Source organism: Carettochelys insculpta, chromosome 20 (genome assembly GCF_033958435.1).
Source record: "Carettochelys insculpta isolate YL-2023 chromosome 20, ASM3395843v1, whole genome shotgun sequence".
Taxonomy (NCBI): Eukaryota; Metazoa; Chordata; order Testudines; family Carettochelyidae; genus Carettochelys; species Carettochelys insculpta.
Genome location: NC_134156.1, coordinates 20,700,223 through 20,813,514, shown reverse-complemented (window position 1 = coordinate 20,813,514; position 113,292 = coordinate 20,700,223). Strand labels below are relative to the sequence as shown.

Genomic DNA, 113,292 nt, shown 5'->3' with positions numbered 1-113,292 from the left:
TACCAGAGTTAACAGCAGTGTGATCAGCAGTCGACTGAGCAGGTCTTTACTAGAGTAGAACTGTATGGTGAGAGGACAGAACAGCCCAGCTTGAGTAAGAGAAAGAAGTCATCAGTCCACATAAAAACCTTTTGCTTCCCCCATTGGTCAAACCTACTAGAGCTAGCCTCTCCCACAGTAAAAAGGCTAAAAAATTCCAGTTTCCATCCCATTTCCCACAATAGCGGTATCTATTAACCTGTAATAGCTGTTAAGTATTGACACCTTCAGAAAGACAATACCTGGATTCCAATTCTAGAGCAATGTCCTTGGTCTTTTTAGTATTAGACTCTGGTGCATTGTTCTAAGCACTCCCTTTGACACCTAAATTCCTTTGTGATATGCACCTAAAGTCACTGAAAAAGAATATTTTTGGTTTGAAAGTGGTAAAATGTCTACATTTAATAGTGAAATTAAAGAAACCCATGTGGAATTTTTGTGAGGGGCAAAAGAGAAATCATCTCTCCAATCACTGACAAACTGGAAGGTCAAATGATTTGTGGTTCAAATGCGTATCGCTCTCAGTTCTGAAAATCTCAAAGTGCTGAGATCAAACCGTTTACTGGGAGAACAATGTCCGCAGCATCAATCTCCAGGTAAGTGAAGACAAGGCCTCAGTCACTTGCTTTAAATGTATTTATGATATTTCCATTCTCTGAGAAATTCTGATATTTTGAGATTTGGTTTCAGCATGAACTGGGACCAAAAAATCAAAATATTGAAATTTTTCAAAGATTAAAAAGTTGTAAAAAGCCCCAGTTTGGAACTGCTGAAAGAGGAGGTCATAATGGGCTATATAAGCCCATAACTGACTACCAGCATGAATTTCCCGAGCTACAACTCCCATGGAGCGTAGTAGGTGCAGGTTAGTGTCAGAACATTCCCATGATGGAAAATTTTGACTCTGTGGAAACTAAATTTTCATTGGAAAAAAATCACTTGAATGGGAAATTGCTGACCAGCTCTCATACAAACCTTTCAGTAGGTGTGACTTAATGACTACCCAGCATGAAATTTGCCATTTTTCTTTACAACTGCAACCTGGTGCCATGGTCCTCAATTACCAAGTGTGACTCAGATTGGTGAATGCAAATCGAGATACGTTCCCCAAAAAAGCCCCTTGGTTCTGTAGCTCAAAGGAATGTAAGTTATGTTACAAGTTGAATCTCCAGAACTCGCTCGTCCAGCAAGCTCAGTTATCCTGCATGATTTTAGTTAGCTGGATGACCACTTATCATGGGTGTGGCCGGTAAGATTTGTTTACAGCCACCAGTCCTGAACCTCAGTGTTTTGTGCTGTTATTTAGCTGTAATTTACCCCTAAATGTCTTCTAAGAGCCCAGTAAGCAGTGGAAGTGTTGATAATGTGCTAGAAAATATAGACCTCCCATTGTGTGGCAAATTCTCTGATCGGGCACCGGTCAGGTCTTGAGGGTTCTGGACAAGAGAGGTTCAAGCTGTACCTACAACTCAAATCTCTTCTCTAAAATATGGTGCCAAGATACCCCCCTAACAGGCACCCTAGATTTACTGAAAATGAAGGGGTTAGATACAGTCACATATGAGAGCAATCATAGCTAGTTCCTTCCAGATATGCAGAGTTCATTTATTTGTAGATGGACAGATCTTGGCATTAAAATTTAAGGCAGTGGTGGTGAAGTATGTATAAGGCTGGAGGCACAACTGGAAAAGTTATTTCAGTAAATCAGACTTCTTTATAATGGTCTAAACATTCCCTCAGCGTCTCTGATGTTGATGACGTTATGTAGAAAAAGAAACCGCTGGAGGAATGCCACCCTGTAGGGAAGAGAAATGTGATGAAGACCACGTGCCTATAAATGAGCCTATAAGAATTTGTTGCAAGTTCATTTGTCCAGCAAGTAATTTTGAGGTTCATAAAACATAAGCAGGCTCTATGGATCAGTCACTGAAGTCAGGAATCCTAAAAAACACCTCCATCTCAAGTGGCAATGGGAAGATTGGCAGGGGGTAGGGGGGTGAGGTTAGTGGCTTCAATAAAGGCACAGAGAAGAAGTAAAAAGGCCCTCTATCAGCAACTCTGAAATATTTTTGTCTGGCGAAAACCTTAAAACACTTTGGAAGGAACATGGGGGAGAGGAGAAGCTTTGGGTCATGTGCAGTGTTCCCTGTAAGCTGAGCACCTGGGTGGCTGCCCAGGACAGATTCATGTGCCACCCAGCTGACAGAGTACCCATAACTGCCCACAGCTGGCAGCATGTGTTTCTATTGGTGGTGCACACAACAAAATTTATTCTGCCTGCAGATGGAAAAAAATTAGATGGAATCCTGGTCATGTGACCCTTGCATATGTGCAAGGTAGGTTGCTGGGTGAATCTCAGTTTATAAGTAGCCCCAGCAAGCCCTCTTGTAACACTGAAGAGTCACATGCGTGTGTTACAGCATTTTGCTGCACCTTAGGTATTGATCCAGGGTGCTGAGCAGGCAAAGAGCTGTACACTTCAGCCGTTATATGGGGAATAAAAATACACATCCTCACAGGAAACTGCATATACAGACAGGTTCAACTTCTCTCATCCAGCAATATCTGTAATCAGGCATGATTTTAGTTAGCTGGATGACCACTTTCCATGGGTGTGGCCAAGTTTCCCATGGTCCCATAAAGTTTGTTTCCCATCACCAGTCCTGGCTCTCATGTTCTGTGCTGTTATTTAGCTCTAATTAACCCCTAAACATCTTCTCAGAGCCAGGGGTGGAAAAAGTATCTAAAACATGCAGCTGCATTTGTGGGGGGCTGTACTTCAGTACAAGTCCCCGGTGTTCCTCTGGAAAACTATTTGAGTAAAAGTGCGCACACATACGCACACATATTACATCTTGATTGTACTCAGGCATCCAGAAGTGTAAGTGGCTGCACTTTTACTCAAGCAACTTTTTGGGTACTTTTCCACTTCTGCTCAGAGCCCAATAAGCAGTGCAAACATTGGTAATGCTGCTAGACAATACTGACCTCCTGTGGTTCGGCAAATTCTCTTGTTCGGTATCAGTCGGATGCTGCGGGTGCTGGACTGAAGAGGTTCTACCTGCACTTGTTTCCTCACGCAAACTCCTACACTATATCCAGACCCACAGAGAAGATCATGGGTGAAGACGCATGAAGCTGTCAGAAAAATTAACAGGTGCCAGTTGATGAGGGTGCACAGGAATTATCAGCCGAGATATTCTTTGAAAGAGCCATACTCAAAATAGTGATCAGCATTTATCTTCCACAAGCTACTTTTCCCCCGTGTCCAAAGGGCACCTTGAATGTGACCTATGGGTTCTGTTAGCCAAAAGAGAAATGTCAAATAAGCATGCAATTCCTACCAGGAAAACAACAGAGAGTTAATAGAAACAGGCAATTTACATGCTTTGCAGAAACAGCTGGGGCCTATGTAAATGCCAGTGGGACTTGATCCTAGACCAGTTTTTGTACAGTGATTAGACATCCATATGAAAAAGAACACCCTTTACCATTACACCAGCTGGGAGACCAATTGCAAGGGCTTTCAAGCCTCGTGCATGAGGGGCTAAGTTGGAGGGCACAGAAGTCAGGAAAAAATGTTCCCTCCAGAACAGTGTGGCACTGCATGGGTGAACGAAGTCCATTTCAGAGCCACCTGCAGGTGTGACCTGGATGATTTCTTTGCACAGTGAGTTATACTACGAGACCCCTAAGATTCAGATTCTTGGGTTAAGCCATGTGCCTCTTTTAAGAGTAACTCAAATTACTGTAATTTTCTCCCTATCGCCTATGATGCTATACCAAGCTGTCCCGAAATACCCCCTAGGGACTTTAATGAATAGCTTAGCCTGGGATATAATTGACTAAGATTTCAGTGATGCTCCCTGAGAATCAACAACATCTATTTCTGCCACAGCTACTCGTGTTGAAGATGGTATTACTTCCTCCCTTGCAGTGCACAAGAAAAGCCTTTTGTGGCGATGTCTCGGGAACGTACAGCATTCTACCTGGGTGTCTATTTTTACATCGATCACACAGACTGCAACAGCCAGGAGAAGATGGCTGCAGACAGGGTGGAAAAGGGTTTCAAATTCTTGGGGATGGCCGATAAGTGAAATGCCAACTGTTCAGTTCTGTCCCCACCAGCCCAGAACAGACTGCATGCTTAGTGTGATTGGTGTTGTCACCTAAGCATCAGAAACCTCAAAAGCAAACAAAAAACTGCCCTGGCTGGACTCAGACATGTTGGAAAAGGAGGTGGAACCTTTCTAGTCCAGCAACACCAATAATCAAGCATGATTGTAGTCAGCCGGACAACCGATTATCATGGGTGTGGCCAAGTTTCCTACGGTCCTATAAAGTTTGTTTCCAGCCACTAGTCCTAGCTCCCAGTGTTCTGTACAGTTATTTAGCTCTAATTTACCCCTAAATGTCTTCTAAGAGCCTAGTAAGGAGTGGAAGTGTTGGTAATGCTGCTACACCAGGGAACTGTGACAAAAATAATAGCTAAAAATGATAATGGAAAATAGAATTGGCTTTGATGGGGGTGCATGAACAGTTGCAGGGGGGCAACTGAGGGTCTGTGAAGGTTTTGGGGGTTGACTGGGGGGTCCACACTAGTGAAAAGCTTGGGAACCACTGGACTAGACAATATTGACCTCCCGGGATCTGGCAGATTCTCTCATTCAGCACCAGACAGGTCCTGAAGGAGCTGGACTGCAAAGGTTTAAGCTGTATAATAAAATCAGCCTCCTGGGTGCTATTTTAGCCCTTATATTTCCACATCCAAGTCCCACTGAAATGTGTGAGATGGAACCAGAAAGGTTCAGAGTTTGGGGTGAAAGCTCTTGCAAGTCATGTCTCCACTAGATTGCAGGATCACAGCCCATTCCCTCCGTATTGCCAGAGGGAAACACAGCCCAAGCGTTTACACATTTCTTGCACAATATATTTTCACTCAGGCTTCTGTATCCCTCATGTACCATGCCTGCCCGAAGTGTGCGGCCAAGGGTATTGTAAGAGAACAAGGATGGTCTTGAAACTGCAGCACATAAGTAGATCTGAGCTCTAGCCCCTACATTTGCCATAGACGTTCAACCTCCGGTAAGTCATTTAATTTTTTCTATGTCCTAATTTCACATCTATGCTATGAGGACAGTCATAGACCTTTTCCTGGCCGAGCTCTTCAGGCCAAAGGCTTTCTCTAATGCATGTTTGTACAGCCCCAAGTGCAATGAAGCTCCAATCTTAATGAGAGCCTGATGGTGATGTTGCACTTGAACTAGAAAATTAACCATTGTAGGCAAGAGATGGGGCACTCCTCAATGGAAGGGGCTGTAGAAAGGGCAAGTGAGGGGAATTTCTGCTCGCACAGCACTAGAGTGAGGTATAAAGGAGTTGTGTGTCAATGCAGAGCCAGACATGTAGGGTTACCATATAAAAAAGACAACACCCCTGAGTGGGAGTGTATCTGTATCAGTATCCACCACTTCACGTTGTATTCCTGTGCTATAGTATATATAGTACATGAATACAAGGTGAGTTGGTAGTTACTGATACAGATACATTCCTTCTCAGGAGTGTCCTCTTTTTTGAAAGGTCAGATATGGTAACCTTAGACATGCGCTCCTCACAGTATGCAAGCTCTGACCTGGGGCACAAGCCAGGTCCCATCATTTAGCTACTCTCTGCAGAAAATTGACCCGGCGTGACTCATGTCCTTTGAAAAGAACCTTCTGCACAACCAAAGCCACATCCTTTGGCCATTGCACTTTGCTTTGTTTTGCTTCGTTTCATCCTCCTCTGGCTCTTGACCTTTCAGCAACCACAAGACCAAAGAATTCTGCAGGAAAACGATAGACGGAAGCCCATAAACCTGAGCCAAGGTTTCCACAGCCTGGGAAAGCGTTCATGTCTTCCTTTCTGCTGCTGACTGACATGTTGCTGGGTTGGTTCTCTGGGCACTTTGTTCCATTTGACACACTGCTGATTTAAGAGAAAAACTAAAATGAGCCCATCTTTTCTAGGCAGCGGGAACGATCCCTGCCAGGCTGTTTTTTGAAGATGGATCATTGGTTGCCGGCTGGCATATGATAGGTGAGAGCTGCTCTCATTTAATCTTGCTGTGGGATAATTGTTTGGTCAGGTGTACTTTGTATTAGAAGGGACCTTTTGGACTTTAGCAGTTCATCAGCCAGGTGGTTCAGACTGTGCTTTGCTTAAATACTTTTCCCCAGGGTTATAGAGGCAGCTTGTTATTGGCCCTGTCACAGCCTGAATCTTACTGCAGCTGTAAGAGATGTAGGCCTGGTCTAAGCTGGAAAATGAGGATGATATACCTACATGGGATACGGATGTGGAGTACTCACTCCCCTGAGCACCGTTATTAAGCTGACATAGATCCGTACTAAACAGCACTAGGTCAAAGGAAGAATTCCTCCATCAACCAGGCTACAGCCTCTCCTGGAGGAGAATTACCTGCTCCCACAGGAGAACAGCTCCTCTCAGCATCAGTCACAGCTACCCTGCAGCAGTGCTACTGTAGTGCTGTATGTGCGCCCAAGCCCATCTGTAACCCATACATGTAGTTGTGGTTCGCTGGCCTATGTAGTAGCATCTAGTCCATTTACAGAGGAAAAGAGGGTGTCTCCTCTACAGCATTAGCTGGAAGCCAGCTGGCTTTTAGCTCAAACTGTAGAGATTCCTGCAGTAGGCTTCAGAGGTCCCAGGTCTGCGTCTGCCTCTGGGCAGTTACATATACACTAGTGGTCCCCAAACTTTTTAAGTCACAACCCCCTAACTCATAATGGAATCTGTCCACACTGGGCTCAGGAGCCAGGGATGGGAGCCACAGACCAGACTGGAGCTGTTGCTGGGAACAGAGCTGCTGATGCGCCCAGAGTCAAAGCTACGACCAAAACCAGGGCTGGAGGCAGGAGTGGAGCTGCAGCTGAGCCAAGGGGGCAGGATTAGAGCAGGGTGGGGTTAGGCGGTGTCCTTTCTCTGTCCCCTGTGGAGGCTGGCTCAGGCCATACCCCTACATGTTCTCCTGGGGTGTGCCCCACGCACAGTTGGGCAGCACTGCCAGAGATTCTTTAGTCTGCCCTTTCCCACTCTTTGTCTCCACATTTGTGGAAACAAACAAGCAATCTTCCACTGAGGCTGAGACCTTGTTTTTCCCTTGTCCAACACCTCCCTTGGTCACATCTCAGGGTGCATTTCTAATTGTGGTTGCTAGATAAGTCCAGAGAGGAGTTAGAAAAAGCAATTAATTATAGGAGGCTAGCCTATCTGAATCTAGTAAAGGAATGAGATTCTTGATTTTGTCTGATACCACAAACTCCACCCTCCCTGGCTTCCAGCAACACATTGGGTTTGGAAAAATAAGGCCAGCCAGCACTACCTAAATACAGGTCACTGTTTCGAGGGAGCATAACCTTTCCTAGGTCCCACACAACCTGTACTTGCATCTCCAGGTCTCCCCTCCAACCCTGAGGGCTGAACTGAGCCTTGTATGGTTATTCCAAACCAGGCAGCAGCAACCCGGTGAGTTAACGTGGAGGCATGTTTTAGTGTGGAGATCATCTCTCAGCTAACGTACAACCAAGCAGTGGGGATGAAAAGTGACATGAATGAGAAGTTTCACAGAGGAGTTTAAGGCAGAATTAGGGCTTGAATCTCTTAGGTGGTGTGCATTCAAGCCACAATTCTACCTTTAAACAGCTGCTCCTCATCAGATCCAAAAATATGATTTTAGAGCAGGCATGGGAAAAATACAGCCTGCGGGCCGGATCTGGCCACCCAGCACTTCTATCTGACCTGCCCAGCTGCTCACTACAGTGGACTGGAGTCGGGGTGTGGCAAAGACAGTGCAGGCCCTGCACCAAAGGGAGTAGTACTGAGTCCTGCTTCTTGGGGCACTGCAAATGGGCTGCCCCATGTCCTGTGCCCCACCTTGGGACAGCCCAGGTTACTATGTCTCTTCCCCAGTTATTCTTCCCCCTTGTTGAGGTTAGAAGCAAGTAACTTCCTTTACCTCTCCTTTCAGCATGTGCAGCTGCAGACCCTGGTACATTACATCCCTGTGTCATGCAAGGATTTTCACTCTCCTTTGACAATGAGTTACCAAGTTCAAAGTAAGTCCTGTTCTTTTTTTCTCATGGCATCTCTCCCAGACACACACACACGCAGGCACATCGGAGTTTGGTTATTCACAGCCCCACTTGTCCAAAGGAGAAAATATTTGTCAACAGCCGTGGGAAGGGTGACATCCAAAGAACAGAGCTGAAAACAAGAGGAGGTCTGAATGCATCAAGCCATTGTGATGGCAGCAAAGTGAAAAGTGCCTGTAGGCAGCAGCTGTGGATTTCAGTTACACAGGTACAGAACACTTGTATACCTGGGGAAACCAGCTGGGACAGCGACTGCAGAATGAGCCATTCTGCAAAAGCTGTTCTGGACTAGCTCCCAGAATGCGGCCTCCAGTCCAGAATAAAAGTCCCTTTTCCTTCACGATAGAGTGTCCACAAAGGGAACTGTTGCAGAGCAGGTATTGCAGAATGGCCTGTTCTGGGCTGGTTCCCTAGGGAGGCAAAGCTTTCATTCGAGTCACATTTAGGTCATGGCCAAAGAGTGGGTTATTGTTGACTTTCTGCTAAAGTTAAGGTGACCCTGACTTCCTGTGACCGTGCTTCAGCAGCAGAGAATGAGATTGAGCATATGTGTGAGAAGCAGGGAATGTCAGCAAGAAACCTCCCCCAGACAACCGGAATTGGAGCAAAGCAGAGCACACAGTGGCACCTGGGAACATTGAAGAGGAAGGTGTATGGTGCAAGGGAAGGGGACTTACCATTTGGGTAAGTCTTGTTCCTGCCCTCTCTGTATCTCCTGCCGTGGAACCAGACTGGATCCCAACCTTTGTATGAAGTTCTAAAACATTATATCAGGACACCAAAAAAATCTCCTTTCCCTGGGCTCATTACACAGGCTGTCCAGGAAGCAGGGCAGATACAATAATTCACCAACCCTGGTCATCTTGGCTGACAGGACCCAAGGGCATGATCCCCTCTTCCATGAGAACCGGAAGTCCCCTGTCTCCTTTCTGGGATCGCTGTGGTTGGCTTCCTGGCCTGCTCCCTGCCTTACCTTTCTTGGAGAATGACTGGGGGGTCCACACTTCACCTCCATCCCTGCTACACCAGTGTGGGCAACTTATGGCTACTTGTTGCCCCCTGGAGCTCCACCTATAGCCCATGGACCCTCTGGCTGCCCCCCACACGCCTCTTGTGCACAGGGAAGGAGGGGCAGGAGTGGGGACGGAGCACAAAGCAGGCCAAAACTGTGCACTCCAAAACTGCTGGGAGAGAGGAGGAGCAGGTGAACGTGGAGCTCTGATTCCTCAGTGCGCAAGAGGCACATAGGGCTATGGGGAATGATGGGGAGCCATGGGCCCACAGGTGTAACCCAGTGGGCTGTGGGCTGTTGTGGCCCACTGAGGTGAAGGACAGCTGCGGCAGCCCATGGCTGGTGGTTGCCCATCCCCGCACTGTACTGATTTGCCATTTGCTGAGAGGCAGACCCCTTGTCTGCTGTATTATTGTATGTAATCAGGGTAACACTCTCTCTTCTTGGTCTTAGAAAGAACATCTGAAAGGCTCCAAGGCCAATACGTGTCAGACTGCACTCCTCTCAGATAAACCAAAGAAGTTCCCACTCTAAGCTAGGACCCTCCATCAATAGCTGGTTAGATTAGATAGGCTTGCTTTAGATTGCTGCTAATATTTACAAAGGTCTGCTGTGCATGGTCCTCACCAAGACAAGAGGGGCAACCACAGTCACAAACAACATTCAACACAGTCTGGTGTCATCATAGTTAGAGGGCTTGCAGTCTTGCTCACAAAGTGGAGTCAGCCAGTGTGGCAAAGCATAGATGGGACATAGCACGCAGTTGATTTTCTGCTGCTAAATGTCGATGTTTTGTGCTGAAGGTTATACGTCTCTGGTTTGGTCTCTCGTTTGCTTTCAGAGCCATCAGTGGAAGTTGTCTGAAAGGCAGGGACCCTTGAAAAGTGTGGCCTAGTGGGTGGCGACTAGGCTGAAAAGAGGCTGCTGTTCAGCACAGGGCAAGGTGGGAGGGGGGCCCAGCTCCAAGCCCCCTCGCAAGGGCAGGGCCAAGGACAGAAGGGGAGCAGCTTATGGTGGAAGGGGAGGGGCCTAGGGCATCAAGTGTAGCAGTATTGCTGCAGCAGTTCAAAGGGGCCCAGAGCTCTGGTCACTGCTGCCACCAAAGTAGCAGTGACAGTGGCTGGAGGTCTGGGCCCCATTGAATCGCTGGGCCGCAGGGAAGCCGCCCCCTGTGCACCCCCATCAGCAGATCTGCTGCAGTTCTAGTCCCAGCACTGACACAAAACAAGGCCTTTCTTCTTCTCCCTCTGTTTAAAAAAGCTTACCCGTGTACAAGCCCTCTGCGTTCTCTTTGAGGAAATGATCAATGCACAAGCTCTTAATAAGAAGTTCTGAGCACTGCAACTTTCCAGCAACTTTAGTAGGAATTTTGCTTGCCAGCCACCTTTCAGGATGAAGTTTACTGTCTAGTTACATGTGCTCTCCACCCCACCAGCATGTCCAGTTTCTTTTTACTATGGCGTCTCATAGCAATGTAAAATAATAAATAAAATATGGCTTCTCATGAGATTTAAAAGCAACTAAACCTCCCACTCTGCAAACAATTAGCATTTTGCCTTGTTAATGAATCCAAAGTCTTCCACTTGAATCCAAAAATAACTGTGTGCAGCAAGAGTTGAGGAAAGAAAAAAATCTAATCATGGAACAGATGTTCCACTGAGACCATTATGTGGTTAACCGCCAATAAAAGTGATTAACAAACGAAATACTGATTAAAGAAATCATATGCTCAAACTGGCGCCATTTTGAGAGTGAGAGACTGCTGCCCTTATTTTATCTGTAAAATGTGAATAGATTTTTTCCTTCCTCTTCTGCAAATATTCTCATACGGGTTGAACATCTCTCACCCACAACTCTCTCACCCAGCAATATCCGCAATCCAGCATGATTTTAGTTAACTGGATGACCACTTAACATGGGTGTGGCCATGTTTCCTGTGGTCCCCTAAAGTTTATTTCCAACCACCAGTCCTGGCTCTCAGTGTTCTGTGCTGTTATTTAGCTGTAATTTACCCCTAAATGTCTTCTAAGAGCCCAGTAAGCAGTGGAAGTGTTGGGAACGCACCTAGGCTATACTGACTTCCCGTGGTCCGGGAAAGCCTCTTGTCCGTCACCAGTTAGGTCCTGAGAGTGCTGGATTAGAGTGGTTCAACCTGTAGAAAAAAGGCTGCTTTTTGCTATTTTATATGTTAGCGCTTCATAAATTAAGTGCAGCTGAGCCAGTCTCCAGCAAGCCAAAGTGTTACTTAGGAGTCGGTGTCATTTTCAATCCACCCCACAACCCATGCCAGACAAACAAAGGGATTTTCTATCTTTCCCTTTCTAGATAGGGCAAACATGACAGAACCGGGCTCCTACTATTAAACTGGACCCCCCTACAATACGCACACACTCCTGATGGCACATGGGGGGGCGGAGGCACAACTTATTTTTTAGATATATGATTTTATAATCTTGAAATAATGAAATATTTTTAAAACAAATTTTAAACTCGGGTCCTGTTCACTAATACAGTAAATTCTAAAAGTGACAGGGGTTGGCAAATACCTATGACATGGCTTCATTACCCTTTCAGCATCTCTTTAACTCATTCTGCCAATCGCTCTGGCAGGCCTTTCCACTTATAAATTAACTCAATCCTTTCCAGAGACAGCAGAACCACAGAACAGGGATAGGAAGAGGCAGAGGTAGCCATTAAGACCCTGTGGTGCCCCAAAACTTGGGGTGCCCTATGTCAGTGTTTTTCAACCAGGGATACATGTACCCTTCGGGGTACACTGAGGTCTTCCGGGGGTACATTAGCTCATCTAGATATTTGCCTAATTTTACAACAGGCTACATAAAAACACTAGTCAAGTCAGGAACAATGTAAAAGTTCACTCAGACAATGGCTTGTTTCCACTGCTTCATAGGCCTTACACTGAAATGTAAGTACAATATTCATACTGCAATTCATTTATTTTATAATAAGGTGGTAGAAAGTCAGCAAGATTACAGTAGTAGTCTTCTGTGATATTTTGGCATGATTTTGTTAAGTAGGTTGTTTTTAATTGCGGTGTAGCTTGGTGGCATGCAAATCTGGAAAGGCTGAATGGCACTTGTTTCAAAACCTCAGATTACTTTAGGACCCTGTTCCTCAATCGGTGGTATGAAGTCTGGAGGTACTTATGTATATATGTTTTTTTAAAAAAGAGGTACTTCATAAAAAAAAGGTTGAGAAACACTGCCCTAGGCGACTGTGTATGAATAAGGATGGTTCTGTGGCAGATGGAGACCAAGTGTGTAGGTCCATCAAACCCAACAAAAAGTGATTAATCTTCATCTTCATTCATAAATCTTGGTCTTCAAAGGTGCAGATGATAGATCTCAACTCACTGTGTGGGAGGGGTTCTCTTTAAAAAAATACCACCCTGTGTTCTGAACCCTAACGTCATAATAAGGACTGATGGGGATTGTGAGGGAGGATGTACCGTCAGGCATGTGAACTCACATTTCAAATGGGAGAATGGATTCATCACCTGCACGACATTGAGCAGCTAGAACATCCCCAGAAATGTGCTTGGGCATCGACATCTCACTGGCTCTTGAATCAGTCGCTCAGTGACTCCTGCCTTGAATTTGGATTTCAATGGGGCCATTCAGTCAGGCCCCCTATGCAGCTTCCTGCAGAATTCCAAAGACTAGAACTGCTCGTTGTCAGAGCACAATCTAAATGATTTTGTCAGGAAGTCTGGGCGAAAAGGCTGGATCTGAAGAACTGAGAACTTTGGAGATGCTTGCATACAGCGGCCATCTCTAGAACGTGGGTGTCTCTCCGTTCCTGGTGCTTATGGGCCAAATGCTATTGTTATTCATGGATGAGCCACTTCTCATTCTGTCTCATCAGATTACTGCAAAGAAAGCTTTAAACCAGCTCTGAAGGTGCCACATTGTGGTACTTTTTAATAACACAAGACAAAACGTCTATAATCCACACTTCTACTCCCTACAAAATATAAGGATGCAAAGGATAATAGGCTATCTAAATTACTTCATGCCACAACGGCCTCAACTCACCGGATAATATTGTTAGTCTTTACAGCTACAGACTTAGCCGGCAGATGAATCTGTCTTATCCTGGGGACTTTCTTTCCGCCCCACCCCTCCCACGAACTTGATATAACTTTGTGGTGACCTTGAAGCTTTTTTTCACCATCTCCATCTGAGGGAATACTTCCAACACACCAATTACCTCTGAGACTATCCAGTTCCGAACAGTGTGAAGACGATACATGAGGGAAGCCTGAGTAGGCTTATAGCTGATGTAGTCAGGGGTTTGTAAGTGCTAACTCTAAGCAAGGGTGGGCTGGGAGAGTGAGGCTGCAAGGTGAACAGATGCTAACAGAACAACGTTGAAATGAACCCACAAAAATAAAGCTGAATGTTTTTCCTGCCCCTGCAGGGAACTATACGTCAGGCTTTCCCCTAACTTACTTCTACTTTACAAATCAACTGTTTCCAGAGGAAGCCATGCTGTGAGAGGAAGTTTACCACTGCTTCATTTCACTGATCATAGTTGTAGTCTCTTAACTTTTTTTAGCAAGGGTTTGGATTAAATTTCATACCCAGAGAAAAAACAAAACCAGAAATACCTTGTTTCCTCTCCCCGTATTTTCATCTCTGACATAAATTACTAACTAACTGCAGATTGGCCTTTACTATAACCTTGGAGGGGGAGTGTTTAATTGTTGTGGTGATCAGTGCTAGTGGACTGTACTAGACTCACAGAACCAGTGACTGAATTCCTGTTTCTCCAGAGAAGCAGGTGGAGAAAAATAGGTAATAATGCCTGGTAGATAGAGCAGGATTGGCCTTGAATTGGAGTCTGGAGACCTAGGTTCTATGCCTCGTTCTCTCACTGACATGCTGTATGGAATTGGGCAAGTCATACTGCTGCTCTGTGCCTCAGTTTGCCCATCGGTGATCATGGTGATGACCCGTTTTTGGAAAGTGTTGTGAGATCTATGGAGGTACCTGGCTATAAGAGCTAACTAACATCAGCACTGCAGCTTCTCCCATATACTGCCTAAATGATAGGCCTCACGTCCCCACAACACTCCACTACTCCGCTCCCTATTCTCCACTACTCTGGCACAAGAAGATGGCTTAGGCTCACTGGCCCAATAAATCCCCAGTCTCTCTTCTGAGATAGACACACTGGGTTCCAACTGAGTTGAATATGATGCTCTGCGGGGGAGGACCCCTTTCTCCAAGGCAGTGGACCGAGAACGTGGCATGTAACTGATTCATTCTGACAGACACAGTTTAGTTTAACTTAGTGCTGGGGAACCATCTTTTTGCAACACATAGGAAGAAGCATAGTGTTATGGCCCATGACTCAGGGTATGATGACACAGCAAAGGTATTCCAGAATATGTTATTCTGGAGTTATTGTTCCAAAATAAACTATTCCAGACTAATAGGCCTACACTACAGAGCAGCCCCAGAATAAGCAAAACTTATTCTGAAATAGTGTGTCCACAAACAATAGAGCCTATTTTGGAATAGAGCCATTGGGTTCACTATGGTTTATTTCAAAATAGGTGCTATTTCCTGTTTATATAGCTTATATTTCAAAATAGTCGCTCTTCCTCATACAATGATGTAAACATACCTGTTTCAGAATAAGGCCTCTGCTATTTCAAAAGTGGTTGCGTTGTGTAGATGCTAGCAAAGTTATTTCGAAATAGCGGCCATTGTTTTGAAATCACTTTTGCTGTGTAAACGTAGAGGTTGCGTCTACATTAGCAAGTTCTTTCGAAAGATTTTTTGAAAGAAGGGGGCTCTTTGGAAAGATCCCGCCAAGCAGCTGCACACACAAAGTATTCTTCCAAAAGTAAATTGAAAGCATGCGGACCTCCTTTCGAAAGCTCTCTTCCGCTCCCGTTTCAGGAAAAGCCTCAGGAGCCAGCTAGTAAAACTAGAGGAGGTGAGGCGAACCTGTTTACAGCCCAGCACCAGATTGTCAGACCTCCAACACAATACAAAACAGGCTCCCTTTTTAATAAAACCAGATGTCCAGACTAGGCATTCTGAGCATTTCTCTTTGGAAACATTGATGGTGAGTCAGGTCCAAATCCAAAACAAAAATCCCCTTGTTCTGTTCCCTGTGGCAGCCTATGGGCACAGTTTGATTACACAGCTCCAAAGGAAAAGCTTGGACACTTTTAGCCCATGTGCCCATATAAGGACAGATCACGTGTTCACAGCTGCTATTTGTATAGAGGTAAAAAAATCCTATCAAACTATTCATAACAGGGTCTCAGCCTACACCTTCGTCCGACCTCTCCTTCTGCTGATGTCAACCCAAAAGCATAGGCTTACAGTGCCCTACCTGAATCCAGCTGTAGCAGCAGGACGGGCATTGGTCCACCTCATTCTGCCCATGTTTCCAGCTCCAGCTGAACCATGGAGAGAAGAGTTACACAGTATAGCTAGGCCTTGCTGTCTGTTGCAGGTCTGCCAAATACTACCAGCTCAGGTGGGTTTTATGTCATAGAAACTTGCTCCTAAGACCACCTTTACTTGGAAAACTACCATCTTGGTGAAGGGTGTCACTTTTTTAACCACTATCCCCTGACTGGCACAATCCCCAGCACGGATGCAGTTATATTGGGATACCAAAGCCTTCTATTGATCCATTTTTCCCCTTCCTATACTGGAATTACTATATAGATTTAAGTAAAATGATACCACTATCATAATAAGGAACTACTCAACAATTCCTAGCTCTTCTATAGCGCTTTTCAACAGATGATCTCAAAGCACTTTATAAAGCAGGTCAGTGTCATCATCCCCATTTTAGAGATGGGAAAACTGAGGCACAAAGTAGGTTGTATTGCTTTAAATATACAATACAGTTTAAATGGTACAACTTTTAGTGTGAAGACAAAGCCTTATACTACCAAAAAAAAATGCTCCATTCAGTCATAATTAGAGCAGTGCAAATAAAGATTTGTTCAACTCCCTCAAAATTATGAAAAATTAAAAGAAATCATTTTGGTTTGAACCGAAAAAGAGTAGAAATTTATGGCCAATTGAAAAGTCAAACAAAAACCATGGTGGGTTAAGTAAAATATTTGCTTGACTTGAAGCAAAATGTTTCATTTGGATTTTGAATATTTTTTACATTTTAAATTAAAAATAAAAATACAGGAAGTTGCTGAATAAAAAGTAATTTTGAATTAAAAAATGAATGTTTTGCTTGGAAAATGGCAGAATAAAATGTTTCCCTATTTTCAGAGGGTTTTTTCCCCCTCAATGAAACAATTTGCCAAAATGGCACAAATTCCTGAAATGTTTTTGTTCCACCAAATCTGCATTTTTCACTGAAAAAAAATTTCACCTGAAAAATGTGCCCAGCTTTAGGAGTGATTTTCAGCCGTTGTCAGCCTGGGATGGGTAGCAACTTGAGATTTGTGCAGATAAAACACATCCTTTGTCGAGGTCCATAAAACAGAACATTGAGTTTGTTAATCAGGACCATCTGTTCCAGGACAACAAGTCCCACACATCTGAGGAGTCGCAAGGAATGCATCCTGTTGTAAGAATTAAAGGAAGCCCTAGTGGTGGTGGTATTTATTGTGCTAATAGGTATTTTTATAGCAATGGCTGCATCTTTGGAACCTGGAGGGGCCGGTAGTTTTATGATGCTTATATTATACAAAATTATGTATCTGTCAGTAGAGCTTAGCAATAACCCAGCAAAATAGAATCTACTGAAAGCAGAAGAATGGATAGCTCATCTTTTCCAAAGTGCATTGCCTCCTCTGGCTCTCCAAAACTAGTCATTTCAAAGTGCGAGGCACAAGAGATAGGACTCCTGCAAATCTAAAGTATCAGAGAGGTAGCCGAATTAGTCTGTATCTTCAAAAACAACAAGAAGTCCTCTGGCACCTTACAGACTAACAGATATTTGGAACATAAGCTTTTGTGGGCAAAGACCTGCTTCATCGAAAGCTTAGGCTCCAAAATATCTGGTAGTCTAGAAGGTGCCCCAGGGCTTCTTGTTTCTGCAAATCCAAAGAGCAGCAAAGAAATCACAATGTGACAGATGATCTGGTAGCATGCATATTTATGAATCCGCCAGTTAAAAGGCACAGCTCTGAACACAGTACATTTTGCCACTCCAACGTTCCCAGGCTTAGCTGCATCAAAACCAGGCCTTTGAATATTCAACTTTGAGCAGGGTACCTCATCTATATGGGCACAGTTAACAGCACCATGGAAACACACCCCTCCAGGCAAAAGGTTTTCTTTGCTTGAGGTCACCACAGGGAGCCAGCCAAAATAACCCTCCCACCACGTGCACCTTGAACAACGAGCGTTCAGGGAAGCAAATTTTTATCCATTTAAATCTAACCCCAAGTACTAACAGCTACCTGGAGGTGTAGCGTGATGGCAGTTATTACTATGGTGACAAGCTCTAGTGTCCCGCTCAGCTGGCAAACAGATAGTCTCAAAACTGCAGCATTATCACTTGTCCCATAGCATAGTGAGGGGAGGCTGCTCAGCTGTCCCACAAACCCTCCAAAGGAGAAAGAAAATAAAGGAGGAGGGAGTATTTTCTGCACAATTCTGCTCCTGTTTTAAACAGTGGCTTGATTCCTTATGTCCTCATTGCTAAAACAATCAGGCTCTTAGAATCACAGAATCGCAGGGCTGGAAGGGACATCAGGAGGTCATCTAGTCCAGCCCCATGCATCAAGCAGGATCAATCCCCACTAAGTTATCACAGCCAGGACCTGGTCAAGCCGGGACTTAAAAACCTCTAGGGATGGAGAATCCACCACCTCTCTAGGCAACTTCAGTGCTTCACCACCCTCCTGATGAAATAGTTTTTCATATCATCTAATCTATTTTATTCCCCTGTGAAAGGTGCCTGATTGTCAGACCTAGAAAACTCACAGTAGGGGGAGCACAGACCCCAGCAGGGCCAGTTCTGCCCTCCCCAGCCCTATGTGCTTCTACTCTGCCCTGCAGTCGGACAGTAGAAGCACACAGTGGAGTATTTGAACTAGAAGGGACCTCATGAGGGCATCATGTCCAGTTCCCAACCCTCACAGCAGGAACAGGCACCATCTAATTCATCCCTGGGTAGATGTTTATCTAACCTGCTCTTACGTATCTCCAGTGACGGAGATTCCACAACCTCCCTAGGCAATTTATTCCGGTGTTTGATCACCCTGACACCAAATGAAGCCTCCCTGACCCTTCCAGTCATTGGTCCCTCAATCCATCCTTGTCATGCAGAGGTCAGTTAGTGCTGATGGTGGTGGCTCTGGTGACCTGGATATCGGTCTTCTGAACCATCGGAAAGACCGCTCCTTTTGCCACCAGCCTGCTGGCCTGTGCCATGCTTTGCTGTCCTTACAGACCTGGGCAGCAGGAGAAGGGCTGGCTTATTCCACTCCCAGTTGTGAAAAGTGTGGGATGTTTTAGGGTTTCCAAGGGGCTGCAGGCAGAACGGGTGGGACTCCGTGTCCCTCAGTGTTACTGGTTTAAAACATGAGCAGAAAGGGGGGGTTGTTACAAGGAGCAGCATGGAACTGGGGATGCTGGCCAGAGAATGCAGATCTCAGCAACTTCGTGATGGGGAGAGGCAGCTCAGAAAGCACAACCGATTCTGGACCGTGGGAGGACAAAAGGCTGCAGGGAGAGGACCGTGGTGATCTGACTCACTGATTCCAGCCAGGAGGGAATAAAGGCTGGATGGGAGAACAGAAGGGCTCGGACGACCCTGCTTACCTGAACAGAAAACAGAGGACAGGAGATGAGGTGCTGGGAAGGGACATTGGAGGCTCAGCTGGAAGAAAGGGGCTTCTGCGCTGGGCAGAGGGAGAGAGAGAGCAGGCAGAGCCCACCTGGATGCAGGGGAGACTCCGAAGTGCTGTGCTGAGGGAGGCCAGGCCTGAGGTAGGACAAATACCCAAGCAAGTTACTTGAGTAAAAGTGCAGCTGCTTTCACTTCTGGATACTTGAGTACAATCAAGATGTAATGTGTGTGTGTGCATGCATGTGTACTTTTATTCAAGTAGTTTTCGGGGGGGAGGGATCAGTAACTTTTGCTTAAGTACATCACCTCCACCCCTAGCAGCTGTCCTTTTACTCAGGTAACTGTTGGGGTACTTTCTCCACCTCTGTCTGAGGGCCCTGAGAGTTCCTGTGCTGTGTTCAGGTGCTCAGTAAACTCTCCTGTTTTACACTGGCTGAGAGTCGCTCTGGTCTAGAGAACTTGGTTGAATAATCCCTCTGGGAGTGCAGGCCAGGGCGAGTGGAGTCCCCGAGGGGACCCACTGAGCAAGACAGGCATGCTGAAAGCTCTGAGAGGTGGGGTCCCAGGAAATGGAGGAGCTAACTTCGGAGAGTGTGATTGACCCCCAAGAAGGACGATCACACTGAAGAGGGTACCCCGCCAGGGACTGTATGAAGCCAAAGTCTCAACATGACCTGTGAATGTAATCCCCTCCATCCATGTAATCATGAGCAGCAATTACTACTCACCATATTCAGTGCTCTCTCTAATTTTTCCATCCATGTGTGGAATAAATGTTATGTGCACCAAGGCATGTGCGGATGTGCACCACCTATAAAAAACACAGGCTGCCAGCAGTGGGCGCTGAGGATGCACTGCTAATCAGCTGGAAGACACCTGAAACTCTCCTGGCTGGCTTCCCAAGTGCTCAGCCAACAGGAAACACTGCCCATAACCAACATGAGATATCGACATAGATGATTCAGTGCAGCGTAGCCCTACCCACCAAGCCTATCACATGTTCAGTTGTTTTCAGCTGAAACGCCAAATAAAACTTGCAGAATTCTGGAGAGTCCTCCCCACTGTCTGTACTTTGCAACAGAAGGTGAGCGGGGGGGGAGTCTGCCTGTCCAGGGCAGGTGTCCAGTTGTCCCAAGACAGGAGATAAAGCTGCAAGACAACTTCCCAAAACAACCAAGCCTAGGGCGCACATACAGGCTGTAAATCTGACATTTCCTGGTGCTTGACTTTGCCAATGCAATAACTTTCTTTGAATGTTGCTTTTGTGGGTGTGAATACTGTCAATAAATCTTGGTTTGTTCAGGTCTCCATAGCTCTCGGGGATTGTTGCAGTCAGAACAAATGCTTAAGGTTAGGTAGGGGTTGGTTGCAACACGTCAGCTAAATCCAATCTAACTTTAACTGCTTTTCCTCCCCTGCACAAACCTTGTGAGCGGATACCAGCACCTCGAAGCACTTTGTAAACACGGTCAGAAGGATCCTCGCAGCCCTCTCCCCCCAAGGATGCTCCAGGAATCGGCATCAGATCCTGGAATCTGGATTAGGAATTTGGGATTTCTTGACTCCTACTTTTGCACTCCAACCCAAAGGTGAAAGTAAGCCAGTTTGCGCCAGTGCAGCATGCTGGTAAGAAAGTAGCTGGCAGGAGGATAGGATTCTGATCCAGCCCCCTTAACCCTGGCTTCCTTCCTGCAGCCTCAGCCCAGAGCTGATGGGAGGAATAGATTTCCCAAGTGCATAGGATCAGCAGGAGAGTCCCAGATTGACAGAGCTAGCACATGGGACCCCAGCACCTTGGGCCAGAAGCTGGAACACCAGGTCCAAAAAAGAGCGACAAGAATGATCAAAGGTCTAGAGAACATGACCTATGAAGGAAGGCTGAAAGAATTGGGCTTGTTTAGTTTGGAAAAGAGAAGACAAGCTGAATGTCTCTACTTTGGCACTCTCTGGTCCATAAGAAACTAAGAAAAGCCATACAGGTTCAGACCAAAGGTCCATGTAGTCCAGTATTCTGTCTTCTGACAGAGGCCAATGGCTCATGCTACAGAGGGAGTGAACACCTGTTGTGCATTTCCAGTCTCCGACAAACAGAGGGTAGGGAGATCATTCCTGCCAATCTTGGCTAATATCCATTGATGTACGTAACCTCCATGAATTTATCAAGTTCTTTTTTGAACGTTGTTAAAGTCTTGGTCTTCACAACCTCCTCTGGCAAAGACCTCCCAGGCTGACCAGATGCTGTGCGAAGAAAAACTTCATGTTAGTTTTAAAGCTGCTGCCCGTTAATTTAATTTGGTGACCTCTAGTTCTTTTGTTATGGGAGCAAGTAACTTTTCTTTCTTCACTTTTTCCACATCAGTCACGATTGTATAGACCGCTGGCATATCCCCCCCCTTAGTCTCCTTTTCTCTAAGATGAAAAGTTCCAGTGTTTTGTAATCTTTCTTCATATGGCGCCTATACCAACCCCCCTAACCATTTTGGTTGCCTTTTTTTGAACCTTTTCCAATGCCAAGACATCTGTTTTGAGCTGAGCTGACCACACCAGTATACAATATTCAAAATGTGGGCATACCATGGATTTATATTGAGGCAACTAGATATTCTCTGTCTTATTTTCTATCCCTTTTTTAATGATTCCTAGCACTCTGTTTGCTTTTTTGTCTGCTGCAGCACATTGAGTAGACTTTCCCCAGTGAGAACTATCCACAATGACCCCAAGATCTCTGTCTTGAGTGGTTATAGCTAAATTAGTCCCCAGCATTTTGTATGTATACTTGGGATTATTTTTTCCAATGTGCATTACTTTACATTTATCCACATTAAAATTCATTCACCATTTTATTGCCCACTCACTTTGTTTTGTGAGATCTTTTTGAAACTCTTCACCATCTACTTTGTTCTTAACTATTTTGAACAGTTTAGGGTCATCAGCAAATTTTGCCACCTCACTCCAGATCATTTATAAACAGGTAGAATAGGATTGGTTCCAGTACAGACCCTTGGGGGACACTACTAGTTACCTCTCTCTATTCTGAAAACTTACCATTTATTCCTACCCTTTGTTCCCTATCTTTTGACCAGCCCTCTTATCCTACGACATCTTATTTTACTCAACAGCCTTTGGTGAAGGACCTTACCAAAGGCTTTCTGGAACTCTAAGTACACTATATACACTGGATCCCCCTTGCCCACATGCTTGTTGACCACCTGAAAGAACTCTAACGGATGAATAAGGCATGATTTCCCTTTATAGAAACCATGTTGACATTCCCCCAGTAAGTTGTATTTGTCCACATGTCTGACAATTTTATTCTTTACTATAGTTTCAACTAATTTGCACACTACTGATGTTAGACGTGCTTGTCTGTAATTGCCAGGATCATCTCTAGAGCCCTTTTTTAATATTGAAGTCACATTAGATATCTTCCAGAAATAGGTCCAGAAGCTGATTTAAAGGACAAATTACAAATCACAGTTAATAGTTCTTCAATTTCACATTTGAGTTCTTTCAGAACTCTTTGGTGAATGCCATCTCGTCCTGGTGACTTGTTTCTATTAAGTTTATCAATTTGTTCCAAAACCTCCTCTAATCACACCTTACTCTTAGTTAATTCCTCAGATAGCAACAGAGAGAAAGCCATGCTAGTCTATATACTATCAAAACAAAAAAGCAGTCAAGTAGCACTTTAAAGACTAACAAAATAATTTACCAGGTGATGAGCTTTTGTGGGACAGACCCACTTCCTCAGACCATAGCCATACCAGAACAGACTCAATATTTAAGGCACAGAGAACCAAAAATAGCAATCAAGGTGGACAAATCAGAAAAAAAATTATCAAGATGGGCAAATCAGAGAGTAGAGGGGCAGGGGGGAAAGACAAGAATTAGATTAAGCTAAGTATTCAAATGAGCCACTATAATGACCCAGAAAATTCCCATCCCAGTTCAAACCACGTGTTAGTATGTTGAATTTGAATATAAAAGAGAGTTCAGCAACCTCTCTTTCAAGAGTGTTGTGAAAATTCCTCTTCAGTAAGACGCAGACTTTTAAGTCATTAACGGAATGGCCCACTCCATTAAAATGCTGGCTGACCATTTCAGTTTGTGGATCAGGAATGTTTTTATGTTTGTTTTGTGCACATTAACTCTTTGTCTAAGAGAGTTTGAAGCCTACCCAATATACAAAGCATCTGGGCATTGTTGGCACATGATGGCAAATATGATGTTAATTGAAGAACATGAGAATGTGCCAATGATTCTGTGAATAACCTGGTTAGGTCCAGTGATGATATCTCCAGAATAGATATGTGGACAAAGCTGGCAGCGGGTTTTGTTGCAAGGAAAAGTTCCAGGACTAGTGTTCCTGCGGTATAGACTGTGGTTGTGGGTGAGAATCCTCATAAGGGATTGTCTGTAGGAGAGATTGTCTGGGAGGTTGTCTGTAGGAGAGAACAGGCCTGTCACCTAGGGCCTTCTGGAGTGTGGTATCCTGATTACAGTTAGGTTGTAGGTCTTTAATAATTTGTTGCGGTGGTTTGAGTTGGGGGCTGTAGGTGATGACCTGCGGTGTTCTGTTCTTGGCTTTTTTGGGCCTATCTTGGAGTAGCTGGTCTCTGGGTATTTATCTGGCCCTGTCGATTTGTGTTTTTATTTCTCCTGGTGGGTAATTCAGGTTTATGAATATTTGGTAAAGATGTTGTAGTTTTTGGTCTCTGCCAGTAGTATCGGAGCAAATGCAATTGTACCTAAGGGCTTGACTGTAAACAATGGATCTAGTTGTGTGGCACAAAACAGACATAAAAACACTCTTGATCCACAAACCAGTCAGCCAGAATTTTAATGGAGTGGGCCATTCAGTTAATGACTTAAAAGTTTGCGTCTTACTGAAGAGGAATTTTCACAACACTCTTGAAAGAGAGGCTGCTGAACTCTCCTTTATATTCAAATTCAACACATTAACATGTGGTTTGAACTGGGATGGGAATTTTCTGGGCCATTATAGGGGCTCATGTGCATACTTGGCTTAATCTAATTCTTGACTCCCCTCCCCACACACACACTTCTGCCCCTCTACTCTCTGATTTGCTAACCTTGATAATTTTTTTTCTGATTTGTCCATCATGATTACTATTTTTTGTTCTCTGTGCCTTAAATATGGAGTCTGTTCTGGTATGGCTACGGTCTGAAGAAGTGGGTCTGTCCCATGAAAGCTCACCTCATCAATTCCTCAGGTGCGTCACCTAAAAAGAATGGCTCAGGTTTGGGAATCTCTCTAACATCTTCAGTGGTAAAGACCGAAGCAAAGAATTCATTTAGTTTCTCTGCAACAGCCTTATCACCTCTGAGTGCTCCTTAGCATCTTAACCACCCAGTAGCCCCACTAGTTGTTTAGCAGGCTTCCTGCTTCTGGTGTACTGAAAAAACAATATGCTATTACTTTTTGAGTCCAGCAACATCCATAGTCTGGCATAATTTTAGTTAGCCAGATGTCCACTTAGCGTGAGCGGAGCCAAGTTTCCCTCAACCTGTGTTCCCTGTCACCTGAGTGTTTGGGCGGCGGTCCAGCAGACATTAACAGAAGGCCCACAGCACCTGGAGGTGGCAGCATGCGTTTCTATTGGTGGTGCACATGCCAGGCTGCATTTAACAATATTTCTTCTGCACATGGATGGAAAAAGAATAAAGGAAACATTGCATTCAGACTGGCAAAATGTGTTCACATCCACCAGTCCTTGCTGTCAGTGTTTTGTGATATTATTTAGCTGCAGTTTACCCCTACACATGTCTTCTAAGAGACCAACAAGCAGCAGAAGTGTTGGTCAGTCTGCTAAACGTAAGCATGTGTCAATAGCTGTACGGTTATATATGATTATTAAGCAGCATTGCCAGCGTTGGTCCAGTTATTCACCATGATGCAATAAAAATAAAGAGACTCACTCACTACAATATTGATTTCCCATGATACAGCAAATTCTCTGGTTTAACACTGCACAAGTCCCGAGGATCCTGGAGCAAAGAGGTACCAGCGCTGAAGGGCGGTAATCCCGTCGTGTGAGTAATACACCTCAGTGAAAGGCAGCAGCTAGAACTCTTCTGTTAACTTAGTGCTGTCCTCACCAGGGGTTAGGTCAGCAGAGCTGAAAGGCTCAAGGGAGTGGATTTCAAACCCCTGAGGGACTTAGCTAGGCCAGTGTAAGTTTTGTGTACACACGTTGTACTGCTTGAATGTAGCTAAAGCAGTACAACCCACCCTCCACCCAGTGTGGATGCAGCTATACTAGCATCAAGTGTGTATATTGGTGTAACTTGTTCTGCTACTGGAAGGGAAATAAGCTGTAAGGCAGCTCATGGCATCAGCCACAGAGCTTTGGCCAGCATAACCCTGTCAGTGAAGATCACACCCCTATCTAGAGAGTTATGCTGGTCAAAAACCAGGGGTACACCAGGCCTTAAACAAAGGGAAGAAAATATCTTGCATGTCCATCCTGGTAGCTCCAGGCACCCTGCCAAAGGGAGAGGAGTAGTCGTAAAAGGACTGTGCCTCCTGCCCTGCCTGAGTTATCACAGGTAGGGTTGGCTAGCACTCCCCACACCACAGATCTCAGTTTATTGTACAGGTGATAGGGCTGCACAGGGCAGAGGGTATGCTGCTGAAAGCAGGGGTGCCATTTTAGGACAGGGGACAGCAGCCCCCTCCACCCCCAAGAATCCTGCCCCTGCAGGCCATTGGCTTCTGCCTCCCCTCTACCCAGCAGTGTGAGGAATGTAAGACTTTATTTATGCATCTCTGGCTCTGCTGTTTCTCTGAGGCTTCCTACCCCACCTGCTCCCAGCCACACTGACTGAAAAGCCAGTTCACCTGGCTCTCTCCTTCCCTTCTCCCAAGGCTGGCTATTCTTTTGCTCTATGACCGAGGAATCCGTCAGTGTCAGAGCAGCAGATCTAAAGAATGACCATCCGCTGGGATCTTTCCCTGCTGTCCAACAAACAAACATGTGGTCACACCACAAAACATCGCTTAAATTACTCTTAAAACGTCCCTATTTTTTCCAGCTCTCCAATTTTGGAGGGAATGACAGTGGCCCAGGGTGGGGCATCTATTCTTCCATTGAGATCCACTGTCTGAGAGACCCTTTCCTTTACAGTGGGCTGGGTCAGATTACCAGGTAAGGGCCCAGACTGTTACACACACATGTTGATGCCTCATCAGGATAGCAAATGCACTTTTGAATTCTAAGGACTTTTTCCCAAAACACCTTTGCTACTGGTTACTGGATCCTTGCTCTACCCACCCCCCCGCAGCCATTTTATAGCGGTGTAGCTCCTGTGCTGTCCTTCTCTTCCATCCAGTACGTACTCTTAGCTCCTGTTTACTTTTTAATAACTCTGAGGGTAGCAGAGACTCTCAGACCTGAGGCCCTTCGGTGAATGTCACGGAGGTGATGTTTGTTCACTTAAATCCTTACATTAGGATTGGAACCTCCTGCCAGTCATTCATATTTATTCATAACCAGGGGTGAAAGTGACACATTTCTTACAGGTAGCATATGTGTGTGTGTGCGCGCGCATGCCGAGGATACTCCTTCCCTCTTGGTGGGGGGTGTGCCCTTGAGGGCAGGGCAGGGAGGGTGCTGGGATAAAACAGTGCCTGTCAGGAATTTAAGTGTTGGGTGGAGCTTGAGAGGTGGAGGTTCAGGATGTTGGGGTGTGGATCACTTTTCTGTCCAAAATTTTTCATCTGTGAGAGGCGTAAGTTTTGTCTTGCGTGCCAGTACTGAGCTCATGTGTGCTTGGTCAGGTACGTGCCACCAGGGCCCCGCACCCATCAGTTAATAATGGAGATGGCTTCAAAGCAGACGTGTGCAGACACATACATGCCCAGAGGGAAAGGGGGAGCCCAGACACATATGCCCCAGGGGGAAGGAGGAGCCTCAGTGCACGCGTGCACGCACACACACACACACACACACACACACAGAGGGAAGGAGGAGCCTCAGCACACACACTCACAACCCAGAGGGAAGGAGGAGCCTTGGCAAACACACACACACACACACACACACACACACACAGAGGGAAGGGGGGAGCCCAGCTCCCATACATGCACAACAGCAGGGGTAAAAGAGGAAAGTGCCCCTGGGCCAGCCCTTCAAGGGCTCCTGGCCCCTTTCAACTGCCCCATGGAGCAGTTCCCAGGGGTTGGAGCATTGCGTCTCTCTGCCACTCCGCTAGCTTGGGAGAGGGCCTGACGGCTGACTGCCCTCAGCACCACCCCTGCTGGCCTCAGACCCGCCCTTACTGGGGGTGTGGAAGCGGGCCTCCTCCCGCCTTACCCAACGGGCCTAGCCTGGCTATCCGCCCCACTGAGCTCCCCCGGAAATGGGGCCCCTGACAGAAAGCTTTAAGCATTACCCTTTGGCTCCCAAGAACTAGATGCTTTTAGAAAGGTGTGCACACAAACACACACATCCAGCAGGAAGAGGGAAGCCCAACCCCCCCACGTGCACACGCGCGCACACACACACACACTCTCTCTCTCTCCCCCCTTGACCAAGTCGAGCCTGTTGCATTCTTTTCCTAGGCCAGTGGTGAAATGTGCTTTCCTCCCAGGAAGAGGTGACAGGAGGATCTGGCCTTAAAGGACGGCAAGCAACGTGCAGGCCCATTGAGCCAAGTGGTCCAGAAGGAGCGGCGGCCACAGCTGTGCTAAATCTGCTTTCCCTGCCGCTGCCAAACGCCTGTTGTTTGGTTGTGAACGTCACGGGCGGAACACAAGCCAGCAGTTTTATTTCCTGAACGCTAATTACAGTCCAAAAGGCCACTCGAGAAGAAGGATGGGTGAGGAGCCCAGCCCGGTACCGAAGAGGCGTTTCAGCAACCGCCTGGGAAAGACTTCTCCAAAGCCTTCGGGATCACTGAGACCCTGCTGAGAACAGGAGGGGTGTGGCAGAAACTATGGTGGTAGTAGATGAGGACTTGGCCTCGTGCCCATTTGGATGAGACAAGCCGTGAACCGAGCCAAAACACTACATCATGGGCTCCGAGAAACAGGGAATGATTTAAACCATTGAGTTGCAGTTCAGGAATGCCACAGTGAATATGCTCAGGCTGTCCCACTGTGGTTAATCTGCATGCTGCTTTTGCTCATCTTTTAAACTCTATTCTCACATATTTCCCATTTCCCGGTCCTTGGAGGCACTCGCCTGCATCCAACACAGGAGTTCGGTTTTGTTCTCACGTGGAACCTTTTCTTTCTTCAGCAGGGTTACGGTTCACCAGCCAGTGCCGCTGTTAGAGCGAGGAGCCTGGAACCGTGTTCCTTATTAGCTGAGCACTTGGGCAGCCATCTAGGAGAGATTCAGGTGCTACCCAGCTGATTAGCAGAGGGCCCACAGCCTCTCAACACAGGCAGCATGTGTTTCTGTGGGTGGTGCGCATCCACACATCTTGGTGCACATAACAAAATTTATTCCACCCACAGTGGGAAAATTAGAAGGAAAACTGGACAACACTAGAACTGGAAGGGACCTCAAGAGGTCATCAAGTCCAGTGCCCTGTCCTCTTGGCAGGACCAAACACCAGCTAGATCATCACCAATAGGTGTCTACCTAACCTTCTCTTAAATATCTCCAGCGATGGAGAGTCCACAACCTCTCCAGGCAATTTATGCCAGTGTTTGACCACCCTGGCAGTTAGTAAGTTTTTCCTAATGTCGAATCTAAACCTCCCTTGCTGCAGTTTAAGCCCATTGCTCCTTGTCCTTTCCTCAAAGGCCAGGGAGAAACAATTCTTCTCCCTCTTCCTTGTAACCCTCTTTGAGGTACTTGACTCCTAGGTTCTGTTAGCTGTGTGGCCTTAAGTAACTCCCTTAACCTCTCTGTGCCTCAGTTGTCCCATCTGTGCTCCCTGTTAATCGCCCTACCTCTGCACCTGCTAAAATCAATGGCCACAGAATGAGACTCAATGGTCTGAAGGAAGATAGTCCTGTGAAAATTCTATGCATCTTTCTCAGGGTCTGTTCCAAACCCAGGACTTTTTTTCCCTGGCCTGGCTGTGCCCCCCTCTGTATGTGTGTGCGCACGCGCGTGGTTGCTCCATCAGCTGTTCACCACAGCTGCGCCTGCTCCTTAGCTGGGCCACGTCTCCGGCTGACTTGGAACACGCTGAGGACAAGGAAACAAGCAACGGGTGGAAGAGTCACAGGCTGACCCAGGCAGGAAATGTGGCAATGATATTGACATTACTCATTCATTTTATAGTCCAGACGTCAGAAGAAGAACCAGGCTTTGCCCTCCAAGGCTTTGCACTAAAAGTTCTTAATGAAACACAGCCGTTGTCTCCAGCACACAGCTTAGCCCATGGGGAAAGGCGAGAGTACTGAGGCATTCTCCCTCTTTTGCTTAGCACTCGCTCCAATCCGTTGGATGAGAATTTTCCTGTAACTGAAATACAACCACCTTTGGAGCCAAACGTACTGCTGGAGCACGTGACTGCCACTCCCAGGCCTCTGTCTTTAAAGTAGCCAACTCTTATCTGGCTTATAGTGAAGCAAAATTTAAAGCCCTTCATGATTGCGAAAGGAAAAGTTACTGCATAGGGCAGGAGTGCATAAAGTGAGAAGAAAGCCCCTCAGGGGACCATGAAATTCCGTAGGGGGTGCAGCACGATCAGCTGCCAGGTCTCAGGCTCACCCATCTCTTTAAAAAAGTTGAAATAAGTTACTGTTTTTACATCTGTGTATTCACATTTACACACAGATTAATAAAGTGTTTACATTCCTCGGGCTTATTCTCTTACATGTGCCAGAAGGGTTGTTTGTTCTTTCATCTGACCATAACTGAAATTTCTGTCCATTTGGATGACATTAGACAGGCTGGAGGGGCCCTGCTAATTGCAGGGAGGAAAAGTGAGGTCTGATGTAAAAGTTTGCTCACCCCTGGCGTACGGGAAGTCCCCAGGGGGTTGGTGGTGGAAGACAGACGCCACCCCTCAGTCTATAAACTGGGCTCAGAACATGTGGTAAGAGCCGTCCAAGTTCCTAGATGTTTGTTTTGATGATTAATCGGGGAGAACTGATCCGGATGTTTGTTGATATAGAATTTATTGACCCTAAAGTGTGTGCTGCTTAGACAGATTATGGTAGTTAACCAGCAAATGCAGAACCATGGCTCTTGATTTCCCATTTATATTTTCTTTGTAATGCTGCCCCGTTGGCCCTGGGGTTTTATCCCAGGTACAAATGATGCAGACAGATGGAAGAGGGATTGTTACAGTCTCTTTCTTCTTTTTACAAACTTACTAATATACTAGACCAGACTGGTGCGATTTTTATGCCATTCTTAACACAGAGGATAAAAGAAAACGAGTGTGGCGGGGGCATTTATTCCAGAAACAGCTGCATTTTGGCAAACGTGAGCCATCTCTGAGGAAACTGATTTTTTTCAGCAGAGAGTGCATTAAAACTTCAAATTACGTATTTTTAGCTCCCAAATATTTTAGTTTATGTACCTGGGGGGTGGGGCAGGAAAGAGGAAAAGGATTTTGTTGTTGTTGTTGTTTGTTTTGGTTTTTTTTTAAACCAACTTTAGCAGTGACTTCTGAGTTACTCTCTGAAAAACCAAGGAAAGGGTGCATCAGCACAAGATGGCATTTGCAATGGTCATAAGGAGGAGGGAGAAAACTTGTTCTTCTCGGCCTCTGAGGCTAGAACAAGAAGCAATGGGCTTAAGCTGCAGCAAGTGGGGTTTAGGTTGGACATGAGGAAAAAGTTCCTAACTGTCAGGGCGGTCAAACACTGGAATAAATTGCCTAGGGAGGTTGTGGAAGCTCCATCTCTGGAGATATTTAAGAACAGGTTAGATAGATATCTACACGGGATGATCTAGATAGTACTTGGTCCTGCCATGAGAGCAGGGGGCTGGACTTGATGACCTCCTGAGGTCCCTTCCAGTCCTAGTATTCTATGATTCTATGATTTAAAGCTGGGAATAGTATGTTAGCAGGGGGGCTGACAGCCACTGAGAGCCCCGTGGAAGGGGTGTGGCCTCAGTGAAAAGGGCAGGGCCTGGGGCAGCCAGACCTTAGCACTACCCAGACCGTGGCACGACCTTCCCCCAGTCCTCAGAGCCACACACTAGCAGCACCCCTCTGATACTTGACACTAGCAGTAGTAGCAGCTGGTAGCCTCTGGCTCCTTTGAATCACCAGGCCTTGGGACAACTGCCCCCTTTGTCCCACTCCTCCCCACATTGGTGGGCCTGAAAGTTAGAGACATTGTCAGTGAACAGGGCTGTTTCCTCAAAGCCAGTGTCTGCAGCAGGGGAGCCTTTTCCAGTCCTGAAATAAAAATGAGGCCAATTAACTGCTAATTCTAAACGATCCTGGCGCTTTTGTAAAAGTCTGTCAATTGCCTATACCATCAGGTTTTACAGTTTAATCAGAGGACTGTGCCCAGCCATTATGAGCTCTTCTAAACAGCAAGGCGGTCGCTATAGTTTCCCTCGAGTCAACGTGATGTAAATGCACGAATAAAGATAACAAGTGGGCTTAGCTAAGGAGGGCTCACCGTACAGCTTTGCTTTCCTAACTTCTGGCTCCACTCTGCCTTGCAGTCCTGCTGCAACTCTCCCGTTGTCTTCAGACACTGTGGGTTATTTTGTGCAACGCAGCACATGAGAGAGAAGGGGAAGGCCGGATCCTGATCTCATTAAAGTCAATGGCAAAACTCCCACTAATATGGTTGGATGTAGGATTGTGGCAAGATATTGTGGCACTGAAAGTGATGGACAGTTTTCCTGAGTAAGTGCAGCTGGAGGTGACGCTGGCGTCCGTTTCTGGGGTGTTACCATTTGGCATGGAACATGCAGGTAAAATGCTTATAAGTTAAACATTATAGGGTTTGCCCAAGCCTTACACCCTCAGTAAGGCCTGATCCTGCAGACACTTTAAGCAGCTGAATAGTCACAGTGATGTCAATGGGATAGTCGTGTGCTTAATGTTCAGCCAACAGACCTGCTTAGAAGTTAGCAGCCAAACTGGCACTGGAAAAAGTTCAGAAAAGGGCAACAAGGATGATGAGGGGTTTGGGATAGCTGCCGTTAGAGGAGAGATTAAAAAGATGGGGTCTTCCCAGCTTAGAAAAGAGGAGACGAATGGAGGATACAATAGAGGTCTATACAATGACTGGTGTGGAGAAAGTGAGTAAGGAAAAGTTATTTACTTGTTCCCATAACACAAGAACGAGAGGTCACCAAATGAAATTAAGAGGTAGCAGGTTTCTGCCGAAGTATTTCTTGATGCAATGCACAGTCAGCCTGTGGAATTCTTTGCCAGAGGATGTTGTGGAGACCAGGACTTCAACAGGGTTCAAAAAAAGAGCTAGATAAATTCCTGGAGGATAGGTCCCTCAAAGGCTCTTAGCCAGGATGGGTGGGAATAGTGTCCCTAGCCTCTGTCAGAAGCTGGGAATGGGCAACAAGGAAGGGATCACTTGATGATTCCCTGTTCTGTTCATTCCTCTGGGGTACCTGGCACCAGCCGGTGTTGGAAGACAGGATCCTGGGTGAGATGGGCCTTTGGTCTGACCAGAGTGGCCATTGTTATGTTAAACTCTGAAATTAAGCTAGAAAGGTCCACCATCTTTTGGCATTCTACTGCCTGAATGCAGCATCTCTACAGAGCCTGTATAACAGGCAGGGAAATCCTGAGGTGTGGTGTGGATCCTGGGGCAATTCCCCACAATGCCCCAGGTTCGGGATCCCAGGCAACCCCCCGATGCCACAGACGCCACCCTTCACCCGCTCCACTCCCACCCTGTCCCCTGACCCTCCCCCTGACCAGGTGGGATAGGGATTACCTGGGGCAGGGAGAGGCGGCGGCAGTGGAGAGGTGTAGCTCAGCTGGCCAGGAGGCTGCAGCAGAGCAGAGCAAGCTGCAGCTGGCGCAGCATGCTGAGTGCAAGGGGAGTCTTGGGGAGAGGCAACCCTCTGCTGCTGCCACCACTCACCACCACGTCCTGCCCCAGGAAATCCTCCCCCATCTCCTCCAAAGGATGGCTGGAGCAGCCACCGCAGGACCTGGACAGGACAGCTCTGATAATGGACAAGCGTCTTATAGACAGAACAACTCTGATCATGGAGAAGGGAAAAGACCAGAGGGTCCATGAAATCCTGTGGGAACTGAGTAGTAGGCGTCCTTCAGTCTGCAGAGACTATGGATCGCGCCCTTTAAAGTTTCAGTTGAGGACTTCATTTACAGTGTCTATTGTGACTATAAAGACCCACACGAGAGTGACAGTCCTTGCTGCATCTCTTGCAGATGTAGTGGGTGTCTGGCAAGTCCTTAGTGTGCTTTCTGTGCGCTTGCTTCTCCTCTGCTAGCTGTCTGATCTTCAACTCGCCCTTCTGAAGGCCCTTGTGTAACCCCTGCCTCCATCTGCTGCAGTTGTCTGCTAGTTCTTCCCAACTGTCCAGCTCGATGTCTGCCTCTCTGAGGTCTCTCTTGCAGACATCTTTGTAACGCAGCTGGGGGCGTCCGGGAGGTCTTTTGCCAGAGGCTAGCTCACCATACAGGATGTCTTTTGGAATCCTTCCATCAGTCATCCTGTGGACGTGGCCAAGCCAGCGGAGCCGACGCTGCCTGAGGAGGGTGTGCATGGTTGGGATTCCAGCTTGCTCGAGGACGGCGGTGTTGGTCACTCTGTCCTTCCATGATATTCCAAGGATGCGCCTGAGGCAGCGCAAGTGGAAGACGTTCAGCCTCTTTTCCTGGCAGGCATACAGGGTCCAAGTCTCTCTGCCATAAAGGAGGGTGCTGAGGATGCAGGCTCTGTAGACTTGCATTTTGGTGTGAGTGTACAGCTTGTTGTTATTCCACACTGTCTTGCTGAGTCTGGACAGAGTTGTGGCCACTTTTCCGATCCTCCTATTTAGCTCAGTGTCCAACGACAGGGTGTCAGTGATGGTGGACCTGAAGTAAACAAACTCGTGGATGACCTCTAACGTATAGTTGTCAATGCTGATTGCTGGGGATTCAGCAACATCCTGACCAAGTACGTTTGTCTTCTTTAGGCTGATGGTAAGCCCAAAGTCCTTGCACGCTTTGGAGAACTGATCCAGCAGTTTTTGAAGCTGGTCTTCTGCGTGAGACACTACAGCAGCATCGTCTGCGAACAGCATGTCTCTGATGAGGACTTCTCGCACCTTAGACTTAGCTTTCAGCCTTGCAAGGTTAAACAGTTTCCCATCAGATCTTGTGTGCAGCAAGATGCCCTCTGTTGAAGATCCAAAGGCATGTTTCAGGAGGAGTGCGAAGAAGATCCCGAACAATGTCGGAGCAAGCACGCATCCTTGTTTGATGCCGGTCCTGATTCTGAAAGCATCCGATAATGCGCCGTCATATTGGATGGTTCCTCTCATGTCTTCGTGGAACGACTGGATCATCTTGAGTAACCGTGGAGGACAGCCTATCTTGTGGAGCAGTTTGAACAGACCATCCCCATGGATTTAATTTCCATGGGAATTGCTTAGACACTCTGCTATAGAAAACCTACTGGCGTTTATTTGGCATTCATCTGCTAAGACAATGCAAACGCACATATGCTAAACATGTTGATCTTTACAGCTCAGCAGGCAAACAATGCTGAACAAAAGGCTTTGGCTACAAATTCCAGGTAAAGCCAGCACTATGCATGCACTGTTGAAATGTTCCAGGCAGTAGAACCAAACAGTAATTTTGCATTCCTGCGTTTTAGCAATTGGAAATATCTGACTGGCAGCGGAAGTGGTGAGAGAGAATGCAGTGTGTGGGTTTCCTCCAGATTAACAGGGACTGAGGTTTGGAGGTTTTTTGTTCATTTTTAATTAGGCTCATTACAAAAATCTGAGCTCCACGTTGAGGCTAAAAAAAGATAAAGACACGGCCCTAGCGAATGTTCTGTTATGTTATTGTTTAGAATGAGTGCAGTGAAAGAGAAAAGATTTAACACTGGGCCCATGGACAATTAGCAAAGGGGCAGAAGTGCAGAGAATTAAAAATGCAGCAGGTGTTAACTCCCATGTTTAGCTTGCACTTACTCACAAATTGCTCTTTAACTGAGAGCGAGTCAGTAAGTGCCTTTTAAATACCCTAAATCCTTGAGACTCATTCAAGTTTGCTGAAATACAGCTTGTCCTGGAATGACGTACAGCTGTCTTAGCATGAAATGAATTGAGGGAAACACACACCTGGCATAGGGGCTGATCTTGGGAGGTGGTGATCCCTTGACCTTCTACTGATGCCAACAGGATCGTCGTCCCCAGAGCACCGTGAAGAGCCAATGATACTTGGACAGATCTGTATGCTACAAGCTACTTTTGCTGCTGTTTTAGAGTTACCCTCACTCTCCTCTCTGCCCAAGTGGTTCCATTTTAATTTGCCATTTTAATCTGGCCAACTGACTTGGAGTTACCAGCCCTTGTATGGTGAAGCACCACCTGAAGAGTAGAGCTCAAGGACCGTAGTACTGGTGAAAAGAAGGGACAGAGCTTTGCACCCTCTGATTTCTGAGCCCAAGCACAATTTAGAGCAGTCAAGGGGTTACTCTAGATTACACCAGCCTTGAACAGCCAGAACAGATGGTGCTCCAGTTTCTATTCCCAGAATGCTGGGCAGCACTTGAAGGCCATGGAAGATCGCTTTGTGAGCCCTACATTGTTGAACTCCCCTCTTCCCTCCCCACCTGCATTTCAGAGCATCTCAGAACACTATACCTTGAAGAGACTTTGAGATGTCATCAAGTCCAGTCCCATGCACTCACGCCAAGACCAGGCACCATTTATATCATCCCTTACATACGTTTATCTAATCTTCTCTTTAAAATCTCCAGTGATGGGAAATCCACAACCTCCCTATGCAATTTATTCCAGTGTTTAACCACCCTGACAGGAAGGTTTTCCTAATGTCCAATCGAAACATGTTACAATTTAAGTCTATTGCTTCTTGTCCTACCCTCCGAGGCCAAGGAGAATAATTTTCTCCCTCCTGCTTGTAACAGTCATTTAAGTACTTGAAAGCTGCTATCAAGTCCCCTCTCAGTCTTCTCTTTTCCAAACGAAGCCAACCCAGTTCTTTCAGTCATCCCTCATAGGTCACATTTTCTAGACCTTAAATCACTTTTTGTTGTTTTTCTCTCGACCGTCTCCAATTTCTCCACATCTTTCCTGAAATGTGGTGCCCAGAACTGGGCACTGTACTCCACTTAGAGGCCTAATCAGTGCAGAGTTGAGTGGAAGAATGACTTCCCGTGTCTTGCTTATGACACTTGTTAATACATCCCAGAATGATGTTTGAGTATTTTTGCAACAGCGTCACACTGTTGACTCATATTTAGCTTGCAGTCCACTATGACCCCTCGATACCTTGCTGCAGCACTCCTGCCTAGACAGTCACTTCCCATTTTGTATGTGTGAAACTCATGTTCTTTCATAAGTTGAGTACTTTGCAATTGTCCTTATTGAGTTCCGTCCTATTTACTTCAGCCCATTTCTTCAGTTTATCCAGATTATTTTGAACTGTATAATGCTTTACTCCAAAGTACTGGCAACCCCTCCCAGCGTGGTATCATCTGCAAACTTTATATGCATACTCTCTATGCCATGATCTAAATCATTGATGAGGATATTGAGCAGAACCAGTCCCCAAATTGACCCCTGTAGAAGCCCAGTGTAAGCCATTGATATCTACTCTCTGGGAATGGTTATTCCATCAGTTATGCACCCACTTTATAAAAGCTCCATCTCTAGTTCATTGATCAAAAGGTTGTGCGAGACTGTATCAAATGCTTTACTAAAGTCTAGGTATATCACATCTACTGCTTCCCCCTTATCCACAAGGGCTGTTAGCCTATCAAAGAAAAACCTATGACATTGGTTTGACATGATTTGTTCTTTACAAATCCATGCTGATGGTTACTTCACATCTTATTATCTTCCAGATGTTTGCAGATGGATTCGTTAGTTATTTGGCCCATTATCTTTCTTGGCACAGAAGTTAAGCTGTCTGATCTGTAGCTTCCTGAGTTGTCTTTCCCGTTTTACGGATGGGGATACAGTACCAGGATGCAGCGCAGAATCAGGGGTTTTGAGTACAAAAGACCCTGTTATACAGGTATGGAGAAACCAGCAGAATTCTTTTTAAAATATCTTTTCCCTCTAAATAGTAGAACTGGGGTTAAAAGTCATGGGCCAGATTCTCAGGTGATAGCTCCATTGATGGTGAATCAAGCTAGTGCATGCATGAAACAAAAATCCCTTCAGTTTGTGAAGTCAGTTTGCCTGCTAAAAATATAAATTTTCTTTCACCCTTTCTACTAATTTTTTGTTTTTTCAGATGCAACATAAGAACCTAAGAATGGCCATTCTGGGTCAGACCAAAGGTCCATCCAGCCACGTATCCTGTCTCCTGACTGTGATCAATGTCAGTTATCCCAGAGGAATGAACAGAACAGGTAATCATCAAGTGATCCCTCCCCTATCACCCATTCCCAGCTTCTGACAAACCAAGGCTAGGGACACCCTCCCTGCCAATACTGGATAATAGCCATTAATTGACCTAATCTCCATGAATGTATCTAGCTCTTTTTTCAATCCTGTTGAAGTCCTGGTCTCCACAACATCCGCTGGCAAGGAGTTCCACAGGTTGGCTGTGTATTGCATGAAGAAATACTTCCTTTTGTTGGTTTTAAACCTGCTACTTATTAATGACATTTGGTGGTGTCCAGTTCTTGTGTTATGGGAACAAGTAAATAACATTTTCACCACATCAGTCATGATTTTACAGACTTCTATCATGTCCTCCTTAATCTCCCCTTGTCTAAGATGGAAAAAAAAACAGTATTTTTAATCTCTGTAAACAACGTCACTAATTCAGCCTTGTCCCTCTCCTTTTTATTTATGTAACCCTTCTATTAACGCCAGGTGCCTGCCAGAAGGGCCAGGTTCAGCTCCGAGGGGGTTCCTCTCAAGGATACAACCAACTGGCTCAAGCCCCCACCCAGTGGCCTGGGACAATCTCACCCCACTTGCTGGGTGTCTGCAGGATTAAATGGGGTGCATCTCACCCACACTACGGTCACTGTCACTGGAGGGATGGACGCTGCCTCTGCTTGTTAATTGCTGCACCGTTTGGCTTGGGGGAGCTGGAGAGCGGAAAGTCAATCCACACAACGAATCATTTTGCGTAGTGAAAGGTCTGATGTCAGATTTACAGTGAGCTCCTTAATAGTCCCAGCGCTACCTTCTGAGCCACAGCTAGTTCCCAGGCCCCATTCTAACTGGGGCCTTGGCTTTCTGCTTAAGCTTCCACCAGATGCAGAGACCCTGAGTCCCTGACGGGGCCCACTCCAGTGTGAGGCCTGACTCAAAAATAAATCCTGGCTCAGGAAAGGCCCTTACGCAACCCATTGCCTATAAGCATCTGTTGCAGCCCCCTTGAACCAAGCCCCCTGGTTAAGTGCTTCCCTGAATCAGGGCCAAAATCCCCAGTAACTAGGATGAAGCCAGTTCTGTCCAAGCCCCTTTTCCCACCAGGCAGCCATCTGCTGGGGCAAACTTCACCCCTCTTCAGCGAGAGGAGAAGCCAGCCCAGCAGCCCTCCTCCTTCCCGCCTGTCCTCCAGGGTCCTGCCATTCTGCTGTGCACTTAGTGCCCCATCCTGTACTTTGGTTTTAATTGCATTTCTTTTGCTTAACTTCAGGGGCTGCTTACGCCTTTGAGGACCTTAAAGCAGCTGCCTTCTCCCCCCAGCCCTGGCTGCCTTTTGGGGTAGGTGGGCTGCAGGGGGTGTGAAAACTGCTGGAAATGGCTCCCAAAGGAAGCCAGCTCCTGAGAGTGGAAATTCAGAGCTCGCCGGAGCTGGGGCCGCTGCGGGAAGCAGAACGAGGGCAGGTCCAGCCCGGGGTGAGCCCCTCTGCACGTGGGGGTGAAAGGCAGGGCCCGGAGGCCAGCTCGCGCTGCTGCCTGGCCACGGGCCAGGAGACGGGCCCACCCCTATGCTCCCGGACCCCCGCGCGTCCCATCCGCGGAGGGGCTGGCGCCGCCCCCCCCCCCGCCCAGCTCCAAGGGCTCCGCAGCATCCCGGGGAGGGCGGCAGCGGGCGCCGGGAGCTGGCAGGTGATCAGGGCTGCGGGGAGGGGGGTGGTCAGCGCCTGACACCTCCCCCTGGAGCGCAGCCACGCGCCCGGGCAAGGTGCGGGCTGCGCGGCAGCTCTCCCAGCGGCGGGCCGGGCTCCAGCGCTCCGGCCGGGGACCCGAGACGCTGCGCGCCGCGCCCGGCGCTCACCTTGCTGCCGCCAGCCCGCCGGACCCTCAAGGAGCCCCGGCCCGGCCCCCTGCCCCTGGCTCCCGTGCCCGGCCACTAGCCACCCTCCCCTGCGCCCTAGCCTGGCCCCTGGCTGCGCGCCGCGCCCCGGGCTCCCCCAGATCCGAGCTCCGCGCCCCTGCCCGGTTCCCAGCGCCCGGGCTCCCCCGCGCCGCGCCGGGCCGGGCCGGCCATGCCGGGGGGCCGGCGGGACCGGCTGCTCATCCTGCTGCTGCTCGGGGCGCTGCTCAGCGCCGATCTCTACTTCCACCTCTGGCCCGAGGTGAGGCGGCAGCTGGCGGAGGCCGAGTCGGGCTGCCCCTGCAGCCGCCCGCCGCTGCCCCCCTCGCCGCCCGCCGCCGCCGCCCGGAGCGCCCGGGCGCGCAGCTCCAAGCTGCGGAGGCTCTTCGCTCACCCGCTCTACAGCGCCGCGGAGCCGCCGCCGCGGGGGCCGGAGGAGACGCTGCTCGGCCGGCAGGAGGCGGTGCGCTACTACCGCCGGAAGATGGGCCGCTGGAACAGGTGCGTCGCCCCCGGGGCCCGCCCGAGTCCCAGGCGCCCCCTGGCATGGCCGAGCCAGGCTGCTGCTTCTCCCCAACCCCCTGGAGCAGCTGGGGCCCTGCCCTGCCCAGCCCAGCCCCTGGCACATCCCCGGCCTGGGGTGCTGGGCTCCCCCCCCCAGCGGCGTGTCTGGCTTCCTGGGGCCATGTGCTTCTCTCTCCCCTTGGGCTCCTCGGCTCCCTCCTTCCCTGCCCGCAGCGCCTCTCCCCCCTCCCGGACATTCACTCTCCAGGGTTGCCCCCAGGCTGGCCGAGCCCACCCTCCCCACAGGCTCAGTGGCCAGAGGCAGAGCAGCCCCCAGCCCATTGAACCGCTGGGCGCAAGACCCATCCCCGGCCTTGCTGCGGTGCTATGGCCCACGGGTTCTTCTCTCTGGAGAGCACCTGAGATCCTCCCTCTGTCCGGGCAGCTCTGGCCGAACTTCTCCTGTCTGATGTGCGGAGCTTAAACACGGCCTGGGCCCGGGTACGCTCGGGCAGGCGGGTGACAGCTGAGTGCTCTCCATGGTGGGTGAAGCTGGGCTGATCTGCTAGATCAGTTAATTCATGCTCAGGGCTCTTGAGTTATCCGGTTGGGTTGTGGTCCATGCATAGGGCTCTCAGGCCTGTAAGGGCACCTAGCGCACGGTGGCAGTGGGGACTGACCCTGGGCTCTTCTGCGAGAGACGTACGGCCCCACCTGTGCTGGGGCCTTGACTGGCCCCTGGGAGGGGAGCACTATTGCTGTATATCCCCTGGAAGACTCCTTCCGGCATCCTCCCTGGGGACTCCAGAGCAGGAGGTGAGGGGAGAGATCCCAGGCAGGATGGAGCAGTGTGGACAATCCTCGGTGGCAGAGGGAGCCGGATGTGGCCATTGGCGGTAGGTTTTGCTGTTGTCAGTGCTCTCTAGACAAGCATCTCAATGACATGCATAAACACCAGACTGGTGTGAGCACAGATCTCTCCCCGCCTGCGCCGCAAGGGTGGGAACGGCACTGTTCCCCCTACCCACTATACCTCTGCAGCACTGCCCCCTTCTCCTGACGGCAGAGCAACTGAATGCTGGAAGGGCCCAGGCCTAGGATGGAATAGTGGAAGTGGCTCCGACTGTAGCATACTCCTGAAGGTTCCCCCTGGAGGTTCATGGGGGAGATCAGGCACAAGTCAGCATTAGCGGCCTCTGCCTGAGCTCTATGGCTGCCTCTGCAGCATCAGGCCAGCCCAGCCACAAGCAATGCAGCTTGTGCTATAACAATGCTGCAGGGGAGGGAGGGGAGTGGTGGCTGGCCCTGCTGGATGGCTCCTGCTGCCCCAGGGAAAGGGCTTCTGTCTCCTAGACTCCTGAAAATCACAAGGTTGGGAGCAGAAGGAGCCTTCAAATTTATTTTCCCCTCCAGCAAAGTGGGAAGGAAAACTCCCCTGGTTTCCTTCCCCCCAGCTCCTGCCCAGGATTTTATCCTGGGAGGGGTGATATGGCCTATTCATGTGCCTCTCAACACACCTGGGCTGAGTTATTACTATCCTCCCTGATTGGCAGCTGGCCTTGCAGAAGCGCAGCAATGGGCTGATTTCTCAAAGGTTCCAAACACCCCCAGATTCCATATACTGGGGGCACTCAAGGCCTTTGGAAAAAAAAAGTCATAAATATTTTGGCCAAAATTGGAAGGGTGAAAAGTGATGGCAAAGCTGGCAAGCCAGCCAGGGTCCCCTCTAATTTTTCCATCTGTGTGGAATACATTTTATTATGTGCACCAAGGCATGTGTGGATGTGCACCACCAATAGAAACACATGCTGCCCGCTGCGTGCTCTGCTGTTCAGCTGCGTGGCGCTTGGCTCTCTCCTGAGTAGCTGCCCAAGCACTCAGCTGACAGGGAACACTGAATCCAACCCTGACTTCCTGACTCTCAGGGGACCTTCTCCATCCTCTTAGCCCATGGACAGCCCCTTAGGGCTGCAGTCCCATCAGTTTCATCTTTAGAAAGCAGGACAAGTGAGTTCAGATCTGTACTTGAAACCAAAAGGATTCTGGCTGGGACTTAGCCTAGTTCTGTGAACTCCCCTTCATTTTGCTAGGACAGAGTACACGGGACAGGGAGCCAGATGTGAACCTCACAGGGAAAATAAGTCATTGACTCTTCTAAGAAACAGGAAAGTCCAAGTGGGGCTGGGTGGCAAAGTGTGCTGCGAAAAGAACCTTTGTAAATGCAGCCAGTGTGCTTGGTTAGAAATCTACCTGCAGCCTTTAAATCCCACGGTCACTTTTTCTGCTTGATTTTTCTGCTTGACCTTGGCACTGCAGCCAAAATCATCATCACAACCGCGCCTGCATACCTCTTTGGAATGGCAGTCTGTGCTGCTTACAAGTCACCATTCTGTAATTTTTGAAAACAAAAATAATGATCTTGGATCCAGAAGATCAATGGAAGCTTGTGACCGTGGTCTGGACGAACACTGCAAACTGGGCGCCTATAGAACCACAGGCAGAGTTCCCTGTAAGCTGGGAGCTTGTGTGGCTTCTCAGGAGACATTCAGATGTGGCTCAGCATGTCCACAACTCGTCTTTTGTTTGTTTGTTTGTTTTTAGTGGTGGTGCACAGCCACACAGGCTTTGGTGCACATAAAAATTCATTCAGCACATGCACAGAAAAGGAACATAGGGATCCATGTTGGAGAGAGGGATGGCTGAGTGGTTAGAGCATTGGCTTTGTAAATCCAGGGTTGTAAGCCTAGCCCTTCAGGGGGCCTTTCAAGGTGCTGGGGCGGGTTAAACATGGGTGGCTTGTTGGTCTAGGCTTCTTGCTTAGGATGTGAAAGTTCTTGGATTTGAGAACCAGCCCAGTCCTTCTGCCAATGGAGGGATAGCTCAGTGGTTTGAGCATTGGCCTGCTAAACCCAGGGTTGTGAGCCCTATCTTTTAGGGGGCTGTTTAAGGAACTGGGGCAAATAATTAAAAACAACAAAATCTATCAGGGAGAGTGACAGGTCCTGCTGTGAGTGCAGGGGACTGGATCTGATGCCTTTGCAAGGTCTCTTTCAGCTCTATGAGATAGCTATTGACACCAGCGATGTAACAATAGAGAGATACAGCCCTATTGCCATATGGGACCAATCCTGCCGTCCCAGTAGAGGCAATGGCAACAGACTCATTGGCTTCTGTGGGCATGGGCCCCTGGTGTTTTGTCATTGCAATACTCACAGCAGCAGCAGCAGGCAGACAACATACGAATGCCTGTAGCATTCTGAGCTAGAAGTGCTGCGCTCACATTTCAGAGCTGTTTAAACAGCATCAATTCTTTACACCAGCTTGACTCCAGAGATTAATACAGAAAACTCAATAAAAGGGTTTGAGCAGGGGCCTACCTGCGATGCCTTTTCCCTGCAGATCCCAAAGCACTCGGGACATTCATTTGCAATGCCCCCCCCAGTCTCCTTTGATGTTCATTTTACTCAGTTTACACACAGGCAAACTGAGGCAGCAAGAGGCGAAGTGACCAAGTCAAGTGGAGAGGAGGGAACACTACCTGGCATGCTCACTTTGTTAAAAGCATTTCACTGCGCTAACCACTAGGCAACATTTCTCCCGCCAAGATACTGGGCCCAATTCCAGCCCCAGCAGGGGCAAGTCCCAGGGAACTAATACAGGCAGTCCCTGACTTACGAACACATCAACTTACGACCATTCGTGCTTACCACCAACCTCCAGCTCACCGCCCCCCACGGTGTGCTCCCAGCTCACCTCCCCCAGCACTGGGCTCCAGCCGCAGTCTGAGGCTCCCCTCCAACTCCCGTGCACCCAGCCCCTGTGCCCCAACCCCGCCCCCCACATACCAGGGCCTCGTCCCCAACCCCCACGGTCCCAGGGCCACTCCCCCGCAAGCCCCATGTGGCCCCCAGATCACACCCTCCATGCACAGCTGGCTCAGCACTCACAGGGCTCCAACCTGACCCCCGGTCAAGCTCCCCGCCCTGGTGCATCTCCCTTCAACCCCTCTCCCCTGCCTGGCAGCCCCAGCTCACCCCCCCAGGCATGGGGCTCTGACTTCAACCCGTGGGCGGGGCTCCAGCTCCCAGCCCCCAGCAGGGCTCCAACCCCCCTCCACTCAACCACCCCACCCCGGTGCACCCCTGTTCAACCCACCCCCGTCCAGCTCAACCCCTCCCTACCACGGCCCCAGCTCACCGCCCCCCATGCTTGGGGCTCAGGCTGTCAGCTACCACCAGCACGCACAGGGGCTCTATCCTCACAGCCAGCTCAACCAACCCCCGCCCCCGTTCACCCCCATTCAATCCCCCCTCCGCCCGGCTCAACCCCTCCCTGTCCCCAGCTGACCCCACCCCTGGCATGCACAGGGCTATCAGCCACCAGCATGCGTGGGGCTTCAGCTGTCAGCTGCTGCCAGCGCATGAGGCTCTACCCTCACCCCTGCTAACCCACCCGCCACGGTTCACCCCCTTCAACTCCCCTCATGACCCCAGCTCACACTCCCCAGCACGCAGGGCTCCGCCTCCAACCCCCTACCCACCACTCCCACAGCCCCGGCTCCAGCCCCCTGGCCAGGCTCAACCCCCATCCAACCCCTGGCTGCCCAGGTCCAATCCCCTGCTCAACTGCACCCTCCCACCACCCCTGCCGCCCTAACCCACCCCAGGATTAACCCCCCTGCCCCTTCCATGGCCCCTACCCAAGGCCTCCCTGACTTACGCGAAATTCAAGGTATGCGAGGGCTGAATGGAACGTAACCCTCACATACCTCGAGGGATTACAGTATAAGGGTATGTCCGACTTACGACCAAATCGAGTTACGACCAGGTGTCCAGAACGTAACCCATTCATAAGTTGGGGACTATCTGCAGGAGGCGTGTGCTGAAATACACCAGGCCTGAATTTGTCCCTTTGTCCTTCTGTGGCCTCTTTTCCGGTAATAGTGCCTCTTGCCAGGGTATAGGACAATACACCATGTGATGCGGCGTAAACAGACCTTTTCTCTCAGGCTGCGTTCCTCCCTGCTAGATTCTGGGTCCCTGCTCAGGAGCCTGAGAAAGCCACATCTTTGTTATCCCTGAATTCCTGAGGCCTGCAGTTTTTCTGGACCTTTGGGAACTTGTGCACTCCCTCTCCACTCAACTGGCTTGCTGTCACAGCAAGAAAGCCTGGCCCTTGCTGGAAGGAATTGCAGCAAGGCATCTGGGCAGGCTTTCAGAAGTGACAGTTGCGTAAAAAGGCAGGGGAGTAACCTGGCAGCTGTCTGCGCTGGGAGCTGCGAGGAGAGGAAAGAGGGGGTGTGGGCAGGAAGAACAAGGCATTAAGGAAAGAGAAAGGATGGGAAAGGAGAGATGTAGCAGCCTGAGAAGTGACGGGAAATTTTCTGACACACCAGCAGAAAATGCTGATTCATCAACCCCAAAACTGCCCCCAGGAAAGAGTCAGATTTGCCAAAACTGCCAACTTGCAACATTCCTGGGGAGAGAACCACTTCTGAAATGGTTAAAATGTCCTGGCTTGACAGCATCCAAATGAGACGTTTTGGTTTCCTGTTCAAAACAACTTTTTGGCTGGAAGGTTTATTTTGTTTATACCAAAAAATAAAGTTAAAAATGTTCAAATGCTGAAATGGAAACAAAAGGCTCCCATCCGTCCAGGGGGTGGTTTTTTTCAGCCTATCAGTTCGTTAAAACATTGAGCTTTCAATTGTGTGGCCTGCTTTGGGAAGAGAAACAATTTCAAAGTCTCAGACTCTCTCATGGGACAGGAGATCCATTTCTGGCAGCAGCTAAGGGGAGACCTGAGATTTTGGAGAATGCCTGAAGGGGAGAACCACTCAGCTGGGAAGTGAAAATCATTCATAGCTCTTTCCTGCAGAGTGGCAGCTTATTCTGTGTCATGCTGCCCAGTCCTAAGATGTTCAGACAGAAAGGGGTCAATGGCCTTCAGCTATTGCTCATTGAATGCTTATCCTGATCACAAGCCAACACCCAGTTCAGCTTCATTAATAGTTCCAGTGCTGGAGATACACAGTCTCATAAGTCATGACTGCTGTCTAATTTATACCCAAGATACACTATGAGTCTTGCTCCTGCTTTTTACTTGAAGAGCAAAATCATCAACCTTTAAGAACATACCAGCAGCCATACTGGGTCAGACCAAAGGTCCATCTAGCCCTCCTGTCTCCTGTCCATCTATATCTCCTGTCTTCTGGCAGTGGCCAATGCCAGGTGCCCCAGAGGGAACGAACAGAACAGAAAATCATCAAGTGATCCTTCCTGTGTTGTCCATTTCCAGCCTCTAGCAAACAGAAGCTAGGGACACCCAGCATTCCTGCCCATCTTGGCTAACAGCCATTGAAGGACCTATCTTCCATGATTTTATCTAGCTCTTTTATGAACCCTGTTGAAGTCCTGGTCTTCACAATGTCCTCAGGCAAGGAGTTCCACAGGTTGACTGTGCACTGCATGAAGAAATAATTCCTTTCCTTCCTTGCAACAAAGTTCCAAAAATCTTTGCATGCTGCTGCATAGACCCTAGCAAGCATCACTTCCCTGGGCTCTCCCAGGGTGTTGAACCTGCTGCCCACCTGCGTCTCTCCTCTGGGTGCAGCATCCACCTTTCCAGCTCTTCAGGACTTAAACACGCCCCTCTTCCACAGTTCCACCCTCAAGGTGCAAAGCTTCTTCTTTACTGCTTAACTTTCTCAGGGGCAAGCAGTTGCTATGAAGCAGTCAACACACACGCCCATTTTGCCTGGCCTAACATCGTTATGCTCTTTTATATTTAATCATACAAAGTGCAGAAGAGTAGGGGGCATACACAACCACACACACAAGAGGCATGGCCCTTCCTCGGTGTCCTCATCGCTCTTTGACCTGGAGTCTGAGTCTTATACCAGCCAAAATCCTCAGAGCCATCTGAAATCAGGAATACCAGCAGGGTCCTGCCGCCCTGTCAGGCTGTGATCTCTCCTGCCTCAGCTGGAGAATGTGCTCGCTCCCACAATTAGCAAATCAGCTTCTACCCTTTTCCATTCTTCAGCCCCCACCCTGTCGGGACAGGCCATCCCCTGGCCAGGTCTGCCACAGGAACACAAAGCCCTCTGAGGAGAGCGTGTTGCCAGGATGACTTGGCCCCTGCTAAACCAGTTCTTCTGGGCCTGGACCAGTCCTTTGTCAAGAGAGAACAATTCCCAGTGACTGGGTACTTCAGCACCAAAGCCCTCTATTGTTATTCTTTTCCCACCAGCCTTTGGCATTTTCAGCCCCTCTCAGATGCAAACAGACCCCAGAGGAGGCCAGGGGCTGCCCATTGACAATGTGTAGCCTAACTCAGACCTCACACAGAATGTGTACAGACATGATCCCATCACAACAACCAGCCTGTGGTAACTAACCAGTCTGGGGCCAGAGATTAAGGTTATGTTTGTTATTTGCAGGTCAATGGGCGTTATGCTGATCTGGGCCCAAGGTCAGGCAGTTTCTTAGCGCCTATGCAATCTCCCTCATGTTCATGAGTCCAGCCAGCCCCCAACTTTCAGTCGTTTTCAGGCCTACATTTCCATTGCTTCCACAGCCTCCTGCTGCATTAGTGAGCAGAATGGGACCACGTCAGCGGCCTCTCTATTTTCTTTTTCCATCTGTCAGCAAAATAAATTTTGTTACGTGCGCCATAACATGTGCACCACCAATAGAAAGACATGCTGGTGGCTGTGGGCCCTCTGCAAATCAGCCAGGCGGCACCTGGATCTCTCAGCTTTGTGGGAGCACTGGTCCATTCATCCGCAGCCACACAAGCTCAGAATAACGGGGACCCCAGCGATTCGCTCCCACTCCTGTCACCTCCAATGCTATGGGCTGTCCTGGGCTTGCTACCTTCAGCAAACACACTTGGCTTGTGTATGTAGAGAAAGGTTTTTCCAAAGTGCCTGTACAATTCAGGAGCCTCAGGCCTGTTTTCAGAAGTGATTCAGGCACTTAGGTACTGAAGTCCCATTCATATCCAATAAGATTCAGGCTCCTAAGGCCTGGGTCCTCAAAGCTATTTAAGAACCTGTTGGTTTCATTGGGAACTAGGCCCCTAAATACTTTTGAGGATGTGGGCTTAAGTGACAACACACAGTTGTCTAAATAGTCTAGAAAATCAATGGTAGTGGGACACCTAACTCCTTTAGGCTCATTTGACAATCGCACTGTTACTTTTGACAAAGGAAATTAGGGTCCTAAATCACTTAGGCTCAGGGTTTTTAACTTTCCATTTATTGGTTTTATATAAAATGTAAATCTAACAAAACAAAACATATATAACTATATGGATATACCATATACTTACACCATTTAATGCTCAGCATGTGTAAAATGGGCAGGAAGGGGGACGTAGTGTCCCCTGTAAGAGGGACACCAGAATGGCTGCCCAGGAGAGATTCAGGTGCCGCTTAGCTGTTTAGCAGCCACAGCCGGCAGTTTGGGTTTCCATTGGTGGTGCACATCCGCACATGCCTCACATAACAAAATTTAATCTGCACAGGGATGAAAGATAGTGGAGGGCATATTGCAGAGGGACAAAGCAAAACCAAACAACAGCCTGAATCTGGGGAAGTCAGGTAAAGCATCAGTTATTAAAGCGAGCAACTCAAGAAGTATGGCTCCAATTTTAAAGCAATTTTAGGCATCAACTAATTTAATTTAGGCGTTTAGGCTCAACGTTGCAGCACCTGATGGATTTAAGAGCCAAAATCCCATTGATAGTAGGTGCTAGTTACGGTCCTAAATGCCTAACATTACTTTTGGAAGTTAGATGTAGGCACCTAAATCAGCTAGGCACTGCAGTGCTGAGTGCGGCAACCGCTGAATATCTGTAAAAATCTGGGCCTTCAGCCTTCTTGACCATTTCCATCTCAGATTCCTTGTGCGAATCCCATCTCTTGCTTGCTTTCCAGGGCAGCTCTCCGCCCAACAGGCCAAATTCTTTCCTAAGTGCCGATATTGTGCTTGGAGCCAGGCAATTAGACAGGTGTTGTTTTTCAAACTACACCATCCCTTAAAGATGCCATCGTCCTAGAGAAGTCCCTCCCGTGGGCAGATCAGCTCTGTCAGACCCAGGCTGGGCTGAACCTTAATTTGCCCTCTGATCATTCGCCTGTTGATGAAAAATGGAAACAAAGTTTCATGGAAGTTATTGTGAATGTGTTGTCCAGCCAACTCTGCTTGTGCATGCAAACCTCTGCAAGGCTCTGGCTATTACTCCGTACACAGACACTGGACTAATCTAAACCACTGAATTGTTCTTGTACACATACAACATACATACAACCGTGCTCAGGTGTGTATAACCACTGCATAGACAGGACAATGGACAGAACACACTGTCTGTGATGTTGGCACTGGTGTCCGATTGACCATGGAGCTTTCGTTTCATTCACACTTCATTCTAGGTGTGTAATAATGCTGCGGTAGCACGAGCGCAGTGTTTTAAATTCCTGCATGCTGCGCGGTACATAAGCTACCGTGGGCGGCGCACAGCACAGTCATCTGCTTCGTGCAGGCCACCTGGTGGCATTGAATGGCATATCAGGTGTCATATTCCCCAGGTGTTCTTCTGGAGGGACAAGTCAGCTGTAGTCCCTGGGGCTGCAGCTCGGGGATGTGGGCGGCAATGTGGACAGGGTTGAGGATGCCAATGTTCAGACCCTGTGTGCCAGTCTCGGAGCAAAGCTCCAGGTGTGGGGCCAGCGGTGGCTGGGACTCTGCATGTTGACACCAGGTGCAGGGCTGTGAACAGAGTCCTGGGCACAGGGGTGGTGCAGCCTGGAGCTGAGCCCCAGGCATGTGGCTGGAGGCAGCTGTGTGCAGAGGTGGAAGCAGAATGCTGGCACAGATCCTGCAGGTGCCAGGCCAGGAATGGAGCTCTGGGAAAGCAGCTCCAGGACCCTGAGCACAGGGTAGCGTGCGCGACCTGCAGAAAAACTGGGGGTTCTGTTGCACCCCTCTGCCCCACCCCCCAGTTCTCTCATCTGTGTTTGGCAGTGCTAGAGGCTGGCATCTGAGCTCCACGGGAGAGGTTCAGGTAGCAAGAGCTAGCCCTTCAGTTAGACTTGGCTCCCCTCACCGGCTCTGGTCTGTTTGCTGTTTCATACTTTAGCACCTTATCCGCATCCTCAGCTATGTCTCTGTCTCTGCGCTCATTTCCTGCTGCTCCACCTCTTCCTGCCACTACCCTACGCCTTCAGGGCCCCATGCTCCAATTGGTGATGGTACCCACCGCACGCTGGCCAGGTCCCACCCCGCTGTCAGCATGCTGCCTTGGCTTCCACCCACCAGCCAGGCCCCGCTGGGCTGCCTCTGCCACTGTCTTCCCCAGCAATGGCTCCATACAGCTGCTACCCATCTCCATCTCACATAGGGCTTATTATTATGTATCACATGCATTACCGTCACGTCCAGGAGCCCTAGGCACAGACCAGGATCCGGTTGTGCTAGCTGCTGTAGAGAGGACAAAAAGGCAGGGCCTCGGTCATTCCAGGATTTAACTTAGTGGGGCTTTTTTGGATTTACGCTGCTGTGAGCAACGCTGGAGTACGATACACGAGTCACTATGAGGACCACAGCGCTGGCAGAAAGGACTAGAAGAATGAGAAGGAAACTTAAGGGCAGTTGGAGAGACCGTTGGTCTATAGCAGATCTAGGTGTCAAGTTTAAAGAACAAAAAACAGACAGGAAAGGAAGTTTTGTCCAGGGGTGAGTGTATTTGCATAAACCGTAGGAGACCAGATCAAACTGCCCGTGTGGCTAAGTCACTTAAGCCAGATTTCTGATGGTATTTAGGAGTTACGAGGATTAACTGATTTAGAAAGCTGAAGGTCACGTTCACAAGAGGTTTGGGCACTTAGGAGCCTAAATCCCATAGACAGGTGATGGAATGGAAGTACCGGAAATGAGAGATTTAGGATCCTAAATCAGTACGGCCTTGCAAAGCTCAAACAGCAGCACCTAAACACTTTAGAAATCTGACTCCGAGATACTCTGTGCCTCAGTTTCCCTGCTGTAAAGTGTACAGGTTTCATGAGACTGAACGTGGCCAGACCTGATTAGAATAGAAAAACATCCTTCAGCATTGTCTGTGCAAGGTAATGGAATAGTCCAGAGTTATGCATTTTCTTCTCTCACTGGAAAAGACTGAGTAAACCAGAGACCATAGTAATGAGGTCCAGGTACATGTCTCAAGTAGAAAAAAGATTCTCAAAGCATGCCGGTGAGACCTTTCCCATTTGGTTGGTGGGTTTGTTGGTTGTCCCCACGTGGCCAACAATACCGGACATATGCTAGCGTCATCGCTCAGGGCATTATTGGGAACTGCTCGGGTCTCGTGAGGCTGAACGTGGCCAGACCTGATTAGAATAGCAAAACAGCCTTAAGCATTGTCTGTGGAAGGTAATGAAATAGTCCAGTGTTATGCAATTCTGTGGCCTCTTCTATATTGTAAATAAATATTTCCTTAGCAAAGCTGTTTTTTGAGAGTCCTGGATTCTCCACTGCTGGCCTCAGGCATGTGAGTATTTTCACAAATGGCCTCTAAATTAGATCATTGTCTGATGCCCATTTTGAGACATCTAAGACCTGATTTTCCTGATTTTCCTGATTTTCCCCATCAGTGGTCCCTGTTAACTGAGTGCTTGGGTGGCTACTCAAGAGAGAATCAGGTGCCACCCAGCTGATTAGCTGAGCGTCCAGAGCCGCCCACTATGTTTCTATTGGTGGTGCCCATCTGCACATGCCTGGGTGCACATAGCAAAATTTATTTGGCACATGGATAGACAAACTTAGAGGGAACATTGGCGTCAGGCATCTCCAGTGACAATTAATGTCAGGGTGTGAGGAGAAGGCTTGGAAATACAGTCATGACCGCTCACGTGCCTGGCCCTTCCCTGCTGCAAGCAGCCGGCAGTGTTGTGATTTTGTAGAACAAACTAGGAGCTGCTGGACGCTGTACTTTGCAATCTTTGCATGGTACAGCTAAGCAAACTGGGAGCTCCAGGCCAGGAGGTTGCTGAACTTATTCACAACAAAAGCTGGAAAAATGCAGTTGTGGGTAACTAAGTAAAAAAGCATTTAAGCATGATCGGATTGTGCTGCCATTCCTGTGAATGGCTATTGATTTGGAATTTGCTTTGGGAATAATCTCAGCTGAGACCCTCCCTCGTTATAGCAGCAGTTTAACAGTAAAGTATCCTGCGAGAGAGATGCTCCAAGTGAGGACCAGTTTAGCTATTATGGAAGATTCGTGCACGTCCGAAATGTAGGTTCTATATGGGAACTATGTCTGATCTGCGTAGGTTCCAGAGCAAGGCAACGGTCCATTGTGCTCGGCAGAGAGAGATTACATGTTTTAAAAGCAGGGCAACGTGTGGGGAATGTATTAGAATTCTGAAACTAAGATGGATGTTCCCGGGACAAGTGCATTATGGGAACTTTAAACAGAATCCAATCACGTAGCCGATTTGATGACATCCTACATCAGCAAAGGCCCCAACAATAAATGCCAGCTGCTTACAGCAGCACTGCCATTCTCCTGCTATTTGGGAATAACTCTACCTGCTTCGCCTGGCGGCTGATTTTGTTTGTGGCAGAGAAATGACTCATTTGCTGGCGGTTATGACGTTTGTTTACTACCCAGCCAGGAGCGAGGCTGTGCTGGCCAGGCAGCAGACTGCCCTGCTGTGACTGAGCTTTGTGTCTTATTCTTTTGGGGGAGAGTGCATTGATTATCCCTTGGTCACTTGGTAATAAAATATATGGTTCTCACAAACATGGGAAGCATTCTGGGAACAGGCTGAGGCTGAATTAACTCCCAGGTACCTCCCTCTGGGGGCACTCACCGGCCAATGGAATGTACATCTGGGCACAGCGCAGGGAGTTTCTCAGAAGGGGCTCTTTTTACTAGGTGTGCTCCGTCCAATGACCAAGGCAGAGCGTTTGATCCATGTGCAATGGCAGCTTATCCCAAAGATTGATTAGCTTCTGGCCCTGTCTCGGCAGGGGGCGTAGGGGTAATGCTGTGGGCAAGAGACGTGTCTGTATAACTGAAGTCGGTGAATGGAAAAAAGTCTCACCTGCTAGGTGGATAGGAAGCACTGGCTGGGAGTTAGTGGTTGAATAAAGTCCTTGTTGTTATGCTCTGCAAATGGCTTCTGTTGGCAAGGCCAGTGTAACCACCAAAAGGCAGACTTGGAATGGGGACCTCTATGCATGAATCTCTATGACTCGAGCTAACAGCCAGATAGATGGCTCTCACCTAAGGTTGTAGAGGAGAATCAGTCCCACTACATGGGACGGTGCACCACAATCCTAAGTGTGGGGGTTATACCAGCATTTATCAGGAGTGTCTTTGTCTATCCAGCTTCGTGGCTGGGCTGGCCAGACACCTCCAAACTCCTGTCATCAGCCACCTCCTGGCAACCATGGGAAGGAAGCAGGGACAATATTTCCTCTAATAGTTTCCATCCATGTGCAGAATAAATTTTGTTATGTGCACTGAGACAGGTGGATGTGCAGCTCCATTAGCAACAAACCCTGCCCGCTGTAGGTGATCTGCTAATCAGATGGATGGTATTTGAATCTCTCCTGGGGGGGCCACCCAAGCACTCATCTTACAGGGAACACTGGTGCACACCCACAAACAGTTGGGGCCTTCTCTGCTTCTCCTCCCCAGAGTGTCCTTTGTTCTGGCAGATTTGACTCGTCCTCGGTTTCATAGATGCTGTTAATTTTGTTTACATCAGGAATCCAGAAAGTAAAGCCCCGGCCGGACACAAGTTTCTTTTCAGCTTTAGTGTTGCCCAACAGTGCGTGTTCTCTTCAGGGCCCAGATGAACTTGGCACTCTCCTCTGGTGACTGGCCCTCCAGGAAGGAGTCACTTCATTTCACAGCAGTGTAGCAAAGATTGGCCCAAAGCTGCAAATGCTAATGACTCCCCTCTCCCACCCCGAAGTCCTCCAAGTTTTGCTACTGAACGAAGGCGTTCTGCTGCATTTGCCTCCCGAAGGAGGGTCCGGTTAAAGAACTTGTCCTGTGTAGTATTAAATCAGCGGTGTGCTGTCAAATTTCTTCAGAGCATCGGCCTTTCTAGGGCAGGCATAACGTGAAAGCTGGCATCGTCATGGTCATTAGCAGCACGAGAGGAACACTTTACACTGACAAAACAAAAAAGCCGTCCAGTAGCACTTTAAAGACTGACAAAATAATTTATTAGGTGATGAGCTTTTGTGGGGCAGACCCACTTCTTCAGATCATGGCCACACCAGAACACACTCAATATTTAAGTCTGTTCTGGTCTGGCCGTGATCTGAAGAAGTGGGTCTGTCCCACGAAAGCTCATCACCTAATAAATTATTTTGTTAGTTTTTAAAGGCTACTGGACAGCTTTTTTGTTTTGATAGTATATAGACTAGCACGGCTTTTTCTCTCTCTTACTATTTTACTCTGACAGGAACTTTTCTACTAGGCGGGACCATGAGGGGTGGGAAAAAAAGCCAAGTGGTTCCCATGGAAGAAAAGCGTCAGGGTTTGTGTGTAACCGATAAACTCCTTCACTGAAGCTGCTGGGCTGAGGCAGGACTCTCCAGCTTCCTAGCTGTCTCTAGACTGTGCTGCCTAACATCACCTCTCAGCAGGCTCACCCACAGAGGGAGGGGCGGGTGCCCTGAGGCCTGATGAGTCAAGGAGGCCTGTGGCTCCCAGTCATCATTGATGCTACTGCAGCAGCAGCGGGAGCTTTGGGCCCTTTAAATCAATGTTGCATGCTCCACTTGGCTCTGTTGGCTGGAGGGGGGCAGCACCAGGCTCTCAGTGGTGGTGAGGCCTGGATGCCTCTTGTCCCACCCCTTCAACCCCTGGCCCCACCTTTTCCAGGGTCATGGAATTGGTGTGGGGCACTCGGTCCAGATCCTGCACCATGTCTGAGGCCAGGTCTGGGCTAGGGAGAAAGCCAAGCTAAGCTACGCAACTCCCACGACGAGACTACCGTAGCTGGAGTGGACTGACCTGAGGTCGAATTTCTCCACCACCTCTACAGTGGGAGGTCGATGGAAGAGACTTTCCTTACTCCTTGTGCCTGCAAGGCATACTGGGGTCTATGGGGAAACCCTCAGCGTTTGACTTAGTGGATCCGTACTCGACCTGCTAAATTGACCCCTGAAAGATCGACCTCTGGCTTATTGACCTGGCAGTAAGCATAGACAAGTCCTGAGATGCACTCAACACAGAATCCCAGCTACCTTTGCCCTGGAGCAGCTAGGCTGGGCTTGGTCCCATAGGTCTGCACTGCTCACTAAGTCCAGGCTCTGAGTCGGGTTTGAGCCGCACTTTTGGTCCACGCTCAAATCTGCCTGGAGTCCTAGCATCCTACTAGAGGATTGTGTGAGAGTCCCACTGAGACTTGGGTCCAAGCTCCGTCATTCTGTAGGGTGGAAGCAGCTCACACCCACATCCGAGTCCAGGGGTCTGCGTGTGCAGTACGAGCATGTTAGCAGAGCTCGGAAAATTGGTGCCAGCCACCATTAACCCCGGTTTAGAGTGCAGCGTGGAGATGCAAGCGTGGGCTTGGAAACTTGGAGTCCACCAGCCTGGATCCCCCAGAGAGCCTTGCAGTCCAGTGTACACATATTCACAGGGGTCATCCCACCAGCCAGGATTGCCTCGGCATGCCCTGCTACACTGAATGGGGCAGGTAGCAGGATAGAGCTAGGCAGCTAGGCTTTCCCTGCAGTGGTAGAGTGCTCCATTCAGGCAGCCTGCCAGCTGTCTGCAGTTATGTCATTAGCATTAGTTACTGCAAACACACGACTCCCCTTCTCCTTTGTCTGCCTTAATGACCGCTTTACATCAGCAGTGCAGGTAAGTTCTGACCCTGAAGCATGGAGATCCCAGGGCACGCAGCAGAACCCAGGCCCATGGCGCAAAGGTGGGACAGACGGCATTTCTCTCCTCTCAGGACCTGTCGTGCTCTGCAGTCACTGTGGAGCCTCCGTTTCTGGAACGTGTTTTCTTTGAGCTCCTTGGTGTTGGCAGCCATGCCAACAGCCTCTTTCACATCTGGCTCCTGCTGCCTGCCCAGTTACTAAATGGCCCCAGGAGCCACCTCACCAGCGACAGTCTCTCTAATTTTTTCCCATCTAAGTTCTTCCATCCAAGCAGAATAAATTTTGTCATGTGCACCACACCACATGCAAATGTGCACCACCCATAGAAACTGCTGTGCTAATCAGCTGGGAAGCACCTGAATCTCTCCTGGGCCTCCGCCCAAGCACTCAGCTTACAGGGAACCTTGTTCGCCAGGCAATCAAACACCAAGCATTTGCCTTTCATTGAAATCATTTCATTCCAGAACCAGAGCCTCAGTGGGCTAAACCAGCCCTAAAGTGATGGGAGAGATCCTGAGTGACATCTGGTCACGATCTGGCCCTGTATCTCCAGCTATGTATGTCTAACCAGCCTTCATGAAAGAGAAACCATCTCACTGGCATATAGTCCCTCCTGGGGAACCCCTGTGTGGCTTAACCTGCCCCTGGAGGCAACATTTCCAGGCATGATGCAGCAGAAACATCTGCTGATGGGATGAAAAGGTTGCTAGGATTTCAGGTGTAAGCTGAGATGAAGAACATTTGTGCAATTTTTCCAGCACACAAGACACACAGTCATCACCATCTTTTGGCCTGCACAGGCTGGCACCATGCCAAAACTCACTGACTCATGCATGCTTTATCCTGTTGTCGTTTGCTTTGGTTAGACTCTGCTAATAATACTTGGCTGCTGAGGGGGAGTTCTGGCTGAGGGCTTTACTAACCTGTCAGCATTCAGCTTCACAACACTCCCCCTGCAAGGGAGGAATGATTATGTCCATTTTACAGATGGGGAAATCAAGTCACAAATTGAACAAATTGTCAGTGGAGTTCAGGGGATTCAGATGCTACAGCATGGGTGGGCACAGGGCTGCCAATGTGGGGGAAAGGTGTCAGCTGCCCTAGGGCACGGCTACTTGAAAGGGCACTTTAAATTACTGCCAGAGCCACACATGGCTCAATCAAGGCACCTGTGGTAGGTCTGCCGGGGGGAGGCTAGTCCCAGCCCCCAGCCCTTCCACCCAAAGCCCCCCGCCTTCCAGGGGCACAGAGCCAGGCCCCGCTCTCGCCTTGCCCAGAGGCCCAGCAAATCTCTCTGTAGCCCTGGGCAACCAGTGCAAAACCCTGTGATTAGATGGATTAGACTAGCTGGCATCGTGGAACAGAAAGGTAGAAACAGAAGCCTCCGAACTCCTCATCCTAGAAACAGCCACGTTCCAGAACTATCCCCCGGGCAATCCCCCAGTGAGTCTAGTCCCGCACGCTCCCGAGCCTGGCTGCTGTTCCCCCGCTCTCCTCCCTTGTTTACCTCACCTGGCAGGCTTTCCCGTGAATGGTCCCTGTTCCTGCTGGGGCCAGGGAAAAGCAGCGTCTCGGCCCTCACCACCAGGTGGTTGGCCTTGTTTCAAAGCACGCCGACCCAGCTCAGAAAGGCCAGGGTTCCCTTCTGTGCACACCTACCCTGTTCAATGCCACCCAGCTCAATGATTAGCCAAGGCACTCGTCTGTAAGGGAGCGTGAGCAAAGAGGTGAATCGAGCAAGTGGCTGTCCTGTGTCGCTGACAAATGGCCACAAGAGAGGGGGATCAGTAGATGACACATACACAGGGCTGGCTGTGCATTCAACACCTATTCCAGGCTCAAAAAGGAAGCTCTTTCCATGAAGCTGGAAGGCGGTTGGCTCCCCTTTCCTTCTCCTGCCCTGTCCCAAGGGTGCCGGACCAGGGAGGTCCAACCTGCGCACCCAAAGCAAACTGCAGGACTGGCCGTATGGGCACTGTCCCACAGGTTAGGGGTCTTCTGCTGAAAGAGGGCTCTTGGTGCCATTAAACCAAAGCCCAGCTGCCTGAGGTTTTGCTGAGGCGAGACCCAGCAGGCCTGTGGGAGGATGAGAGCCAGAGCCGTCCCAGCATTGTACGCAGCCTCCGTCTAGTGGCTACTCCCCACCTCTGCAGAACAGGACTGCTGCGAGCCGGACAGCAGAGGAGGCAGGCTGGGGTCGGGGCGAGTGAATGTAACAGAATCATTTTAACTTTCCACGCTCCTCGTCACTCTCAGCGATCACCCCAAGAGAGGAATCTGCTGCAAATCCAGTGCAACTGCCTGTTGTATGGGCCTCTAAACAGCGCTGGGATTTTGCTTCAACAGCTGGTAGTGGGGCAAAGAGGCATCCCGAGAGGTGGGGTGACCATATCTCCCCTGATCAAATATGGACCATGGGGGAATGATGCCATCCCGGCCAAAATGAGACAGGTGGTCACCCTATGTCGGAGTCAGAGGGTGGCTGTCCTGTGGAGGCTGCCACCCTGCTGAGGGAAAGGGGTGGTCTTCCACTGCGGGGCGGAGGGGCAGCTGCGGCTCTCAGTTGCTCTGTGACTTGGGGTGCTGGGATTGGGGCTGCCGCCCTGCCAAGCAAAGCTCCCGGCTTCCCCCCAGCTGCGGGGAGGTGGGTGGCAGCCGCGACGGTCTGGATCCCAGCTCTCAGCTCCCCTAGCTGCCAGGGAAAAGGTGGAATTCAGGGCAATTAGCCCCTTCGGCAAAATACATCAGGACGCCAGGTTGGCGACTGTAATATGGGGCTGTCCCACCTGAAACAGGACAGATGGTCACTCTGCCTAGAGGGGAGTCCTGCTCCCAAGGACTTGGGTAGGAGATAAGGGGGCTCAAAGCCAGGGCAGAGGCACAGGTTCTTCCCACGGAGACCTTCATTCTCCAGCAGATCCCCTCTGATGTGGGCAAAGCTTAAGGTGTGTGGTTCTCGGGAGCGGCCTGGCACCACTTTCCTTCAGTGAAAGAGGCAGAAGTGAAGTCCACCCAGCCCTGGGAGCCATGGGCTAAAAACGCTTCTGGGGAATTCCCCGTTTGCTTCCCTCTCTAGCCCCTCGCTGCTGATGGCCCCCTCGGGAAGATGCTGCTAGCTGCAGGGGCAGTATTGAGCCAGTGCTACTCTTGGCAGGCCTTTGTGGGCTGGCACAGGCTGCATCTCAGGGTGGATTTGCTGAACCTTCCAGCTGGTGGCCTTGGCTCAGTAAGTGACCCAAATGGCAGGGGAACCTCGCTGTGCTGTGTCTGGACTGACTGTCAGGTGCAGAAAATGGGAGTAGTCAATGGACAGATGCTGTATACAAGCCTGGTACAGCTCTGGCAGTCAGCCTTCAACTGGCCTGCCGTGCCTCTCCCCAGCAAAACCTCAGGCTTTGGCTTAATGACACTGAGAGCACCCTACCAGCAGGAGGTCCCTACCCTGTGTGACAGTGAACATACCCTCAGTCACGCAGCTTGCTTTGGGTGTTCAGGTTGGACTTCCCTGGTCCTGCACACTAGGGACCAGACCAGTCCTGCACCAGGGAACTTGCTGGACCAGGGAGCATTCCTTGCCTCCAGCCCCTAGCCCACCACCCCTCCCTGCTCCCAGCCGGCCCCTACCCCTGGCCCTTGTCCCAGCACCAGTGTGGACATTGGCCCTGTGAACGCCTGCTCCAGCAAGGCTTCCAGATGCCGGTCCCATCTGTCTCCCAGTTCAGCAGAGCCACCGCCCCCTTCCCCCGCCCCCGCCACTGGCTCGTAGGCAGTTGAGCTCCCATCCCTGGGACTCTCCAGTCCTGGAACCTCTCTGGTCCTGCAGGGCTATGGATGTTGCCAGACCAGAGAGTCCTGAATTTGGAAGGTACAACCTGTAGTAGGAAGGAAACATAGGGATGGCCTAATCCTGCTCAGGAAACAGTGCCTGATGCCTCCAGACCAAGCACCAGGTGGTGCCAATGGGAGATTTAGCTGAGGAGGCTCTGCGGGTTCAGGTGATAAGGCAACTTGAGCTCTGTGGCAGCTCTGCGGCCGGGAGCGTCAAACGACACCGACAGCAGCACCTCGCCTCAGTGTTGGGGTCACTTCTCAGTTACTACAAACGCCAGCCCTGCCGTCCCTCTCCCACGGCACGAACACGAGGGCTTCATCGGGTGGGAATCTCCAAAGTGGTGCTGCTGAGCTGATGAGGGAGCCTTTGTGGCGCTCATCTGTCTAAGATAGGGCCAGCCCTCCTCTGCCTGTGCCCACGGGTCGCTCTCTCTCCAGAGAGGCTATGTTTCCACCGTCGGCCGTTAGACTGGCAGCTTGCTGAAAGCCTCATTAAACATGCTGTTTGTTACAGCGCGTCACGCAAGCCGAGGCGCGCAACAGCCGGCTCTCTAATCCCCTCCTGCGTGAGAGGATGGGAGGCAGACGTTTTACGAGATGTTCTGAGAGGCTCAGACACAACAATGGCCAAGCAACGCAATTGAAAGGCCATGTTTTTTCTTCTTTATGGGGCACTGGCAAAGGACACGCGCTTCAGCAGGAGCGAGTCCCTCGTAGCCCCTGGCAGAGCTGGCTTTGTGGATACAAAAGCCAGCGAATGAGCGTAAAGCAGAAGGTTGCTGTTCACAGTCCTGGGCGACTTTGTCCAATTTGTCCTCACCTTCCCTTGCGTAGGCCGGCCACAAAGGAAGAGCATTTAAGTAACCCTGCCCCTGATTGTGAGGCAGAAGTTGTAGGGGCATTCGCTTGCAAGGAATGTCGATGGTGGGGGCCCTACCTACCACCCCGTATCAGGCCCGCTACTGAGGGAGTGGGGCAAAGAGGGCATTGCCCCCAGGGACTGGCAGTTCATAGCTGCAGCCCCAGGTCTTTTAAATCACTTCCAGAGTGCTGTGTTGGGCATTCCATGCCATTCTGAGGGCTGATGCAGGGAGAAGGCACTGTGCTCCAGGCAGCGCTAAGGGCTGGAAGCTCTGGCTCCACCCCTTCCACCTGAAGCTCCACCCCCTTATGAGGGCACTGAGCCAGCCCCGCCTAAACCCAACACGCGTGTACGTGTGTACACACACACACACACACACACACACACACACACACACACACACACACACACACACACACACTGGGCCCATGGTGGCTGTTGGCCTCGCTGACCAGTAGAACACTAAGGTAACGAAAAGAGCATTTTTTGCTCAGTCGGGTATGGCACAAAGAATACCTATATGGGGAACAATCGTCACATGGTTAAGACATGCCTTAAGAGACCTGGGTTCTGGTCCCAACTCCACCACTGACGTGCTGCTAATTCTGGACAAGGCTCACGCCGTGCCTCAGTTTCCCTCCATGCAATCAAAATCACTACCCAATCTCGACAGGCAAGTTGCTATTTCTGTACAGCACAGACCTATAGCTTCATAGCATTGCCCAGCTCTTTGAAAACCAGCCATCTCCTGGCCTAGAGCACTGTGAGTTTGCATTCGGTGGCATGCCCTTTTCAGGACACCCCCATCATGTTTTTCAGGCGACACAAGTTTCGCAGAGAAGCGCTCAACCTAACTTCTCCCGACTCCCTGCTGCAGCTCAGGCAGGAAGCAAGCTGGCTCCAGTTCCACCTGGGAATCACCCGCCACGGGCTGTATCCCCGATCCAGCCCTGCCATTAACAAACTCCTTCAAGCCATGCAAGATTTTAACATCATCAGTGCAGGTAAGAGTTTCCCCAGCCGCACAGACGAGCGCAGTGGGGCCTGGCTGCTCACTTGGTGCCGTATTAGAAAGGGTTGGAGTCTTTCAAATGAAAAGCCTTTTTGCTTTTTAAAAAAAATACCAAACATAATAAGTTCAGTGGAAATTTGCAAGCCGTGGGGGGGGGGGGGGGGTGCGTCTTCATTTCCTGTAAAACGCTCTCCAAAACGGTCCCAAACACGTCACCGCCCTAGCTCAATGACGTCATCGCCGTGCTCATAGATAGAAAAACAGGTTTCCAGTTTTTCGACCTGCTCCCAGGTGCCCGAGGGGGCCAGCGACACTGCAGACAAACAAGCCCACCACCAGGGGGCGGTCAGGGGGCAAGAGCCTCGGGTTCATAGTGGCCAGGGCTCCGGGCCCCTTTAAAGTGCTGTAGCAGCTTGCCATGCAGAGCAAGGCAAGTGAAGCCAGTGCGCAGTCTAGGTGGCGCTAAGGGCTGCCTGCCTTAGGTACCGCCCCTTCCGTCCTTGGCCCCACCCCTTCTGGGTGGCGCAGAGCCTCCCACCTCGCTCCTGGGCCTGCTGTGGCTGTCGGCCCTACTGCAAACAAGAGACCCGAGGCAGTGCGCCCGAGAGCCTGGGTCAGCTGACTCTGGCTCCCACGGTGGAGTTAAATGGGCTCTGAAACCTGACGAGGGGAGAGGGCCTCATTGCGCGAGCCCCAGTGTCTACACCGGGGGCCCACCAAATAGGGCTGGCATTAGACTCACTGGGGCTGAAGCCCAGGACCCTAAGTGCCACCCTCTGAGACCTAAGCAACTTAGCTGTGGCCTGGGCCCCTGGGCTGTTGCCCAATGTCCTACCTCCTCACCCGGGCCAGGGCTTCTCTATGCAGAAAACCAGTTGTTGTGGCACAGCTGGGCCATGGCATTTTGGGGTGCATGTTGTTGAGTTTTGGGGTGCCTGTTGGGGTAGCTGCAGAAGGACAAAGGTGGGGAACCCCTGCAAGATCCTGCTCTCTTTGTACCCATATGCAAGCCTGAGGCGGTTGATCCAAACTCTGAGACTTGCTACTGGGGGAGGGGCCTGCCAATGGGGTGGGGGAAGGGGGCAGTTGTTCTGGAGCCTGGCAATTCTGCCGCAGCGGTGGCTGGAGTCCTGGGCCTTTTAAACTGCTGCTGGAGTGCCACGTGGTATGCTCCAGAAGCCTGGGCGGTGCGCTCCAGGCGGTGCTGAGGGGAACAGGAGCATGGAGCCGGTGACCCGAGCCCTTCCCCTTCCACCTGAGGGTCTGCCCCTTCTGGGATCGTGGAGAGGAGCCCCTCCACTCTCCTTGCCCAGGGCCTGGTGAGTCTGTCACCTTGTGGGACGCAACCACACTGGTCTCTGACTCAGCCTTTTCTGAAGACTGCAGTGAGCCAGACACCAGCCCTGCCCAACCTTGCTTCACTGTTTGCTTCATGGCCAACTCCAGCAGCACCAAACACGTGTTCCAAAACTCTGGAGGGCAGGTTGTGCCTATTTGCTCAAAGGAGTCCAGGTTCAACGTGACCGTGTCTCTTATCACTTTTCCTTTGCCTGCAGATTACAGTCAGGACGAGAAAGCTTTATTAGGAGCCTGTGACTGCACCCAAAGTAAGCGCTTCATTTGTGTCCCAACCATGTGAACCTCATTTCACCTCCTTGCACTCGATAGCTTAGCAAACTTGACCCCTTGTACAGAGAGGACATATTTTTTTCTGTTACGTGCAATGCTTGCAGAAGAAATAATAGCTCTGAATTTTCTTTGACTCTCCCATGAACGATTTCTGCTTCATGCGGTAATTCCTCAGCCTTCGTGCAAACTGCCTCCTGCCTTAAAAAATCAAGGTGAAAGTTGCGGTACTGCCAGCTGTTTGCTGCCGATGTGAAGAGAGCTGATGGTCTGAGGTCCCTTTCTAGTGCAGCGGTTCCCAACCTTTTCACTAGTGTAGACTCCAAATCAAACCCCCTGGCCGTTCGCGAACCCCCATAGCCAATTCTAGCCACTACGTACACATTAAATGAAAAAGGAAACTGCAACAGATCATTGAACAGCAATCAATAACATTATCAGAAGATATTTAATTTTAAAATAATAATTGACTGTAACTTTGCAGTTTGTTTAAAACTAATTTTCTATCATTATTTTTATTTATCTTCTACTTTTTTCATGGACCCTCTGCAGACCGAGATTGGGAACCATTGTTCTAGTGGGCTAGGAGCTACATCACATGACTACAAGTGGGATTAATCCGTACCTTTGCTTCTCCTCTCAGCAAGACAGGCCAAGGATTGGGGAACAGCTCCACGCTCATTGAGGGCCTTGGGTGTCTTTGCATTGACTTAATGAGCTTTAAGTTCCACCTTGAGTGAGCGTGGGCATGCTGTAACCTCCACAACCCGTAGTAAGGATCCTGATAAAACAAGCATTCTCCAGGGCTGTCTAGGCAGCTTTGTCACTCAAATCCTGAGTGCTACCGCCCTGACCTTAAATGAGAGGTCATGGCTTCAGTGTCTTTGGTAGGCTCCGCCCACTGTCTCAGGATTGAAACCAGTTGGCAGCTTTCACCAGCGCGCAATTCACTCAACGTTGAAACCCGTGCTCTCCACCCTGCCTGGTTCACACTGCTTTTCTAAGAGTAGTAGTAACCAGCAACTTTTACTCCCGGTTATTGCCCAGTACAGACACGAGAGAGGGAGAAATCTAAGATCACCAAGGAGAACAATCAAATGACCAAGGACTAAAAATGCTAAAGGAAAATAGTCCCAGAGAGCCGAGTTAGTCTGTAACTTCACGAACAACAAGCAGTCCTGTCCCGCCTTAGAGAGTAGCACATTTATTCGGCCAGTAGGCTTGAATAAAGCTATTAACTGTTTAATATGCTACAAAGGCAATTTCCCTACCTTTGATAGTTGTATTTCCACATCACAAGCTATGAATGAGACACATCCATCCTGACTTAAGTTGCTTCATTAACACTGGTCCTACGATTGACAGATAACATCTCTTGGAGTTATGTATACCCCAGCTTCTGTAATTTCTCCTCCTATTCATCCAATGAAGTGGGTTTTACCTCCAAAAGGTCATGACGTATTAAGTTGGTTAATCTCTAAGGTGCCACAGGACTGCTTGCTGTTTTTAAAGGAAAATAATCTGCCTCGCATAAAGCTGGGATCATAGGAAATTACTGTTGTAAAAACTATAGGGGTGAGCTGCAGCAGCAAATTACCAGTAAATAGACCAGCCAAGATGAACCGTTTCATCTGTACGGAGTTGGGAGATTTGCTCCTGTAGCGAAGGAAGGCAAATTTACTTAATACAAAATGATCCTTAAGAAATATTTTACAAGTGTCAAATCAAAACTTTCCCCTCTCTTTTATTCGCCTCCCCCACCCAAGTTGTGAAGCCCAGCGGTGTACACCTGAAACTGGTCCTGAGGCTGCAGGACTTTGGGAAAGCCATGTTCAAACCCATGAGGTAAGGAGAGTGTACACACAGCCTCGATCTACATCACCTGCCGTCGCTTCTTCTCAAGTCAGCCTCGCCTAGCAGTGAAACAAGGTGGCCTACGCGAGTGTAAAGGCAATTGCTCCTTCCGCACAGCAGTCTGTGCCAATAACCACCAACAGCAAACACGCCCGAGATTTTCCTGAGGGAAGGACATGAGGCGAGTGAAGAGCAGAGGGGGTGATGCTGGCAGCTCGGTTTTGCAGGCTGACCAGGGATGTGGAAGCTGTTTTAGCATCTTTTGGCTCCGTGACTCACTAACCTCTGTCTTGATGCCTCCAAAGGCTTCCATAAAAATTATCACGACATTGGCTGCTCCCCATGTCATAGGCATGTAGACCAGACAAGGGCGGGGCAGATGCCCCAGAGCCCAGTGATTGAAGGGGATCTGGGACTCCTGGCCACAACCACCGGAGCCATGAGTGCTTTAAATCATTGCCAGAGCCCCAGCTGGCTGGCACCAGGCAGTGCTGAAGGGCTGGCTGGGGAGACTACCCCCTTCCAGCCCCACCCCTTCTGCCTGAGGCCCTGCCTCTTCCAGGCCCCAGGAGCTGAGCCCCACCCCACCTTGCCCAGGGCCTGGCCAGATCTGTCGGCCGCCCTGCAGCTGTGCATGGCCCAGAGAAACAAAAGCAGTTCTGGCCCCTGTGATGAGAACCGCCTGCTTAAAACTGGCTTCACTCTGCCCTGCTGATGTGCCTCAGGCCCTGCCCCCACTCTGCCCCTTCCCCCAAGGTCCCACCCCGCTCTGCCTGTTTCCACCCCACCTCACCTCTTCCCATCTCCACCCCGCCTTCTACCTCGCCTCTTCTTGCCCCATTCCACCCCTTCCCTGAGCACCACGTCCTCACTCCCTCCCTGCCCCTGCCACCCCAGCTTCCTGCATGCTAAGAAACAGCTGACTACAGCCGGCAGGAGCTGCGTGGAGTGGGAAGGAGCTGCTGATCCTCAGGACCATGGGCAGGCAGGAGGCACTGCACGGGGAAATGGGGGGAGGGCTGAACCCCCAGCCGTTTTCCCCATGGGGTACCCGCAGGTTGGACACCAATGCTGCTGAGGACAAAAGATGGTTTTATCTGTCGTGCATGAGCGTGAGTTGGATGTGGCCTGCGCATTTCTGCTGTCACCCAACAGAATTTCTCTTTGCCTCCATTTTTTTCTGCATTGATGTCCCAAGCCTGTTGCCCAGAGATAGTTCGTGGGGGTGCCAGCCTTGAAGGGCAGCTAGAAATTGCTGCTGCATCATTGATTTCCATTCAGATGGCTTTCTGCACGCCGCCTTGGCGGTTTGGGCTTTCAGGAGTTCAACTATTTGCTTCCAGCAGAGATCCCCCCCTGCCCCCGCCTCTCTCTCTCATCCCATGGCTTGTCCCTCCTAATTGCAAGAGGGGAATGATGTAGTCTCCAAAGGGACTCGCTCCACTGTGGCTGGTAGGGCGGTATTTCTCGGCTTGCCTGCTGTAAGGAGATGGAGCTAGCACATGTTGGGTTTCCGCCTGCGTTCCTGCTTAAACGCGTGAGCTTGGAGGCCTGATTAGCTCAGGGGACATGGAACCTGAGCTGCAAGTGACTTGGAATCGTGACTGCACTGGGGCCCGGTGGCGGCTGGAGGCCTCGGCCCCTTTGAATGCCACCTGCGTGCTGCAGGACAACTCCACATGGCTCTGATGACTTGCGGGGAGAACCAGCACTGAAGGCTGACTGCCCTTGGCCCTGTTCCTTCTGCCCGAGGCCACGCCCCTTCCACCAGAGGCCACGCCCCCTTCCCCTAGTGGCTATTGGCCCTGCTGTCTGGGAGAAATAAGTGACTGGTCATAGTCCTGTGGCTAAAGGACAGATGCACACGCATGAAGAGCAGGGCTCGGTGCTATCAGGACATGTGCTTGCTGTAGAGGTTGATTTAGCTAGAGGTCAGCTACCTTGACTAACTACAGCCGTGAAGCAGTGGCAGTATGGCTGGCTGCACAGACTAGCTCCTACACCCAGGTTCCTGGGTGTCTACTTGAGTGACCACCATCACCACACAGGCTTTACTCTTTGCAGTCACACCGCCGGTTGCAGAGTAGATGTAATCCACGTCATTTGGCACCAGTATCAGTAGAAAAAGGAAGGGACCACCCTGCTTATTTTATTGGGAGGGTGGGGAAGCACTGGGATGGGTTACTAAGGGAAGTTGTAGAATCTCCGTCCCTGGAGGTCTTTAAGTCCTGGCTCAACAAGGTCTGGGCTGGGGTGGTGGAGGTGAGGTTGGTCTTCCTTTGGGCAGGGGGCTGGACTCAATGACCTCCTGAGGTCTCTTCTGTGCCGAGGATCCTAAGAATCAAACAGCTAAGGAGAACAAGACCTTCTGCCTCCTAGAGATGGTGAGGAGTAATGCAGCTGGTCAGACAGCCTGGTCCCATGCTGCATCCTGCCCCGTGGGTAACCAAGGTGTGATGGAGTGGGGGGGGTGCATGTGTGAGTCAGGCTGGATGTCCGAGGCAAGCAGCAGCTCCCAGTGGCTAAGGATGACCCTAGGGCTACAACTGGCAGATAACACCTCTGCCTAAACAAAGAGCAGGGAGGAGCTGAGCTGGGTTTTGAATCGGGGGCGGCAGTTAGAGGCGAGGAAAAGGGAGAGCTGGAAGGCAGCCAGCCTGAGGAGGGGGAAAGCTACACCCCAGAGGGACACCCCTCGGGGTCTTCCCCCCAGGACAGGTTGGAAGGACTGTCTCTGGCGGCTATGCTGTTGCTTCTGTGAGAAACTGGACATCTGTTGCCTAATAAACCTGCTGTTGTGCCTGCTGAGTGAGAGTCTCTCCTGCCAGCGGACGGGGTGCAGTGCAGGGGGACCCCTGAACCCCATCACACTGGTGTCAGAAGTGGGATGCACTGCACCCACGGATGAGCTCCCAGCAGTGGCTGACTGAGCACCAGAGAAGGAAGGAGTCTCACAAGAGTCAGAGGGAGAACAGAGCCATTCCTGCAGCTGCTGCTGGTGAGTGGATACCCCGGGAAATAGCGGGGAGATGGATTATACCCGACTCCTGAAGGCAGAGCTAGCGGGGCTGTGCAGAGAGAGGGGCCTGACCGTGGGGAAGGCGACCAAGGCCCAGCTGATTGCACAGCTGGAAGAGAATGACCGATCCGGGGGGGCAGAGCCTGTCCCGGCAGAAAGTGGCCGGTCAGCCTCGGGAAGCATTTCGGATTCTCCGACAGGAGCGGGGGCTCGACGCCGTCAGACAGACGCGGTGCCCGCCAGGTCGCGCTCAGCTAGCGGTGGTCCATCGCGGGCAGAGTCCCCCACCGCAGAGCTGCAACGGCTGGAACTCGAGGTGAAATTAAAGGAACTGGAGCACCAGGAACGGGAAAGAGAGCGTGAGCGACAGGAACGAGAAAGAGAGCGTGAGCACGAGCGCCAGGAACGAGAAAGAGAGCGTGAGCACGAGCGCCAGCTACAAGAGACACAGCGGGAGGAGAAAGAACGAGAACGGAAGGAGAGAGAGCGAGAGCGTGAGGAGAGAGAGCGAGAGCGGGAGCATGAGCGAACCATGGCAGAGGCGAGACGCCAAGAGGCCCCAGCTGCGGTAAGCGGGGAGAGGGCCAGACGGCTCGGGGTGGCCAGTCACTTGGAGACGCGTGTGCTGGCCCAGTGTCAGGACCCAGGGGACATGGACGAGTTCCTTACCGCCTTCGAGCGAGCCTGTGAGTTGCATGAGGTTCCCCCAGATGAGTGGCTCCGGCACCTCACCCCCTTGCTGGGCCGGAAGGGCGCAGCGGTGCTCAGCCAGCTGGTGGGGCTGCAGCCTGGGGACTATGAACGGTTCAAACAGGCCCTGCTGCATAAGTTCGGGCTGACTCCGGAGATGTACAAGAAGAAGTTCCAGGAGGCGCAGAAGAGGCCAGAGGAAACCCACGTAGATACAACTGCCCGCCTGAAGCAATACTACCAGAAGTGGGCATTCGGAATGGGAGTCCAGTCCGTAGAGGACCTGATCGAGCTGGCGGTCGTGGAGCGATTCTACGAGATGTGCACACCTGACCTGAGGGTGTGGCTCGTGGACCGGAAGCCAGGGGACTCGCATGATGCAGGGAAACTGGCAGATGACTTCACAAACAGTCGGGCCAGGTTTGAAAGTGAGCCCCACAAAGAGAGGGAGTCTCGGAGAGAGAGGGAGTCCCGGAGGGAGAGGGAGTCCTGGAGAAACCGAGAATCTCAGAGAGACCGGTCCCTAACTGTACGACAGAGGGGACCACCTCTTGGGCAAGCCCAGGAAAGAGGGGCCAGCCACCCACCCCCCAGAGAGCCAAACAGAACCCGGACAGAGCAGCCGGCCCGAGGGACACAACAAGACCCAGGCTGTTACCGCTGTGGGCGAAAGGGGCATAGAGCAGCCCAGTGCCCCAGGCTCCCAGACAGGTTGAGCAGGCCGGGGGGTCATGGAGTCAACTGGGTGGGGTCCCAGAAGTACCGGCGCAGGCTGCTGTACCTAGCCCATGATGTCCCGCTCGCAGGACACCAGGGGATCCACCGCACCAGGAGAAGGTTGTTACAGAACTTTTTCTGGCCAGGGATCTTTGCAGCTGTCCGTCTGTATTGCCTGTCCTGCGATCCCTGCCAGAGGGTGGGGAAGAGCCGGGACAAGGGGAAAGCTGCCTTGAGGCCACTGCCCATCATAGAGGAGCCTTTCCAGAAAGTGGCTATAGACATAGTGGGCCCCTTCAGCAAGGCAACGCGTTCGGGGAAGAAATATATTTTGGTAGTGGTAGATTTTGCCACGCGATACCCAGAAGCAGTGGCCTTGACCTCTATCGACGCTGACACCGTGGCTGATGCACTGCTGTCCATTTTCAGCAGAGTGGGGTTCCCCAAGGAGGTCCTCACAGATCAGGGGTCCAACTTCATGTCGGCCCTACTGCAAAGCTTGTGGGACAAGTGTGGGGTCCGGCACACCTGGGCCACAGCCTACCACCCGCAGACCAATGGGCTGGTGGAGAGGTTCAATGGGACTCTGAAGCAGATGCTGAGAACCTTCATGAATCAATACCCCCATGACTGGGACAAGTACTTACCCCACCTGCTGTTTGCATACAGGGAGGTGCCCCAGGAATCCACGGGGTTCTCCCCGTTTGAGCTGCTGTATGGAAGGAGGGTACGGGGACCCTTGGACTTGCTCAGAGAAGAGTGGGAGGGGACGGCCTCTCCTGAAGGGGAGTCAGTGGTACAGTATGTACTGACCTTCCGGGAAAAACTCACCGAGCTCATGGGCCTGGCCAGGGAGAACCTCTCCATGGCCCAAAGGAAGCAAAAGGTCTGGTATGACCGTAACGCCAGGCCCCGAGCCTATGCCACCGGGGATCAAGTGATGGTCCTTATACCTGTGCGGCGGAACAAGCTGCAAGCGGCCTGGGATGGGCCCTTCAAGGTCGTCAAACAGCTAAATGACGTGAATTATGTGGTGGAACTGTCGAACCGGGCCCACAGCCACCGGGTCTATCATGTGAACATGATGAAACCTTACTGGGACAGGCAGAACTTGGTGCTGGCCGTGTGCAGACACTGGGAGGGGCAGGGGGATGATCCCTTGGTGGATTTACTCACAAGGACTGGAGCCGGCTCCTTGCTGGAGTCTATTCCCCTCTCAGACCAGCTAACCCCTGCCCAGCAGACGGAGATCAAGGAGGTGCTGCATTTGCATCAACAGCTGTTCTCGGACAGACCCGGACACACTGACCTGGCTGTCCACCGAATAGAGACAGGCACCCACGCCCCTATCAAGTGTGTGCCATTCAGAGCCACAGGGAGGACGGCTCAGGACATAGAGCGGGAGGTTGAAGACATGCTGGCTCTGGGGGTGATCCAACCCTCGTCCAGCCCCTGGGCCTCTCCCGTGGTGTTAGTCCCTAAAAAAGATGGGTCTGTTCGGTTTTGTGTGGACTATCGCAAGCTTAACGCCATCACTGTCTCGGACGCCTACCCCATGCCCAGGCCTGATGACCTTTTAGACAAGCTGGGGGGAGCCCGTTACCTCACCACCATAGACCTCACCAAGGGGTACTGGCAAGTGCCATTAGACCAAGATGCCCGGCTGAAGTCGGCTTTCATCACTCCTGTGGGGCTCTACGAGTTCTTGGTCCTTCCCTTCGGCCTCAAGGGGGCACCCGCTACCTTCCAGCGTCTGGTGGACCAGCTACTGAAAGGGATGGAGAGCTTTGCCCTGGCTTACATGGACGACATTTGCATCTTCAGCCAGACGTGGGAGGACCATGTGTCCCAACTCAAGCAGGTGCTGGACCGACTCCAGAAGGCCGGTCTGACTATCAAGGCAGGGAAGTGCAAGGTGGGAATGGCTGAGGTGACCTACCTGGGCCACAAGGTGGGCAGCGGCTGCTTAAAGCCAGAGCCAGCTAAAGTGGAGGCTGTCAGAGATTGGCCAACACCCCAGACTAAGAAGCAGGTCCAGGCCTTCATTGGGATGGCGGGGTACTACCGGAGGTTTGTGCCCCACTTTAGCTCCATCGCAGCCCCCCTCACGGAGCTGTGTAAAAAGGGAAAGCCTGACAAGGTGGTCTGGACCGAGCAGTGCCAAGAGGCCCTCTGCGCGCTGAAGGAGGCTCTGGTCAGGGCCCCAGTGCTGGCAAATCCAGACTTCAACAAGCCCTTCCTGGTGTTCACCGATGCCTCGGACGTGGGGCTGGGGGCGGTGCTAATGCAGGTGACTGACAAAGGGGAGAAACACCCCATCGTGTACCTGAGTAAGAAGCTGCTGCCCCGGGAGCAGAACTACGCAGCCATAGAGAAGGAATGTCTGGCCATGGTGTGGGCGCTGGGGAAGCTGCAGCCGTACCTGTTTGGACGGCGTTTCACCATGTACACCGATCACTCACCCCTGACCTGGCTGCATCACATGAAAGGGGCCAACGCCAAGCTCCTGCGGTGGAGTCTGCTCCTGCAGGACTACGACATGGAGGTGGTCCACGTCAAGGGGAACAACAACACCATAGCCGATGCCCTGTCACGCAGGGAGGGCCCCGAACTTCCCCAGGTCACTGGCTAAGTGACCCCGCTCAGTGCGGTCTGGAAGAGGGGAGAGATGTGATGGAGTGGGGGGGGTGCATGTGTGAGTCAGGCTGGATGTCCGAGGCAAGCAGCAGCTCCCAGTGGCTAAGGATGACCCTAGGGCTACAACTGGCAGATAACACCTCTGCCTAAACAAAGAGCAGGGAGGAGCTGAGCTGGGTTTTGAATCGGGGGCGGCAGTTAGAGGCGAGGAAAAGGGAGAGCTGGAAGGCAGCCAGCCTGAGGAGGGGGAAAGCTACACCCCAGAGGGACACCCCTCGGGGTCTTCCCCCCAGGACAGGTTGGAAGGACTGTCTCTGGCGGCTATGCTGTTGCTTCTGTGAGAAACTGGACATCTGTTGCCTAATAAACCTGCTGTTGTGCCTGCTGAGTGAGAGTCTCTCCTGCCAGCGGACGGGGTGCAGTGCAGGGGGACCCCTGAACCCCATCACACAAGGTCTCCAGGGCTGCCACTCCAGGTCTATATGACAGCCAGATACACCGCCCACCTCTCTTTCCTGGCTGTCATTCCAATAGGCGTCGCAGAGTGCTCTGGCCAGCTGCTGCTTTTAGTCACGGGTGCCTTTTAAATGGCAGCCGTGGCCTGATGCATGTGTCCTTCTGCGAAAGCCATGCATTACCACAGGCATTGCAGTGCGCCCTTCAGTCTCTGCTGTTGTGCAGGCTCTTCTGAAAAACTTGCTTCCCCTCATGTTCCCAGAGCCTTCCCAGGTGTGTTCTCCTGGCCCAGTCAGTAACCCCTTCATTTCTTTCAGACAGAAACGAGAGGAAGAGACTCCTGAAGACTGTTTCTACTTCGTTGACGTTCAGAGGCACAATGCGGAAATAGCCGCCTTTCACCTCGACAGGTAACGTGCCCAGAACACGGCACTTGTGTGGTACTCCTCATCAGGCTTCCTGGCGGGGGGGAAGCCACTAGCTCCATTCCTAAACGACTGCAGTGGCCTGAGGAAGTTCAAGCTGTGGTACGGGTCTCCTCCTTTTGTACATTAAGGGCAAGAATTTTAAAGCTAGGTGCCTAGCTCCCCATGAAGTCAAAATCCGGGCGTAAGAGCACTGCACGGTTTGAGCAGCCTTTTGGCTGCCATCAAGCAGTGTCAGGCCATGTCTCAGTGTGGTTGCCAAAAACAGCCTTTAGGCGACAAAACAGCGAGAGCAGTCACACTGCAAAGCAAGTTTTGTCAGGAAAAAACATCTGATTTCAGCAACCAAAAACGGCCACCCCAATGAGAGACGCTTTTTCTTTTCCCCTCCCTTTATTGTCGACAATTAGCCAGCGTAGACACTTCTGTTTGTTTTATTGAGGGAAGTGACCTCCTCCAGTATCCCACAATGCCTGCCCTGATGGCCCTGCTCATTGTTTTGATCGCTGCTGCCATCCCTTCCCTTTCAAAGCTCCTGGAGGTATCTGACAGCTGAGTGCACTGCTCCCTTTGGGGAACAAAGAGTATTGGACTGCTCCTGATCTGCCCTGGATTAGGAACACAGCAGCAGGCAAAGGGCTGCTACAGGGCAGGGTGAGAGATTACTGAGTTGCTTTGATGTTCCTCAGTAGGGAGAGCTCCCAGAGCTACTCACAATAACTTGGAGGGTGGCAAGTTTTATAATGTTGGTTTTTTTGGACGACGATGTAGGTGGTGTGGACAAAACTTGGTAGTGTAGATGGGGCCTCATTTCAGCATTTCATACGCCCGTCACTGCAGAACTGTAGCCCTGCTACGAATCCCAGGGGCGTCTAAAGGAAAGAATCCTATTGACTTCATGGAGCTTCATATTAGGAATGCACATGACAGTGGGCTTGACAATGAACACCTGCTGAGACTGGGCCAGTGGCTTGCCAGCCTGTAACACCGATGACCTGTCTTTTTTTCTCCAAGTCAACCAATCCAGCAGGGCAGTCCAGGGATGACAAGAGACACTGGGTAGACAGTCGTATGGGACTCAATAAATTTAGCCCTTTTGGTACCAGAGACTTCCAGGCACTTCACAAAGGCTAATTAATTCCAACTCCCAGCACCTACTCTGTGCAACCAATGGGGAAACCGAGGCCCAGAAAGGCAGGGCTAGAACGCAGAAGTCTGGATCCCAGTTCACTGTTCTGGCCAGACACTCTCCGATCTCTAATCCTAAACCCTGCTCACCAAAACGCTAAACAAGCCAATGCCCTCCACTTCCTCCCTGGCAGGAGCTTCCATCAGGTTGCATCAAGAGGAGCATTCCCAGTAGATCCAGAGAAGTGATTATTCCTCTTTATTTGGATTTGGTGAGGCCACATCTGGAGCAATGTGTCCAGTTCTGGGCCCCCAATTATAGGAAGGATGTGGACACACTGGAGAAGGTCCAGTGGAATGTCACCAAAATAATTAAGGGGCTGGAGCATAAAGGTTGAGAGAATTGGGACCGTTTAGTCTGCAGAAGAGAAGGCTGAGGGGGGATTTGATAACAGCCTTCAGCTTACTGAAGGGAGGTTGCAAAGAGGCTGGAGAGAGGCTGTTCACAGTGGTCACAGATAGCAGAACACAGAACAATGGTCTCAAGTTGCAGTTGGGAAGGTCCAGGTTGAACAGTAGGAAAAACTTTTTCACTAGGAGGGTGGTGAAGCATTGGAATGTTCTACCCAGGGAAGTCGTGGAGTCTCCATCCCTGGAAGTGTTTAGGTCTTACCTTGACAAAGCCCTGGCTGGGCTGATTGGATGGGTTTGGTCCTGCCTAGGGCAGGTACCTGGACTTGATGGCTTTTTTAGGTCTCTTTCAGCTCTATAAAGTAGTAATTGGTGATACACATCTCCTCAAACTTGAAGGGACCTCAGGAGGTCATCTAGTCCAGTCCCTTGCCCTGTTGGCAGGCCCAAGCACCATCCCAGACACCTATTTGTCCCCATCCTTAAATGGCCTCCTCAAGGATTGAGCTGACAACTGCAGGTTTAGCAGGCCCATGCTCAAACCACTGAGCTATCCCTGGCCCCTGGTGCTGCAATTCTATGATTTCAGCTCCAGCAGGGCCACAGTTGTTGAAATGCAAACCCTGCCCAAGGAGGCCGACCCTGGTTTGCAATAGCTGGAAAGAGTAGTGCTTATGAAATGCTGCTTTGAAGTGAGTGAGTGACTGGACTCCCTTCTGAAAACAATCAGCTCAAAAGGGATACAATTAGGATCCCAACTGATACCGCCCATCCTCACTGCGCCAGTGGAACCAGAGGGTAGTGAATCGTTTATGCAAAACTCCTGCTGAGGTCGATGGGCTCAAGCTACAACATTTTGGTGCAGATCCAAATTTCAGACTCCTCCAGGTCTGGAGGTATTTGGATCCCATGTTTGTAGCTGATCTTTGGAGGGATAGAGGGCCAGCTGCTCCATCCAGATTGGTTTCCACTTTTGAGGCCATGTCTACATAACCCAGAAGATCAGCCCTGAAGATCAACCTGGTAGGGCTGCACAAAAACAACCTATCAGGGTTTGGCAGTTGACTCCTGTATTCCTCACTATCACGAGGAGTAAGGGAGGTCGATGGGAGAAGCTCTCCCATCGACTTTCCTCGGTGAGAACGGCCAGATAAGTCGAGTCCAGCTATGCAACTGCCATAGCTAGAATTGCATATCTGCAAACGACTGACCTGCCAAGCCTGAGTTCTGGTTCATTCCAAAGATCGGCCATGGAGACAGCTTTGCACTATGGGAAAAATCTGCAGCTGCTATTGGAGCCTGGTCGTGACTCATGTTGGCCTTGATCCTGTGAAGTGTTTGTTGTGTGTCTGTAATGCTTTGCAGTGTGAGATCCCTTTGGGATCAGGCCTTTTATTCACACAGACTATTCAGTGCCACTTTTGCTCGCCGAGACCGGAAGCAAACACCTGGCAAACCAATGCAGGAGAGTTTGTTCTGAAGGCAATGCAAAATTGTGTGGGGCCTGTTGTCCGTACTGTAAATTCCCCTGACCCTCAGAAGTGAATTACCAGCCCTGTTCAAAGCGCCTCCGGAGCTCTGATAAGGCAGAACACTGTCCTTGTCAGCCCTTGTCTTCTTGCCCTTGAAGTCAGGTTCAGTTAGCTGGAGGCTGGGTGACAGGGTGAGTCTTTCACCTCCGAGTTCTCTCTCCAAGTCGGGCAGGTTCCATCCCATGTGTAGTGGCGGCCAAGCATGAAATGAGGCAGTGGTTTCAGGGCACTTCCAGGTGGACAGAGATCCTTATTCCAAAAGCAGCCAGGAGTTGGCAGTCTTAGCAGAGACAGTGCCAGAAGCCCAGAGACACCAACTTGGCAGATGCTTCAGGGCTGATGCACCCTGGGGGAAAAATTGGTGAGTGTCAAGCACCCACCGGCAGCCTCTCATTGGTTCCTTCCCTCCCCTCAGCACCTCCCACCCACCAGTGGGCTCGGCAAATTAGCACCTCCTTCTCTCTCCAGGTACCTCCCACCTGCCACAATCAGCTGCTTTGCAGCATTCAGGAGTTTCTAGGAGAGCGTGGGGAGGGGAAAGTACATGGAGTGCTTGGGGGAAGGGGCGGGAGTGGACAGGAAGAGGTGGGGCAGGGTGAGTCCTTGTGGGGAGGAATGGAGTAGGGGCTGGGGCCTGGAGCAGAGCCAGCGTCAGCCACACACACCCCAGCATTTTCGAAAGTAAAGCGTCTGTCTCTTCTGGGCTGGCCGGTGAGACCAGGAGGTTGTTTGGAGAAGTTTGTTTAGAGGGCATAGCCCGGTCACCCCACACCAATGTAGTTAACCCGCTGTCTCTTTGCCTGCAGGACACTCTTGGCTCGGTTTAAACTTGGCTGACAGCCATTCAGCTCCCATCAGGCCACTGACAGGTGCTGGCTAAGTCCATTTCCCCAGTTTTGAACTCACATATGAGCAACCACTCCCAAAGCCGCTCCTGTTTTCAAATGGATTTGAATTAAAATGGTGCCAGACCTGTTTGCAGCAAGCCCACAGTGACACAGGCTGTTACCCTGAGCGGCGGTGGAAGAGCCGTTGGAAAACTCTTAGGCAGGTCTGCAGTACCCCAGAAGATGGACCTGCTCAGGGTCCATCTTCTGGGGTTGGATTTCACACATCGAGTAGGCACATGCGAAATCGCCCTCTCAGGGGTCACAGTCGACCTCTGTGCTTTTCACAAGCCATAAGAAGTAAGAGAGGCTCTCCCATTGATCTTCCCCTGTACAGACAGCCAAGTGCTGCTACTTTGATTTTAGCCAGGCTACTACCGTAGCTAGAATTGCATCTCTGCAGTCGACTTTCTTAGCCTCGGGCTGATCTATACTTATGCGGAGACTGACACGCTGTGGTCGGTCTTCTGGAGTTTGATTTTTGCCTTGCGTGCTAAGATGTGGCAAAATTGACCTTTCTGGGCTCGGCCATTGACCCCAGTACTCCACACTATCAAGTGGCGTAAGGGACGACAGCATGAGCCTGGAGAGTCCTGGACTACACTAGGGCAGAAAGTCAATTCTGATATGTCGATTCTAGTGATGGTAACGGCAGAGCTAGAATTGCGTAGCTGAGATCGACTTTGTTCCCTGGTGTAGATCTGCCCCAGTGTAGGCAGAACCTTAAAAGAGGTTCTGCTAAGCACAAAACAGAGGCAACCAATGCGTCTGCCTTGCTACTTTTTGCCCTTTATCTTCTTCCTTTCACCCGCCAGTTTAAATGATGACTACAGCTGGCGGTCAGGCCTGTAGCTGGATGGTTTTACCCCTGAGCCAGGAAGTTCCGAACGCTGCCTTCTTCCTGTTTCAACTTGCTACTAAATCCTCTCTCGTGACCTGGGGCAACGCACCTAGACTCCCTGGGTCTCCGCGCTGCGTAAGCTCTCTGGGGCTCAGGTTAATCATCTCTAAAACACAGCTCGTCTGCCTGCCCAGTTCTCTAATGTGCTCTGAAGGCTGCAGAGGAAAGAGGCTGGATCCCAGCGCGGTGCTGCTTTTAGAAACGGCTCTGTACTTGACAAGCTCAGTCTGGTTTTGTGTTTGCTGCGCAGAATGCGAGTGCATTGCTCAACGGGTGCACCACGGCATCGCTGAGCTTGCTCAGCAGTGACTGACTTAGGGCCCGGCCGTGGTTTTCCACTCCCAGAGTCATCATTAGAAACTCCCTGTGCCTCAGACCGTGGATTATTCAGAGTGAGATGAATCAGCTGAGACAAGAGCCTACATTCTCCTGGTATTCCCAAGCAGCTCCCAGCGTCCCACTCTGTAACCGGTTCTGCACATCGCTACAGAGCATCGCACACAACACTGCAGGTCCTTGGCAGTGTGGGGAGGGAGTGTTCCACCTTTGAAAAAAACAACAAGCCCGTGGCGAGGAGATAAACAGGGGGTGGGCGGGGGAGATGCTTCAAATTACTGCCGCTCCTGGACAGAATGGCCAAAATGTTCCCAAACTGTTACAAGGAACCAGCTGGCGAAACAGCAACTCCCAGTCCATACCTCTTTTGGTTTGGAGTGTGAATTGCTCTTGCATAGGGTGGGGAAGTCACAGGGTCCTGCACCCTCACCACAGTCAGCTGCGACTCTCAGCTGGCAGGTGGAACAGGTGTATTCGTTGAGCACCGAAGCAATCAGTGCAGTCCGGGTCTGGGAAAGGGACCCAGAGGGGACCAGAGCCAGGGCTGTGAGCCTCCTGGCTGCCTCCCACACCAGCTGAGACTGCCCCACTCCCAGCTGCTGTCAAGCTCCTGCTTCGGCCTTTGTCCTACTTACTGGGCAGCCGGTGTCACACCCCATCCCAGGCTCAGGTTAGGAAGGGCATCAGCCACTGCATATGTCTGAGAGTCTGTCACGCTGAAATTCCCATCACTGTCTAGCTATTAGTACAGAGCCCAGGAAACTCTGTCACACACAGCAGGTTACGATAGGCCAGAGCTGGGGTCCTGCCCCTCCCCCACCGCCACCCACACCAGCCAAGACTGCCCCACTCCCAGCTGCTGGTCCCAGCCTCCAGTCAAGCTCCTTCTACAGCAATGTAACAAGGCAAATAAACTACCCTTGGTCAAAGAACACAAGACAGATTGTAATTGGGTGGCACTGTCAGACTTTGGAAAAGGAGCGTAATTTAAGAATGGAAACAGGCTCCTTTATCTGAATTCAGTTGCTGAACAGCTTTTCCAGCCCTACCAGTGTGGAGCAATTCCCTTCCAGTCTCACCTCCTGAACACCGCTCCAGGCCTTGTCGAGTAACACATTTTCACTTTTCTGCAGAATCCTAGATTTCCGACGGGTCCCTCCCACCATCGGCCGGAGGATCAACGTCACCAAAGATATCCTGGAAGTCACCAAGAATGAAATCCTCCAGAGCGTCTTCTTCATTTCCCCCGGTATGTGTGTGGTGGTGGAGAAGCGTGTTCCTTTTATAACGCTATTCCACAGCACCAAGCTGATGGGGAAAGAAGCATATGCAGGAAAGGGCCAGAGGAAGTTTGTGCTAGGTGCTGCGTGTTTCTACAGGTTGGACCTCTCTAATCCGGAACACTCTTATTCAGCGACATCCGTAATCTGGCATGATTTTTAGTCAGCTGGGCGACCAGTTATCATGGGTGTGGCCAAATTTCCCATGGTCCCATAAAGTTTGTTTCCAGCCACCCTTCCTGGCTCATACTGTTCTGTGCTGTTACTTAGCTGTAATTTACCCCTACATGTCTTATAAGAGCCCAGTAAGCCATGGAAGTGGTGGTAATGCTGCTGGACTATATCGACCTCCCGTGGTCTGGCAAATGCTCTCATCTGGCAGTTGTCAGGTCTGAGGAGTGCTGGACAAGAGTGGTTCAATGTGAAGTGACACGGCTGTAGTCTCTACCACCACGTCTGGGCTGTGTAGGGAGCAAGCCAGGGCCTTGCAGGGAGGGAGAAGTAAGCTGAATGCTGAGCTAGAGACCTGGGTTCTCTCCATGGAATTAAAGACTGTATTGCCCACGCACGAGGGGGTTGAATTAAACACAGGCACCTCCTGACCTCAGCGCACATGACTTGTCAAGTTCGTTTAGTGGCGTGTTGCGCATGTAGCGTTATTCCGTCGCTGTCGCGAGGTGACGTGGGGAGAAGCAGGCGGGCTCAATCTACGGCTGGCCCTCACATTCCACGCCGTAGAGGGCAGCGGCCAGACACAAAATGCACCCCTCCCCCCCACCCCCACTCTCTCGCGCTCGCCTCATTGCATTACGGCTGGCAGCCTCGCAACAAGGGGAGTGGCAGGGCCGCAGCTAATGCAAATTGTTACAGCGCCACGGATGTCCGCTTACCCCAGCGGAGGAGCTGGGCCAGAGAGTTTTGCTTCCACCCTCTGCAACCTCCCGAAAGGCTTCATTTCCTTCTCCCGCACGGGGGGGGGGCTGCAGGGGCAGGTGGCCGGAGAGGAGCAAGCAGGGGGTGGAGCCCCAGGGAGGGAGCGCTGGGGCAGCACCTCAGGGAAAGGTCAATGCCAGGTGTGGACTGAGGCGGAATACGTGAGGCGAGAGCAGGGACTTCAGAGGGAAAGGCAGTATGAAGTGGTGGGAACTCCATCTGAGCGCCAGGGTCCCCCCCTCTAAGGAGCTCCCATCGCCCCACCTCCCCAGCATACACACACCCAGAGCTATAAGCCAATGCTGTAAGCAGTTGCCTACAGCTAGTACTAAAACTGTCTAGGACTGCCCCTTGCAATGATAAATGTCCAGGCCACACAGAAACAATGGTCCTGCTGAATAAAACACCACTTATAGCACCTGAGCTGAAGGGGAGTCTCCACTGGGTGTTGGCAGTATAGGGCCTATGACCCCAAGCTGAGCTGTTCAAATTCCACCCAGCAGGGGGCAGTGGGGCACATATACAGTAGCCAATTCCTTATTTTAACTAGCTGGTTCTCTGTGCTTCCCATAGCCGGCAATGTGTGTTTCTTCGCCAAGTGCCCATACATGTGCAAGACAGAATATGCTGTGTGTGGCAACCCGCACTTGCTGGAGGGCTCCCTCTCTGCTTTCCTGCCATCCCTCAACCTGGCCCCGAGACTCTCCATCCCCAACCCGTGGAGCCGCTCCTACTCGTTTGCTGGAAAAGAGGAGTAAGTGGGTAAATGAGGGGGGCTCTTCCGGCTCTTGCCCCAGTGCAGCAGAAGGAGCAGCAAGAAGTAGGCAAGATGGTGGGGGAGACAGAGACGCAGCCTGCTGGCAAGTGGCCTGCCAGCGCCAAATGCCTGGGCCTGGCGCAGAAGCTCTCCTCTCCCTGCCTCGAGCTGCTGCTAATAAGAATTCAACTGTGCTGCAAGGGAGAAGGCGGTGGGGAATCTCTCTGCTGCATCCTAAAGTCTAGCAAACCTGCCTGCCCTGCAGGGTTGCCCACCAAGTTATGCAATCTGAGCCCAACTCAGGCCTGGTGTAAGCAGCTGGTACTCTAGTAAGATCAGCAGAGCTGCTGCTGTTCATACCAGCCTTGACTCCGTCCCTTGTGCCCATTCCCCTGGCTGAGCACACTGCAGCAAGGCAGAGTGAACGGCGATCGCATCCCAACCAGCAAGCAGCTCCAGGGAGACCTGTTTGAGACGCCGCCTTGCGAGGCAGCAGCGGCTGGGGCCATGCATAACTGCCTCCCCCTCTCCATTTCCTGCAGGTGGGAAGTGAATCCACTTTTCTGCACCACCGTGCGGGAGATTTACCCCTACAACAGTGGCAGCCGGCTGCTCAATATCATCGACATGGCCATATTCGACTTCCTGATAGGTCTGGATACTAACGAGCTCTTGTTCCTCTCCTTCCATCTTCCTGCACCTCTTCCCTTCCGCTTGTCTTTCCTCCCTTTCCCAGCCCTCACCCCTCTGTGGTCTCAAGGACATGCAGAGGCTCGGGAGCAGTGTTACCTGTAAGCTGAGCACTTGGGCAGTCACCCAGGAGGAAGTCAAAGGCCCACCCAGGTGATTAGCAGAGTGCCCACAGCCGGCAGTATGGGGCTGCACATTTGCGTAGGTCTTGGGGCATGTAAAATTAAAATTAGTAGGTTGATCATCTCTCATCTGGAGCTCTCTTGTCCAGCAACATCCGTAATCTGGCGTGATTTTAGTTAGCTGGACAGCCACTTATCGTGGGTGTGGCCAAGTCTCCCGGGGTGCAGTAAAGTTTGTTTACAGCCATCAGTCCTGGCTCTCAAGGTTCTGTGCTGTTATTTGGCTCTCACCCCTGAAGTCTTCTGCGACCCCCAGCGAGCAGTGGAAGTGTCGGCAACGTGCTACACATTATTGACCTCCCATGGTCTGGCAAATTCTCTCGTTCAGCACCAGTCAGGGACTAAGGGTCCCAGACTAGAGAACTTCAACCGTATTACTCTTGCTTTCTAGAGAAGGTTTGAGTGACTAAGCCCAGGTCTGAGGCTCCCATCTGCATCACGAGCACACGGTGCCCAGCCAACACAAAGCCTCCTGGATACAGGCTGGGCTTAATTTGTAATGCAAGCAGTGCCAGGGCTCAAGCAATACTTATTAACTTTCACAGCAAGCCCAGAGGAGCCAAGGCTCTGAACTTCCAGGCTCAAGGGGCTGGGGCACACCGAACACAGGCCATGCATCTTCTCAAGCCCCTGAATTTGGTAGGTGGACAGGAATGCAGCTGGGCTAAGGCAGTGGGTCTCACTGTCTTGCCTTAATGAGGCTACCTTCGCAATCCCCTTGCTGGGTAAAGGTCTCCCCAGCCTGGTATCCGCCCTCCTCCCGTTCCCCTGTCATTCCCGCCCATCCTTTCTTCCTGGGCATTTCTCTTTGTCTTTGCTTCGTTTCGTTGCTCTCTTGGTTGGTGGTTTCCCCTCCATATAGCCCCCCTCAGCATGCAGTAGTCAGTTCAGGAGGGTGCCATGGGGGCTGGAAAAGCAAGCACAGAGGCATGAGAAGATGACCACAGCTGGACCCCTGATTGCTCCACTAGGGGAGTGACAAGCCCGTGGGGGTGAGGAGCTAGGCAAGGGTGGGTAAGCTTTCGAGCGTGTTTGCAGTGAGGGATGACCTACCCTCCCTCTGCAGCCTGTCCCCTTGTGCCCTCTTCAGCCTCTAGCCACCAGGTTTGGCTCAACCAATATTTACAAGCGAGGCCAGCCGCCTTTCAGACAGGAATTTATACATCCCCATCGCTTTAGTACCAGCGTGCCTTTGCATAGGCAAATGTCTTCCACTCACCTTTGAAGAGGAAAAGTCAGTTAAGGCCCTCCCTAGCCAGCCAGGGCGTCCATTCGTTCCTGCCCATGAAGCACTCTGAGACGAACGCCTTTCCTTGCAAGGAGAGGAGAGTCGGTGGTTTCTGCTGGAGGGTCACTCCTGGCTCACAGCTGGTGTTGCACAAATATTCCACCCAAACCAGGTAGCCCTCGCTCAGAAGAATGACAGCACCAGTCTTTTCACAGTGGCCCATTTGAAGGGCAATCAGTCATGACTCCACATATGGCAACAGCAACATGTTCTCTCTCTACTCCTCTCTCCAAAGGGAACATGGACCGTCACCACTACGAAATGTTCACTAAGTTCGGGGATGAAGGCTTCCTCATTCACCTGGACAATGCTAGAGGGTAAGGCGCTTGCCCTCACAGTGAGCTGCAGGGCAGCTGGGCTGTAAGGAGAGCAGGAGATGCACAAGGGGGCTGAGTAGCAGATGGCATGGGAGGAAGCCAACAGTGCTGGGGTGGGGCTGGTAAGGTTAATGAAGCCGGGAGGGGGGTAGATGATACAGTAGTTCCTAAGAGGCAGAGGGTGCTGGGTGCTGCGCCCTCTAATTTTTTCCCCTCCATGTGAGTAATAAATTTTATTATGTGCACCAAAGCATGTGTGATGTACACCACCCACAGAAACACACGCTGCCAGCTGTGGGCAGCTGCGAATGCACTGCTAAGCAATTGGGCAGCTCCTGAATCTGCCGTGGGTGGCCACCCAAGTGCCCAGCTTACAGGGAACTCTGGTGCTGGGGTACTAAGAGTGAGCTGATCTCTGCCCTGGCTAACTTGTAACACACCTGCTCATGGAGGCCCTGGCGTCTCTGCCTTTCCAGCATGCCCCATAGCCAGTTTCGTACCCTTCTGATACATAAACCAAGGAGCAAGACTCTGACCCAGCCAGGGGCTGAGCACCTCCTCTGAACACTGTTCCAATGGGCTCAGACCCTTTCATCACGGTCAGGTGCCTACATCTTTGGTGCTACAGGCTCTTGACTTCTGCCTTCTTTGTCCCTAGCTTTGGAAGACATTCTCATGATGAAATCTCCATCCTGGCGCCACTCTCCCAGTGCTGCATGTAAGTGACATGCCAAGTTTGGGTACTTTTCTTTGCTAGCCCATCATACTGTAGTAATCACTGGCATTGCTTCAGGGGACGTTGGGAAAAAAGCCGAGACAGTCGTCTAATACTACACAGTGTTAGAGCACTGTGCCCTGCACCACTGTGGTGTTCCATCATCAAACCCCACATAGTACCATGCTCCACCACCGTGGCAACGCACTATAGCGTTGTACTAGGTAACACCACAGTGTGAAGCTCTATTGGGCTTTCTGTGGCTCTGGTGCCATTTCAGCAGAGCACCTTAAATCACATCAAAAGAACCCAGCTGGGCTTCCCACCCCCACAGGAGTTACATGAGGAACCTGAGATGTTTGACACTGTTGCAGAAGTGCAACTGTGTGAAACAGACCTAGCAGGGCCAGGCTTTTGTAGCAGCCACAGATGTTGGCTGCCAAGAGCAAACCTGGGGCCTCTGCTGCTTGCATGAGCTAAACGACATGTCTCTCTCAAGCCAGGTCTATACTACACCCTGCCCCACCCCCATCAATCTAAACCTATGCAACTTCAGCTACACGAACAGTGTAACTGAAGTCAATGTACTTTACTGCAGTGTCTTTCACACAGGAAGGTCAGTGAGGGCTACTCTTTTCCTCCTCTTGGACAAGTCAATGGGAGAGCACTTAGAGGTTGATTTATCTAAGCAGACCTGATAAATTGATCACCAGTGGATCAATTGCTCCAGTGTCAATACATCAGCTAGTGTGAACAAACCCATGACTAAGGTTGCTAGCTGGTCTGGATGCAGCTAGTGGGGGACAGAGTGCCTCACCAAGTAAGCGGGGTTACACTTTCTTCACCAAAGGTTGGGGAACCTGTCCTAGGCTTGGAAGGATTTAATTTTTATCAGTAAATGACAATACACATTGATTTCATGGTACCTGCAAAAACCAATGAAAAAAATTTCCATCACTGATAATCAAAACGTATAGATAGGCAACATGAAAAATGCTACTTGAGAAATTCTCAGTTTTGATTTAAGGCTGTTTTAAGAGGGGACAATAACAAATAGTGTTTTAATGTGTGTAACGCTTTAGCTTTTTGAATCTCAACCCACCATAATTTCTTTTCATGAAAAAAATCAGTACAAATCAGGGAATAAAAGTTTAATGCCCACTGCTTTGTGCAACTGTAAATTTAAAAAAAAAAATCTAAAACAATGCTTAAAAATAAGTCTTGATATCCATCAAAATGATGACCCAATGAAGACATAAGGTGCCAGTAACACTCAAACGCTCTCTGCCTTTTGAAGGCCTGGGAAAACTTTGATACAGTCAATCTGCTTGTGCCCTCTTGTTACTTAAACAGCACTCATAAATTTTATTATTTGAATCCTATCTCAACTACTTCCCTATTAATTCACAAATCAACAGGTGAAAGTTAAATTTAAGAGCCACGGCGAGAGCTGCAGTTCCCTGTGGTTTCTCTTTAGGAAATTGCTAACCTATTTCCGTGCCAGTCCTGCTGAATCTAAGCCCTGAGATGCTAATTGCACCGTCTCTTTGTGCACTTTATTAGCCCAGTCTAATTTTAAAAGCAGCTATTTGCACCCAGTGAGACACCTCATTTACAATCGGAGGGTTTCAGTAGATCCTTCCCATACATTTCTGTTCTCAGCGGTTAATTTCAACCACACCGCACCAGTTGTCCAGAACGGCGGTATTGTCCCAGGTTGGATCCTTCCCATCAGCAGCAGCCAGTGGCTATTTTTAACTGGCTATTTTTGTAAAATATTGCGCGTACAAGACCTATCCCCTGCCCCTTCCATGAGCCAACTAGTTCCATGGCAGAGCAAGACAGCAAGGATGTACAGCCATTGGGCTTTCCAGGGAGGCCAGAGTAAAAGGTCTTGCTAGGAAAGCACAGAAGTGACAGTCACTCTCTAAGCACTAAAAGGCACCATTCTGCTCATCACTCCACTGAGGCTCCACTGCAGACCAGCTGCCCTTTTCCTCCAAGCACCTTGGTCCTCCACTTCCTACTTCCCCTCTCTCCCAGGGATTTCCAAGCACTGTAAATCCTTGTGCTCTGTCCCCACTCTCCCTTCTAGAGCTGGAGCACTGCAAATCAGCTGTTCCAGCTCTGAGAGGGAGGGTGAGCAGCCGGGACAAAATGCAAATTGGGGGATTTGCATGCACCAAAAGTGCTGGGTGAGACAGGGAGCAGGTAAATGGGGGGCTCCAGTTCCCTGGTGTGCAGAGGTGGAGGGGGTTGCAGAGCTGTAGGTGGAACCCCAGTGGGCCACAGGCTGCTTCAACTTACTAAGATAGAGGGCCAGTCATGGGGCCCGCGCACAATTGGTGGTTACCCATCTCTGAGCTATTCTGATCGCCTATAGCACACGGGCCAGACAATACCACCTACTGGTTCCTGCAAGAAGCCCAGGGTCTTGTGGTTGCATTACAGCATGAGTCGTAGCCTCAAGATAAAAATCTAGACTGCAGTGCCAGTTCAGCCTAGCTTCGAGTCTGGCTCGACATTACCTTAACAGGACACTTTTCTGGACTTAATGACTAACTAATGGAGAAACTATCAGAAACTTTAACCAGCTGCACCAAAGGTCAGTTCCCTTCACTGTTAAATATTAACCTCTTTTTTCCCCTTTTTGCTTTTTCCCCTCTAACTTTAGCTTTGAGTTGTGCCTTTTTCTATGAAGCTGAAAAGCGTGCTGGCTTTGGGTGAAGATACTTATCTCAATCTGTGCTTAATGACCCATGTGTGTATGTGCTCGGCTAAGATATTGTAACACTATCACTTACAAAGTGCCCTCAATGCACTTATTATTAATGTACGTAACATTTTTATAGCTGTGTCCCAAAAGCAGTTCTTCGTCCTAGCTCAGAGAAGGTAAAGCTAAGCAAAGGTAAGACTGGTACTTGGCTATCTCAAAGGGCTTCTCATGAGCCATAAAGTGCCAGGCTGCTCTGTCTCAAATAGCAACCAGTGTTCCCTGTAAGCTGAGTGCTTGGGTGACCACCCGGGAAAGACATTCAGGTGGCACCCAGCTGATTACCAAAGCACCCACAGCTGGCACCATGTGTTTCTACTGGTGGTGAACATCCTCACATGCCTGGGTGCAAATAAAATTTATTTCATCCAAGGATGGAAAAAATTAGCAGGAACCCCGATAGCAAACGTGTATCATCTCTGAAAACACATTACAAAAAACAGTGTAAGGAAAGTTTTTCTGCAGCTACCTTCATTTCCATATGAATAGACTTTTGGTCAAAAAGGTTTGACAAGAAAAACTAGGTTAAATTTGTTTGTATCATTATCTACTGGCAGACTGCTGGGCCAATGCAGCAGCTTACTGCTGGGAGGCTACAGAGTTGGTGTATAAAGGTCTGATCCAAGTCCTTGTCTTCCCAGAATAAAGAGGGCAACATTATTACGCCTGCAGCTCCTGGCCCTGCCCGAGTACCGGCTCAGTGATGTCATGAGGGAATCCCTCCTGCTGGATCACCTTGCACCTGTCCTCACTGAACCTCACCTCCTGGCTTTGGACAGACGGTTGTGGCTCATCCTGAAGACAGTGGGGACATGCATAGAGACATATGGAGAAGACAAAGTTGTGGCAAATGACACAAATCAGCTGGAAATGCCTTTGTCCAACAGAGTGACACCACCCAGCTAGCGTCTTAATGAACCTTTTTGGGCACAGGGAAAAGCCCCTTAGGAGCCAGCAGGTGAACTTTAATGGCTGATAATTTTCACCTCTAAGCGCCTGTTGGGTTGACAGGAGATAGGCTCAGATTCTTACTGGGCTTTTACGGTGACTCTGCCCAGCGTGACTGCACCACTACAGCTTCAGTGCATGGAGTAAACTTTTCCCAAATACATTTGTAGGCCCCTAGACACGTTCCTCAAGCTGCTGTCCCGCAGTGGAGCGACACAGAGGCATCTGTTCTGTAGCTTGTGCATCCTGCTGGCTTGTTGTAGTGGCACAGGAGCAGAGTCCTGTTTCTGAGGCACCAAAACCTGAGCCAAGAATGAATCTTGACTAAAGCAACACTGAAAGTAATGTGTGCGTAGCACGGGCAGGTTTGTGAGCAAGTTCTGTCTTTCAGTAAGAGTGGCCTTCCTCCCTGAAAGCGAGGACAGCATCTGTCACTTTAAAGTCAAAGCAGCCCATGGAGCCAGCCTGCCACGACCTGTCTACTGGTCATGCACTCAGAAACACCATCAGCCACAGCTAAAATTGACAAGTAGCACCACATGGGTTGAGTCACATTGCCATCCACCCCATCCCACCTCCCAAGCCAAATTTGAGTTTTTCAGCTAGTGTTACGAGGGCAGGAATAGGAAACATGCTGGGGATGGCAAACAAGAGTCAGTTTAGCATTTGTATTATTTAAGGCCTCAGGACCACAGCTCTACAAAACAACGAAGAGCTTCACAAAGAGTCAAAATCCACCGAGTGAAATCTACTTGGCCAAGAGTGCGGCTGCCTTAAGAACAGGACTGCTAAGCGTGACACTCTCTCAGGTTAACAGACACAGAAAAACAGCTTTAAAAGCCAACATGTGTTTAAGTCATTGTTAAGCAGCCCATCAGCACAGTGGAAGCTAGCAACAGATTCATCATTTCTCTAGCACCTCCACAGTTCTAATAAAGTATTGTAGAAACTACAGACCAAAAGAAAATCAGCATGACAGTTCCTCATAGGACATTGGAGAAGCTCTCATCTTCCCCTTGTCCCCCTAGGCTGAGGTTCACCAATAGTTTGCTAACTGAATCTTTACCAATCAGCTCCATTTTTTTTAAGCATTCAGAATGATGGAGTTGAGCTATTGGCAGCCCCATGAGAGCAGTTGAGTTTGATAGTTCATTTTCTAGTGATTTGTGCCAAATTATCAACCCCACAGTATTTTGTGGTGGCCTGATAGAATGCTGACATCTGTCAGCTGAGACTTTGCATCTGATTCCATTTGCTGCATTAAACCCTTTGCAAATAATACACATGGATTTCAACTAGGGCTCTTAACCAATTTTCAGCAAACTGCCTCAGCAATCGTTTGGTTGCTAGCTGAAACTTGCCATTTAAAACAAGTTTTCAATAGTGATAATGGATTCAAAATTAAGATTAATCTCAACTCTGGCTTCATAAAATTTGTCCTTGTCATACCCACCCTTCCCACAGGACTGTACTTTTAACTCCAGGATGAATTTTAAATTGGCTTTATGTCAGCCTAGTACAGCAGGTCCACAGCACGCTAACAATCCATTGGAGTGATCAGAGTCATGTTTTGGCAAAGCTAAAACACAATTAGTGATTCTGTGGCAATTGGCAGTGGTAAATCTTTGCAAACCCGTAGTGGGAAAGAGAGATCCATAACTGTTTTTCTGTTTGAGGAAGTTAGATCTGCTTTGTATTAAAATAGCTTCCTCCAGTATTTAAATTTAATAAAGATAAGAAACTAAAAGAGTAGGTTGCCTGGCTTGCATCTTAATTTCATCAAGTGTTTTCACTTTGAACACACGGAAAAGCAACTCGATATTTCAGCATAATGGATGGCTTGAATAGGAGAGGCAGACCCCACACAGAATGGGTAGAAGATATAGTAGATTGGTGCAGAGCTACTCTACAGAAACTAAGCCACTCCACATTGGACAGGGAAAGATGGAAGGAAACATCAGATACCAATGGGTGCTGAGACCATGGTTGATGCTGATGATGGTGAACTGTGTAAAACAGTTTACTGGTTCTCTATTTTCAAACTGCTCGGAAGAGTTCTGCATACTTGGTGGGATTCATCCCCTGCCCCCCCCCATACCATTTCTAGTGCAGCACCCAATGGATTATAATAAAATAAACATGAGAGATTTAGCTTGCAATGTAGTGTAGTTATTTCAACGTAGGACTCAATGTTTCTAAAGTTAGATCTCCCTCTTCTGGTGACTTCAGTGCACTGCAGAAAAATAGAGCAGATCTAGGAATCACTTAGTAAACATATATCAGAGAGGTAGCCGTGTTAGTCTAGCTACGAGAACAACAAAAAGTCTTGTGGCACCTTATAGACTAACAGATATTTTGGAGCATAAGCTTTTGTGGGCAAAGACCCGCTTCATCAGATGCATGCACAAGACTTTCTGTTGTTAGTAAACATATATTTCCTAGTAATAGGTATTTCAGTACAAAAGGAAGAATTAGGTCTGATCCCTTGCTGATCTTAAATGTGCTCTGAGGCTCCTAATCAGCTGCTGATTTCACCAGGGAAAACAGACAGGAACACACCAAGTGGATTGTCCAGAAGTCACTGCCACCTCTCTCAATGCTGAACGTATCAGACCAGGTTTTCCTCTTGCTTCTAGTGACATGCCAACTGTCAGTGGTGTTACTCCTGCTTTGTATCTGCGAGAGTGAGTTAAAAATCACACCCACCGTTCCTATTTCTCTTCAAGGTTCCCAACAAGACATGCGTGTATAGTTACTATATGGACACAGTTTCCACTGAGGTTATGTACAAGATGAGAACTGACAATTTAGAGAATCTTCTGAGTTCCAATAATGGAGACAAGATTAACAGTTTGCAGTCTTGAATGGGTTAATGCAAGGTCACTAATTGCTAAATTAAGACCAGGGAGAACAGGCATGGGATGCAAATTTTACAAGCATCTGTTCTATTGGTTGTGTGCACCATATACGAATGAGTCATGGTGTTAAAACAACCCAAGAAGTCATGTGTGCAAGAGGAACTGCTTTGCTAGCTGTAAAAGCAGACCACAGTGCAAGTTTCCTACAGCTTATTAACAATTCATACCCTTGAACACCACAGCAAAATAAGATACAAGAAGAAAAAAAAAGGATTGAATTTAAGAATTTAAATCATTTTTATTGCTTTACCTGCCATTAGGACAATCTATAACAAAAAGGAATAATAGATTAGCACATACAGTAAAATCAGACTTATTAGTCAGATAACAATACAAAAATGGTCCTCTGGTTGACTATAGCTTTCTAGGGTGGTAGACTTCATAAATCCACTAACAGTGGCCTAGCAAGAGATTGCCTTAGCTAACATTCAGGGCTTTAGAAGTAATCAAACTATACCAAATTGTAGTTTCAAACATATTTAAATTGCACACAAAGGTAAAGCTGTAACTGTGATTAATATTTAACTCAGACTTAGCTGGATTTATCTTAAAATTGTAGGTAAAACTAGAAAAGGGAGTAAACAGCAAGCTAAAAAGATGCAATAGTGAAACTTGATTAGAAAGCCTTATATAAAAAATGTGCACATTGTGGAGCGCTAACTAATTTACATAGGTGTTTTTGTTTGGTTTTTGGTGCTTCAACATGGATCAAATCAAGTTTCTAACTAAAAATATATGAAAACCTAGCTAGACTGAAAACTGAAGAAGAAAACAGTTTTATAAAATTAGGTTTTGTTTACTCCTGTAGAGCACTGGTAGGAATCCTCTACTCAAAAGGCCTTTTGGGGAAAAAAAAAAAAACAAAACACACACAAATTCACACAATAAGCATTTTACACTTAATCCCATCATGGGAAGTTTGTAGATACTAAAAAAAAAAAATCCCTAAAACCGCACAGATTTGATACCCTCAATCATATATTTATGTCTGATGAACAGACATACTAAAGATGTCTACGAGCCTGGAAAGTAGTCTACCAAGTCCAATTACCTCAGAAAAGAAAAGAGAAGGGATCCATCATTAGAAACAGTTGCATAATGGATGCAAAAATGCTTGCTGTCACTCCCAAATACAACCCTACTCTAGTTTATATAAATTAGTTTAAAGGAAGCCTTAAGTTGCCTATATTGTTTAACTGTGGAATTCAGTAAAAGTTGTTGGATAATATTGGTGTGCACAGAATAATGTAACACAAAGCTGGTAAATACTGAAATGCATTAAGACTCAGCAACAGGTTTGACTTCCAAAATATGCATGAAATATTTTGTCATGTGAATCTGAATAACTGGATAGGAAAATAGGGGATGCAGTATGTGTGTTCAGACTAACTTTAACAACGAAAACTAAAAAAGGGTAAAAACTTCTGGTTGGTTTAAAAATACATATACACACACTTAACACAGCTGAGTAGCAGGAAAAACCAAGACATTCACTTTTTTGCTTCACATTCTCCACAGCATTTCCTGTCTTCTCATTGGGCCATATCTGATGTTGGTTGTGAACAGGCAAAATTAGTCTCCCGAGTACTAAGCAGTTAACCGAACAAAGCATCTTTTGAAGGACAGAGTCAACTGTGAAATACGGAGCAAGCAAAAGTTACAGGGCAAAAAAAAATAAAATATTAAAAAAAAAAAATACAAAAAATTTACACTTCCAATTCCTGCACTGCATCCAGAGCACAGACGCTATTTGGCACTAGCCAGGCAGCTGTACAATTCTAGTGCCAGACTAAGGACAAGTGACCAAAGTTAAGTGTCTAACCCAAAAGTTTGGCTTTTAAGATTAGGAACAGGAACGATCTAGGAAGGGTGTATCCACAGCTGATAACAAGACAAGCAAAGATCAGTTGTGGTAAGAGTCAGGGAAGTAAGGAATATCTGCAGCAGATGAGCAGAACTATAAACCTTAAACTTTCTTTTTTAAACATTAAATCTGACAAAAACATAACCAAGCAATCTTGAACCAGCAGACAAGGGTACAGAGTGACTGCTAACTTCCAACTGTGGCTCTACTAGCAGCGGATGCCTCAGTACTGACCTGAGGATTACAGTACCCAGAAAATTTAAATCCGAAGAAGCTCAAATTATAAGGGCAGCTCTCTTTTGAAAAGAAATACGGTAGATTAGGACAATGGCCTAAAAATCTGAACATTTGAAAAGTATCTGTTTAAAAAAAAAAAAAAAAAAAAAGTGTTTTCCACTGTTACATCCTTACTCTAAGGCAATTAGCTTGGAGCCAGGAGATCTCTTCACCAAAAAGCAAGACAGCAGTGGCCCATGTTGGACATTAGACATTGCACAGAGAGAAGCAGTAACAGCAAAAGTCTCCATAGAACTCTTTCTGTTTATTTAATGGGATAGAGAGCACAGAACTAATGTCCTAAAATAAAACGGATGCTTTGATAAAGCAATTTTTCTTTAAACAGACAGGAAGCTGCAAATGCCAGTGGCCATGTGGCTCTGCACAAGGGAATAAAGCAGTCTGCATTTGTGAAGCATATATTTGAGAGGGAGCAAAATTTCAGACAGACAGTGATACAAAGCTGTTGTACTGCTGGATGTTTCGTTTGAGAATATCCGAGCATGGACCCAGGACACGCTCAAATCGGGGCCGGTCAAGCTTCACGCATTTCAATGGGCCACGAGCAACCACTGTGGCAGCACGAGGACGATTCATCAATAAAGCAATTTCACCTGGGATGAAAAAGCCAGAACACAGTTAAGAATTGTAACTACTACGCTATTTAAACAAGGGGAGAACTCTGGGGTTTTAGCACTGATCAGAAAGATCTGTGAATATAGTGGTATTAAGTACTGGGGTGGTGGGGGTAGCCGAGTTAGTCTGTATCTTCAAAAACAACAAGAAGTCCCATGGCACCTTATAGGCTAACGTATTACTGGTATTCAGAATGACATAAATTAGTGATTAGGAACCAAAATATTGTCAAGTCAGCTGCTTCAAAAACAGTGTCTCCTATGAAGGTAGACTTGTATTTGATAAATTTGGGGATACTCTGGGGTGGGGACAGTTTGCTGAATCTTGGCTATTTGTACTGGTTTCCTCTAGTGAATGAGTGCTTAACAAAAACTGTTTACAGTGAAGCACCTACCTGATTACTACCATGTTATAGAAATCACTGTTTATTGCAGATTGTAAGACCTGGTATCAATGGACATGTTTTTAAATTTTTAAAAAGAAACCCACAAAGCAACCTCTGACTACAACCAGATCTCAACTCTCTATTAGTTTGAGAGAACACATTTCCCTTAATTTAGATATGCTTTGGCAGTGAGGTAATGGAGATCTCATATTGGGAAACCTCTAGCTTCTCACTTAAGAAAAAACACACCTGTAATCAAAAAGCTTTGTGTCACAAACCTGTTATAGTTACTAAGTAACAACATAGTTTCCCCTCACAAAATATCTACAACAGAGACATGTTCAACTTGGCAGTTGCATTGCTGGAAGAACGTTCTGCACCCATGTGGAGCAACAGAGAGCCCTATAAATCTATATGGAAAAAATTAAGGAAATAGATACTTTCCCCCAATCACTTTGCATCTAATCAACAGTGGTGGGCTTTGTTTTTTTTTTTTGGTTGGTTGTTTTTTTTTTCCAATATCAAGTTCCACTTCCATTTTCATGCATCTGCCGGAGGACTCTGCACTTGACTGCTCCCCTCTGGCATGTTCTTCAGGCTTTGCAAAAGTTTATATGCTAATTAAAAGTACCAACAAAGCTGAACAACTAAATAGACCATAGGGAGGCTTGGCAACAAATGCAAGGGTGAGGGACTAAATATTTCCTATGCTATCCAATAGATCTGAAAGTTTTCAGGATAACCCATTTTTAAGCTCAAAATACAGAAGCTAAACAGGTCTTTATAACGGTAGATGGTTGCAATCTTGGAAAGGTGCGACCACCTTTCCACAGTACACTGACTTTTGAACTTGCAGTTTTTTGCATGGCACTTAAGATTAACAGTGTACTTGCAGAAGTTAACCAAAAACAAAAAATCCCCAAGAACTGACAAACAAACAATCAACCACATCTTGCGACAAACACCCTAACAAACCACAAATAAGAGGCATCACCCAGCAATAGTGGCACAGAAGGAATACAGTTCAGCCAAGCACACCTACAGCAATGTAACTCACCAAAATAATCAGAAGGTGCCAGTCTGCCCACTTCAACAAATTCTTCATTTTCTGACCTCCGTTGTAACACTGCAGCTGTGCCCTTTAATAAAACAGTCATTAGACAAGGAGTTTGCCAGCATCATTTGAAACACTTTAACTTCCACAGGAACTCAGCCTTATTGAAGTGGATCATACAGAAAGTGTCTTATCCATTAGAAATGCCCATTACAATTCAGGTATGTGTCACTCTCCTGGCATATCAAAGCAATAGCTCTTTGGGGCTACATTTACACTACAAGATAAATTTGAATTTCTTAGTATCGATTTTGTAATGCTGGATTTTATAAATTCAAATCTGACCACCCTCACCTCCCCACATGCTCCTCAAAGTCGACTCATTGCTGCCACACACTTGGCAAACATCGACTGTTGCAGCAGTGCATTGTGGGAGCGCATCCCACAGTTTCCTTATCTCTGTATGTTCACTGGTAGTTGACATCTTCCCACACTGCATTGCCCTCACTTCCCTCCCGTGGTAAGCAAACATTCATTCTTTTTCCAGGCTGAAGGAAGGAAAAGTAGGGCATCAAAAAAAGATCTCCAAATTAACAGGAATCTCTTTACTCCATAACTGAATTGCTTTTTTAAAAGCGCAGCTATAACTGAATTAAAGTATTTTATTTAAAAAAGAAAAAAAAACACCACTTCTATGTGCCTTCTCAACTGGCCATCCGCTGACTGTCCCTGCTCCCTTGAATGCATCTAACCTCTGAACATAAACAATGAAAAGCATGAAAAAAACAGATAGTAAAGATTTGGAAAAAGAAAAAAAGAGTTGCTGAGGAGAGGGTTTTTGGGTTCCCAGTCTGTAGAACTGACCCTCCACCCACTCTTCCCTGAGGGAAGATGTCCAAAATCAGAAGAAAGAGCATAAAAAAGGTTAGGAAAAAAAAATTTTTTTGTCTTCCCATCTTCACTACACAGAAGTTGCCAACATGGAGGATGGGGCTCACCAAAGTTCATTGCCATTGTGGGGCGGTTTGGTATATTGGGAGTTTGAATGGACAGTTGACGTGGTCCCCAAAAAATCTTTTTTTGGCTCTGAGGTGTGGGGTCCGTGGCTCAAGGGCCACTTGAACCATTTCCCCCAGGTGGCTTCAAGCCCCACCCTTGGAGCCCTAACTGTGCGCAAGCCAGGACATGGTGGTGCCTGGCAGCGAGGTCAGCACCAAGTAGCAGGCATGTCCTTTTATTGGGTCAGGGACAAGCCACGTGATGTGGTTGAGCACAGGAAAGACCCTGACTGCAGGGAGAGGAGGGTGGGGCACGCACAAATGTATACTGCCGAGAAGTTTCTCAGCCTCTTGAGTGAGCATGATGCCCACAACAGCCTGGTTGCCATGTGGTGTGGCGGAGCAGCGGCTGGCGCCAGGCAGCACAGAAAAAAGCGTAGAGACAGAACCACGAACTCCGTGCTGGGTCTATTTGCAATGCATAAATGCACTCACAGCACTAACAACAAAGCAAGCAAGCCATTTCTCAGGCTCTTGTACAAACATAACCCCACAGCCACAGGATTCCTGATCCCAATTTGAAATTCATGGTCTTCCAGTTACCTAATTCTGGCGCATCTGGAGAGATCAGTGGCCAGAGCAGCGCGCTGAGGGGCATTGTGGGTTACATATAAGACACCTCTGCAGGCTCCTAAATTTGACTTTAAGATGTGGTGCTTCCACACTGGCTTTGAACTTGAAGCCACACCCAGCCAGTTCCAACGACATAATATCTATGTTAGTGCTCCCTAAATCAAGCTAATGGTATTTACAGTGAAGACAGTCACATGGTAATACTGAGCTAACTGCCTTAAATTCAAATTTATCTCATATTGTAGAGGTAGCCTTCATCCCTCTTTTAAATCCCCTTAGGATAGTACTTACATCCATTGGGGAATGCCTACCATCTTCTTTGTTACTTTAGAGGCTCCTTATAAATTCAGCTAGTAGGAAACTCAAGAGATAAGAAACAACAAGAAACTTTAACCTTCTACTGTTCCATTCTTCCATATAGAAAAAAAATTAAGGCTATCACGCAGGCCTGAAGGAATGCTGCATCCCTGCAGCATGCTACTATGAATTACCAAGACAAACATCTTTTTTTAAAAAACACAGAAGAGGGTTATTAGAAATATTGTGGTTTATTAATTATGAAAGTAGCAAGGCAGTTTCTGGAGATGCTTGCTTTTCTAGAGGGACATACCAGAACAACTACAGCTACTTCCAGGTGTAGGATAAGAATAGCTTATTACACCCACCAAAACAGGATATCTAGGGTTTCCAATTCTCTTAGCCAACAGGTATTGAGGGCGCTGATTTATGAGCTACCATAAATATATTAGCTACCTCACTCTCTTGGAAGTCCCATTTATAAAGACACCAAAACAAGTGTACAAACACTTTTGGTTGCACAGGCTGATGCAAGTTTGAATCAGGTAAATCTCCTCTGTGTTTTACACGCACGCACGCACGCACGCACGCACGCACGCACGCACACAGAACTAAATGTTTCATTTCATGTAAGTCAACTGGTACTAAGCAAAAGTAACATTCACTTACCTCTAAGATGATAAAGAATTCATCTCCTGGTTCTCCCTGCACCACAATTTTCTGTCCATCCTCAAATTGTACCGGTTCCAGGGCATCAGCTACAGTGAGCCGCTCCCATTTGTCCAAAGATTCTAAACAAAGTCAATCAACACCTTTAGCGTGCTTCATACAATCTCTGCTCCCACTTTCCAAACATTGTCTCTGGTAATAAAGATTTATAATTAAAGTCTTCATTTTTTTATTACAGTCTCCAACTATGGCTAAACTAGATACCTCATACAGTAACTCAAGGACAATGGAAATCTCCCCCCGTCCTAAATAATCCACTTGCCCAATGAAAGGTGGTACTTATGGAGGCAGGCAGAAGCTCCCCAAGTGATATAGTGCTGTCCACAGAAGCACTTCGGCTGGTGTAACTTACGTAGTTCAGGAGATGGATGGGGTGGCTTATTTACACCACTGAGCAAGTTACTACATCTACATAAGTGGTAATGTAAACACTGCCTTAGAATTATGCAGAAAAAGTAGCACACTATGTAATAGATTTTAACAGATTACCACTACAGCAGGTTACCTGGGTATCCACCTCATCACAAACCACCATTAGATCAAAAGTTTAAAAGTGTAACCCTCTCACTCACCCAATATAGATACTTTACTAAGGAATTCTTCATACATCTTTCTCTTTCTCAATGTACTGCCCTGTTTAAAAAAATGCAGACAAGCACCAAGGTAAGATTTTATTTCCTACTCATATTATGCTAATTTTACAAAAATGTTAAAGACAAACCTCAAATAATCATACAATTCATAGAACACTAGAACTGGAAGGAACCTCAAGAGGTCATTGAGTCCAGTCCCCTGCCCTTACTGCTGGACCAAGCACTGTCTAGGCATTTATTGGGGTGGTCTACCTAACCCACTCTTAAATATCTCCAGTGATGAAGAGTCAACAAGACAATTTATTCTGTTTTAATGGCACCAATTTCTAAAAGAGCCACTGCCTCCAAACTTTACTGATATCAGTGAGGTCTGAGTGCACTCAGCACCTCTCAAAAGGCATTCAAGAAGAGACTTACACAATATGCTGCCCCTAAATACTAAAAAAAAAAAAAAAAAAAAAAAAAAAGCATTCTACTTATAGTGAAATTTGATAAGCATTATATATTTGCCCATATCCATTATGATTAATGTTTTACATAATTTCAAGGCCAACAGCGCAACCCTTACTCATGCTGAATTTTAAGAGATGCCTAAGGGAGTTATGATTGGAGGATAAGTCTTGTGTTTATTCTGAGCTGCATGATTGACTTTAGCTGCTCATGATTATGTAAGCCTGCCATTTTGCTGATCTGTGTTAAGGTGGAAAGCAGGAGAATCCAAGTCCAATACCAACAAATCACATGGTTACAGCTGACTAAATATAAGCACAGCTGCTGTAATAATCAAACACTGCATTTATAATTTTAGGTCTGTCTTGATCTAACAGGACACAAACTATTTCCCTCCACTTCTTGCTAGAGACCCCCAAACTCAGTGTGAATGAGCTAAAAGAAGCTGAAGTTTCTTTCAATCCAAGGCAATACTCAGGATATCGAATTTAGGGCAGACAGAGGGCTTTGCAACCAGGAGTAACAAATGACAAGTCATAAGACATTTTGGTTTAGTAAACATACTACCTTGAATTAAATGCACAACCCAGCCCCGCCACCCCAAACAAGAAAAACTTACCATAAGTATTCTTCTATAGCTGTCTCTGTCAATACCCCATAATTTCACATTTGTCTTTGCTTTAACAGTTGCTGCTCTGGGTGTTCCATAAATCAGGGCAAGTTCTCCAAAACTGCCACCTTCACCAACGCTAGTTGCCCACTCATTGTTCACATATACCTGAAAAGAAATCCACATTGTTTGCCTTTGCTAACCAAGTAGCCACAAAGATAGTTGAAAAGTTCCTCTTATTCTGTACTATGATTTTAGACTAAATTACATGGTGAAATACTTTAATTTAAAATTATCTCCAGAGTTCAGGGTTGAGCACCAAATTTCTGGGTAGATAGCTCCAGGTTGTACTGTCATCCAGCATGGAATTGATGACAAAGATGTCAAACATTTTGGGGAAAGGCCTGTGGGCATGTACTACCCCCCACCTTTTTTTTTTTTTTTTTTAATTAAAACAAGTATACTTCATTTTTCACTCAAGGATCTGTCAACTTTGCCTCAGACTCTCAGAGCTGTGAAATATTCACCCAGTTTTACAACTGGGAAAACTGAGAAAAGACTACAAGATGCTATGGCAAGTTGGAATAAAACCGAAGTCTGCCTTTTCTAGTCCTGTGCCTCAAGTACACAGCCATATACTCCGAGAATAGTCAATAGGTGGATTGTAGGCCAGACATTTTTGAACGGGCTACAAAAGTATTTTATGTACTTATTTTCTCTGGAATCTGCACCTTCACTGTACCTTGACCAAGAGAGTTGGACCTTGGACCAAAATAAAATAAAAACAAAAACACCACACCCGAACACACACCACTGATTACCCTGGGTATACTGTTTCTGTGCTCATATAATATGAAACAGTTTGTCAACATTCAAATTCTTCATTTAGATTTACACACTACAGGAGGTAGTCATATTGTACACAGCTGGCCTGTAACACCCACAGAGCTGCTCAAAAAGAGTGAAGATAGTAAGAAACAAAGTAAGCTTCCTTGAGAAAGAGCCTGTCCTAAAAGGATGGATTGCACAACCATTCTGCTCCAGTGTATTTGTTTTCCACAAAGAAAGACCTCAAGATGATAGCTGTGTTTCTGCAAGGGGCAGATACATTGACAGTTAATACAGCTAAAACCTAAGCCATTGTTAAAGCTTACATCCATTTCTCCTTGATCAACAACGTAGAAGTTATCTCCTTCATCACCTATATATACATAAAAAAACAAAACCACAGTTGTAAGAAGACATAAGGTTTGAAGCGATTACTGTTTAATAAAAATGGTAAAGAATATAAAACAAGTACTGTGGGGGTTATATCAATCCTTGGTATCAGGTCTGTCAGAAGATGCCTTTACTTGGATTAAAAATAGTGCACTGCATATTTTATGCTTGGAAAAAAAATGCCAGCAGCATATGCATCTGCTATTGTGAAAAGAACAGAAGCATTACGTCTCTCCAGTAAATTCACCTAGCATGCTTGACAGAACCATCAAAAAAGTAAGCCACCAATACAGAGACTACCTGCAGTAGCTACACTCCTTCTATTGCAGGGAAAGGAGTTGTCATTCACAAAAAGCAAGCAAGGTGTACTGAATGCAACAAGTGTTCCAGCCATAAAAACAGAACAAAGACCATACAGCGAGGAACTTCTCACATCCTATGCCTTGTTTAGTTATTAATGCAAAAGTCATCATTTACCTTGTTGTATTACCGTCTCACCAGCAATGTAAGTGACTGGGAACATAGCATCAAAGATATCACTAGAAAAGATATTTCAAAGTTACCAACAGTTTGGTTGTCTGTTATATGGACTGACATTTGAGAGAAATTCTTCAGCACTTCTCTGATTAACAGTGTGGTATGACTGACTGCCCACTGAGACTTTTCCCATTTCTCATGTTATAATTCGTTTAAAATGTCTGTTCTTTAAAAAACACTAAAAGCTTTTAAAAACCTACAGTGAAAACATGCTGATAAAGTATAGCTAGATTCACTCCTACCTTCTTTCATTATCATCAAGATGGGCAAATAGCACATTCTTCTCAATGGCTTTAGCCAATGCAGCCATAGTCTTGTAATCTTTAGGAATAACCTAGAGCACAATCAAAACCAAAGCAACTTTGGTTATAAAGGCTGAAGAGGAAAAAAAACTATATAATTCCATGTTAAATTTGCAGTTTCTCCCACAGACACCAAGGATCTCTTTTGACCCGGGTTTGCTCAAAATAAGCAGTAATATACCCATAAAATATAGAAAAAAGTTGCCCCACCATAACAGTGCACTACACTGATATTCTGCCAGGGATAAGAAACCAGGGCAGTTTCTACACTTAGAGAAATCTTCCCAATAACCATGCTAAGGGCCATTTCGAAGAATACTAACGAGGCACTGAATGCATATTCAGCGCCTTATTAGCATGCCGCTGGCTGCAGCGCTTCAAAATTGCTGCTTTTCACTCCTGCGTGTCTTGTCCAGATGCGAACTCCAACTTCAAAAGGACCCCGCCAACTTCAAAATCCCCTTTTTCCTATCAGATATGCATTTCAGTGCCTCATTAGCAGTCTTCAAAATGGACATTAGCATGACTATTTCGAATATTTCTCTAAGTGGAGACGTCGTCCAGATGAAACACATCCAAATATTTTGTGGAGCGAAATACTGGAACAGGATACAATTTGTCCAGACATAGGAATGGCACAAGTGAAACCAAAGCCTCTTTACCATACATCACATGCACCAATCCATAGTAAACATAAATGGTGCAACATGACTGCTTTGTACACCCATGTTGACTCCGTGGGTAATCGGAGGCTAGAGCACTCAAGGAAAAAAAAAATAGCAAGTACTTACCTCCCACTAACAGTTGACTCCCTCCTTCCCTCCCCACTCCCCAAAATGCCTCCTGCACACCACAACCAGCTGTTCTGCAGCATGTGGGAGGGGCAGACAGAGCACACACTCAGGAAAAGGAGCAGGAGAGAGGAGGGTGCAGGACCTGATGCAGAATGGGGACAGGAATAAGCAGGACAGAGGCAGAGATCTGAGGGTAGGGATCAGGTGATGATGTGGCCTAGGTAAGTGCAGGGGACTGAGCACCACCCCAGGTCAGGAGGAAGCTAGTATGCATGGCTTTGTAGACCGACCGTGGGGGTTAGCAAGGACATAACTGCTGGGAACTCTCCAGCAATCACGTACAAAGTAGCACTGGTTTGGTATGCACTTATGTTAACCCCCCACCCACAATGGGCCCACAAAAGGGGCCTTTCACAAAGGACAGCGAGAATATGGCACCTAACTAACAGGCCTAAATATGATCAAGGCTTAGATTTGCAGAGGTTTTGGAATGGTTAAAGAGCGAACGACCTTTCTAACGTAAGACGCAGCATCCTCTTCTGTGTACACTTCTGCACTGATGGCCCCACGCCTTCTTCGGCCCTTAACCACAGGGTTCATAGGTGGAGGAGGAGAGATCTCCTCCTCACGGGAGTCTGAGCGTGAGCCAGATTTCTGTTGATTCAACAACTGTTTTGCTTCCTCCTAAACAGGAAGGAGAGGTTTCCGTGTCACATAATCCAAGGATAAAAACTTAGTTATATCATATTCCAGTTCAGTCTGCCAACCAAAAAAGAGTTTCCTCCCTACAATTAATCTCATACTATTGCAGATGGGAAGATACAGCAGCCTTACTGTTACAGAAGTGTTTTACAGATCTATGAAAGACTCAAGCGTCACTCATCTATTTCTCTTATTAAAACAAGCTGGCAGTGTCACCCGATTTCTATGATGTAACTAACACAAAATGGATAAACTCCACTTTAAGTGCCACTGCTTACAGAAGACGTAGCCAACAAGTAAGCTCCATAGTTATTCTGCTTTTAAACACAGAAGGGCAGTTGCCCAGAAAACCACGTTACAGAAGCAGCTAGAAACAAGGGCAAATCATTGAAAGAGTAAGAATTTAGACAACCTTAGATTATTTTAATAGATGGAAACACAAGTAAGCTACCTGATGGACATTAGTGTTCAGAGCCAACCATTAGTTTGCATTCCAAGCCACAGATTTGTTAGCTTTTGTAAGAGTTACATATTTTCCATAGTGATCAATTGTCCAGTTGAGTGAGTGACACATTAGACTATTAGAACTGAAATAAAAAGTTAAATCTGGCTAGTCTGTCACCCAGAATACTGGCTCCTCTGCATAGAATGAAGAAGTTGACTCTACATCAAGAACACTGGTTCTTAAGCTGTGGGGGTACGTGATGCCCCTTCTGGGGGTGCAGGACATGTCAGTTTTTTTTTAGAAGGTAAATCATCGAAAACGCAAATTAAACAGTCATGTACGTACAACTACTTTTTTTTCCCCAAACCTACTATACATATTTTAACAATTACTGTAATATAAAACAATTTATTTTCAAGTTTTTAAAGTTAACTGTAGTGAAATTATCTCGCTACAAAATACAGCATACCACCACATTGTAGGGTATTTCTTGACGCATGCACAGATGTGGCAGCACAGCAGCTTTGCTGGAATTCAGTTAGCCGCTAACTGTTTGGAAGTAAACTGTAACTGCCCTAAGCAAAACTCTAACATCTCTGGGTAGTACTTGCATATTTTTGTACGCTTACTATACTATTATTTGTGGTGAGAAACAAAACTATTTTACATATTTAAATGCATATTAAATAAGTGTATAGGCCCCCCTCATTTTTTTTATTTTTGATAAGGGGTGCAAGAACATATTTTGAGAACCAAAGGGGTGCAGGCTGCAGTAAAGGTTTAAAACCACTGATCTAGAAGGTACAATTTGCAGGACAAGAGGACAGACTTACCCTATAGCTCAGCTCAAGCTATTGCATCAAAAATAGTGTGGACATTGTAGCAAGGTAGCTGAGAAAGACCAACACTTCCTGATGCCCTAGATCTGAACTCATGTGGCCTCACACCACTGCTGCAACAATTTCACTGCTAGCTGCAGTGTAGACAATAGATACCATAAGCTTTTTTACATCCGGCATTCTATCATCCAGAACTCTCAAATAACCAGCATTTTAACCATAAGAAAATTTTAGTTACATTTTCCCTAAGTATAGTGTAGTGAAAGTTAATACAAATAAATACAACAAATACAGTGTAAGTTTACAGTGTACAATACTACTGTCATTGGTAAATAGAGTACTGCGGGTACACTGTTTATTAATATCTAATCTTGTTGTCCTTTAGTGTTATGCATTGATAGGTATACCTCTCTATTATCCACAATATTTGAATATCTGGCAACCTCCCAGTCCCAGGGCTGAGGGATCTGAAAGTTTACTGTAAGTATCATATTTGCTATTGCTAGAACCCAAAGTGCAACCAAAATATTTACAATCATGACAGCTTCAGCTAAGTTTTCCAATAGTTTGGGATAGGACCTTAAAAACTGAAAAACTATCTGCTGTTCCTGGATCCCAGCACACTTTTAATAACAAGCTCCAATCTGCTGTCCTTGACCCAACTCTCCCCCCCTCACCCACGTGGCTGGGCAGCACATTGCTTGGCTGCCACCCTCCACACCGGATATACATGCAATGCCACTTAAATGCTATGTATAACCAGAGTGCTTTGGGAAGACAGCTTGGATAAACATTACATCAAGTTTATATTTCATACCTCTTAGTTTAAACACCACTGACCTTTTTAGTCAGTTTCACTTCCTGTTTCTCATGCAGGAATGAAATAGTGTGTTATGTTTCAAAGAGCAAAGGACATTTAAAATTATTTCTTTCTACTTTTAGAGAAAAAAAAAAAAAAGAGTCCCTGACACTCAGGTTTTGTTAAAAACAGCTCAATGAAATAGGGGTTGGGTTTAAAGTACAGTATTTGACAGCATCTTTTCTACAGCATATATAACATCTACAAATGTTCACTCAGTTTCCACGCCCCCCCCCCCCCCACCATCCCAGAATGACTGCACCATATACTCAAACTATGTTAAGGTAAAAGTTAGTCAAAAAGAGAGCGAGAGAGATCTAACAGTGCAAGTAAGGCCACTCTTTGTTCTAATACCAAAGGTGTATTACAAGGAATACAACTTGAAGTCTAGTAAGTTTAAGAGTTAGGAGTACTTTAAAGTAATAACAGTCAAACCCAAGTTATCCTTCCACATCTTGCCATTTAATATTCATATTCATTTTTTCAAAAAAATCTCTCCCATGTGAATGATCCAATAAAACAAGGTAAATGTGATACAGGGGACACAGTGAAACTAATTAGTTATAAACATCTTTAAATATACTAAACAGAAATGAGGAGGCAGAAAAGAGATTTTGCTAAATTACTCTCAGTGATCAAAGAGAAGTAGTATTTCAAATTAGCATCCCTTTTAGGTCTTGTCTACACTACCTCCCTACTTTGAAGGGAGGATAGTAAGTAGGGTGTCAGGAGATTATTAATGAAGTGCTGTGCTACATATGCAGCAGTTCATTAAGCTAATTCTCCCCTGCGACAACTTCGAAGTGCCGGCTCGCGTGCAGCCACGGCTAAGGCGCCTGTACTTCAAAGTGCCCGGGCAACTTCGAAGTCCCTTTTTTGAGGAGTAAAGAGACTTCGAAGTTGCCCAGGGACTTTGAAGTACAGGCGCCTTAGCTGCGGCTACATGCGAGCCAGCATTTCAAAGTTGTCACGGGGGAGAATTAGCTTAATGAAGTGCTGCATATGCAGCGCAGCACTTAATTAATAATCTCCTGACACCCTACTTACCATCCTCCCTTCAAAGTAGGGAGGTAGTGTAGACAAACCCTTATAGTTTCAAATGTTAAGCTCTTTATACTGGTCGAGATCTTTAGCTGCTACTGCACAATAGGCAACCATTACACTACGCCCTGTACAACCATAGTGCGGGGCCATTCTTGCCAGAAAGAGTGTACAATGTTTGTACTAAAAACATGGAACAAGAATTCCACTTCCCTGCCCCCAGCTTATAAGGGATAGCTCAGCAGTTTGAGTATCGACCTGCTGAAGCCAGAGTTTTGAGCTCAGTCGTTGAGGGGGTCATCTAGGGATCTGAGGCAAATACATTTAAAAAAAAAAATAATAATCTGTCAAGGATGTTAACAGGTGAGGGCAGGGGACTGGACTCAATGACCTCTGAAGGTCCCTTCTAGCTCTACAACGATAGGTATAAAGACTACCACTGCAAATTTTGAGAGAGAGAGGAAAGAGCATCACACAAGAAAAAAAAAAAGTTTTTTAAAAATGTGGTTATGCCCATGGACACTTATAGGCAACTGTTAAAAATGGTCTAATGGACTCCATGCTAAAATTCTTCAGTTCATAAGCCAGAGTATGAAGCCAGGCTATTTACTTTCTATTATTAACTGCATGTTAAGGCACACGTTTTTACTGAAGAACACACACACACAAGATGTTAGTCTGCCAAAACACAGACTAACTACATAGACATTTTTATTTAATGTACAGTAAACGTAGATGGTTCATAAGGAAGCATTCTTCATCACAATACAGTTTATAGGAGAAAGAAGGTTTGGATTTCTATAAATAAGTTGAATTTAAAAACAAAAAAAAAATTCTAGGCTGAAGTTTAAAAAAAACATTGTTCCAAACAGATGCAAGTTATTTTTTAAAGACCTAAAATGATGAATCATGGTTCGATGCATCTCACTGAATCAGAAATATATAACTACATAAAGGAATAGCTGAACAGTTATATTTACTTCAGCAATGTATTTAGCCTTGTCTGTTAAAGTAATGTTTTTTACTGGTAAGTTTTGTCCATACTGCTCTGTCTTGAATTCCATAAAATGGTTAAAAGGACTATCACTGAATAGTTCTATTCTGTCCAAGATGAATCTTAACCTGAGAAAGGTCCAAAGGCCACATTGTTTTGCAAATCTCTTCACTCACACAGTAGTTGGAGATGATTAATAAGTGCTTAGTGCTTGTGTTTTTCAGCCACAGGTGTCAGAGAACATCCCATGCTAGACTAAAACTTTGCAGCTCTGTTATTTGATAGCTATTTAGATATGACACCTGGTTAGGTGAGAGCCAAGCTTCGACTCCTTGGGCCCACGTGAATGAAACTAGTTAGAGAAGAGGGCTACTGTTTTCTCTTTTAAATACAAGTTTACATACAAAAATGAACTTCAAGACAAGCAAAGTGCTTAAATTCATGTGCTTTCCTTTGATATACATGAAGTGATTGCACTAGAGTCAATTAACCTTACATATGGTGATTTACCTTTGATAATACTCAAGGAGCTAAGTGAAATTTACAAAAATCCATTTGGGGAAGTGTGAATATTGAACCATTATTTTCAACCTCCTTGTAGGTTTGGACTCAGAGTGACTACTACTTACTACATTAGAAACAAAAATCCTTGAGTTATAAAGAGAAACATACAGTTAAGTACTGAGCTAGCAGCACCAGTTGTCTTACTAAAAAGGAATTTGTTTTTTTGCCAGAGTAAATATTGGCTTTGCAACATGTTAGCCTAACACACACACGCGCACGCATGCACACACACAGGTAGTTATTCTAGCTATATACTGTGAAATAAATGCAAAAAGGTAGTTATTTTGCAACATTCAAAACATCTACATTAAAACGTGATGAAATTCAGAATTTAGGCATCTATTTGTAATTGAATAACTCAAACCCTACAATGACAGTGGACTTTACAAAAGGCACTTAATAGAGATTGTTCTTGGAGATCAACTTCCTGCATTTTAATCTGAATGTGTAGCTGCGACATATCCCAGTTTTTTACCACAAAACACAGAAGGTTTTCTTTGGATACTGTGCCCTATAACAGAGTTTGTACTCAAATCTGCAGCATTCACTGATAGATCTAATAACTAAATAGTGGTCTGTATGATTCCATCATAAGGTAGATGCTTCAGTTTGTATGCTCTTGACCTACGCTCTTCTACAGATTCAAGTACAAAAAGGAGAAGCTATTAGCAAAAGTGAATTAGAATCTGCAAATCCATATGTATGTTTTTCTCAGTGCAAATGAGAAAAGTGCCAGCAACTGAATATAATGTGAAGTGACAGCAATAGCCCATACAATACTTACCAAAGGCTACTGGCTTGCGGATGCAAAATATGACAGATAGTAACAGGCAACAGAAAAAGTACCAGACACATTACATAAAAACGCTACTGTAAAGATGTTCATATATTTAAAAACTAGGTAATTGAAAGGAAGGACAACTCACTCAATGGGGCTAGTTTTAATTACAGAAGCGGGCACAGGAATGTGAGGTTCATATTGACAGGGCTTTCCAGACACATGGATCCCAGAGTACTTTACACAAGGTATATGAAAGAATCACTCAGCTCACCTCTGGGACAGAATGTACCAGCCATTTAACAACACTATACTCAGGACAAAAAGCAAAGGTAAGTATACCCATTTGAAATAAGGGCACAAGTATTCCAACCAGACAAGAGGCAATCATCAATGTTCGTTCTCAAAGAACAAGTGTAGCTAGGATTATTATTTTCCCCTCTTCTCCCCCCAGCACAATCAATGTTATACATACGACTCACTAGGAATGTTAACTGCTTTACTGGCAAGCCTCACCCTAAACAGATGAAGCTTACCAGTCACAGTTAACTGGCAGCAGCCAGAGCAGCTCCCCACCCACCGTCCCCCAGCCATGCCTCACTCCCCCTCCCCTATTTAACTGGTTACCAATTTAACTTAACTAGTTAAATGTTAACTAATTAAATGGGATTTTACATGGTTATGACTCACTTTAGAAAATGAATTAGCCACAATATAAAAGTTGAATGCCCATCACTGAAATACTTCAGAGTGGTACATAAAAATAAACAATCATTTGCATCATCATCGATCAGGCCATGTATATCCCATCCGATGACCCCACCATCAGACTTCATTTTCAGTAGATAATGCAAGCTGTGTACAAGGATTTATCCTCACTCCAGCACACAGGCATACTTTTGGTTGCTGTAGGGATGCTTTTCCCTAGTGAGCAACTGACATTTAGCTATGGGGAAGAAAAAAAAAAATCTTTTCCAAACAAATACTTTACTTCAGTTTCAAGCTTAAACAACTAATTAAAAAAACTGATCAAATCTGAACCTCGGTCTTTATTTTAAGAAACTATGAATGAGACTAAATACATTCAAGATGTTGCATTCTCCTGTTCCCCTGCAATCATCAAAATAAATACCTTCTCCAGTCTTTCAAAATATTCCCTGAGGAATCCCATTGGTGTCTCAGGTCGGACTGTACACAGCTGTACAATGCAGTCCTTCAGAAGCTGCTGGATGTTGTGTTTTTGGACATAGAGTTCACATTCTCTGAGGCTACGCTCCTCCTCACTGGAGTTGCTGCTAGAGGCTGCCATTGCTGCTGTTTAAGAAAAAAAAGTTACGTGAACTACCCCGAGAACTAACCAGAGCCAGAAGACATGCTCCCTAGCTATGCTGTATTAAGCGAGTTTTTTTTTTTTTAAAAGACAGATTACTTCAACAGAAGTTATCAGCTGGGCTAGTAATTAAAATGGATGTTCAATTCCCAAGTCTGTGTTCTGGCCCAGAAGTACCTAGAGGTGATGTACTTGGCATCCGGGAGGAAGTGGGAACCTTGGGTTGCTCTACAGAAATTCCCTCAGGTCTAAGATAAGCAGAGGCTTTTTTTCCTCCCCACGTGAATGAAACTCAGCAACCCTAGCCCCTTGAGCATTCTGAAAGACATCAAGTCGTATGGGAATAGGCTGTTGATCAAACCCCAGATTTCCTGCCCCAGTAAGGTTCCCCTCACATCACAAAGGGAGCCAAGTAACAGGTACATTTTAAAAAATATTCGAAGTATGGTGAAATTTGTTAACAGCAAAATTCAGCTCCATGGCAGGTGTAACCATTACCAGATAGTAGAAGCCACTGAAATACAGATTTTGCCCAATGGAGATGCTCTTTACTTCAAGTAAATTAAAAAGAGGTGACATTCAGATTCATACACTGTAATTCTGAAGTATGCTCACAGTAATTAAAACTTGATTGTTAGATTTCAAAACATTATCTACAATGCCAGATCTTAATCAGGATTTACTAGTAACAGAGATTTCAGTGTGTGAACACTTCAATTAAGTGTTATTTTAACCAATTTTTTCTTAGGCAAGTTGCTCTCAAAAAGGTTAACAGAGGAAGGGCTAAAGTAAAAACATGCTTAAAAAAGCATTTTCTAAGGTTACATTAAAAACATATGTCAAGTACGTTACCTGGGGAACAGATAGTAGGGACAGCTGCAGATATGGAGAGAATTTACAAGTGTGTTGTTCCCAATATCTGTTTTTGTGAGGAAAGTAAAAAAAAATTAAGTTGTACGTTTAATATCAGAAAACTCATTGCAAAGTCCAAGTGGTACAGTCCTACTATGCAGGCATTAGATTGACAAGCATAGAACACACAGCAATATAGTCAATATAACATTAACGCACCTTTGATTTGTGCTATTAGTGATTATAGGAAGACTGAAAGTTAACACATAAGCTTTTAAAAGGGTGCATTCTTGTCTCTGATCTCCACAAATGTACAGAAGTTGACACGGTGTAGGGTTTACACAGTGTACACATATGTGGTTTAAATTAACAGAAAAATTGCCCAGAAGTTCTACAGTTACCCCTTTTGTTTTGACAACTTTCATGCTGAAGGTCAATAAATAGCCTAATTAAATACTCAAGAGTAACTGTGTGGCTCCATGACAGCCCTGGAAAAAGCATCCTGATGCTGATAGACAGCAACATGAGCCTCTAACAGCTCAAAGAAACTTCTGTGAAAAAAAAGTGCCAGAAGAATGCATATGAAACACGTCCTATTCCTCCCCATCGAGCTAGGTTTTGTAACAAAGCTCTTCATTAAAAAGCTACCATTTACAAATGCAATAACTGTACCATGAGAATCCAATCACATTTCAGAGAATTACAAATCCAGATCCAACCTTCATCTCATCTCTGTTTGTCAAATCTCCAGCACCAAAATTTAAGCCTTCGTGTTAGCAGTTCACTGATGTGAAGAACCAGAAAAATATATTTAAACCCAACATATGTCCTCCCATTGGGGATGGGAAGGAATCCCTCACTCCAACATGGACTGAAATGTTAGCCCCATCCATCTGTAAGGGAGATTCACTCTCTGAATTAGTTTTAGATTAACAAAGACAGTCTGAAGAAAAAAAAGACTTAAATAAGTGACACATGAAATTTCTCATTGAAAACCTTTGCAAAAAAAATCCTTTTAAGAAAGGGGATAGATTTTTTAAAATGTTTTATTGATACACTCAATGTAAACCCTGAAAATGATAACAACTTCCTGTACTACCTTCTCACTTTCGGATAAGCAAAACTTGGCAGATCTGTAACAGAGAGGTAGCCGTGCTAGTCTATACACTATCAAAACAAAAAGCAGTCAAGTAGCACTTTAAAGACTAACAGAATAGTTTATTAGGTGACCTTTCGTGCGACAGACCCAGTTCTTCAGACCATATCCAGACCAGAAGTGGTCTGGCTATGGTCTGAAGAACGGGGTCTGTCCCACAAAAGCTCACCTAATAAACTATTCTGCTAGCCTTTAAAGTGCTACTTGACCGCTTATTGTTTTGGCAGATCTGTGTTTTGTTGGCTGGGTTTGGTGTTATACAGAAAGGAATCTCCTTTCAAGTTACCCCAAACTGGGGCTCCTGCCAGACAGCAGGGGAAGGTCAGCCTGCCAAGTCTGACTGCCTGCAGGAGGGAACATCTTATCACAGGCACCCGATAAGTCAGGATTCACATTCAGGGGTGCAACAAAGCTTAGCACTTGGTCAGTGAAGTTACACCTCCTCCTTCTGGGGTGTGCCGAGGGGTGAAACTCCCCCACCCCCACGCAAACACACACACCCCACCTGCATTGCGAACCTCCCCCGGGTCTCATGGCCCCAGCCAAGGCCAGAGCACGGTACCTCTTCTACACTACTCCCAGCCCCATCCCCCCACGGGTCTCCCGCACAACAAGGCCCTGCCCTCATGGGGCCCCCCCCGTTCATGTCTACGCTCCTTCCCCCCACCCACCTCCACGCCTGGGTGCCCCTCCTACCCGCGCGCTACCCTCCTGCCGCCACCCCGCCCCGATCGGCTCTCCCCGCCACCCACACCCCGCCTGCCCCCCGGGACCTGCTTCAGCTACCGGGGCCTCCCCCACGTTCCCAGGCCTTTGCACGCCACCCCGACTCCCGGCCCGCAGCCAGCGCCTCCGGCTCCCCGCCGCGCGCGCCGTGGGACCGGCGGCCTCTCCCCGGGCTCGCGGCAGCCCCCCGCAGCCAGGCGGGGCCCGGGGCTCTCACTCACCGCGGGTCCCGGGCGGCTCCTTCCTCGGCCTCGCTCGCCCCCCTCCCCCCGACCCGGCCTCCGGTCTAGGTGATCGCGGCGGCTCCCACCGGAAACCAGCTACCTCAGCCAATCGCCTGCCAACCTGACGTCAATGCGCCTCGCTCTCACTGCGAGCCGTCGCCCTGGCAACCTTAAAGGGGACGCCCTGCTCTTAAAGGAGCCGCCGACAACTTCTTCCCCTCCCTCTTAAAGGCCTGCCCGTCCTCCCTCCCTCAGGGATAAAGCTCCGCAGACAACCCCTCCCCTTGCAAGGGCGGCCACACCCCTCCCTCCCGTTCTCTTAAAGGGGCCAAGTCCGCCCTGGCCTGTCCTCAGGGCTCTGCCTTCCCCAGCGCCCTCCGCTCCTTTAAGGAGCCCCTTGGGAGCGGCACGTGGCGGGCAGAGCCGGGCAGGACACGAGGCCTGTGGTCGAGCTAGGCTAGTGGAGGGTGGACAGGGGACAG

The 113,292-nt window shown here is 48.2% G+C and overlaps 2 protein-coding genes across 5 annotated transcripts; one reads left to right on the top strand and one right to left on the bottom strand.

The window, feature by feature from the left end:
* Positions 1–39,127: 39,127 nt before the first annotated feature.
* FAM20A (FAM20A golgi associated secretory pathway pseudokinase) lies at positions 39,128–89,758 on the top strand. Of its 3 annotated transcripts, XM_075014957.1 has the most exons (11): positions 39,128–39,876; positions 61,312–61,496; positions 63,061–63,111; positions 64,897–64,975; positions 72,821–72,913; positions 79,257–79,372; positions 80,910–81,090; positions 81,636–81,745; positions 83,489–83,570; positions 84,229–84,288; positions 87,700–89,758. In XM_075014957.1, the coding sequence occupies exons 1-11, from the start codon at positions 39,548–39,550 to the stop codon at positions 87,962–87,964; spliced, it is 1,551 nt and encodes a 516-aa protein (XP_074871058.1). In that variant the 5' UTR covers positions 39,128–39,547; the 3' UTR covers positions 87,965–89,758. The 3 variants fall into 3 exon arrangements, with proteins under 3 accessions (XP_074871058.1, XP_074871060.1, XP_074871059.1); XM_075014959.1 differs by lacking the exon at positions 83,489–83,570 and having other exon boundaries at positions 87,700–87,834; XM_075014958.1 differs by lacking the exons at positions 80,910–81,090; positions 81,636–81,745.
* Positions 89,759–91,142: 1,384 nt separating this feature from the next.
* Positions 91,143–112,941, bottom strand: PRKAR1A (protein kinase cAMP-dependent type I regulatory subunit alpha). 2 transcript variants are annotated; one of them, XM_075014961.1, is made up of 12 exons: positions 112,808–112,941; positions 110,705–110,771; positions 109,655–109,836; positions 102,811–102,984; positions 101,447–101,538; positions 101,145–101,206; positions 100,604–100,650; positions 99,459–99,617; positions 98,369–98,429; positions 97,737–97,858; positions 95,143–95,224; positions 91,143–93,678 (listed from the first exon to the last, which is right to left on the bottom strand). In XM_075014961.1, exons 3-12 carry the CDS (start codon positions 109,829–109,831, stop codon positions 93,506–93,508), a joined length of 1,149 nt encoding a protein of 382 aa, XP_074871062.1. In that variant the 5' UTR covers positions 109,832–109,836; positions 110,705–110,771; positions 112,808–112,941; the 3' UTR covers positions 91,143–93,505. The 2 variants fall into 2 exon arrangements, with proteins under 2 accessions (XP_074871062.1, XP_074871063.1); XM_075014962.1 differs by having other exon boundaries at positions 109,655–109,833.
* Positions 112,942–113,292: the final 351 nt, after the last annotated feature.

What these genes read in the sequence shown, in the direction of transcription:
- FAM20A (XM_075014957.1), top strand. Translation starts at nt 39,548, where the DNA reads ATGCCGGGGGGCCGGCGGGACCGGCTGCTCATCCTGCTGCTGCTCGGG. An exon ending in TTTTAACATCATCAGTGCAG is followed by an intron (nt 61,497 to 63,060) that starts GTAAGAGTTTCC and finishes CTTTGCCTGCAG; the next exon opens with ATTACAGTCAGGACGAGAAA. An exon ending in CACCTGGACAATGCTAGAGG is followed by an intron (nt 83,571 to 84,228) that starts GTAAGGCGCTTG and finishes CTTTGTCCCTAG; the next exon opens with CTTTGGAAGACATTCTCATG.
- PRKAR1A (XM_075014961.1), bottom strand. Translation starts at nt 109,831, where the DNA reads ATGGCAGCCTCTAGCAGCAACTCCAGTGAGGAGGAGCGTAGCCTCAGA. An exon ending in GCTATAGAAGAATACTTATG is followed by an intron (nt 98,430 to 99,458) that starts GTAAGTTTTTCT and finishes TTTTTTAAACAG; the next exon opens with GGCAGTACATTGAGAAAGAG. An exon ending in TAGTAAAGTATCTATATTGG is followed by an intron (nt 97,859 to 98,368) that starts GTGAGTGAGAGG and finishes GACTTTGTTTAG; the next exon opens with AATCTTTGGACAAATGGGAG.